The sequence below is a fragment of the Lissotriton helveticus genome, chromosome 4_2 (assembly GCF_964261635.1).
Source record: "Lissotriton helveticus chromosome 4_2, aLisHel1.1, whole genome shotgun sequence".
Classification (NCBI taxonomy): domain Eukaryota; kingdom Metazoa; phylum Chordata; class Amphibia; order Caudata; family Salamandridae; genus Lissotriton; species Lissotriton helveticus.
The window spans coordinates 148,660,425-148,804,603 of record NC_136064.1 but is presented as its reverse complement, the minus strand read 5'-3'; the positions used below and the strand labels follow the sequence as shown (position 1 = coordinate 148,804,603).

Genomic DNA, 144,179 nt, shown 5'->3' with positions numbered 1-144,179 from the left:
AATCTATCAACCAGGCATGTTGATGTAAAGGTCTTATAGCCTTAGTAAAGAGTAAAAGGGCAGAAACTGGTTGCAGACATCTGACTAATAGACTCAAGGAAAGAAAGAGGATTGAGGCAGGAACATGAGGGCTAGAAGGCTGTTTTAAGAAACGGGCTTTTAGTGCTCTCATGAATTGGAGTATGTAAGACTCCTTCTGTACAGAAAGCGATGGAGAGCCCTAAAGAGATGATTTATAGGTCCACAGGCTAGAATGGAATGGTTGGGAAGATACAAGGCAAAAAAGAATGACAGATAGTTCAGAGCTCAGTCATCGATGATGTTGAGGCTGTTTCATTGACGAGGAGGGAGTCAAGAATATCCCTGCAAACGTGTGCTGTGGTTATGTTGTTTAAGGCCGAATAGCATATAACTAGAACTAGTTTTAATATCTTGTTAGTTGATAATGATATTCTTTTGGGTCTAATGACTTATTTGCATACATTTTGTGAAATCATTAGTGACCGCTCCCAAAAGAAACGTTGTGTTCATTCAATAAGCTCAAAAAATTGCCTTTGCTTACTTTTATGTAACTCTACTCAATAGTTTTTGAGAAATCATTATTAGAAGAATGTGGGTGGTAGTAATGAAATGGTTGTATTGCACATAGATGCATGTTGGCATCCAGCAGGCTTTTCTGCCCCTACGAAGGCAGACTGGAATTAAACCTCTGATCTGTCAGGATGAGGTGGATGGAGCTCAGTTGAAGTTTGAATGATGAGACGCTCTGTGCATTGGCTCGTCACTATGAACAAATAGTAATAACTAGGCAGGGGAGCAGGATCAATTTCACTCCTGTCTGTGTTAGGAGCATGTCAGGGTAACCCTTTTTTTCCATGGATCAGAGGTTTCCTCACCACCAGGTGCATGAACTAGGGTTCTGCATTTTTCTGGATTTCATGGGCTATTGTATCTTTTTCACTCCCTTTACCTAATAACCATGTTACAAACAAGAATCATTTTGACCAAAAATAAAAACAATTGAGTCTGTTTATTTTTTTCATAAGGGTCCTGTTTATTCTAATTTCAGATGCTGCACTATGTGAGACATGTGCGCTTTAACACCAACTCTCGGGAGGAATTCTTCTTTGATGTGAATGGTGATGCACCGGCGGTTTTTGATTTGGTAAACATCCAAATCACCTCTGAGGACATCGTGAGACTGGTGAAGGTGGGGACCTATGATTTCAACTCCCCTGAAGGGAAGCAGATCAGGCTACAGGATGATGCCATCCTGTGGAACACACAGGACAACCAGGTGAGAATCTTTAGTAATTCCTTCATTAAAAGGGGCAGGTAATAATGCCTGACGCAAGGAACAGAACAATGCAAATTATTAACCCTGGGCATAGTTCGCGAAGTAGCGCTACGCGAAGCTACGCGAAGTGCACTTCGCACTACGCGAACTTCACGTAGCACTACGCGACCTGCGTAGTAGCATGTTCGCACTGTGCAAGATGCATTTTCAATGATTGCACAGTGCGAACAAGCATCCGGCACTGTGCAATCATTGAAAACGGCATCTTGCACAGTGCGAGCTGTAGTTTTCTGCCGCTCGAGTAGATTTTTACTCGAGCGGCAGCTTTCTCAACGCGAACTGGTAGTTTCTCATCGCAAGCGGTCGCGAGCATGCACGACCACTCGCAATGAGAAACCTGACCTCCCCGCATTGAGAGTCTCGCGGGGATGTAATTTTGCTTGCTCGCGGTCGCGAACATGACGTTGAGGACTGCGAACAAGCAAAATATGACCGCTGCACTACGCTACACTGCGCTACACGTGTTCGCACTGTGCTACTTGCAGCTCGCGTAGTGCGAAGTTGCGCAAACTTCGCAAACTAAGCGAGCATAGCGTAGTGCTTCGCCCAGGGTTACAAATTATGACAATAAATCCACGGAGAGCAATAAGCTGCATTTATTGATATAATTACCCAAATATACTTCTCAAAGAGATGTTCCTGTAATTGTTAAACTGTCTTAAGCTCTGAAACTAGCATGAGCACTCCATCACCTAAGTGTAACAAGAACATAAAAGATAAAGTGAACATCATAATCCAAAAAGAGGAATTAATTATGTAAACATCCCCTTTTCCATTGTGGCTTATGCTGCAGCCCGCAAAAGGACTGCAGCACAAGCCACAATAGAAAATGGGATGTTTATGAACATCCATGCACTGTGTGCCAGGCACCAAGTAGTGCATGGATCTTTGGGGTACACCACATGTGCCCGCCAGGCCACATCGTAATGTCGTGGGAGGGATGCTATCCTGTCTTTCGGGCGGACCGCCACTAGCAGCCTGTCGGTGGAGGTCCACCCAACATCCTAATCAGGTCCATAATGTTGATTATAAAGAGACTCGGTCCCTCACAGAAGGTTTCATGTACTAGATTACTCATTGCTCATCAGAGAATATGTGCTTGTATCAGGAATAAAATATTGTAAGAAATGTAGTTGCTGGTTGAGAAGCAGAGATTCGAAAGATCAAAGAATTTACGTGAAAGTAGTGTTAGTACGCACGCAGCTCCAACCAGGGATGTGGAATTTCTATAGACCGACGCCCAGGACATATTGTGTGAGGTCAAGGCCAACAAGTTTTCATGTGTCTATTGTCCTTGGGACTAGTAGGCCCATCCCCCTGCAGCACAAAACCTTTGGCTGCCAGTTTGCAGACCACATCCTAGATCAGGATAGGGCACTGTTTGCAGTTAAGGTAATATATTTGCCCATATGTTAATGCTTTTCAAACTGGTATTCATGGTTCATTAACCCTTTCGCTGCAGCGGCTATTCCGCCGCAGAGCTAAGGGGGTGGGGCGGCCGTGCGGCGCTCCGACGCTTATGACGGAACCGCTCCGTCATGGCCCTCGGGTGGGCTGTGCTTGTGACGGAGCGGTTCCGTCATGGCCCCGCCCGTTCTTTAGAACATCAGCGCAGGCGCGAAATCAGCGCCGCGCAGGCGCGGCGAGCGGGCCATGACGGAACCGCTCCGTCACCCGCACAGCCCACCCGAGGGTCAAGACGGAGCGGTTCCGTCATAAGCGTGGGAGGGGTTAATGCAAAGCCTTTATTATTAGGGTGAGCGCTCTAAGTAAATGTTGTAAGTTCCGACTGCACTACTGACAGTGGTTCCAGTATAAACAGGTGTACACACGTTTTCAAAGTTAAGCAATAGAAGTCTATGTATAATTCTCCCAGAACGATCTCTGATTTGATGCAAATACTTTCCGAAGATTGAAATCAAGGCGGACTTCTGGTCATACCACTGTTTTATGACATCCAGGCTAGCTTCCTAGTTCTCAGATGCCTTCTTCCTGAACTTGGCCATATGTTTTTTAAGGGAACGTAAATAACTAACCACATTTTGGTGGGTGCTTCTTGGGTAACTTCATTAACAAGGTCTCCATAGAGGAGGTAACATGGGTTAAACCCAACCTCTTTCTGTGGTACCTCGTTGTATGCAAGAGCAGGCATGGTAATAAGTCGCCCCACTTCTGCCTCATGGGCTCAGGCAGGCCCCTAACCATGCATTTAAGAGTCTTGTTAAATCTTTCAACATTCACATTGGTCCGAGGATGTTAAGGTGTAGAGCACTTGCATATTTCCCCATACCACATTGACTTTATGTACACAGACATGTAGTTGGCGCCCCTACTGATACTCCTTCCTTGGGGAACCTCACCCTGGGTAAAAATACCCCTCAGGGCCCCAGTCACTACAGGTGCAGTCCTGAGAGGGATGGCTTCTGCTTATCTAGTATTTAGGAGGGACAAGGGCACCCAAGGCGCAATAAGCTAAGGACCATGGGTAGGTACTATATTGTAAAGAACAGGGGTCCTTAGAGCAACAAACCAATGAAGGGAAAAATAAATATAGACCAAATGGAAATATATTGTTAGGGGAATTGTCCAGCCGGATGATTTATTTCCCTGATACAAAAGTAATTCTAAAACCAATAGAACACTGGGTGTGATAGAAGCGGGACACCGTCCGGTGTCCGACTAACACACTGAGAAGACATACAACATACAAAATAACAGGCAATAGCAGGACATCTGATTGGAATAAGACATAAACCAGACAATCTAAAGTATACACATATGCAAGAAAAAATATATAAACAATTTTATGCATTCAGTGTAATGTGTCGACGACGTTTCGAACCGTACTTAATAAAGGTTCATCCTCAGGACAGAGGGTAATTGCCTTAAAGTTACACATTTGTGAATATATCACTGGTAGGGATGTACATACCATGAAAAGAGAAAGGAGACATAAAAAGATAGAGACATGTCATTAGAACATTGCCAAAACTGCGTGCATAGATTGCATGACTCAAACCATGCCAAGGTGCAGCCGGCAACGGGGTGTAGTTCATGCTGAGTATAGGCAGTGGAGAACAACAACGAGGAGCAAGACTAGTGGCGCCGAGTGTCTATGGTCCAGGACGTGACTGTGGCTAGTGCATGCCAAGGTGCAATAGAACGGCACATATGAAGTGAAGCGGCAGCGAACTAACGTGCCAAACATACAGTGAACTATGACCTTGTGTGTCAATTGTGAGGAAGCGCTTACCAATTGTGTGGCACTCAATAAAGGTAAATTCCTTAGACTTGATAATTTGCTTAAGAGCAAAAGACAAATTTGATCTATTGGGAAAAGAAAGAAATACACTGGAGTAACGCAAAATACTTCCCAAATTGCAGGTATGTAAGAAGATAATCATACCGTTTAAGAGTGCCCTCGATAATGGGGTCTGTGGAGGAAAGGGACGGGATGTGATTGATTATACAATAGAAGTTAGCATAAACAATACGTGTTGCGGGAAGTTTGTCTTACCCGAAAAACGATGGTCACGGTACCCTGGTCTGGGAAAAAAAGAATGAAACGGGCGGCGTAAGTGCCAGTGGTTTCATTAACCTTGTACCTAAAAGGTATGCAGAATAACAGGGACGGATCTCACCTGGTAATACAGATGGCAAGGCCTCAATGGGGATTCTTGCTAGCACCGGGAATCAGCGCGGCGTCCCCATTCAATGCGGGACGCGATGTAGTGTACCGGGGAGTCACGTGGACAGTGGCAGACCAATGGGATTGCGCAAAAAGTTAGCGGACATTTTGGAATGGGAAAGTAAACACATGACGCGGTGTAGTGACGCCGGTAGTCACGTGGGAAATAAAACCCAGCTAGAATGGGTCAAACGGATGTCGGCCATTTTAAAGTGGCACCAAGGCCCATAAGAAAGTAGTGATAACTAAGTGAGTGATAATAAACTTACTCCGAGTGGGGGGCGGAGAATTACATGCCAGTGAGTCACGTTCACTCTGGACATACAATAGCAATATCCCTTCATAATAAATGAATTTTTAGCACATTTCTTACATTTTTCCATTTACAAGTGCACCAAAATGAGAAAAAATTATTTAAAACAATTTTTAACAATTGTGTTTCAGGCTTCAGTTAAAATCCGTGCACAGTGGGAAACAGTTTGTATTTGTCAAATGAATTTGTTAAATCAGAGAGGTCCAATCCTCAGTCCGATTCAACCCAGTATGAAGACTTTTGGTCTTCAAAATCCATCTCAGTTCCTCTTTGTTCAGGAGTTGTTGCAGGTTACCGCCGCGGCTGGGGGGTTTTACCAGGCAAATGATAGTCCATTTGAAATCCATTTCTGTGTGGGCCTGTTCAATGAAGTGCTGTACAAGGGGAGCATTCGCAGTTCTACAGCGTATCCTGCTCCGGTGTTGGCACATCCTTGTTCGTGCCTTTTGTGTAGTTTGTCCGATATAGATCATAGAGCAAGGGCAAAAAATAGCATAAATCGCATTTGAGCTATTACAGTTTGAGAATTCTCTGCGCTCGTATTTCATATCTCTGTAAATAAACTCTTTGCCTTCTATAGTGCTCTCACACATTGAACAGTTACCACATCTGACATGTCCAGTGAGCTTTGGCAGACCCCATAGTGTATCAATTGTGGTCATTTCTGCAGGGGCGGGTAGTGCTGCCCGCACCAAATGATCTTTTAAGTTCTTGGCCTTCTTGAAGGCAAACATGGGTTTTTCTAGTTGCAATTGATCAGCATTCAGCACAGCCCAGTGTTTTTTTAATGCTTTTAGTAAGTGAATTGGATATCGGAGAGAAGGTTGTAACACATACCAAACGGTTCTGTGGTTTTTTCGGTTTAGATTCCAACAGAACTTCCCTCGGGCAAAACCATGCTCTTTTTAATGACGTTTTGATTAATCTGCGGGGGTTGCCCCGGGCGCTAAGTTTAGCACTGAGTAGATGGGCCTCTTTGAAGTAATCTTCTTTTAGATAACAATTTCTTCTGAGCCTTAGAAATTGTGAGAAGGGTAAAGAGTCACGGAGCGCTCTAGGATGATTACTCCGGTAGTTCAGTAAGGTATTGCGCTCAGTGGGTTTCCTATAGAGGCTAGTGATGAGGACGCCTTCTTTCTCCTGTATGTTTAAATCTAGGAAGGGAATGTTGGTGCGGCTATTGGTAAGAGTGTAGGTGAGGCCACTGCAATTAGAATTGAGCCAGTGTAGAAAGGGGGGAAGTAGATCCTCACTGTCAGTCCAAATCATGAAAATATCATCTACATACCTTTTCTGCCCTATGGAAAAGGTATATAGATGATATTTTCATGATTTGGACTGACAGTGAGGATCTACTTCCCCCCTTTCTACACTGGCTCAATTCTAATTGCAGTGGCCTCACCTACACTCTTACCAATAGCCGCACCAACATTCCCTTCCTAAACTTAGCGCCCGGGGCTACCCCCGCAGATTAATCAAAACGTCATTAAAAAGAGCATGGTTTTGCCCGAGGGAAGTTCTGTTGGAATCTAAACCGAAAAAAACACAGAACCGTTTGGTATGTGTTACAACCTTCTCTCCGATATCCAATTCACTTACTAAAAGCATTAAAAAACACTGGGCTGTGCTGAATGCTGATCAATTGCAACTAGAAAAACCCATGTTTGCCTTCAAGAAGGCCAAGAACTTAAAAGATCATTTGGTGCGGGCAGCACTACCCGCCCCTGCAGAAATGACCACAATTGATACACTATGGGGTCTGCCAAAGCTCACTGGACATGTCAGATGTGGTAACTGTTCAATGTGTGAGAGCACTATAGAAGGCAAAGAGTTTATTTACAGAGATATGAAATACGAGCGCAGAGAATTCTCAAACTGTAATAGCTCAAATGCGATTTATGCTATTTTTTGCCCTTGCTCTATGATCTATATCGGACAAACTACACAAAAGGCACGAACAAGGATGTGCCAACACCGGAGCAGGATACGCTGTAGAACTGCGAATGCTCCCCTTGTACAGCACTTCATTGAACAGGCCCACACAGAAATGGATTTCAAATGGACTATCATTTGCCTGGTAAAACCCCCCAGCCGCGGCGGTAACCTGCAACAACTCCTGAACAAAGAGGAACTGAGATGGATTTTGAAGACCAAAAGTCTTCATACTGGGTTGAATCGGACTGAGGATTGGACCTCTCTGATTTAACAAATTCATTTGACAAATACAAACTGTTTCCCACTGTGCACGGATTTTAACTGAAGCCTGAAACACAATTGTTAAAAATTGTTTTAAATAATTTTTTCTCATTTTGGTGCACTTGTAAATGGAAAAATGTAAGAAATGTGCTAAAAATTCATTTATTATGAAGGGATATTGCTATTGTATGTCCAGAGTGAACGTGACTCACTGGCATGTAATTCTCCGCCCCCCACTCGGAGTAAGTTTATTATCACTCACTTAGTTATCACTACTTTCTTATGGGCCTTGGTGCCACTTTAAAATGGCCGACATCCGTTTGACCCATTCTAGCTGGGTTTTATTTCCCACGTGACTACCGGCATCACTACACCGCGTCATGTGTTTACTTTCCCATTCCAAAATGTCCGCTAACTTTTTGCGCAATCCCATTGGTCTGCCACTGTCCACGTGACTCCCCGGTACACTACATCGCGTCCCGCATTGAATGGGGACGCCGCGCTGATTCCCGGTGCTAGCAAGAATCCCCATTGAGGCCTTGCCATCTGTATTACCAGGTGAGATCCGTCCCTGTTATTCTGCATACCTTTTAGGTACAAGGTTAATGAAACCACTGGCACTTACGCCGCCCGTTTCATTCTTTTTTTCCCAGACCAGGGTACCGTGACCATCGTTTTTCGGGTAAGACAAACTTCCCGCAACACGTATTGTTTATGCTAACTTCTATTGTATAATCAATCACATCCCGTCCCTTTCCTCCACAGACCCCATTATCGAGGGCACTCTTAAACGGTATGATTATCTTCTTACATACCTGCAATTTGGGAAGTATTTTGCGTTACTCCAGTGTATTTCTTTCTTTTCCCAATAGATCAAATTTGTCTTTTGCTCTTAAGCAAATTATCAAGTCTAAGGAATTTACCTTTATTGAGTGCCACACAATTGGTAAGCGCTTCCTCACAATTGACACACAAGGTCATAGTTCACTGTATGTTTGGCACGTTAGTTCGCTGCCGCTTCACTTCATATGTGCCGTTCTATTGCACCTTGGCATGCACTAGCCACAGTCACGTCCTGGACCATAGACACTCGGCGCCACTAGTCTTGCTCCTCGTTGTTGTTCTCCACTGCCTATACTCAGCATGAACTACACCCCGTTGCCGGCTGCACCTTGGCATGGTATGAGTCATGCAATCTATGCACGCAGTTTTGGCAATGTTCTAATGACATGTCTCTATCTTTTTATGTCTCCTTTCTCTTTTCATGGTATGTACATCCCTACCAGTGATATATTCACAAATGTGTAACTTTAAGGCAATTACCCTCTGTCCTGAGGATGAACCTTTATTAAGTACGGTTCGAAACGTCGTCGACACATTACACTAAATGCATAAAATTGTTTATATATTTTTTCTTGCATATGTGTATACTTTAGATTGTCTGGTTTATGTCTTATTCCAATCAGATGTCCTGCTATTGCCTGTTATTTTGTATGTTGTATGTCTTCTCAGTGTGTTAGTCGGACACCGGACGGTGTCCCGCTTCTATCACACCCAGTGTTCTATTGGTTTTAGAATTACTTTTGTATCAGGGAAATAAATCGTCCGGCTGGACAATTCCCCATACAATATATTTCCATTTGGTCTATATTTATTTTTCCCTTCATTGGTTTGTTGCTCTAAGGACCCCTGTTCTTTACAATATATTCTGCTTATCTAGTAGCATGCTCCACCAAAACCAAGATAAACATAGCAGAGGCAGTGTTTGGGTCCAACAGGACTACAATGTCGATGTTCACTCTTTTAAAGGGTGTGCCAATGACATATAAGAGATTCAAGTGTGCTGTTTTCCCATTGGCCTGGCAGGTGAGACATGTCATGCAAAATGTTTCTGAGGATATAGTCATCCTGGGTCAATAGAAGTGGAAGGAAAGTCTGGCAAAGATCTTGTCCGGTCCCAGATGTCCGGCGAGGGGTATCTCATGAGCCAGCCCCAGTAGGACGGCTGTGTAGCATTGGGGGACCACCACTTACCATGTTGCCCAATATACAGGTGCTGTAGGCTCACTATACAGAAGGTCATTTTCCCAACATGTGAGTTGATCACCAGAGGTGTCACCAGCTACCTGGTCTTCTGCTTGCGTACCTATGCCGTCTAGGGTTGGAAACCTCTTAAGTACATGCATTTATTTATTTATTTATTTATGGGTTTGCAAAGCGCTAGAATAAACTCCCAAAGGAGTATCTCCCCGCTATGGACGGCAGTAGCAAGAACCAGGAAAAAAGTAAAATTATACACAACCAATACTCTTATTGCCATTGATTATTAACTGGCTAAGAACTTGACTTATTAATCCTGAAACAGAAAAGTCTTAAGTTGTTTTCTAAAAGCAAAATGGTTAGAACATTGTCTGAGTTGAAGAGGAAGGTTGTTCCACAAAATAGGACCCACCACTGACAAAGCCTTACCACCCAGTCTGGACCTTCTAATCTTAGGTACTCTCAACAGCAACTGATCGCTTGATCTGAGGGTGCGTGTGGGGAGATAAGGAACAAATTTATTTGCCAAGTAAAGAGGCCCCAAGTCATGTAGTGCCTTGTACGCTATGCAGCATGTCTTAAATTTCACTCTCTGGCGAACTGATAGCCAGTGGAGTTTCTGAAGCAGAGGTTGGAAGGAGACCTAGGGGGGGCATTGAGGACCAACCTGGCTGCAGTGTTCTGAATCACCTGCAAGCGGTCCAACACTTCTTCGTTAGCAGACCCCAGGAGTCCATTACAATAGTCGAGCCGGCTGATCACTAAAGCCTGGACCAGAGTTCTTCTAATGGAGTTTGGAAGGAGCGGGAATATCTTACGGAGGAGTCCTATCACATGAAAACAGGACCCCACCGTGTTGTTACCATGTAGTTTAATTGTCAACTCCGGCTCCAGACGAACTCCAAGATTCTTAATAACTAATTTTGGTTCAGGCACTGGTCCCAGATCTAATGGCCACCAGTCAGGGGACCATAAAATCTTGGCCCCACCGAAAAGCATCACCTCAGTCTTCCCAACATTACACTGAAGAAAGTTGGAAGACATCCACTGGGATACTGCTTTCATCCCCTTGGAGAAAGATTGTTTAACCTCCGGGGTCAAAGATTTAAATGGAAAAAGCAGCTGAGTGTCATCAGCATAGGACACTGGACAGAAGCCAAAAGCTCTCGTTATGTCAGCCAGGGGGGCCACATAGGTGTTAAAAAGAGTAGGGCTCAAGCAAGAGCCCTGTGGTACCCCCTTGGTGATCTTAACCTCATCCGACCGATATTCACCCATGATGATGCTCTGGGAACGGTCGGAGAGAAAGCTCTTTATCCATTCCAGCGCCTTGCCACCCAGTCCATTCACAGTCAGTCGTTCGATCAAGATTTTATGAGAGACAGTATCGAACGCTGCTGATAGATCTAGCAGCACCAGGATGACAGAAATGCCCCTGTCCTGGTACATGCGCAGATCATCAGTTATTGACAGTAGAGCTGTTTCGGTACTGTGTTTCGGTCTGAAACCAGACTGTGAAGGATCAAGGCTTCCAGATTGTTCCAGGAAGTTAGACAAATGCTTATTAGTATGCTTCTCGATGATTTTACCCAAGAAAGGCAGCAGGGAGATAGGTCTGAGATTGGACAGGTTGGTCCACGGAACGGTGATGTTCTTTCGAATCGGTCTAACTAGAGCCTTTTTCCATTCTCGTGGAACACATCCAGTGTCCAGTGAGAGATTTACCAGGTCCTGAATTTCAGGACCAAGCAGTCTCCCCACCACTCCCATGGATTTAGCTGGTAAAAGATCTGCGGGGCTCCCACTTTTGATGTTATCAATCAATGTCTCTACTTCGGAAAGAGTGATATCAGGAAATCTAAGCAGTCTGTCAGACTTGGCCCCCACTGCTAGCACCGGTGCAGGAGCATCAAAATTGTTGGTAGGTGGGATAGATGCCTCAATCTTTTTTATAAATAATGTCAATTTTGTCAGTGAAAAATCCAGAGATGTTGTCACAAAGTTGTTGGGACGACACATCGCCACTTTCACATGCCACTGGATGTAAAAAAGAGTTTACAATTTGATATAATACTTTAGAAGTATTACCTGCTGCCTCTAACTGAGAGGTTAAATAGTTTTTACGAGCCCCTCGAATGGCTTTATGATAGATACTTATTGCCGATTGGTAGCTGGCTTTATCTAACTCTGAATGCGACTTTCGCCAGATTTTCTCATTTTTCCTCGCCTTTTGTTTAAGGTGTCTCAACTCTTCGGAGTACCAGACTTCCTGTTTATTTGCTGGCCTATTTTTGAATGTTTTGAGAGGGGCAATCTGATCTATAGCCACCTGTAAGGCAAGTTCATATTTAGTCAGAGCGGAGTCAATGTCTTCATTAGGCCGAATTTTTGGGGCAGAGTAGGCCATCTTAAAGGTCTCATAAGATAGTTTATGCCAGGGCCTTCGCTTGGAAGGAATCTGGAAAGAACGATTTAAGAATGGTTCCTTTTTGGGCAATGAAAACTCCAAAACAAAATGATCTGTCCAACTAATCTGTCTAGGTGTACAGCATTTTACATCAGGAAAATTAGAAAAAATTAAGTCTAAAGTGTGCCCCGCCTGGTGAGTGGGCCCACTATTACACTGTTTTAGTCCTAACAAGGAAATATCATTTAGAAAAGATTGGACCTCCATATTACCTTTCACCTCGGCATGGATATTAAAATCTCCAAGCAATAGGAAATCTTTATCCAGGTCAATATGCTGGGCCAAAGCTTCCACCAAGGAGCTGGAGACTTTTTTCATAGGTCCAGGAGGGCGATATACTAGTGCCCCCTTCCTGCTATATTTGCCAGAAGTGCCAATTTTAAAAACCATCATCTCAAAAGCCGCGTGGCAGCATTGGTCTATAATAGAAACAACAATGTTACTTTTATGCACAATCGCTATGCCTCCACCTACTTTCTTCGGTCGATCAGCTCTAATAATTTTATATCCCTCTGGAATCCCAAGTGTGATAATTGGAATTGAATGGGGTTTGGGGAGCATAACACCTCCCTGGTGGGACCACCTCCCACTTTCCTTCGAGCAAGCTCTTGCAGATCCGCTAGGGAGGCAATCTCCTCTCTGGTAGGTTTGTTGGTGATCCCTTTCGTGCCCTATCCACCTGTTCAGCTGGAGTTTCAGAGGCTGGTTTCCATTGCCCCTGCCTTTCCCTTTTTAGGCAGCTGTCTGGATAATTTTCCCAGGGTTCAGGCCTCTTTGTTTCCCCTCCTGGGCAGTCATGGACTGTGTGGCTATACAGCACCACTCAGGTAACCCCAACATTTTCAGGTGTCACCTGATCTCCACTTCCATCAAGGCAGTGTGCTTCAGGTCATTCCCTAACAAATGATTCACAGGCATGGCAGGGCTCACAGCTACCTCAGGAGAACCTGAGACCGCCCATTCAAAGGGAACCATTACTTGGAAGTATTAGAAGGTATATAGGCTTTTGGCGCCATCTCTATGTCACCCAGGGAAACCAGGGTAACCTCTGCTATCTCTCCCCAAGTAGTCTCCTCCTCAAGCACTACACTGGTCATCCTTTGGGGGGTGTTGCCCTCATATGGCACTTGGCATACCCCTTGATATACCCAAACTGGTAACACTCTAAGCACTTGGGGACACATTTACTAGTTTTCTTCTCTATTAACCCATGTTTCTTCTGGTCAGATTAGGGATGGGTTCCTTTCCCCTGTGAAATATTTTGGTGGCCATTGGAGAACTCTGGGGCATATTATCAAGGGGGTTTATCTCCGCTTTTTTGGCTTTAAAAGCAAAGAAAGCGGAGATAAAATTATCTCCCTATTACCTAGCTGTCGCTAACACCAGTTAGCGACAGCTAGTAGGAGATAGCGACCATCTTGGGCCCCGCTTTGCATGTCAGTGAAATTTATCACTAATGACATGCAAAGTGGGCGTGCCAAGATGTTAGCGACTGGAAACAGTCGCTAACATCGCTATCTCCTATTACCAACTTTTGGAGATATTCGCGCTAAGCGCGATTATCTCCAAAAGCTAACACCTGCCCCTGAGCAGTTCTTAGCCATGTTATCCAATGGTAGGTGGATAACATGGCTAAGAGCATTAGCTCGGTAATGCATGAATATCGCTGACTTTTCAGCGATATTCATGCATTTCGGCCGATTTTTATCGCTTAGGTGATAAACCTTGATAATAGCAAGGTTCCTAAGCGATAAAAATCGCCGCAGCTCGGCGATAAAAATATTGCCGCTAAGCCAACATAGCGATAATTATCGCTAGTTGTTGTTAATATGCCCCTCTGTCTTGTTTTTTATCTCCCCTTCCTTCTTCTGGTGGGAACTTTGACCACCCTTTTTGTAGATCCTCCAAACACCTGTTTGGATACTCTGGTACTTACCCAGATGTCTGCCTCTTTAGCAAGCTTTCCAGGGTCAGTCAGCTTAGTACTCACTAGTTTCTGGCACAGCTCTGTAAAACAAGCATTGAACTTGTGCTCCCTCAAATCAAGCGGTACAGTCAACACATCCATCAACTTTGCTGTCCCTTACCCAGCCGTTCAATTGCTTTGCTGGAATAGTCTATGATATCCACCAACTGGTTGGGGAGGTTGTGGCTTTTCCTAAACAGCTGATGATTCCTCTAGGAGGTCAATCAAAACTGAGTGATAAGGATGGCCTCATGGGTACATGCTTTTTCTGGTCACCCACCTCAAGTTTAAGAAGCGCGGACCTCCCCTATATGAATGTGTTTCCCTAAGTTAGCCCACAGTACTTCTCTTGGACCTTTAAATACTCAATGTTACCTCATAAGCAGACATCCATGTGTCTATATCACCCCCTACCATATAGCTGTCCACCATGTGTTGTGATATACAGACTCTTACCACTCCATTGGCCACTGTATTTGCTGACATCATTGTTGACGGTCTTTGCTTACTTGGTCTGATGTCCAATTCACTTAGTCTTCAATCATGAGCAAGCCTCTTATCTTCCAGTACTAGTTTATCCTCCATTAAGCTTGGCCATTTGTAGCCTGAACTCCCTCTCACCCATCTTGTTTGCCAACTCTTCAAGGGTCAGGCTTTGAGGGGACATACTGCTCCTTGCTTCAACAGGAACCTCTTTTCCTGTGGGCAAGTTGCCCTTTACTGTGGGTAGTTGCAGTTCTCTTTCCCTAGCCATGCCCTCCTCCTCATCCAGGTCCAAGTCCTACACCACCGTATTGTCATCCTCCTGCTTCTCTGGTGTGGCCTCTATCTACTTGACCTCCTCATAGGCATGGAGGGCACTCTGAAGGTCCAGCTTTGTGGCCCTCTTTCCTGCTTGTAACCCTTCTTATTGTAGAGATTTTGCAGCTCAGGCCTGCTGAGGGTATCAACGCTGAGAAAGAAAGGAAGTAAGTAACTTAAATATTCATTCTGTCTAGCCATGGCTCCAAAAACACCACAGGGGGTAATCAATACTGTGTGTGGGAACAGTACACTGCATATTCAGGTCTGCCAGTTCTTCCCTCAAATACTGTCCAGGATAAACCCTCAGGATGCAGATGGGTACTCAGACGCACCTAACCTTCCTTTCCGTGTGGCTTTCTAGCAGGGATGCACAAGACCAAGCTGTCACCCACCCCAGACATGTATTGGAGACCGGCAGAAAGACCACAGGGCTAAGAACACAAAAATGCCAACTTTCTAAAAGTATTACACAAAAAAATAGGCCTGAGGAGGTTAAAAGGCCAGTAGGGAGTGACACCCATCTAATGTAATCTAGCAAAGCAAAAAAGCATCCCTGGGTCTGAGGAGAGAAAGGAAGGAGTACAGGGGAATCCCATTTACACAATACTGGCGAAAGGGAGCCTTACATAAGGATTTGGATACCACCTTGAGTGTGTGCGCCAAGAGTGAGGTGCCATTAGCTCACCTGACAATGTGGGGAAGACACTGACCAGCAGAATTTTTAAAAGGTCATCATACCTACTAGCTGGTTGTATGCTTTTCTTACCACCTACCAAAATTGGTATATGTGGGTCATTCACTTTTGTTTGCATGTTTTTGGTCCTGGAGAAAGCCATCAAACCTCTTTGGAGGGAAGAAAGACTGAAACATGTCGACCAGTAAGAGTCTATGACAGGTTGAATTTTCCTGCCACAGCCCACTTCTCCTCCTGACCTCTGTACGTCCTATTAAAGTTTATTTTGACATACCAGGGAGTTAGTTTTGGTTCACTTTCACTAACCTTTTTTCACTCCCTCTACGCCCGACTCATTTGAAGGTTTTAGAATGCCTCTTGGACAAATCATAAAACATCCCTGAGCTGTTCCCTCTTAGTGAGGGTTTGAAACAGGTACTGCGACGAGGTTCGCAGTGCGAGGAAGTTACACAATGATGAAGCATGCCACCTACTGGTGAGTGAGGGAAACCGTCCTTTAAAAAGGACTCCCCCTCACTCCTTCCTTTCTCTCGTCAGACCCAGGCATGCTTTTTGTGTGGCTAACTTTCTAAAAGTGTCATTTTTAAAATTGAAATGATTAATTTTACTTCACCATTAAAGGAGATTTATCATTACAATTCTGTAGGTTCTAAACATGCTTGCTCTATCTATTTACATTTGGCACTACCTTTATTAGATGTAACAAGGAATCCCCAATGTTCACCTAAGGGAGGAGTAGGTCTCGCAGTAGAACACAATTATAAGATTTTCACTACCAGGATATGTAATATGTGAAAAGCCTTGTCCAGCCTTTTAATTACAATGCACCCTGTCTTATGGGCTACATATGACCGACCTACAGGGAGTGCGAAGCACTAAGCATGAATACAAGTCCCAACCCTGTTGACTTGCAAGGGGGACTGTGCCAGCACTGACTCCCCATACAGTGATATTCCATCCAGGCACACATAATCCCTCTATTTTGTTTCCGTCTGCTAGGAATATACTAAGTCCAACTGTCAACTACACTGCAGTTATGTGACCCAGGAACTTGTTACTGACAAAAAGAAAAACAAGCTTTCTAAAAGTTACAATTTCAAAATTGGGATTTAAAATCTGACTTTACCATTAAAGATAATTTAAAATTACAATTTCTTAGACACCAAATATAAGTATTCAATCTGCCTCCAGTTAAGAATTAGCAAATATAATAAGAACAGTGTAAAATGAATTAGAACTTTTTCACTCCCATGACATAAAATTGAAAAGAACATGTCCAGCTTTTTTATTACAATGCACCCTGTGTAATCGGCTACATAAAACCTACCTTAGGGGTGACTTATATGTAATAAAAGGGGATTTTAAGGATAGGGAAGGGTGTTTTGCTGAATTGAAATTCCAGTTTAAAGCTACCAGCAGTCTGCGGTTGCAGGCCTGAGAAATGTTTTAAGGAGCTTTCAAAGAGGGTAGCACCATAAGTGCTGCAGACCAGTAGAAGTGCTTAAATTACCACCCAGGGTATATGGTCTACCACTGTACTAGGGACGTATAAGTACATTAAATATGCCAATCAGGTGAAAGCCAAGTGTAGTAATTTGCAGGATACAAATATTAATGTCTTGAGTAGATTTATTTAGGTACATGGAAAGAGAGCCAGTATAGCAATCAACTGGCTCTAACAGACATTAACCCAAGAATGCCTACAGGACATTCTCAGGTAACTAAGCACCAGTAGATACATTCCAATTATAGCATGACATGAATTAAAGTGACAGCTTACTACACCAATGTTATCATATTTTGTGAGTGAGCCCTAGCTCTTTAGGACTGGTTAGCAGTAGTACAGTGCGCAGAGGCAAAGTCAAGAAAATAGGAGGGTGAAGGAACAACGTTTGGGAGAAGATCACCCTAAGGCTGACAGGTCTGAAAACCGCATGTGTAGAAGTTTTCTGCAGATGCTTAGTGTATGAATATAGCATAAGTGTGACTGCATCAACCTGCTTGTCCTGGCAGCCAGACTCCCATCCACTTCTTGATGTACTTTGCAGCCACCACAAATAAAAAAATAAAGGTTCTAGAAGGTTCTGGCTTGACAGACCAGTCTGTATTTATCGTAGTAGAGCAGAGCTGAGGCTGATTTCCATACGATTTGACCTAATCTGCGGTGGCATGGTGGACAGAGAAATGATGCATTGGATGCGGCCCAGGTGATTACCAGTGATTGAGAATATTTCAAGCATTTCATCCAATTCTTTTTGTACTCTGCAGTAATAAGCCCTAAGTGTGAAGGTTGTGCTAAGACGAGGGTCCCATGCTCACTGTGCTGCAGGAACCAAGACTTGTGTTTTTGTTTAGAAGCCACGGTACTCACATCACCTGTAATCCCAAAATCAGAGGGCATTTAATTTTCTGAAGCACTCGATTGTTTGCTGTGGTTGTTCTTATTCAACTAATTAATTTCTGTATTTGCATTTCTATCAAAGTGCTTAGCACAGAGAAGACAGGCTTATTCAATTGTACAATAGTGTGGTCAATTTGGGAAGTAAATGTCTCAAGGACTAGTAAGAAGGAATCTTGAGGCTGTTTGGGATTTTTCTCCTGAATTACTGAGGTAAGGTTGAATAACAGCAGGTCCTTTACAAGGAAATAGGGGGGCGTGGCCAGGACGGGAATGGAGGACGGGAATGGAGAGAGACTCACCCCACCTCAGCTCAGGATCCCCCCAGGCCTACACAGCGGTTTGAGGGCCCTTTGCCACCACTCCATTCTGGGGCAGCTCTGGAGACAATGTGGAGCAGCTGTGATTGATGATCCACAGCCTGGAACATCATCGCTAGGTGCCCTTTTTCCCAGATGCCCTGATCAACAATACTCCTCCTGCACCTGGAGAGGTCGCTGCTGAGAGCCAGGTCTGGGACTTGTCCTGCTGTGCTGGGGCAAAGCAACAGTAAGTGCAGCCCCTGAAGCATATCAAGGTACCTGCACTGAGGCAGGCCTATCATCCTTGCCCTCTCGAAGGAAGCCTTGGTGACATCCTGGCCCCATAGTGGCCCAGCTCCACCACACTTGGCTGCCGTTTTGGTTCATGCCTTGATGCCAGAGGTCTGTTAGATTGCCTCAGTGGACTCTTGGGTGCTGCTATCTGAGGCACAATTCAGAAGCCTTAACCATGCAGGGGCTCGGAGGTAGACAGAGATAGTAGTAGCCTGTTGCATGTTTCGCAACATTGGAATACGACAGGGCTTAAACATACCTCTGAACCCTCACCAACATCCAGATCTAGGGATCTGTGGTGTTGCCTCAAACAGAAGTCAGGGTATGCAGGGGCCTGATCATCTACTCGATCATTCTTTTCTCTTGACCTGCTAGATGGGTAACAGACTTATGGAGTTTGACGTCTGTTGTCAATGCCAATTGGTGACCATTAAATCCTCTCCATAAATTCTATCCTGAGGCAACTCAGGAAACCTCTCATACTGTATGTACATTAAATGCTTCATTTAACAGTTAAACGACAACCCATGAATTAGACTTTGTGGGACGGCTTTTAGTCTTTCAGGGCAACTGAGTGAAGGACGCCATTACCCTGAAGCAGTGTCCATTCCTTGTACAGGGGATATTTCAGCCATCAGACGGCTCATATCAATGCATGAATAGATTGAGGGATGGTTACATGAACATGATGGAGCTGCACAGGTTTTTAATTTGTATTTACTTTTTCAGTAAAAAAAATAAAAAGCAACTACACATCCTCATGGTATGTTGGTGCTGTGTTGTGTGGTCCATTTCCCCCTTTGAACTGGCCCTCGCGAGCGGCTTTTACATTGCGTTGAAAGGCAGTAAAAGCATCATATTTGTCAGTCCACTCTACACTGGGCGGCCCTTCATTATCTTTTTCTAGTAGGATCTCAAGTAAAGGCTGCTTTACTGTTTTTCCACAGACTGTTTCCTGGTGAGGAATCGGTGATTCCGTTGAGGGAAGGGAGAGGTCATTGTTTCTTAGGACCTCATGGACATATGTTTAGTGATTCAGATATTGCTCTCAAACTGATTTACAACATCAAAAAGTATCCTAGCAATTTATGAAAGGTCTGATAAGGGTAACTCAGTAAAGCTGAACTGTGTTTTCTTCCTGTGTATTCCCCTCCATGCTTGCATGGCTTTCATTCTGCTTGCATTAATTGCGTGATGTTGTATAATGTACACATTCCCTGGGAGCCCTTCCAGTGTCTTAGCAGTGACATTTTGGGGAGCTGAAAATGTTGGGAGAAAGAGTAGTCATTGTGAGAGCACCCATTTGCCTTCATGGATCATTAGTGCGCTGTGCAAGTGGCGAGCAGTTGTCTCCTGGTGGCCAGCAGTTGTCTCCTGGTGGCCAGCAGTTGTCTCCTGGTGGCCAGCAGTTGTCTCCTGGTGGCGTGCAGTTGTCTCCTGGTGGCCAGCAGTTGTCTCCTGGTGGCGAGAAGTTGTCTCCTGGTGGCCAGCAGTTGTCTCCTGGTGGCCAGCAGTTGTCTCCTGGTGGCGAGCAGTTGTCTCCTGGTGGCCAGCAGTTGTCTCCTGGTGGCCAGCAGTTGTCTCCTGGCGGCGAGCAGTTGTCTCCTGGTGGCCAGCAGTTGTCTCCTGGTGGCGTGCAGTTGTCTCCTGGTGGCCAGCAGCTGTCTCCTGGTGGTGAACAGTTGTTTCCTGGTGGCGAGCAGTTGTCTCCTGGCGGCGAACAGTTGTATCCTGGTGGCGAGCAGTTGTCTCCTGGTGGTGAACAGTTGTCTCCTGGTGGCGTGCAGTTGTCTCCTGGTGGCGAGCAGTTGTCTCCTGGTGGCGTGCAGTTGTCCCCTGGTGGTGAACAGTTTTCTCCTGGTGGCGAGCAGTTGTCTCCTGGTGGCAAGCAGTTGTCTCCTGTGGCGAGCAGTTGTCTCCTGGTGGCGTGCAGTTGTCTCCTGGTGGCGAGCAGTTGTCTCCTGGTGGTGAACAGTTGTCTCCTGGTGGCGAGCAGTTGTCTCCTGGTGGCGAGCAGTTGTCTCCTGGTGGTGAGCAGTTGTCTCCTGGTGGCGTACAGTTGTCTCCTGGTGGCGAGCAGTTGTCTCCTGGTGGTGAACAGTTGTCTCCTGGTGGCGAGCAGTTGTCTCCTGGTGGCGAGCGGTTGTCTCCTGGTGGCGTGCAGTTGTCTCCTGGTTGTGAACAGTTTTCTCCTGGTGGCGTGCAGTTGTTTCCTGGATGGCAAGCAGTTGTCTCCTGGTGGTGAACAGTTGTCTCCTGGTGGCGAGCAGTTGTCTCCTGGCGGCGAACAGTTGTCTCCTGGTGGCGAGCAGTTGTCTCCTGGTGGTGAACAGTTGTCTCCTGGTGGCGAGCAGTTGTCTCGTGGTGGCGAGCAGTTGTCTCCTGGTGGCGTGCAGTTGTCTCCTGGTGGTGAACAGTTTTCTCCTGGTGGAGAGCAGTTGTCTCGTGGTGGCGAGCAGTTGTCTCCTGGTGGCGTGCAGTTGTCTCCTGGTGGTGAACAGTTGTCTCCTGGTGGCGAGCAGTTGTCTCCTGGTGGCGAGCAGTTTTCTCCTGGTGGTGAGCAGTTGTCTCCTGGTTGCGTACAGTTGTCTCCTGGTGGCGAGCAGTTGTCTCCTGGTGGCGAGCAGTTGTCTCCTGGTGGTGAGCAGTTGTCTCCTGGTGGCGAGCAGTTGTCTCCTGGTGGCGTGCAGTTGTTTCCTGGATGGCAAGCAGTTGTCTCCTGGTGGTGAACAGTTGTCTCCTGGTGGCGAGCAGTTGTCTCCTGGTGGCGAGCAGTTGTCTCCTGGTGGCGTGCAGTTGTCTCCTAGTGGCTAGCAGTTGTCTCCTGGTGGTGAACAGTTGTCTCCTGGTGGCGAGCAGTTGTCTCCTGGTGGCGTGCAGTTGTCTCCTTGTGGTGAACAGTTTTCTCCTGGTGGCGAGCAGTTGTCTCCTGGTGGCAAGCAGTTTTCTCCTGGTGGTGAACAGTTGTTTCCTGGTGGCGAGCAGTTGTCTCCTGGCGGCGAACAGTTGTATCCTGGTGGCGAGCAGTTGTCTCCTGGTGGTGAACAGTTGTCTCCTGGTGGCGTGCAGTTGTCTCCTGGTGGCGAGCAGTTGTCTCCTGGTGGCGTGCAGTTGTCCCCTGGTGGTGAACAGTTTTCTCCTGGTGGCGAGCAGTTGTCTCCTGGTGGCAAGCAGTTGTCTCCTGGTGGTGAGCAGTTGTCTCCTGGTGGCGTGCAGTTGTCTCCTGGTGGCGAGCAGTTGTCTCCTGGTGGTGAACAGTTGTCTCCCGGTGGCGAGCAGTTGTCTCCTGGTGGCAAGCAGTTGTCTCCTGGTGGTGAGCAGTTGTCTCCTGGTGGCGTACAGTTGTCTCCTGGTGGCGAGCAGTTGTCTCCTGGTGGTGAACAGTTGTCTCCTGGTGGCGAGCAGTTGTCTCCTGGTGGCGAGCGGTTGTCTCCTGGTGGCGTGCAGTTGTCTCCTGGTTGTGAACAGTTTTCTCCTGGTGGCGTGCAGTTGTTTCCTGGATGGCAAGCAGTTGTCTCCTGGTGGTGAACAGTTGTCTCCTGGTGGCGAGCAGTTGTCTCCTGGCGGCGAACAGTTGTCTCCTGGTGGCGAGCAGTTGTCTCCTGGTGGTGAACAGTTGTCTCCTGGTGGCGAGCAGTTGTCTCGTGGTGGCGAGCAGTTGTCTCCTGGTGGCGTGCAGTTGTCTCCTGGTGGTGAACAGTTTTCTCCTGGTGGCGAGCAGTTGTCTCCTGGTGGCGAGCAGTTGTCTCCTGGTGGCGAGCAGTTGTCTGGTGGTGAACAGTTTTCTCCTGGTGGCGAGCAGTTGTCTCCTGGTGGCGAGCAGTTGTCTCCTGGTGGCGAGCAGTTGTCTCCTGGTGGCGAGCAGTTGTCTCCTGGTGGCGTGCAGTTGTCTCCTGGTGGCGAGCAGTTGTCTCCTGGTGGTGAACAGTTGTCTCCTGGTGGCGAGCAGTTGTCTCCTGGTGGCGAGCAGTTTTCTCCTGGTGGTGAGCAGTTGTCTCCTGGTTGCGTACAGTTGTCTCCTGGTGGCGAGCAGTTGTCTCCTGGTGGCGAGCAGTTGTCTCCTGGTGGCGAGCAGTTGTCTCCTGGTGGCGAGCAGTTGTCTCCTGGTGGCGTGCAGTTGTTTCCTGGATGGCAAGCAGTTGTCTCCTGGTGGTGAACAGTTGTCTCCTGGTGGCGAGCAGTTGTCTCCTGGTGGCGAGCAGTTGTCTCCTGGTGGCGTGCAGTTGTCTCCTAGTGGCGAGCAGTTGTCTCCTGGTGGTGAACAGTTGTCTCCTGGTGGCGAGCAGTTGTCTCCTGGTGGTGTGCAGTTGTCTCCTTGTGGTGAACAGTTTTCTCCTGGTGGCGAGCAGTTGTCTCCTGGTGGCAAGCAGTTTTCTCCTGGTGGTGACCAGTTGTCTCCTGGTGGCGAGCAGTTGTCTCCTGGTGGCGAGCAGTTGTCTCCTTGTGGCGAGCAGTTGTCTCCTGGTGGCGAGCAGTTGTCTCCTGGTGGCGAGCAGTTGTCTCCTGGTGGCGAGCAGTTGTCTCCTGGTGGCGTGCAGTTGTCTCCTGGTGGCGTGCAGTTGTCTCCTGGTGGCGAGCAGTTGTCTCCTGGTGGCGAGCAGTTGTCTCCTGGTGGCGAGCAGTTGTCTCCTGGTGGCGAGCAGTTGTCTCCTGGTGGTGTGCAGTTGTTTCCTGGTTGGCAAGCAGTTGTCTCCTGGTGGTGAACAGTTGTCTCCTGGTGGCGAGCAGTTGTCTCCTGGTGGCGAGCAGTTGTCTCCTGGTGGCGTGCAGTTGTCTCCTAGTGGCGAGCAGTTGTCTCCTGGTGGTGAACAGTTGTCTCCTGGTGGCGAGCAGTTGTCTCCTGGTGGCGTGCAGTTGTCTCCTTGTGGTGAACAGTTTTCTCCTGGTGGCGAGCAGTTGTCTCCTGGTGGCAAGCAGTTTTCTCCTGGTGGTGACCAGTTGTTTCCTGGATGGCAAGCAGTTGTCTCCTGGTGAGGTTAGTTCAAGAGCCAGGCCCTCAGCTTCTTGTAGAACCTGAGGAGTGAGGAGAAGCCTCCGATGAGGTGAGGGAGGTCATTCTATGCAAGGGAAACATAAACCCTTTGTAAATCTGGCCGATGCTTTGAGTCTGATGACATTTCTTTCTTATAAAGCTGTCAGAGGGGGTTGACATCCTCTAGATTAAACCTACTTTACCTCTACCTGTTGCTGGTGGAGCTGAACGTCTTCATTAACATAGTTAGGTTTTGACATTATCGTATGCATCACACTTATGTTATAGAGAGATATCTCAATGACAAATCTTAATGAACACTTACCACGGTATTTTGCGCTTTTTGCAGTGAAAAAACAGACAGTGACTTCACTTTATGGGGGTCTATGTTATAGCTTTCTGATGTATGTTCAATCCTTGATGGATGCAACAATATATCCAAGTGCATGCTTGCGTGCTGTGTTGTGACTCTGCAAGCGAATGGAGTGAAAAGTGAACAAGAATAATATTACATTCCTTGCAGCATTGACCCATGTTGGGGAAAAGAAGGCGGGTACACCCTGTGCATGTTTCATGTTGTGTTGTATATGTCTAAGCATAAAAGGGAAAGGAGTGCAGATTGTTTACCAATTGCGATTCTCCTATTACCATGACTAGAGAATCTGGATTTCATTAAAGACACAGAGGCTAACATTGTGCATACAACTTTTAATGCAGACCCAAGCAGCCGCATACATCACAAAGCAATAGTTCCATATTAGAACGTTATAAGACTGACAAAAGGTAAGAGCACTAGGCAATCAGCCTCTTTTAAACGTGGGGTAAAGGAAAAGAAAGGAAAAGATCCAATAAACTTCCAGGAAAAAGTCCAATAAACGTCAAGTAAAATTCATAAGTTCTTTAGTGTAAAACGAAGAAGAAGAGAAGAAAGATGAATAAAGTGATCCAAATTGATCTGAGAATTAATTGATCCGTGCGTCAGGAACATGAAATTACGAGAGATTATCTGAAAAGGAAAAAGATATAAATAATTCCAGAAATGCAAAGAGTAAAGAACAATTCTGTAAAAAAGAATAATCATTATAAACACAGAGTAAGCATTCAAATAAACATATCACAGGAGCCAAAATGACATATGAAAAGTATACAGTATGTAAGAAAATCAACCACCCAAGGGAAAGGGTGGAGGGATAATGTTAGCCTCCGTGTCTTTAATGAAATCCAGATACTCTAGTCATGGTAATAGGAGAATCGCAATTTCATTACAAGACCGGAGGCTACCATTATGCATGTTGGTAGCCATGTAATACAACATCAGACATATGGCTGATTGGTTTGCAATAGTGATGAGCAAAAGTTCTTGAATTAGACCAATTAGCAGCTTTAAGAATATCATATAACTTACTACCTGACCAAACAAGACTTACTGGCCATTGCACCTCTGATAGAATGAGGTTTCTAAATATTCAGATCAATACCTGCAAGGTACATAATAATTTCAACCCATCTTGCAATGGAGTCAGAGCTAATACTCTTGTGAGGTTTAACAAAGGATATGAGTAACTGAACCACACCAGGAGGGCTAAGTGCATTCATTCTTAAATCATATTCTTCCATACAGTCCACAACACAAAGTTTTTTACAGATGGCAAAGCGTGGGTAGAAAATAGAAGCAGACAAAGTCTTGGTTTTTCTATGTAGGTCAAATTTGACCCCAAAAATATCATAAGATCTATAAGAAATATCAAGAGCTTTAACATCAGAAACTCTACGACAAGAAATAAAGCAAAGAAGACTATCTAATTTGATGGAAATGTTCTTTCTGTTCAAAAGAGAGTTATCAGGCCAACTGCAGAAAAGGTCAAGAATTAATTTGACATCCCACAGAGATTGATATCTAGGTTTTGGAGGTCTCCTAAGTCTGATACTCTTAAGAAATCTACAAATAATACTGTTTTTACCTACCGTTTTACCATTGATCAGGGCATGACCCGCTGAAATAGCTGATCTATATTAATTGATAAATCTATAACTCAGACCTCTTTCGAATTGTTCCACTAGAAAATATACTATGCTAACAATAGGTGCTTCCACGGAATCCAGATTCCTTTCCAAGCACCAACGAAACCAAACTTTCCAAATGTTGTTGAAACGGTAATGTGTCCCAGGCGCCTAAGATTCTCCGAGTAGAGTTGAAGCTGTCGACGAAAGTCCTGCGAGATCATTGGATCTCCTGACACTCTCCAGGCAAGAAGGCTCAAATTCCCTATTAGAATAAGAGGGTGAACTTGACCATCTACGTCCGTCAGAAGGTCTGGAAGGAGCGGAATTAGGAAGGGGAAGTTAAAGGCAAGCTCTAGGGCGGTGGGAAACCATGCCTGAGATGGCCAAAAGGGAGTTATTAGCAGGATTGAAGAGTCATGATGTCTCACCTTCTGAAGGACCCTATGGATAATTGCGAAGGGGGAAAGGCATAAGCATTGATCCCTTCCCAAGATTGGAGAAAGGCGTTGACCGCTAGAGTACCCGGGTCAGGCATCCAGCTGTAATAATCTTTTAGTTGGAATGTGAGTCTGCTCGCAAAAAGATCCATTTGGAAGGGACCACAAAAGGTGTGGAGGGAATTGAAAACAGAAACATTGAGGGGCATATTATCAAGGACGGGCGATACATTATCGCCGCTTTTATCGGCAGGAAACTGCCGATAAAACGGCGATAATGGGCTTGATAATATGCCCTATAGAATTCCTATCGAAGCCCATGTTAGATGTCCTTCACATCTAACATGGGCTTCGATAGGAATTCTATAGAGCATATTATCAAGCCCATTATCGCCGTTTTATCGGCAGTTTCCTGCCGATAAAAGCGGCGATAATGTATCGCCCGTCCTTGATAATATGCCCCTGAGTTTCCAGTCGTTGTGATCCAAGAGGAACCTTGAGTTCCAATCTGCACAAAGGTTGGATTTCCCTTGAAGGCATTGCCCTCTTAGGGAGATCTTGTGTTCTAGGCAGAACATCCAGAGTTTTTTGGCCAAGTTCGAGAGGTCTACTGAGTTGGTACCTCCTAGGCGATTTATGTAAGCCACTGCGGACATGTTGCCCATTTTTAGAATAACAAATCTGCCCTGAAGAGAGTGTTTCAAACTCATCAGAGCATAAAGACCTGCGGTGAGTTCTAAGAAATGTATGTGGCATAAAGATTCTTCTTGAGACCAGACTCCCCCAGTGTTCTGATCTAGGAGATTGGCACCCCAGCCGTGAAGGCTCGCATCTGATTCTAGAACAAATTCGGGAGCTGAACCAAAGATCGCTCTCCAGTTCCATGTGTCTAAGTTGTCTAACCACCAGGTTAGTTCCAAAATGGCCTCCTGGTTTAAGGAAACAGGATCTCCGTTCCACAGTCCTGATCTCAGAGCCTTCGCTTTTATAATTTGAAGGGCTCGATAATTTAGGGGACCCGGAAAGATGGCTTGTATAGAAGAAGAGAGAAGACCCATGAGTCTGGCTAATTCCCTTAGGGAAAGATTCTGATGTTTCAGGACATGTTTTATCTCTTTCTTGATTTTAGAAATCTACTTTGGTGGAAGAAGAAGAAGGCAGTTTGTGGTGTATACAGTGAAACCCAGGAATTCCATGGACTTTGAGGGAGATAGTATTGATTTTTCCTTGTTTACAATAAATCCCAGATGCTCCAAAAGGTCTACTACAGTTTTTAGGTCCTGTTTTTTTTATATTTTTATTTTATTTTGTCAGCAAACAGCCATAAAAAAGAAAAGGTTACCAAAAAAAGAAAACCAGATACAAATAACAAGATGTTATCACATTATGTCACAACCGTGCCCAGTCCATGATTCCTAGTTACAGTTTCACCCTTTAACACACAAATACATCATTTGTTCATAAATTCATATCCATTTTGATACCTGGGACCACAATTTCTGGCCAATTATCTATCTTCTCCTGCCTTTTGACTTATACATCGCAGTCTCCAGATGATATATCGGAAGTAGTCTGGATTGCCAGTTATTAAAAACTGGTGGATCTATATCAAGCCATTGAGTCGTTATACATAATCGATAAATTGACATACATATAAAAATAAACCCTTCCTCAATTTCAGACCTAACACCCCCCAAATTTTCTTGCAAACCAAAAATAACCAGTTCCGCCGATAATTGTATACGAATGCCTAAACTAATATTCAAAAAATGTTCTATATCCTTAATGAATTGACTCAGTTTAGGACACTGAACATATGTATAGCATCCGCAGCGACTTCCCCGCATCGGTTACATTTACTTCCTCTATCAGAATTCCATTTAGCTAATTTTACGGGGGTATAGTATAGGTCAAACATAGACATGAAATGCTGACTCTTCAAAGACACATTAAATAATACTTTTATAGAAACTTCAATTATTCTATCCATATCGATTTTTTCCACCACTAATCTACGTTGCCATTTATCCTCCCAGGCCGATATATTTTCCTCTAAATTATTGATCATTAGTTGATAAATAGGACCAATTCTTGATCTTAACCGGACAGCTTCCAGAATTTTAACTCTATTTAATATAACCTGATTTTGAGATACTTTCTGTTCAACAAAACTGCGAATCTGGAGAGATTTAAAAAACTCGGTTTGTGCTAAATTCTATTTCTGTTGCAAGAATATGAAAGAAACTACCTGACCCCCTTGGATTAGATCCCCTAAATGGCGTATACCTCCCCGATTCCATCTGGCCATTACCTGGTCTCTAAAAATGTCTGGTAATAAGGGAAAATTACTTCAGGGAGTGTAATAGCTCAGATTCAATCGTAAGCCAATTCTCTTTTTTATCTTACGCCATATACAAAAGGCCGTCAAAATAATTTTAAATTTAGACTTTTTATAGTAACTAGGTTTGATTATGCATACTAAACATTGTCGGGCCTCTTCACCCAGTACCATCTCGTATATTGAAGGGCTAACTGCCTCCTCCCTATCAACATCTGGCAGCAGCAAAACCCCCATATGTTGAAGGAGAGCTGCCCAATAACATAAACGAAAGCTTGGTATCCCCCAACCTCCTCTAACTCTGGGTAGTATGCACCATTTCATAGCTCTCCTCGTCCTACGGTAGCTCCACAAAAACCTAGCACACATTCTGTCGATTTGCGCAAAAACAATCGCAGGAACAAGTAAAGGAATCGTACGGAATGAATACAAACATTTTGGAAATATGTGCATTTTCAAAGCATTACTACGCCCATATAAAGAAAGATGAAGATTGTTCAGCCCCTCTAAAGTCTTCTTTGCCTAGCCTAAAATTGGATCAAAATTTAAACGAACAATCTAATCTATTTTTGTTGAAATTTTGATTCCTAAGTATATAGCACTTGAGTCAAAATCCATATCATTTGGGCGCCCTGCTTCTGAATGAAGTAGCTGCGTCTTTGCTACATTCAATTTATACCCCGACTGTCCCCCAAATGTGTCTGCAGCTTCGGCTATCATGGGCAGCGCCTTTTAATGTCTGTCGTGACTATGGCAACGTCATCTGCGTAGGCAAACACCTTATACACTACATTATGTATCCTACCAGGTTTAATTCCGATATTATTTTCTAATTTGTTTAAAAAAAGCTTGATGTATAATGCGAATAAAAGGGGGGAATAAGGACAACCTTGTCTCGTCCCCCTTGCTATTGCTATATTTGGCTGAGCATACAAAGCCTGGATTGGCATTATATATTCCACCGGAAAACCCTTCCAGGCTAAGACAGACCATAAAAACCTCCAATAAACCCTGTCAAATGCTTTTTGGGCATCTAACAGGGCTACCGCAACAGGAGAGTTAGTGGCTTGAGACCAATCTAGCATGGAGATAATTCTTTTAATATGATCTGTTGTATCTCAATTCTTTATGAACCCATGCTGTCTTTTAAAAACTAAACTGGGCATTAAATCATTTAACCTGTTGGCAATTATCTTAGAGTACATTTTTCTATCTGCGTTGAGCAATGAAATTGGTCTATAAGACCCCATATCCATTTCTGGCTTACCCTTTTTCTTAAAAATTACTATAACTGCTTCCGACCAAGAACCAGGGGGATTATCCATAAAAGATTGCTGACAGACTTCTACTAACTCTTTTTTGAGTACATGTCTAAAAGTGCGATATAATTCTAAAGGAATGCTGTCAGGACCCATAGCCTTGCCTAAAGATAAGCCTAATATAGCAGCTTCACATTTTTCCCAGGTTATAGGTGCGGACAGAAGTGTTCTTTGCACATCCGTAAGTTCTATAGTCTCTATATCTCTCAAGTAATCCCCTGCTCTTGAACCCCCTATCTCATCAATCGGAGCACTATACAATGATTGATAGAACCGTTAAAATGCCTCAAAAACACCCTCATTAGTCTCTTGAAGTACACCATTTATATAAAAAATCTTAGATATGTGACTAACCGCTGCTTTTTGCCTTAGTCTTTTTGCCAAAATTCTGCCAGTTTTTTCCCCAAATTCATACGCTTCTTTTTTATATTGGGCATATTTTACCGCCAGTTAGTCGGCCATATTAGAATACACTGCGGCTCTCTTAATAGTAAGTTCTCTTTGAGCCATAGATACATCCAGCCCTTGTCTAATCGCATCTGCTAGCTTGTGACCCGCTGACATCACCATTGCGCAGTCCTTCTTATGTTTGTTTATTTTTTATGTCGCATATTTGCATAGCTGAGAGTTTCTCCCCTGACAGTGGCCTTCAAAGTGTCTCAAACTATTTTTGTCGAAGCCGTCCCTTTGTTGAATCTAAAAAACTCCTGAATCACCTTTGCCATAAATTGACAATATTCATCATCCAATAACAAACTTCTTTCAAAAGACCAGGCCTGGATTCCCTCTTCCATCTGGGAGTCCAGTTTAACTTCAAGAATTACAGGATTATGATCAGAGATAAATTTGGGTAAAATCTCCATATTAACTTCCCCTCTAAATTGTGATGAAGTAAAAAACATAGTCCAGCCGGATAAATTTACTATGCGGGGCCGGGAAGAATGTGTAACCTGGCTCATCTGCATGTATACTATTCCAGACATCAAACAGCCCGTGACCCATCACTAATTCTCGTAAGGCTGTAAATACCCGCTGCTTTCTTCCCGTATACCACGTATTCTTTCTAATGTCAAAATTAGCCTCAATATGGATATTCAAGCCGCCACACAAAACCACTGGTTGAGGCCACTGAGCCAATTCAATATTCAAAAACCTCATGAACTCAGAATCATCCAAATTCGGACCATAGACCGTGCATAACGTAACGTAAATCTTTGTTGGCCAATCTTGATCTCAGTAATTGCCCAACGACCCCATTTGTCTACCTCGAGCCTTGCGCATGAGCCAAGACCCCGTTTCATGAGAATAGCTGTGAAATACTTCACCCCACTCAGTCAGGGTTTAGAGCCGGCTACTCAACTGAGTCTGCCGTCCTTTATTCCACTGAGTGTCTCAGACAAATGGCGGACGAAGGACAGACAACAGCGTTGATTTTATTAGACCTCAGTGCAGCATTTGACACCGTGCTGCACACAACGCTGCTGTCTCGCCTCTCTGACATGGGAGTAGATGGACCTGCCCTTGCCTGGTTAAAATCCTTCCTAGCTAACAGAAGCTTCCAGATGTACTGTCCCCCTTTCACATCCTCCCTCCGGAAGCTGAGACATGGGGTCCCACAGGGCTCCAGCCTAAGCCCAACCCTGTTCAATCTTTATGTGGAACCCCTGGCTCATATAGCTGAAGCTTCTGGGGTGGATATAGTGACCTATGCCAACGACACCCAACTGATGATCAAGTTGTCACTCGACCATACGGAAGATGCCGCTAATTTCTCCAAATGCCTGTCTTCAGTAGCATTATGGATGGACAACAACTGTCTACGCCCCCCGTGGACTCTGTCAGAAATCTCGGAGTAATGCTTGACTCCGATCTCTCTTTCAGATCTCAGGTCAATAAAGTCACGGGAAGGTGCTTCAGCACATTAAAAACCCTTCGCAAAGTCCTCGTCCTTCTCCCCATTAATGCCAGAAAAACACTAGTCCATGCCCTAGTCACACCCCACCTTGACTACGGCAATGTCCTGCTCCTAGGTCTAAGCAAAAAATGCTTACACCAACTGCAGTGCGTGCAAAACGCTGCTGCCCGCCTGGTACTTAACTTGCCTCGCAGAGCTTCTGGGAAAAATGCCCTAGCAAAGCTGCACTGGCTCCCGGTCAAAGATCGTATTAAATTCAAAGCTTTATGCTTTACGCACCGCATTGCCCAGGGCAAAGGCCCAGGTTATTTGCAAAAACTTCTCACAATTCATCGTCCCACCAAAAACCTGAGATCGGCCGGAGCTATGCTGTTCAAACTCCCTCGCACCCGCAGAGTCAAGATGGGTGGCCGCTCTTTCAGACTTTTGGCCCCCAAGTACTGGAATGAACTACCCTTGGATCTTTGTATGGAACCCTCAGAAATGAGATTCCGAGCCAAACTCAAGACTCATCTATATCCAGGCACCTAATCCCCCCTCCCTCTTTTCAACTGTCGCTTCCCTCTTGTTGGAACTGGGGTCACCAGTCCCCTAGGGTAGCAAGGCACGAGCGGGTAGGCATCAGAAGGCATATGTGTTAAGCGACCATGCAGCACACGCAACCACAGAGTCAGAAACATGGGCACGCAATTAGTGACACCACTCCAGTGAGCTTGTGTAAAAACTCAAGTCAACTTTATTAAGATAGAGCAGGATCAGGGTATTTAGGACTTCATCATAAAATTAGCTTCATAGCTCTCTTTTCAGGTACCTGTGTGTCAACACTTGGCATTACTTCAGTTGAATAAATATTAGATATTCCATAAATAATAAATATTGGATAAGTACATTTTTAGTAAAACACAGGCCTGACCTATGCCTTGCTCCTGGTCAGCACCTGCATCAAAATACCTTAAGGAGTTATAACAGAAAGCATTTCAATAGATAACAGTAGGTTTCTACTTTTTACTCCCCAAACAAGGCTGAGCGTTTCAGAACAGCAACATGTAAATAGATCACTATAAGTTTCTAATAAATATAGCCCTATGTGGAAGTAAACGTTTCATAAGGAATAAACAACCTCGTGGGTAGGTAAACCATTTCCTTAATCACTCCTTGTAGGAATAAGCATTGAGCATGTTAACAGTTGAAGGAAAACTTTTCATTAGTTATGCATCAGCCTTTCAATTAATATGCATTTCACCATATTATGCATCAGCACATTTCATTAGAGGCCAATCATTTCCTTAGCGGTAACCTCTTTATCCTACAGATTAAATTATCATCTAAGAGGGCATCAGCAAACCCCTAACTAGGGTAGAATAACCATCCTACTAGGTACGAACTAACATCTCACCACCCCCCTGACTAAGCAGGCCATTAACACTCAGGCAGGAAGAACCCTCCCCTAAGCGTAGGTAAACATTTCCTTAGTCAGGAATAAACATTTCAGGGAATAGGAGTAACCCTTCCTCTGGAACAAGAATTGAGCTTTCGTTGACATTCAACAACTTCCCTATTTCACTAGATATACTCTTGTTTACAGGTGAGAATCAACATTCCATAGAGCCCACCTCTGCAAGAAATTCATGAGACTCATTTAGGCATGTTTCATGTAGAACTACACCTAACCACCTATAGGCATTCAGGGGGTGTAACATTAAACAGGAGGCACCCTATTTCACTAAAGGTAGAATATCCAATTTCCTGTTGTGAACATTTCATAAGTGTATTATGCACATTTCCTTTAAATACATAGCATTTCATTAAGCTATAAATAAACTATGCGAAAGGGCCTACATTTCAATAATCCCAAACAAGCCATGCATAAGGCTACAGTAATTGGCATTTAACAGTACCCCAGGTCAGGGGACTCTCCTGGGCTAACTAGGGCCAACTTGGACCAGTCACCAGTTTTCCTCAGGGAGGGGTTTTCTGTCTCTTCGCCGTTAATCTGGGCCAACGGGGCCCAACAACATTCTTCCCCAGGGGAGGGGCGAACTCGAGGTCTCATGCGACCTTCCGCCCTCCTCCCCGGGGGTTTACCTGCCTTCTTCGGCCCCTCCCGGGCCCTTGCGTAGGCTTCTGGTGGGTTTGAGGGCTCTGGCCCCTCTCGGCAAGTAAGTGCCGGCCGCCAACCACAGCGCGGCCGGAAAAGGGGGCTTGACACTTGCAGCCAATAGCTGCGCGGCAATGGAAGGGGGGGTGCGGCCGACGACGCGGCGCACCTCCGTCACGTGAGGTGAGGTTGAGGCTTCACGGCCTGTAAGGCCCAGCGCGACCTGACAGGAATTACGGCGGCCCTTCCCTGACACCGGGGGCCGCCGTGGAGACTCCTTCTGCTTGGCCTGGGCTGCGGCGGTGATCGCAACACTCAGCAATGCTGCGGCGGCCCTCTCCAGGCACCGGGGGCTGCCGAGGACGATGACAGGCGAGGTTGGAACTTCAGCACAACGCCGGCGATCTCCTCAAAGAGCGCCATGAAGTCACAGCAGCGCTCCGGACACACAGCACCTCAGCAGGCGACAGGGGTGACAGTGCTGAACAGCGATGGGGGCACAGCGCACCACACAGATTCTTCGTCCCCAGCGCTTCACAAGATCCAGCAGGTGAGCGCTTCAGGCAACCTTCCAGCGCTTCTCAGGGGCACAACGCGCAGAGGCTTCAGTGCTTGGCAATTACGGCGCTATGAAGGCCACAACAATTCCTGGCATCCGAGGGATGTAGCGCTCCTCAGGGCTCAGCCATTCTGGTAGTTCACAGCGCTAGGCAGTTTCAGCAATAGCGCTTAGGGCATTCACCACAGCGCTTCGCAAGGAGGCTAATCACAGCAGTCCAGGCACAGGTCACAGTGCTTTATAAGGGTTCTGGCTAGGAATGCAGCAGGACAGCAGTCCCAATAATAACTCAGTTCAGCGCCTGGCAGTGCAAGTAGTTTAGTCAGGAAGAGCTAAACACAGCTCAGGCAGAACATGTAGTTCAGTAGAACCAACAGGACAGACCACACGTCCGTGGCAAACCAGACAGAGGGATCCCAGATGGCGTCAGGGGGCACAGGGAGCAACACAGCGCCAATACCTGGGTGTTTCTTCAAATGTCCTGTGGTGATTCAGTTTTCTTCTTGGCGTGATGTTTCTTGCGCCCTTAGTTTAGTTGCTTGGTTTCTTGTTACTTGATTTGGTTGCTTGGTTTCTTGTTCCTTGAAGGGGGAATAAATTGGTGGCTGGTGTTCCAAGCTCTTCTCAGCCAATCCCTTCAAGTGGTCCCTGGGGGTTCCCTTCCACGGGGTTAGGTCAGTGGGGGGGGAACAGGATACCTCAACACTTGTAAAGCAGCACACTAGGCCCTGTCATTCCAGCATCATAAGACCCTGCCCTGACCCCCACTGCCTATCCTCCTGCGTAGGTACTTCCCCAGGTCTTCTCTTCCTCTCTTCTCAGGAAAGTTTCCCTCCCTTTCCTTATATACTGCCAGTTGACAGTTGGTAGTGGCAGTTGGTGTCACCTCTCCTCTCCCAGAAGGTTCCAGAGGCTTCCAGGAGGTTCCACCATTCTACCTGTGGACAGGCTGGCAGGCTAAGATGGATACATTGCCTGAGGGTTCCAGCCAGCCCCTGGCTACTAGAATGCGCCCACTAAACCACGCTGCTGCAGCAGTGGTCTGTGGCAGCCATATTAGGGGTATAAGGCACCTGTATTTTAACACTAGTTTTGAACTACACAGGGCATTCTCACCACCCAAGGCCTATACAGTGTTGTTACCATGAGGGCATTCTAATTTAAAAGGGAAATAAAAGGCGAAAAATTTTGGGGAAAGGGCCAAGTCTCACACATCTCCCCCCCAGCCAAAAGCCAGGGTAGACCGATCATTCCCTTGATGGGCTTCCCTGCATGGGGCGGAAAAAGGTGGACGCAGGCCCAATACCGCCATGACATTCTCGCTAATCCAACCACCCCACTGGTGTTCCTAGTGGGATGCGGCCAGGACAGACCTCCAATCCAGATGTCTCTGGCCCTTACTCTCTCTCAGAGTGGGGGGCAGTCGCCCCAGGCCCATGGTACCTTTTTCCACTCTCCTCCTCAACCTAGGGTCTAAACCCTTAAGTTGAATTGGTGACAGGGGCGAGACCTACCTCTCCCTGCACCCCCTCCCAGGGTTCCGCACCCTCCCTCCTCGATGACACATCGGGACAGCCTAGTCTCCCAACCTGGCGTTCTCTTAAAGAACACTCCAGGCCCAGTGACCACAGCTGGGGCACCTCGGGACACCCCTGAGAGTCACAACCGGGGGAACTCTGAAAACAGAGATTCCTCCCGCCAGGTCAGGCAACCCCTGAACCTGGCCACCCAACCCAGGATCTTAAACCCCGTGGCTGGACCAGTGCCAGAGGAGAGTCCTTTCTCCCTCTGCACCCCCTCCCAGGGTTCCGCACCCTCCCACCTGGAGTAATACCCCTGGAAGTCACAACCGGGGGAACTCTGAATACAGAGATTCCTCCCGCCAGGTCAGGCAACCCCTGAACCTGGCCACCCAACCCAGGATCTTTAACCCCGTGGCTGGACCAGTGCCAGAGGAGAGTCCTTCCTCCCTCTGCACCCCCTTCCAGGGTTCCGCACCCTCCTCCCCGGATAGGTACCCCTGGAAGTCACACTGGTAGGGTCCATAGTTACTGGTACCCCACCCTCCAGGTCAGGCAATCCCTGCACCTGAAACCCCAGTCCAGGTTCTACACCCTGTGACTGGTCCAAACCCCGCACCTCGGGTACGCTGCCACCATGGAAGTACCTGGCACACATGATTTCAAGGTCTTCAGCTCTGTCTCTGTTACCTGAAGCCTGTGCACCAGCTTCCCTTCCTTCATTGCAAGGCTCACATTCTCCCTCTCATGCTCTAACCTCTCTGACGACACACACCCCCTTCCAAGGTTCTCTGGTGTGACCGCCTCCCTGGGTGTGACCTGCCCCTCCTGTCCCCCATCCCCTCTCCCCTCTGGGTGGGTCCTACCCATGCCCCAAAGTGGTACGGAGTTCCTTCTTCCCTCCGCCCAACAGGCACCCCCATCCCCTGACACAACACTCCAGTGCCAGGTGAGGACTCAGATAATTCAGGAAAAGGTTCTAGGATGTGGGTGACAGTATAGGTCAAACAGGCCCTGATACACTCACAGGCTAGACAGTGGAGGGGTCAATTACTAAGGCTTGCACACACAATCAGTGTGCAGCCCAATTGCTGTGCACCCTGTCCCAATGGAGGGTGCTGCATGGTCACAGGTCCTGGATCCCACCGCTCGACACCAATATGTTGGAACTGGGGTCACCAGTCCCCTGGGGTAGCATGGCACGAGCGGGTAGGCATCAGAAGGCATATGTGTTAAGCGACCATGCAGCACACGCAACCACAGAGTCAGAAACAGGGCACACAATTAGTGACACCACTCCAGTGAGCTTGTGTAAAAACTCAAGTCAACTTTATTAAGATAGAGCAGGATCAGGGTATTTAGGACTTCATCATAAAATTAGCTTCATAGCTCTCTTTTCAGGTACCTGTGTGTCAACACTTGGCATTACTTCAGTTGAATAAATATTAGATATTCCATAAATATTAAATATTGGATAAGTACATTTTTAGTAAAACACAGGCCTGACCTATGCCTTGCTCCTGGTCAGCACCTGCATCAAAATACCTTAAGGAGTTATAACAGAAAGCATTTCAATAGATAACAGTAGGTTTCTACTTTTTACTCCCCAAACAAGGCTGAGCGTTTCAGAACAGCAACATGTAAATAGATCACTATAAGTTTCTAATAAATATAGCCCTATGTGGAAGTAAACGTTTCATAAGGAATAAACAACCTCGTGGGTAGGTAAACCATTTCCTTAATCACTCCTTGTAGGAATAAGCATTGAGCATGTTAACAGTTGAAGGAAAACTTTTCATTAGTTATGCATCAGCCTTTCAATTAATATGCATTTCACCATATTATGCATCAGCACATTTCATTAGAGGCCAATCATTTCCTTAGCAGTAACCTCTTTATCCTACAGATTAAATTATCATCTAAGAGGGCATCAGCAAACCCCTAACTAGGGTAGAATAACCATCCTACTAGGTACGAACTAACATCTCACCACCCCCCTGACTAAGCAGGCCATTAACACTCAGGCAGGAAGAACCCTCCCCTAAGCGTAGGTAAACATTTCCTTAGTCAGGAATAAACATTTCAGGGAATAGGAGTAACCCTTCCTCTGGAACAAGAATTGAGCTTTCGTTGACATTCAACAACTTCCCTATTTCATTAGGTATACTCTTGTTTACAGGTGAGAATCAACATTCCATAGAGCCCACCTCTGCAAAAAATTCATGAGACTCATTTAGGCATGTTTCATGTAGAACTACACCTAACCACCTATAGGCATTCAGGGGGTGTAACATTAAACAGGAGCCACCCTATTTCACTAAAGGTAGAATATCCAATTTCCTGTTGTGAACATTTCATAAGTGTATTATGCACATTTCCTTTAAATACAAAGCATTTCATTAAGCTATAAATACACTATGCGAAAGGGCCTACATTTCAATAATCCCAAACAAGCCATGCATAAGGCTACAGTAATTGGCATTTAACAGTACCCCAGGTCAGAGGACTCTCCTGGGCTAACTAGGGCCAACTTGGACCAGTCACCAGTTTTCCTCAGGGAGGGGTTTTCTGTCTCTTCGCCGTTAATCTGGGCCAACGGGGCCCAACAACATTCTTCCCCAGGGTAGGGGCGAACTCGAGGTCTCATGCGACCTTCCGCCCTCCTCCCCGGGGGTTTACCTGCCTTCTTCGGCCCTTCCCGGGCCCTTTCGTAGGCTTCTGGTGGGTTTGAGGGCTCTGGCCCCTCTCGGCAAGTAAGTGCCGGCCGCCAACCACAGCGCGGCCGGAAAAGGGGGCTTGACACTTGCAGCCAATAGCTGCGCGGCAATGGAAGGGGGGGTGCGGCCGACGACGCGGCGCACCTCCGTCACGTGAGGTGAGGTCGAGGCTTCACGGCCTGTAAGGCCCAGCGCGACCTGACAGGAATTACGGCGGCCCTTTCCTGATACCGGGGGCCGCCGTGGAGACTCCTTCTGCTTGGCCTGGGCTGCGGCGGTGATCGCAACACTCAGCAATGCTGCGGCGGCCCTCTCCAGGCACCGGGGGCTGCCGAGGACGATGACAGGCGAGGTTGGAACTTCAGCACAACGCCGGCGATCTCCTCAAAGAGCGCCACGAAGTCACAGCAGCGCTCCGGCCACACAGCACCACAGCAGGCGACAGGGGTGACAGCGCTGAACAGCGACGGGGGCACAGCGCACCACACAGATTCTTCGTCCCCAGCGCTTCACAAGATCCAGCAGGTGAGCGCTTCAGGCAACCTTCCAGCGCTTCTCAGGGGCACAACGCGCAGAGGCTTCAGTGCTTGGCAATTACGGCGCTATGAAGGCCACAGCAATTCCTGGCATCCGAGGGATGTAGCGCTCCTCAGGGCTCAGCCATTCTGGTAGTTCACAGCGCTAGGCAGTTTCAGCAATAGCGCTTAGGGCATTCACCACAGCGCTTCGCAAGGAGGCTAATCACAGCAGTCCAGGCACAGGTCACAGTGCTTTATAAGGGTTCTGGCTAGGAATGCAGCAGGACAGCAGTCCCAATAATAACTCAGTTCAGCGCCTGGCAGTGCAAGTAGTTTAGTCAGGAAGAGCTAAACACAGCTCAGGCAGAACATGTAGTTCAGTAGAACCAACAGGACAGACCACACGTCCGTGGCAAACCAGACAGAGGGATCCCAGATGGCGTCAGGGGGCACAGGGAGCAACACAGCGCCAATACCTGGGTGTTTCTTCAAATGTCCTGTGGTGATTCAGTTTTCTTCTTGGCGTGATGTTTCTTGCGCCCTTAGTTTAGTTGCTTGGTTTCTTGTTACTTGATTTAGTTGCTTGGTTTCTTGTTCCTTGAAGGGGGAATAAATTGGTGGCTGGTGTTCCAAGCTCTTCTCAGCCAATCCCTTCAAGTGGTCCCTGGGGGTTCCCTTCCGCGGGGTTAGGTCATTGGGGGGGACAGGATACCTCAACACTTGTAAAGCAGCACACTAGGCCCAGTCATTCCAGCATCATAAGACCCTGCCCTGACCCCCACTGCCTATCCTCCTGCGTAGGTACTTCCCCAGGTCTTCTCTTCCTCTCTTCTCAGGAAAGTTTCCCTCCCTTTCCTTATATACTGCCAGTTGACAGTTGGTAGTGGCAGTTGGTGTCACCTCTCCTCTCCCAGAAGGTTCCAGAGGCTTCCAGGAGGTTCCACCATTCTACCTGTGGACAGGCTGGCAGGCTAAGATGGATACATTGCCTGAGGGTTCCAGCCAGCCCCTGGCTACTAGAATGCGCCCACTAAACCACGCTGCTGCAGCAGTGGTCTGTGGCAGCCATATTAGGGGTATAAGGCACCTGTATTTTAACACTAGTTTTGAACTACACAGGGCATTCTCCACCACCCAAGGCCTATACAGTGTTGTTACCATGAGGGCATTCTAATTTAAAAGGGAAATAAAAGGCGAAACATTTTGGGGAAAGGGCCAAGTCTCACACCTCTCCCTTGTTTTTTTCTGTTCTTGAGACTTAGTAGTATTCTAGCGCGGGGACACACTATCTTTAGTGCAGCCAGGCGCTTTAAAAATGGCTTTATTATTATAGCTACCCCTCGCTTCACCCCTGTTTGTTTGGAGCAGGCTATCAGATCTAACCCCAAATTCTTCAAACATCCCCTCTTACCCAATGCTATATGCGTCTCTTGCAAACATAGTATATCGATCGATGACAACTGCACAATTTTAGCTAACTTATCTCTTTTCTTTAAGTCATTAAGCCCTCAAATATTAGGTGAACAAATCTTTAGTTTTCTATCCGTATCTCAACAGTAAAAGAACTGCCCAACCTGTAAAGCCATAGTTATCGGTGTTTCTGCCACTTTTATCTGGCCCATCCCTACAAGATACTTTTTGAAGACAAAAGCCTAACTTAAAAACCATCATGACTGTTGCTGACTTTTTACCCCCCCTCCACCCAAACCCACACCCCTTCCCCTCATCCTCCAGCCGGTGACCCCTTTCCACCACCCCTCCCACCCTCCCGTCCCAACCCACCATATGAGGCACGAGGACTGTCAGTCCCTGATGAGATGGAGTGCCGCTCCCCCCCCACTGGGTCGGAGAGAGAATACCACATTTTTTAAATCTTAATTAAAGAAACTTTGCCTAGACAGTGACTCATGCGAAAGAAAGAACCTGAATCGCTGAATACAGGACCCAACACTGGTTACAGAGAAGCCAGAAACTCTTTAGCCTCAATCTCGGAAGAAAAAAACCTAGTCTGACCTTTGGCTATAATTTTAAGTTTAGCAGGATTTTGGAGATAAACAGTTACTCCTTTTTCCTGGAACCCAGGTATAAGCTGACGCAGATGCCAACGTTTAGTTACAGTTGCCTGTCAAAAATCAGGTCTGATGAAAAAATTACAATCTTTCGCCAGCCCCTTTTTGTCAGGCTTCGCCAGCCCAAAAACAGATTGTCCCCTTCCTCTGGCCCTGCCAAAAAGGTTGTTGGAGTTGAAAACTCGTTTCCTGTTGTGGTAGGCTTTATCCAGAGCTGTAAAAGTGGAAAACGTATTTACCTAATGTTTTAATTAGGTCTTCACCAAAGAGCAAGCCTTTTGGATTGAGTGAGGGTTCTTTATCAACTAGGTCACTCAATTTCGGGCTTATTTTAGTAAGCAAAACCCTTCTTCTTTCTGAGTTGAGGCCAGCATTGGCGTTACCTAATAAAACTAAAGCCCTTTGACTCCATTCGCGGATAATATCAGTGTTTAATGGATAGCTGTTAATATAGCTAACCTCGGCAGCATTTTCGCCGAAGGTCCTAATACATCAAGGAGACGGTCCTGACAAATTTTAAGGGACCTCTCCATTCCCTTTCTCGGATCTCTACCGAGTTTAAAAACATATTTTATAAGTTTGGAGTCAAGGTTTTGAGTATTGCAGACTTTTTCCTCGATTAAGGGTCTTGAACATTCCGCTCTTAGGAGATTTTGGTTGTCTCTCTCCAGAGGTTTTCTCAACCATTTTGTAATAAGTTTACTAACATGATCATGAGGAACCCATTCTGAGCTGCGAGGATGTTTAATTTGAAGGAGAGAAAACATCTCTTCACCTAAAGGGTCAAGATGCTATCTTTGGAAGAAGAGGGGATATTATCATCAAAGGGTAGGTCAAATTTCTGGTTGTCCTCATCCAGGTCAAGGATGTACTCATCAGGGAATTCAGATGTATCATCATCATGATCGTTGTCATCATGAAAGAATTCGAGATCCTCATCTTGAGCACTAGGATAGTTTGTGCAGCGAGGCACACCTTTAAATGTTGTGCCGCTAAGGACACCCGAAGCATCTGAGGAACGAGGGCCTCCCATGAAGCTTGAGTTACTATGACCTGTTACAGGGCTCTTAGGGGTATATTCAATGTTATTTGTCTTTTTGTTTTTTTACCCCTTATTTCAACTACTTCTTCGTCATTTAAAGGGTAATGTTGAAATTCTGAGGCGTCATCCTCTTCAGAGGGAAAAGATATCTTAGACGCCATAACCCTTGATAGAGTTGAAAACATGCAAGATCTCATTTCCCTGTGAATCATACTTTTAATTGCCCCATTCTCTGTGTTGGGTAGGGGGGTGTTGCCTTTATCCGAGGCTATATCAGACATTATCAGGAATATAAGGATAAGGCGAGAAGAGGTGAGAAAGATTATAAATTAAGTAGATTTCAAATTACCTACTGGCAGTCGCCAGTAGGTAGTTATAGTTAGGACCTAGTTTCCATAGGAAATCCACAACATTCTATTTGGAATAACTTTGGCACCGGTGGACGAAACTTCGTGAATTTCTCCAAGAAAATGGCCTGTTCAGTTCCGATCCTTCCCTGAAAGTTGATTTGTCAAGTGGGGGCCGAGAAAAAAAGGGGGGTCCCAAAACGTGTTTTTCCCATGCAATTTTCCATAGGGACCTTTACCCAGGGCTACAGCCCAAACGGCTGAACGGAATTACACAAAATTTGGCAGAGAGGTGGAGTTTGGTTCGCAGATTTAGCTTTTTGTTAAATGGTGTAAATCCGTTTGGTAGTTTCTGAGAAAATTGCAAGTAAAATCATAGCGATATCTAGAGACGGAGTTTAGCACGCGCATGGAAATGTGTTCAATTACGAGAGCGAGCTGCATGCTGATTGGCTGTGAACTGTCTGTCAACACTCGAAACCAGGAAGTGTTGGCAGCCATGTTGTTCCTCGCTAGAACCGAGTCACAAGCAAACAGTAAAACAAGTTGAGAAATAAGGGAAGGGGGTAGGCTAGAAACATTCTGACCCTCTAGGTTTGCTCAGGGGGTCGTACATTGATGTTTAGGCTCTATTTTTTTTATTTTTTTAAAGATAAATCGCTGCATACACGTATGGAAATATGTACAATTACGAGCAGGATCTGCATGGTGATTGGCTGTCAATACTCCAAAACAGGAAGTGCTGGCAGCCATCTTGTTTGTCGGGAGAGCAAAGTCACAAGAAAACAGTAAAACAAAGTTGAGAAATAAGGAAAAGGGGCAAGGTAGAAACATTTTGACCCTATAGTCTTGGTCAGGGGGTGTCACATGGATCTTTAGGCTAAATGTTTGTTTTTTTTTAAATAAAAAATGGCGGGGTAGTCGTGCAGTACTTGTACGCGGTGGAGAAGGTGAAAAAAAAATAGAAGTCTGTTTTTTTCATTTGATCCCGGGGGGGAATTACGGGGGCAATTTCTTTGCATAATGGGGGCTTGTAAGGTGTCCCGAGCACTGGGGAACAGCATTCCTCTGTTTCTATTTTAAAGTATGCAGGGGGGTTACGGTCCTACTCCCGCAGTCTCGGGGAGCGGCACCTCTTGGGTCTTTTTAAAAAAAATATATGTTTTGAGCTCTCTCTCTCTCTCTCTCTCCCCGTACACGTCGCAGGGAACGCCACCTTTCTGGGGCAGTAATATGTAAAATTACCTTCCAGCTCCGGGTACCTGTATTGTCTTGAGTTTTTTATTAATGTTGGGAGGGTGGGCTTGATAATACGTCCTTGTAAATTCCCATAGAAGGCTATGTTCTGGTGTTAACATGGGCTTCTATGGGAAATAACAAGGCCGTATTATCATGCTCATTATCGCCGCTTTAGCAGCAGTTTCCTGCCGATAAAAGCGGCGATAATGTATCGCCCTTTACTGATAATATGGCACTGACGGGCATATTATCAAGGACCGGTGTTAAAATTATCGATGTGTTATGGGCAGGAAACTGCCGCTAAAACGGCGAAAATGGTCTTGATAATACGCCCTTGTTCATTTCCGTAGAAACCCATGTTCTGGTGTTAACATGGGCTTCTATGGGAATTAACAAGGGCGTGTTATCAAGCCCAGACAAGGCTCCTGGAGGGAGTTGCAGTGGGACAGGCGGGGCGGGTGAGGGGCAGGGTGGGGGATGATAAAGAATGGAATCTGGATAATTGTAGGCAAGTAAACAATTACATTAATAAAATGAAATTTCTGGCTATATTATCAACAACAAAAGGCGATACATTATTGCCACATTTATCAGCAGGAGACTGCCGATAATGGTGTTTATAATATGCTCTTGTGAATAACCATAGCAGCCCATGTTATTAGCAGAACCTGGGCTGCTATGGGAATTTACCAGGGCCTATTATCAAGCCCATTATCGCCGCTTTATCGGCAGTTACTGGCTATAAAAGTGGCGGTAATGTATCGCCTTTTGTTCATAATATGCCCCTTCATTTCTATGATAGTGTGTAAAACTTTCCTTTTTTTGTGTAGCAGTTGTACTCTCTACGCATGCGCAGCCTCATTTCGAACCCCACGTTTTTTTCTTTTTCTTCAAGTTCAAGAAACTAACCTTTCTTTATTTCTGGTAATAAATTTGCCGCTTTGTTTTCCCAGTTCGTGTGTGTCATCCGCTGCTGTACATTTGGAATATATTAATAATCGTATTTTATCTACATTTATTTGGAACGTTGTGCCGAGGCGCCAAACGTTGATGAGGTACTCCGTCCACCGCCATTTTAGTAGTTTTTCACCGTTGTTTTTATTATATCTGTTACTTTCATTTTATCGTCCTCCTATTTTCTTTGTGATCGACGAGATTTCGAGGCACAAACACCACGGTGCTTGTCCTTAAACTCTGATGTTATCAGACTTGGTCACACGTATACCTAAAAACTAATTTGAACGACGTAAGTCTCAGCCATTACAACGCGTGTTCGTCAGCACAAAGACATTATTAAGATTATCAACGCTTTTATCGGCAAGAAAACTGCTGATAAAGCGAAAATATAGGGCTTGATAATAGGCCCTTGTGAATTCCCATAACAACCCAAGTTAACACCTGGGCTGCTACGGGAATTTCCAAGGCCCTATTATCAAGCCCATTATCATCGCTTTATCGGATTTTTTCCTGTCGGTAAAAGCGGAGATAATGTATCGCCTTTTGTTGATAATATGCCACTTCGTTCCGTGCCCTGTATCGCATTTTGCGATGCAGGGTGCGGTATGAAATTCATTTTATTAATTTAATTTTTTACTTACCTGCAATCATCCAGATTCCACTGTTTATACCCCCCCACCCTGTCCCTCCCCCGCCCCACCTGCCTACCTCACCACAACTCCCTCCATAAGCATAATAAATAATAAATAATAAATAATAAACCAATTATATATTATGAAATTATCACCTGTGGAAGATACAAAAAATCACAGTTACAATATATATTTTACAACACAAAATAGGTTGTAAAACATTTCATTTGCCTTTTTTGCTGTTCTCAGAATATATCGAATTTCACTACAAACAGTGAGTTCAATAGTACTCATCACATAACAGCAGGCAAAAAAAGACAATCCATAAGGTTATCTTAAAAAAATTGTCAATAACAATATAAAAAATAGAAATAAAACATATCTTAATTGTTTTTTTCTAAGAGCAATTTCTTACGTAAATATAACTTATCTCAAACAATCATAAAGTAACAATACATTATGATAAATTTTCTTATACTGTAAATAATGTTACTTACAAATAGATGCTGACAAAATACACAGCAAAAAGTCCTTAATGGTTTCGCACACTTTTCGTTACCGCCAAATAGTATGCATCAAGTGCTTTGTTTGGAAGTTGTTCAATAGTAATCCTGAACGTCCGCCTCCCAGCCTTCTGATCCAAAACCACCGACATCATCTACGGGTCCCCCAGGACTCATCCATCAGTCCGACGCTGTTCAACATCTACATGGCCACCCTCACACAAGTAGCCCACCATCACAACTTCAACAACATCTCCTACACAAAGAACACCCAGCTCATCCTCTTCCTCACCAAGAAGCCACATACCACCAAAGGCAACCTCCACGACACAATGAAGGACGTCACCAACTACATAAAGAGCAGCACTGTAAACACAAACTGGCACAAGATGAAGATACTCATCCTTTAGACTCACCCCATCAGCCTTAGACAACTCCTGCTACCTGACTACACTGTGTAGCAACACCTACCAACCACGTCCCCAACATAGGATCCAACCTCAAATCCTCCCTCTCCATGTGTAACCAAGTCTACACCGTCTCCTCGTACTGCTATAACACCCTCCACATGCTCTGCAACATTTACAAGTGGATCCTAACCAAAAGAAGAAGAAGAGTGACACAGGCCCTCATCAGCAGGAGACTACACTGTGGTAAAACACTCCACTCATGAATTCTAGCCAAACACCTACAACAACTACAACAAATCCAAAAGACCTCCACCTGAGTGATCATCAATGTCCCTGGCTGCACCCACATCACACACCACCTGATACACCTACACTGCCTCAATATCAACAAAAGGATAACCTTCAAGCTCCTCAGCCTCACTTACAAAATACTCTACAACACCAGACTAATCTACCTTAACAGCACTAATCCTAAAGGGCAAATTTTGATCTTAAAATGTTGTCTTTAAAAATATTAGGTAAGAATTTGGTAACTCTTTGGGCAAACGTTGCTTAAAAACTAATTGAGTATTATTACACCGTATCCAACCTTTCAGACATTTTAAATAAACAATGTAATGTCCAGATGTGGTAGAAAGTCCATCATGAAAAATAATAGCAACAGCTATAAATGTTCTTCCTGATATTGAACATTGACCAGCTACAACATTTTTAATTAAAGTTTTCAATTTTGTTCCATCAGTTTTACAACGTTGCAGCATTAAAATAACATACTGTCCATATCTTTGTATAAGTAATGTTGATGACATTTCTGATATACATTGGCTACACTGCATGTTTTGACTTGCTCCTCTAATTAGATTGTTAAAAGACACTGATTGACAGTCAGGTAAAGTCAAATATATGAATCTTTCAGTGTCTATGTCAGTGCTACATGTAAACAAACAATTTTGACAGTCATGTTGCCATTTATAAGAAAGGCCAAAAAGGTTTTCAATATCTATACCTTCATCTTCCAGTACACCAAGCATAAACATTAAAAATTCCTGACAATCTTGCTGAATATTCTGCGTACATTGACTAGAACCAGAACATATGTCCAAAACATTTTGAATATCAGAAACACTTTGTATTTTACTTTTATCACTACAACATGTGTCATAAACAGAATTCAACAATTACCAGAATCTTTTGTCCTGATTTTCTACAATTTGCTGTTGGAAACTTTCAAGAAAAAAAACAACATTAACCACTACATTAGCATAGCAGTTGACACCACAACTATTTTCAAACCGATAACCAACATTCTCTTCAACACTGTCCTTTTTCTTTTTGCTTGCAAGCGCAACTTCATCTTGTTTTTTTTTTCTTTTTGTACAGTTTCACAACAGATATTCTCAAATCTTCTTTTTCTACCTACCACACGCTTTTCAATCACCGGATATTGACCTAAATTGGTTGCATATTCTATTCTTAACCTATTATACTCTTTCACACAGTTTGCATCTGCAGAAACCTTTGTCTCATCAAAATCAATCAAGTACAATCCAGATAAAGTTCTGACTCGAGACAAAGCAACATATGCCATACCTTCTTTATACACGGTACTTCCAATATTTACTAAAGCACAATCTACACTTAAACCTTGAGATTTATGAATGGTCACCGCATATGCCAAACAAACAGGAAACTGTTTTCTGCAGACATACAAATCTTTCACAAGCGAAAAACGAGCTGCACAATGACTAACTTGTTGTACTTCAGCAATTTCATCAAATTTGATTTTCAAAAATTCAATCCCACCTCTATTTACGTAATTAACAAAATCAACAGTTTTACCCATTGCTCCATTTACTAAACCTTTTTGCACATTCAAATTACGTCGCAAAATTATCCTACAATTTACACATGCATGCAAATTATTATTTTCTAAACCTGCAGTTTTACTTTTCGATTTCACTAAACAATCCAATTTTCCTCTTCAAGTTTTCACTCAAAATAATACTGATTCCTTCATGTTCTATTTTATCAATTGCTTCCAATTTTATAATTTCTTAATTTTCCAACTTTAACATTTCTTCATTGAATATAGAACATTCACGCAGTGTTGGCATTAAGCAGATTACAGATTTGTTTTCTGCAATTCTCATCTATATTTTCTCTGTAACAATATTTGCATTTGGAAACAAATTGGAAAGTAATCGTGTCTGTAAAGCTTGTTTAGATTAAACAACAAGAGAGTATGTACAACAACAGCAATTCCATTAAGGAAAATAGCAATAACAAGTGGCTACCGGCGTATACCAGTGCTACATGCAAAGAAATCTACTGTGTCAAACAAAGGAGCAATGATGTGCAGCCCAGATGGAAAGTAGAACCCTCAGGCACCCTCCGCAGATGGGTAGCCGTTTATCTTCATTGGGTTCACAAGTTAGTGTATGTGGACAACATCATACCAAAAGAAATGTGCAGATTAAAATGAGTATAGACCACTCCCTCAACCAATATTTTTAATAGAGGGGTGATTCGAACTCAGTTAAAAACAATGTGCAAAAAAAGGACATCGAGAGTTATGCAAATTTGAACTCCCTGTCCTAAAATACGGTCGACATGTTTCAGCTCTCTGGTCTATTTCGACCCAGCATTCCTCAGGACCAGACAAAATAATAATAAACTCACCCAACCGGGCAGTACACGCCCTAAAGTGCCTACTCACGGTCGGTGGATATTGGCAAGAGAAACATTGATACCCACTAGAGGATCTATGTCTTGTGCAAACCTCTATTCATCGAGGTGTATGGAATCTGAAAAAAATCCATAAAACACAATTATAGTACAGACACTCCACTGTCGTGTGTGTTCAACCATCATTTCTTTACAAAAAACCTTATGATGCTTTCTGACCCCATCATTCACCCAGTGACACAGTAAAAATAATAATAGGGTGGTGTGAAATCTCTACACAAAGTGCTACAAACAATCCCATAGCTATTATGCTTAGTAGATGTAAATTCCTTGATTGTTGGCCTTACTCGCTTTGTTCAAGTAGTTGGCTTTTACTTGCTTTTTTGCAGTTTACGGTATTTATCTGAACACTCATATCAGATGTGAACAGTGTAAGTCTCATCCAAAACCCCTGAATTTATGTTTCGTCAGTGGTCGGGTTTGTGGACTTAATGTTTAGAAAAAAGTTAAAAATTCAGAGAAATCCTTCGAGAAATGCGCACAGCCTCAAGATACTATATACACAACTAAATTCTACAACTTTACATTAGAGACTAGAATCTCACATACAATCCCATTATGTTATGGCAAAAGTTGGCAACTCACTTAAACATAATGCCATGGTAATCTCACATATACTGAGGTATGAGACTCTTCTTTGCGAGCTGTATTGAGGAGGAACAAGGGACAAAAAAACAGAAGACACGACCATTAAACTACAAAACTCCCTCTGCAAGTGGAGTCTTAAGAAATATCTAATTCAAAAATGGCAATGTATATTTGTTAATTTACCGCCCCTATATAAGAAGACTTACTTCAAATCTCCCAAATGAAGATTCCATAAGTCCGTGGAGATGGATATCTTCACGGCAGCACCTGTTGATAGTTAAACGAGGTTGTAAGTTGAACCCAGTAAGCCATACTCGGCCTATTGGGTTAGAAGAACCCTCCCGACTTCATTAGATCTTATCTGTAAAGGGACGCTAGCGTTTCCAATGTAGAGGCTTATAGAAAAGCCCAAAACTTATCATAAATATCCAAATGCATCTAGTAAACACTCTCTAGGACAAAGCGCCCGAGTATACTAAATAAGCCTGTTGTATGTGTTGTGAAAGTTTCCCTCGGTCGGGTGGATAACTACTACAATGTAATATGCCTCGCCACATATATAAAACCTAAGTTAAATGCTCTTAAAGTGCGGAAACACTCACTGTCAAGCTGCCTTCACACAGTCTCTGATAAATTATACATCTTGTAGGACTGTGAGTATTCAATGTGACTGCACCTTAAAATTGACTCGGCACTTTTAATTACTGTGAGTCTAATAAATCCATGGGGAGAAATAAATATGCGTCTTTCGCTGCTTAGTTGTTGTAATAATGATATTATGCCCCCTCTTTTCTTGTAGGGAGACGCATTTGGTCCACTCTGTCCCAGGTAAAACATAGACCTCGTAACATTGGGAAGGGTGAACGTTACTGTACCTTTAAGTTTAGCGTTGGTGCCCCGATCACATGGTTCTCTGAGATCATCGCCACGCCCATTCAGGAAGCAACAAGACCTGACTCTACCGCGGCCCGAATCGTTTTCCGAGCCGTGGATGAGACGTTTCCTAGGTGGAAATACGGGGAGTCGCCAGCTTGACAGTGAGTGTTTCCGCACTTTAAGAGCATTTAACTTAGGTTTTATATATGTGGCGAGGCATATTACATTGTAGTAGTTATCCACCCGACCGAGGGAAACTTTCACAACACATACAACAGGCTTATTTAGTATACTCGGGCGCTTTGTCCTAGAGAGTGTTTACTAGATGCATTTGGTTATTTATGATAAGTTTTGGGCTTTTCTATAAGCCTCTACATTGGAAACGCTAGAGTCCCTTTACAGATAAGATCTAATGAAGTCGGGAGGGTTCTTCTTACCCAATAGGCCGAGTAAGGCTTACTGGGTTCAACTTACAACCTCGTTTAACTATCAACAGGTGCTGCCATGAAGATATCCATCTCCACGGACTTATGGAATCTTCATTTGGGAGATTTGAAGTAAGTCTTCTTATATAGGGGCAGTAAATTAACAAATATACATTGCCATTTTTGAATTAGATATTTCTTAAGACTCCACTTGCAGAGGGAGTTTTGTAGTTTAATGGTCGTGTTATCTGTTTTTTTGTTCCTTGTTCCTCCTCAATACAGCTCGCAAAGAAGAGTCTCATACCTCAGTATATGTGAGATTACCATGGCATTATGTTTAAGTGAGTTGCCAACTTTTGCCATAACATAATGGGATTGTATGTGAGATTCTAGTCTCTAATGTAAAGTTGTAGAATTTAGTTGTGTATATAGTATCTTGAGGCTGTGCGCATTTCTCGAAGGATTTCTGTGAATTTTTAACTTTTTTCTAAACATTAAGTCCACAAACCCGACCACTGACGAAACATAAATTCAGGGGTTTTGGATGAGACTTACACTGTTGACATCTGATATGAGTGTTCAGATAAATACCGTAAACTGCAAAAAAGCAAGTAAAAGCCAACTACTTGAACAAAGCGAGTAAGGCCAACAATCAAGGAAGATTTACATCTCCTAAGCATAATAGCTATGGGATTGTTTGTAGCACTTTGTGTAGAGATTTCACACCACCCTATTATTATTTTTACTGTGTCACTGGGTGAATGATGGGGTCAGAAAGCATCATAAGGTTTTTTGTAAAGAAATGATGGTTGAACACACACGACAGTGGAGTGTCTGTACTATAATTGTGTTTTATGGATTTTTTTCAGATTCCATACACCTCGATGAATAGAGGTTTGCACAAGACATAGATCCTCTAGTGGGTATCAATGTTTCTCTTGCCAATATCCACCGACCGTGAGTAGGCACTTTAGGGCGTGTACTGCCCGGTTGGGTGAGTTTATTATTATTTTTTCTGGTCCTGAGGAATGCTTGGTCGAAATAGACCAGAGAGCTGAAACATGTCGACCGTATTTTAGGACAGGGAGTTCAAATTTGCATAACTCTCGATGTCCTTTTTTTACACATTGTTTTTAACTGAGTTCGAATCACCCCTCTATTAAAAATGTTGGTTGTGGGAGTGGTCTATACTCATTTTAATCTGCACATTTCTTTTGGTATGATGTTGTCCACATACACTAACTTGTGAACCCAATGAAGATAAACGGCTACCCATCTGCGGAGGGTGCCTGAGGGTTCTACTTTCCATCTGTGCTGCACATCATTGCTCCTTTGTTTGACACAGTAGATTTCTTTGCATGTAGCACTGGTATACGCCGGTAGCCACTTGTTATTGCTATTTTCCTTAATGGAATTGTTGTTGTTGTACATACTCTCTTGTTGTTTAATCTAGTTCTACCCTGGGGGTGGGAGAGTAATTGATTTAGCCCTCTCTCTCTAGTTGTTGATACATGTAAAGCTTGTTTGCCATGTTAGTTCAATTTTCCAATTCTTATAGCTTGAAGAATAGTCCTTATACTGAAAATATGACCAAATGTTTACATTGCCAATACTCCCCAAAGACTTTCTAGTATCTTCATGCACCAGTGTTTTAAACACTGGCTGTCCTTTTACAGGAGTAAGTTGTAGAAGATCTCCAAAAACTATGACGTGTTTTCCTCTGAATAATACGTCATACTCTGTTTTAAGAATTTGCTGCATTCTTAAATGCACAAAGGTAAGCATTAAGTTTGAGACCATGATTACCTCATTAACCTCTTCAGCGCGACCCCGTTTCCCCCTACGGTGCTGGGCGGTAATAGAAACGGGCGTGGTCATGACAGAACGGTTCCGTCATGAGCACAGCTCAACCGTAGCTCATGACGGAACCGTTCCGTCATGAGCATGGAAGGGGTTAATAATGAGAAGCTTCATTTTCCTCAACACTCTTGAAACTTCACAAGAAGCTTCTCCAGATAGCTTGTGGTATTGTAATTTGTTGTCATGCTCTACTGGTAGCCTTAATAAACAATGTAAAGTAATTCCTTTAATATTGTGAGCTGCTAATCCAGTTGGAGCAGTAACAACACAAGACAAATGTGACTCAGTTCTTTTCTGTAGAAACCTTGTGATTACTTTAATTAAAAAACTGTTTCCTGTTCCAGCTTGTCCACTGACATACATACGGATATTTCTTTAAGGCTCAAGATTTAGTTGTTCTTCCAAGTTTCCTAAATTTGTTAGATCTTCTTGACCTTGATACATTACTGTTTCCACCTCTTCCATCGCAGTTGCTGCTTCATTTAGTCCAATTGGTTCTCCTAATGGGTCCTGACTCAATGGAGCAGAAGTTTCACTGTCTTGAGAACTGTCTCTAGCAATCTCAGCTGCAATTGTAGCTTCTTGCTCACTTTCGTCATTCAACATTTTGACATAATTAGCAAAAACAGGACATTCTATAGTATCTTTAGCTGCATTGAAGGAATCTTCATAGCTCTCAAAATCTCCAAGTAATTCCAATTCTGAACGCCATGGTTTGAAAAATTGCAAAAGAGCTAAATAGTAAAATTCCCTTTTGTCAGGTGTTTCGCAACTCAGTTTACGGTGATTAATCAAATGTCCTTTTGTTTGTTTCACCGGACATCCTTCAGAACCAATACCGGCATATATACCATTATGAATGTTTTCAGTAATATTTCGTTTAAAAATATAGTTTTGCAGAACTTCATAGAGACAAATGTTCTCAAGATGATGACTTCTATTTGGTAATATGTATCCAACATATTTATTTTCACAATATCAGTACTTTCTGGCTTTTTTTCAGCTAAATATTCAATTTCGTATACAGATTTAAGAACTCGGTTTCTTGTTGAAGCAAGACCTAGACTCACCCAAATGATTCGTCTAGATTTAGAGTACAAACTTTCAGATGATAAGCGATCCGAGAATTCATGCGCTCCAATTTCTCGATGAGATAACATCTTCAGACTGTAACTGTATAATTTCTTACTTAGACTCTTCTCATGGGAAATCTCTTCCCACATTTCAGTCAATTATGTCTTTTCTGACTTTGTTATGTACGATGTCACATATCAAGCAACAGCAATGGAATTGTCTGCAACATATTGAATATCCATATTAGCATTCCACATAGACAAAATTACTGAGTTATATTCATTTATGTATTTTGACTCTTCATTTCTTCTTAAGTTGTAGGTATTTTTTGGAGACTGTCTTGTGATATTATGTCGCAAAGATGACATAAAACTGTTCACTCTTCCTTTCGATATTACAGGTCGAGGAAATGCAAAACGGAATATGCTGTAGAATTTGTCCTTAGATTTGTACTTGCGACGACAGTATTTTCCAAAATGATGGCTTTGGAATCGTAAGACTTGTTGTCTTAAGTCGTTATCTTGTGTACTTTTGGGTATATCACATTTAGCGCATTCTTCAATAAAAGACAACACAGTGTCATCTGAGTCTGTTCCAAATTTGGGAGCATCTTTGATCCATAATAGCATATGTATGTGAGGAGCACCTCTTGCTTGATACTCCTTTCTCCAAAAGAAATCCAGAACCTCTACAAGAGGAGGATTTTTTTTATTGGTGATAAAAGACATCATAGCTACGAATCTATGATTGAAATACCTGCATACATTAACAGGATCCAAAGAGCACAATTCTCCAGGTGTCTTGTATTCGATATTTGGTATATTTGGATTTGCCTCTCATAGAAATTGAAGTAAATCATACCAAGCATATTCAGCACAGCTTAGAGTAAGGAACCATGTAGGAGTTCCTAAGTTCCTTAGCATACATTTCATTTCTCCATGACGACGGTACCAGTACTCATTAGTACCACGCTCACATGCCATCAGATTAATCAGCTGAGTTTCCAAAACATTATCTTTCTGTTGTACTTTATCCATAAATTCCTTTGCCGAAACATTTTGCAGATGTACACCTGTTTTCAATATATGGTTTACTGCATAAGAAAGTCCAGACAAATCACTCTCAAACAAAAGATGAAACAAATATGGAATACATTGTCGAAATCTTGCATCTTCTGCATATAATCTTGATGTCCGATATTCAGATGCAGGAATCTGCACATCGTCCTCCTTTTCCTGTAGGAAACAACTGAGGGAAACAACGAGCTTCCAAGCTTTTTTCCCATACACTAATGGGACTTCCTTTTGCTTGTTCGTAGATTTGTTCAGTTCTGGACACATCCACTTTTTCAATTTGTCCAGATGGCAAGTCACTATCTTCTTGTACAGTTATTTCTTCTTCTCCCACATACACATTTTTGTAATATTGATTATTTTTTACCAGATACAACGTTGCCTTTTTCACTTTCCTAACATCCACTAATTCTTGCCAGATTTTCTTACTCTTAGTAGGAACGCCATTAACAAGAATAACTAAAGGTTCATCCTCTACATTTTCTACACCAATAGTTTCAATATTTTTCTTTAAATCTAGAGGCAAATATACAACTCTCCCCTTTATCCTCTCTGTAAATCAGAAGGAGGCAATTTTCCTGTCTTAGGCCCCATACGAACAATAGCCTGAAATAGATGCACACATTGAATAAGAATAGACTCATAGGTATTTAAATCCATCAGTTCCGAAGGAATATTTACCAACTCAAGATTATTATGCACTGCTCTAGCAGGCATTTTGTTCTCATCTAATTTGTTATAACAATATTTACAAATACGCTGATCAGACCCCAAATCAAAACAATTCTCTACCAACAAATAAGTTGCAAAATCCTTCCACTCATTATTATTTTCCTTTTCAATTTTTAAATACATATCAACAGTCCTGGTCTGATTTTTATAATGAATTTGTCAACAACAGATACAAGAATAATTTGGCCTTTCACCTGAAATCACCTTAAACTGTATAATTTCTTGCTCACAATTTTCTACACTGCACTGTCCTACATTCTTGTCCACATTTTCTTCTATTAATCTCTCACTTTCTCCACTGTCTTCCTGAGGACCAAAGTAACTAATCTCAATTTCATCACACACATTTGTTACATCTGATACAGATCCACGCAAAAGAGCACTGTTCAACTTTTTTAACATTAGTAATTTCCCCATCTGAGTATGATGAACTGCTAACATCCTGCAATGGTGGAAAATACTTTGACATACTTTTTCAGAAAGTAAAGGCAGAGAATGACCTTGAAACCAGTATTTTCTCTCACTCTGCAAGGGTCTAGCCCTTGTAACATCTTAATCTTTTGTTTAACACTTTTCTTGGTATATTTACGTAAGAAATTGCGTAAAAAATCAATAGATTCTTGCCGCACACTGCAAATACTGCTACAATTCCACGTGTACACTGCATTTCTAGGAATAATTTTCTCTTTCTCAATCGGACAACCATTTCTAACCTCATAAGCACGACCAGTAGTGTCAACTGTATGCAACATATCATTACTCTGAAGATAACTTTCTTCATTATAAAAAGGCTCAGAACTTGAACTATGTTTCCATTCACCCAAAAAAAAACTCACAAAAATTACTTCTGTTAATTAGTCTTCTCCACCTACTTTTGCTCTTCATTAAATGGATTGGTTTATCTAGTGATCTAATTCTATTGATTACTAAAATAAACAGTTTTGTTTTCAATTCCATTCAAACGTTTTCTCAACTACATTTTCTATAGCTTTCTTCTTCTAATAAAATGCTGTTTTTTTTCTTCTATACCTTAATTTCTTTCATTAAATTTGATACCAATCTATTATAAAACATTTTTTTCCTAATTTCCATGAATTGATTTTTCCTCCTTGTGCTATACACAGTTTTGTCTGCACTTGATTTTCTATTATTCTTTTCTTTATTAGTACTTTTTTTTTCGTTGCTGATACACTAAAGACATTTTTCTGTTTCTGAACACTACTCTTAGTCTTTAATATTTCCCTCAAAAAAGTGCTCCTGCTCTTACCAGGACTTTTTTTCTGTTTGTTAAGACATCTCTCTTCATGTAAATCTTCTTTGAGAGTTATCTTCAAATACACACTTTTCTTTTGTTGCTTCCTCTTTTGGTACTTCGTTGGCATGATGCAGTATTTTTAGTATCGATAAACACAACCTATAAAAAAAATTATATATACCATTACAAAAAAAATAAATCATATATTCTATTATATTACTTACAAGAACAGAGGGAGGAGTATGAGGACAAACTTCGGACTATACAAATAAAAGGACTTACAACAAAAGAACAAGGAGTATGAAACAAGGAAAATTTAATGAAAAATTAGAGTATAAGTAGACAGTACAATATAACGGAGTAAAGAAACAGCTGCGGTCCCTGGGGGGAGTTGCGATGGGGCAGGCAGGCGGGGCGGACGAGGGGCAGGGTGAGGAGTGATAAACAACGGAATCTGGGGGCATTTAACCAACAAGTAGCGATATTTATCGCTAAATAGGGTTAGTGACAATTATTTTTATCGCTGCCTATCGCTGGATATGTTAGGGGAGAAAACATGCTATTAGCAACGTTGTGCTAAAATATCCAGCGATGGCTAAATGCGTGAATATCGCTGAGAATACAGCAATATTCACGCATTAGAGATGAAATGGTCTTAGTCATGTTATCCACCTCCCATTGGATAACATGACTAAGAACTGGTTTGTGCAGGTGTTAGTATTTGGAGATATTCGCGGTTACCGCGAATATTTCCAATGCTATGCCTGCCTTGCTAATAGGCGATAGCGACGTTAGCGACTGCTTTCAGTCGCTAACTGGTTGGGTACGCCCACTCTGCATGTCATTAGCGATAAACATCGCTGAAATGCAAAGCCGGACCCAAACTGCTGGCTATCACCTAAAAGCTGTCGCTAACATCAGTTATATGTGGTATAACTGATTTTGGTAATATTCCCCCTGGATCATTGCAGGTAAGTAAACAATTAAATTAATAAAACGAATTTCAGGACATATTATCAACAAAAGGCAATAGATTATCGTCATTTTTATCGGCAGGAAAATGCTGATATAACAACGATAATGAGCTTGATAATATGCCCTTGAGAATTCCCATACCAGCCCAGGTTAAAACCAGAACTTGTCTTCTATAGCAATTTCCAAGAACCTATTATCAAGCCCATTTTCGTTGTTTTATCCGCAGTTTCCTGCACATAAAACGACGATAATTTTAACACTGGTCCTTAATAATATGACTGCCAGTGCCATATTATCAGTAAAGGGCGATACATTATCGCCGCTTTTACCGGCAGGAAACTGCCACTAAATCGGCGATAATGGTATCGATAATATATCCTTGTGAATTCCCATAGAAGCCCAGGTTAACACCATAACCTGGGTTTCTATGGGAATTCACAAGGATATATTATTGAGAGCATTATCACCGCTTTACCGGCAGTTTCCTGTCGATAAAAGTCCTTTATTGATAATATGGCCCATAATCCCTTAATGTACAGAGAGGCACAAAATGATATTAAAGAAAAAAAAATAACAGCATGGATTATAGCAAAACACATTTACTACTATAAAACGTGTAACAACGGACGAATATAGGAGCATAATATCAAGACAGGCGATAACATTATCAACACCTTATCAGCAGTTTCCTGCTGATAAAGTGGCGATAATTGTATTGTCGAGTCTTGATAATATACCCCATAATTCGTTAATGTACAAAGATACACTGCACACACGCACAACTCACCTTTCAAATTGAATTCTAGATTAACAGGAATACCACTCACACAGTGAATATTCTTCTACAAAATCTCTGGAGTTCATTGTTTGCAGCACAACCGTCAAATTGCACATTTTCCCTCTCATTTTACGCATACATACATATAAATAACCAATTAAAATCCTGTACATATTAATTCAAAAGAAAACACACATTTCTATTGGTTTAGCATTCCAAACCTGACCAACTAATAGAACTTTCAACCCTTCCCCCATTCCACAATCTGCCAGTTACCATAGAAACACTTCAGGGAACACCTAACTCAGCACTCAGGCGAAAAGTTCATCATACATTGTTGCAAATTGAAACAGCAAGTATGCTTGACTGGAGAATATACCACCTTATCTTATGTAGGGTTCTTTTCTATCACTTTTTCTTAACCAATAAAAAATAAGGCTTTTAAAACCAGAAACATGGAACCTAGTTTTCCGTAAAGTGCTGTCAAACAACCAATCATTTCTTTTCTTTTTTTGAAAACTGCATGTTGTCCACCATTTTAGAAAAATCTTACTTTTCAAACTACCATTTCATTTACAGACGCCATCAGAGTGCATCCAGACCTCTCTTCATAATGCTTACAGTGTGGATTGTGGGACACAGCTATATTTTCTGGAGTCAAAGGTACGCACAACAGAAAAGAATTCACAAGGACCTAGGTTTACCAAATGTAGACATTAAATGGATTGGACAGAGAGGATTAAAGTTGTACCAATTGATGCCATTGGTGAAATCCTTTATGCATCTCCAACACCCTGACCTCATAATTGTGCACTGTGTTGGCAATGACCTAGGCACTTTGACTGGGGTGGCTCTGGAAATGCTCATGAAGGACACCGTTGCACAATTGATGACACTGATCCCCAAAACTGCCTTTGTATATTCTAATATATGCCAAAGGCAGAAATGAAAGCGGTCCAACCACTATTGTCCACAGTTTGAAAAAGCTAGGAAACATGTGAATAAATCTGTTTCTGCCTTTCTCCGAGACTATCGAATAGGGTCCATTTACAACAACAATCTGCGTTTCAATATACATGCCATCTATAGGAGAGATGGTGTACATTTTACAGATGAGTGGAACAGAGTCTTCCTCATAAACTTAAGACTCTGCATCGGTACTTTCTTGTAGGTACTAAAATCTCGCAATAAACACAACTGCTCTTTTTAGAGCCACACAACACATAAACAAATACACTTCCTAAATATCGAAAATAATTTGTATTTGTCTTGCTTACGTACGCTTACGTGATGTGACGACTTTCAACATTACAGCTGTAGGTCGTCCATACGTGGTTGGTACGAGTACAATAAATCTACCACTCCCTGAGCAACACTGGAACGCTCTCCCTACCAGCGTATGACAGACCCAGTACCTGCTGGCCTTCAGAAGACTTCTCAAGACCTCGCTCTTCGATCAGTAGCAGCGCCCCCCACCCCAGCACCTTGAGACCCTCACGGGTATGTAGCGCGCTTTAGAAATGCAGTGATTGATTGATTGATTGATTGATTGATAGGTTCAGAATGTTTCTATCCTGCCCCCTTTCCTTATTTCTCAACTTTATTTTCCTCTTTCCTTGTGCCTTAGCTGCCGTGACAAATAAGATGGCTTGCAACACTTCTTGGTTTGGAGTATTGACAGTCAATCAGCATGCAGCTCCTGCTCGTAATTGTATATATTTCTGTACGTGTACACTGCGATTTTTCTTTAAAAAAATAAAATAGAGCCTAAACATACATTTACGACCTCCTAATAAAGCGTGATCGTCACCACGAAGCCATTAGCATGCATTTCGGGTCATATTATCAACAAAACTAGATGGATTCTCGCTGCTTTATCACCACTTTCCTGGTGATAAAAGCGGGGATAATGTGTCGCCTTTTGTTGATATCACATTTTGTTGATATTATGGCCCAAAATTCGTTTTATTAATGTAATTGATAACTTATCAGCAATCATCCAGATTCCGTTGTTTATCACCCCTCCCCCTGCCCCTCCCCAACCCCCCCTGCCTGCCTCATTGCAACTCCCTGCAGGGGCCACGGCTGAAAGACGCGGTTGCGATCTAGTAATTTACCACAGAGTTGTGGGGAATCCTTGGTGAGGCACGCACTCACTAACAAGTGCGCACTTCACCGAAGACGTTCTGGAGTTCAGACCCGTTTTCAATTGCTCCTTAGACATTCCTGAAAAGAAAGTGGAAATATTTCTTTGAGAGTTAAAGAACGTTGTTTGACAAGTTAGTGAGTGAGTAAACTTACCTGACATTATAGACAATATTGAATGTACTCAGTTGATGTATTTTCTCTAATTCAAAAGAAGAAACAATAAAATTCGTGTTAAGCAAGGTCTTAAGGGAAAAGAACACATTGAGTAAGGAATACTACTTGAATGACTTTTGAATAAAGAAGGAACATTAGTGAAAAACATAAGATATTCAAGGATTGACAGAATAGATAACAAGCAACTGCATAAAGAAAAGTTAGTGGAAGAACACAAGGAAATTAATTATATAAAAATTAGACAATAAACTGAGAGGCTTAGGTTAATGAAAGTTACGTAATTATAGGTTAAAAGCAGAAAAATAAAGAACCGTAAGCTACAATTTTGCAGATAAATACTAGAGGAGAGGCTAGTTCAAAATTGGAAGGGGTAGGTAATTAGTAGGGTTGGACTAAGATATAGATGAGGAATAGAGATATAGTAAACACACAAAGTATTCAAATAGTAGTGTGATAACGGTGTCTAAATATACACAGATGCACATTCTGGACAATCAATAGTATCTTTTCCATTATAGTAAAACCCATTTACTGTTTTGGAAAGGGTAAGGTGAATAGACATGTTCTACATTTTTTAGTAGTGTATTTAACTATAACAGCCTGAGTCTTTTCCTATAGTCATAAGGAGTGACTGCTTTCAAAATTTAAGAAAAGCTAAGAACAGGATATCCTTGTAAGTAATTATAGTTGAATATTTTGCAAAAGGACTAAAACTCTACTAATGAAATGTTATTAGATAATAGTATTTATATAGTATTTTTTGTAGGCCAAAATAGGTGAAAACTGTAGTTTTGTATTTTTTATTACGAAAAGTGATAACATTAACTGTTTATATTTTTATACAAGGAGCAAGAACATAAAGGAAAATTTAAGGAAAGAGAACAGGCTCATACTCAGGAGATGTTGGATATTACTTTGAGTATAATTGAAGAACTAATCGTATTTGTCACAGGCAATAAGATTAAAGAAGGGGAAATTAGTGCTGCAGACATGAGTTATAATTTTGAACACGAAAGCTTTGATGCAGATTTTGTTGAAGTTTTAAATTATGTTGAAATTTTAGAACACATTAAATCAGAACCTGCTGACGAGGAAATTGATCTGAATAACATATCTGATGAACTTGTATTGGAATGTCTGTTAAATTATGAGATGTTACAAGAATATATTTATTGTTGAAAAATAGTAAAGGTTTGAGCACTATCTACTAATGTATTTATTGTACTAAAAGTGAAGCAGTTATAGATTCAGTTATATATTCTTTAAATGTGTGTATTGATTTAAAATATGCAAAGTGGGTTTGAGGGTATCGATTTCTTTAAAATCCGTATGGAGTATACATGCTGTCTTTAATGCAGGTGCAAACTTGTGTTTTATGCCTTCAATTCCCCAGTCTATATCTTTAGACTTCCACCAAAAACCCTGACACTGCTATTTTAGTATTGTACTGATAACGGCTCCTGGACCCCACACTTGGCCTTTGGACGGTCTAAATTTATTAAAGCAATAAATTCAGTATTGACTCTCCCTAAGCCAAAAAGATTAGAGGTGGTACTTTCCCTATTTAAAATGTATAGGACACAATGTGTTCCTATTATGACTTACGGGGCCGAAATTTGGGGATATACAAATTTAAAAAATGCACAGGCTGAGAAGAATAGATTCTGCAGAAGGCTTTTGGGTGTACCAATTTCATCGTCTACTTTTTTAAGTCACACTGAATTAAAGCTGGCTTATCTGGAGGATTACATCAAGGTCCGACCTGTCCTGTTTTGGATAAAGGTCTGGAAAAAGCCAGAAGCATCTCTGACCAGGCAAATTTTGGCTGATTGCTAAAAATGTGACCAGGGCACCAGAATTCCCTGGCTGGCTCAAGTACCGGCGAGCCTGGCATCAGTCAACCTTGAGCATATCTTTGATAGCCCTGAAGAATTAGATGGGATTAACGGGAAGACTATTCGTAACATCTTTTACAAGCATTTTGGGGGGCCAGATACAAGCAAGAATCTGTCAAAAGTACTGTGAAACAGTATATTCAAATAGAAAGTGACACCGAACCGACTCTGTGCACACTTGCTGGATATCTCCTTAAAGATATCACATGTTGGGAGCGCAGCCTTCTATTTCATTTAAGAGCAGTATCCTTAAAATACTTACTGTGTTTTCCCATGGGCTATCAGCCCAACATTGAGAACTTGGCTTGCCCATGCCAAAATTCAGGGAAACAAACAATGGTGCACTTTCTGTTTTTTTGCTCCTTTTATCAAAAGTATAATAAACTCCACTTGATACCATTTTTTAGACCCAGAGGTACAAAGGATTTTAAAGAGGCATACATGATTGTTCTTCAGCTTAAAGAGGATGGCATTATATACCGTGTGTGCACCTTCTTAAAAATGGCCATCCGTTCCCGCTCTTCTCTGAATTAACACCCATTATATCCATATGCATCATATATATTTGGAGTTGGCTTACATTTGCACTTTGCACAGTCATATCTTATTTTACGCCGCTATTTGTAAATATATGAACCATAGTAATTGATGGATAAATGTCTGTCTGGCAAAGATGTATTACATGCACTTAGTGGTGCTGCACATTTGCACTTTGCACTGTTGCACTTTACCTTGTGTTGCCATTTGTAAATACACGAACCATAGTAACCTGCTTACTTTAACGTTTCATGGGTGACCCTGTATCATGCACTTTATCTAGATGGTCCAGTAAATACGAACTATGCACTTTACTAATTTAGCACTTTAGATAACGATGCTAAAGGCTTGCAAATTACTTTGTAGCAGATGCCTGTGAAATGTTTACTCTTTATACATTGCTGCTATTCTAAAGGTGATCCCTGCATATGTATATATTAACTGACGCTGCTATGGACATTTTCTTGAAAGCGGGTGATGAATTGGACAATAATGTGCTTTGCACATTATTATGCATGTATTGTCGCTATCGTTAATGATATGGAAATCTTAATAACGTTTTATGTAATTTTATCGTGTTTTTATTATCTTGACCATGTACGTAATTATGTGTGTACTTTTATGGATATTGGAATATCCGAATAAAGATCATTGACTTGACTTGACTAGTATTGCAGTGAGCCACTCAGCAGTATGTTCGTTTTGAGTGTACGGTGGTAAAACTGAAGCTGTAATACATTTTGTGAGGAACTTTCTTTGCAGAAGTGTAATGATCCAGTCAGTATCTAGATAGTCATGGATTAAAAGAGGATTTAGTGCATAGGCTGTTTTAAACCTCTATGGACTCTGGATGCACTGTTCTATGCACCAGCATACTTATGTTTTATACGTTCAATTCCTCAATGTGTATCCTAATACTTCCAGCAAACATTCTCACACTACTGTTTCAATATTGTAGTGAGCCATTCAGCAGTATGTGTGTATCTGTATACTGTGGTACATCTGAGGCTGTTATAAATTCAATCAGGTTCTTTCCTTGCAGTCTTGTAATCATCCACTCACTATCTAAGTACTCATGCATTAAAATAGGCCTTAGGGCATAGACTGTTTCAAAATCCTTATAGACGATGGATGCAGTCTTCTATGTACTTGCAAATTTGTGTTTTATACGTTCAATTTACTAGTTTGCATCGTTACACTTCCAGCAAACACTCTGTCACTGTTGTTTTAGTTTTGTAGTGACTCATTCATCGGTATGTAGTATCCTATCACTGCATTAAAACACTAATGGGCACATATACAATAACTGGCATATCCCCAGGAATATGTCAGTTATTGTGCTCCGTGACACCACCACCATGGATGTGCCGTATTTACAATGCGGTGTACCATGGGACAAAAATGGCACATATATGTAATGTATCTGTGCTGTAAAGGTGGTGCATTGTTTGAGTTATGTTGGAAGTGCAACATATCTCCAGCAATGGTCTGGGGGCCCTATGCTCAGACTGCTGTGTCAATCCTTACACCTGCTTCAAGGTAGTGCAGGGTTTTGACACAGCATGAGACAAAAAAGTGACAAAGTGAAATCTTGTAGATTGTAGTCAGCCACTTTTAGGAGGTGTTTCTGCGCAGGAACGCCCCCCCCCCCATGTAGGAATGTGTCCTCTGGTACAGGGATTTACAATGTGACGCACCTCCCAGATACGTCACATTCTAAATACCACATATCGTGGTGCATCTTTTGCACCAGTGCTTTATCAGAAAAGTGATGCAACGGTGGTGTAAAAGAGGCACAAGGGTGTTGTAGATCTGCCTCTAACAAACGCTTACAAATTCACTGAGGCAGTTTCACTAGCACTGCATTCTTTTTGAATTTACTTTTGTTATTATTTTACATTAAAAATATGAAATGTAACTTTAAAAATAAAATAAATATAAGTATTTATAATAAAAATGTAGGAAATTATTATAAAAAGAAAGAAATATAATAATTAGTATATTTCATTTTCAAAACCTTTGAAATTCACTGAGAAAACCATAGGTTTCACACACGTTATAGTTCGGAATTAGCATTTAAAAAACCATAGAAATTCACTGAAAAAACCATAGGTTTCACCCATTTTATAGTTAGCTGGACATTTCTCTCCTGAAAAAACATTGAAATTCCACCAGTATAGTTCGTTCAGCTAACTATAACTCGTGCGCAGGCAATGCACTGCTGATGAAGTCACATATTACATCACTCATCACATGGTCAGTGACATCACTGATGACATCACTGATGACATCTCAAATGACATCACTGATGACATCACTGATGACATCTCAAATGATATCACTGATGAAATCATCCATGTGAAAGAGTGGCAGACCTCCTCTCTCCCTAATATATCCTATAATACACACATTCAAAATAGATACAATTTTTTTTTTAAAAATGGAGATACCAATACCAGTTACAACAACCTATTCAGTAATTCCAACATCTACATACACATCCACCAACAGTTCTATATAGTCACTTAAACATGTACTCACTCATCATATGTACTCATACACCTATACATCCTGTTACACACCGATACTCATCCATACGGTTACTCACACACATACTCACACATGCAAATAAACTATCAAACATCCATTTGTTTGCATATACAGCTATACACACACCACTACACTTAGTTTTACAGAAACGTACACATACTTACTCTCTTAAGCAATCAGTTATAGAAACACATACTTATTTATACAGGAACTTTTTCAATCTGTCACTGTCATATATCCTTACTTACATACATCAATACTCACATATACTAGTTTAAAACATATGTACTTTCTCATAAAGACACTTTTGAGGCAGGCATTCAGTTAGTAACACACCCATACACACATTCATCCACCCTTACAGTCCTGCATACATGCTGTCTTCAAAACACATACAGACAGTGAGTCAGTCATTCATGCATCTGTGCCCTAAGTAATACCCCCACCAAACCATACAGACACTCATTCTGATTCTCAAAAAAAAACTAGTAACCCATATAGACACTTGTGTAGCTACTCACCAACCCATGCAGCCACTTATACAGAAAGTGAGACACTGATACAGATATTTACATATTTAAACATTACTCGCTAATACATGTATTCACTAAGATACACTTAATAAGTCAGTTATACAATGAAATTTACAACAAAAAAACATCCATTTAGATACTTATTTACCCATTTATTCTTCTATCGACCTTTAGATATACATATATAAAACTATTTATTTTTCAGAAAGACACACATTCAGTGGATGAAAAGATGTGAAATTAGTCCAAATTTAATTGGTAAGGGCTAGAGAGAGAATAAATCAAATATGGATTTGAAAAGGTAATTTAACTAGAAGTAAAATTCCAGTAAAGGATATCTTAATTAGACGTAACCGCAGCAAACAAGAGAAACAGCTGATCGCCTTGGTAAACTGCTCATTGTCTCGAGCGAGATCAGCTGGTTGTCAGGGAATGGGAATTGTGAGCCCGTGGATAGAGGAAAGGTCCTTGTCAACAACACGACGCTGCGTGTATATTGCCAAGGGTCTTTCCTCTAATTGTAGCCAAAGGGGAAACTCTCGGAGGTTTCCGTGAGGAAAAAGACTGCCATCAGAAAATGAGGAAAAAACTAAAAGGCAGTGTAAGCTGTCAAGTGTGACCGGCTAATCAGAGGAAGAGGCAGTGTGGAGAGACTGAATGAATCGGCGAGCGTGCGGTAAGCTTAAAAGCTTGAAGCAGCGCGAGAGGGTTTAAATCAAAATAAGTAAATGAATGATGCGGGAAAGGAAAGCGGAAGCCAACCTCCATAAATTGGTCAGTTTACCAATGCTAAAATCCCAGGGCACTAATTCATGCCCTGTACAAAACCTGTGACCTAAGGTAGCTTGTGGAAATAGGCTTAAACAGGTCTACAATTGGTAGGGTGTATTGACACTACATCCCACAGACACGCAATCACTGTTGTTATGTCTACTACAGACTCCTTTCAATATAGGGATAGCTGGGGGCATGAAAGGATTTTTTGCCAATAAGAAGACACCGGTAGGAAAGGTGTTCCCAGGAATATGGAGCATGGCTGTGTCCTCTCACAAGACGCTGGCGAGCTCCTCTCGCAAACGGTCGAACTTGCACGTTCTTTTTGACTTCTTACCCTGAACAGATATCCTATTACCCCAGTTCTGAAACTACTGTCTGTTTTTAGCTCACAACGAAATTGTCGTTTTATTGTCCATTTGAAATCCGATGTACTGTATGAATTTGCAAATGCTTATTTGTAATTGACTTTTAAAAACTGCTTCCTGCTTGATTAGCAGCATTCTTACCGGATTGCACTTGCACTTTAGTTTGGGCTGGGAATCAGGAGCGTAGAGGTTTGCCTTACTTCCGGGAGAACCAGAAACATTTAAAGAGAGGGAAGCAGGTCAGCGGTCTAGATGCTGAACAACGGGGGCACTAATGCAGCGGACGCACGCAACGGGCAAACCGCTGATGTGCAGAATGCGCACCAAAGGCAAGCCCGTCTGTGCCCGTCTGCTCCCAGACCGGGCCTAGGCCAGTCACTATCTGGGTTCTCATCAGCAGGCTACATCTATTATCACCTGCTCCGCAGAACAGTTAGTAAAATGTAAATCCATATTTGTAAAGCACAAACTACTCACCCTTATGGGTCTCAAGGCACTGAGGGCCGTCGTGTAAATTAAGTGAGCTATTGCCCGGAGTCACATGGTGCTGAGCTGAGCTGCTGCCGGAGCCGGGGAGCTGCCCTGGCCGCTGCACCACACCTGCAATAAGCAATTGTAGTAGGAAACTTGGGTTGGGATCCGATTTGTTCTCAGCATCTTCACACTGTCCTGATTGTAACTTTCAACTCCGTCCCGCAATGCCACAATGGAATTAACCACCCACTATGCATGTCTCAACAGGGTCACGCAAGAGCAAACCGATAGTTTGCACCTTGATTAATGCATGTTCCCTATGCAAACATGCCTGTGAATGTGCTATGTTTATAAAATCTTATCGAGTGGACGTAGCTTTTATTACTGAGACCTGGGAAGATGAGGCATCTGGCCCAGATTTGGCCGTACCAGTTCCAAGAGGCTACACCAGAGCGGGGAAAAGGGGAGTGGGGCTAGCAATAATACATTGAAGCAGCTGGAAAGGAACTTTTAATACCCAAACTACCTAAGCAATCTTAGAATATGTTCTATTTACCATTTCAATCACTACTCTTTCAATGACCTACTCATCTACCGTCCGCCAGGACACAGGGCAGACTTTCTAAATTTAGTCGGGCTGTCCCTCGATATGATATCTCAGTCGGCTGACTTTACTGCATTAGGGGACTTCTACTTACATCTAGAAGACCAATTAGACAAGGACTCAGGCATGATGAGTAGCTAAGGTCTTACTCAGCAAGTCACAGCGAGCACTCACCTAGCAGGGCACCTGTTGGATGGTGTTTTTTCCAACAACAGTGCTCTAAAATGTGTTAAATTGCTCCCCCCTATTGGTCCGACCATATAGCTGATATGTTCTACCTCTCCCCTCACCAATTGGGATTTCATAACTCAATAAATAAATATGCTAGACAGTTCTGCCCATGGAACAAAATCAATTCGACGACTCTGGACAGCTCTCTTGTGGGTTTAAAGGGGAATAGGGTGGGAACTAATTTAATTATAATTAATAAATGTTGTCAATGTATTTATTGATATTTATTTATAATTAATTGTTAATTAATTATTAATTGGTAATTAATTAAAATATAATTGGTAATTAATTATAATCTATTAATTGATAAATATTTTAATGTTAGTAATTTATTTTCTGTAGCGGGTTGTGGGTTTATAGGGGAATAGGGTGGGAAGTAATTTAATTATAATTAATTAAATTTGTTAATTTATTTATTGATAATTTATTTAGAATCAATTGTTAATTAATTATTAATTGGTAATTAATTAAAATATAATTGGTAATTAATTTTAATTGTTTAATTGATAAATATGTTAATTTTATTAAATTATTTGCTGTAGCGGGTTGTGGGTTTATAGGGGAATAGGGTGGTAAGTAATTTAATTATAATTAATTAAATATGTTAATTTATTTATTGTGAATTATTTTGAAATCATTGTTAATTAAATAATAATAGGTAATTAATTAAAATATAATTGGTAAATAATTGTAATTGATTAATTGATAAATGTGTTAATTTCATTAATTTATTTTCTGTAGCGGGTTGTGGGTTTATAGGTGAATAGGGTGGGAAGTAATTAAATTATAATTAATTAAATATGTCATTTAATTTATTGGTATTTATATAGAATTAATTGTTAATGAATTTATAATAGGTAATTAATTAAAATATAATTGGTAATTAAAATTAATTGATTAATTTTTTAATTGTAAATTAATTTATTGTTAATAGGTAATTAATTAGTATTAGTAGGTAATTTTTATAATTAAATACTTTTAATTTGTAATTTTAAATAAATATTTAGTATATTTTATACAATTGTAAAATATTTGAATTATTTTGTAATTGGTATTACTATTTATGTTATTTATATTTATATATGAAGTATTTACTTTCCCTAATATTGCACTTACTGGAGTTGGAATAGTAATTTTTACCCCTACACTATCCAACACTTTCCCTACTGTTGCACTCTCTGGAGTTGGAATAGTAATTTTAACCCCTACGCTATCCAACTCTTTCCCTACTCTTGCACTCTCTGGAGTTGGAATAGTAATTTTAACCCCTACGCTATCCAACTCTTTCGCTACTGTTGCACTCTCTGGAGTTGGAATAGTAATTTTAACCACTACGCTATCCAACGCTTTCCCTACTGTTGCACTCTCTGGAGTGGGAATAGTAATTTTTACCCCTACGCTATCCAACGCTTTCCCTACTGTTGCACTCACCGGAGTGGGAATAGTAATTTTTACCCCTACGCTATCCAACGCTTTCCCTACTGTTGCACTCGCTGGAGTGGGAATAGTAATTTTAACGCCTACGCTATCCAACTCTTTCCCTACTGTTGCACTCTCCGGAGTTGGAATACAAATTTTAACCCCTACGCTATCCAACTCTTTCCCTACTGTTGCACTCTCTGGAGTTGGAATAGTAATTTTAACCCCTACGCTATCCAACGCTTTCCCTACTGTTGCACTCTCTGGAGTGGGAATAGTAATTTTTACCCCTACGCTATCCAACGCTTTCCCTACTGTTGCACTCTCTGGAGTGGGAATAGTAATTTTTACCCCTACGCTATCCAACGCTTTCCCTACTGTTGCACTCTCTGGAGTGGTAATAGTAATTTTTACCCCTACGCTATCCAACGCTTTCCCTACTGTTGCACTCGCTGGAGTGGGAATAGTAATTTTAACCCCTACGCTATCCAACTCTTTCCCTACTGTTGCACTCTCCGGAGTTGGAATACAAATTTTAACCCCTACGCTATCCAACTCTTTCCCTACTGTTGCACTCTCTGGAGTTGGAATAGTAAATTTAACCCCTACGCTATCCAACGCTTTCCCTACTGTTGCACTCTCTGGAGTGGGAATAGTAATTTTTACCCCTACGCTATCCAACGCTTTCCCTACTGTTGCACTCTCTGGAGTGGGAATAGTAATTTTTACCCCTACGCTATCCAACGCTTTCCCTACTGTTGCACTCGCTGGAGTGGGAATAGTAATTTTACCTCTATGCTATCCAACTCTTTCCCTACTGTTGCACTCTCTGGAGTGGGAATAGTAACTTTAACCCCTCCAACGCTTTCCCTACTGTTGCACTCTCTGGACTGGGAATAGTAATTTTTACCCCTACGCTATCCAACACTTTCCCTACTCTTGCACTCTCTGGAGTTGGAATAGTAATTTTAACCACTACGCTATCCAACTCTTTCCCTACTGTTGCACTCTCTGGAGTTGGAATAGTAATTTTAACCCCTAAGCTATCCAACGCTTTCCCTACTGTTGCACTCTCCGGAGTGGGAATAGTAATTTTTACACCTATGCTATCCAACGTTGTAAATGTAAATTGATACTTGTATAGCACACTACTCACCCGCAAGGGTCTCAAGGCACTTGTACGAATACCGCTGTGGAACCCATCCTGGCTTTCCCTGTGAGGTTGCCACTCCTGGGCACCCCCAAGGTGGAGGCCAGGCATCCTTAGCGTTGTCTGGGCCGTTGTGGAGATTAAGCAAGCTATTGCCCAGAGTTGCAGAGTGGGACTCCATGATTGGAATAGGCACCGAGGCGAGAATTATCAGGTCCGTGGAATTTTGAGCCCAAGACCCGCCGAGGCAGGGAATTGAACCCTGGTCCCGGGCTAGACCTCTGCTTCAGGGTCTGCCGCTCTAACCATTGAGCCACACTTCTCCCTACTGTTGCACTCTCTGGAGTCGGAATAGTAATATTTACCCCTACGCTATCCAACGCTTTCCATACTGTTGCACTCTCTGGAGTGGGAATAGTAATTTTTACCCCTACGCTATCCAACGCTTTCCCTACTGTTGCACTCTCTGGAGTGGGAATAGTAATTTTTACCCCTACGCTATCCAACGCTTTCCCTTCTGTTGCACTCACTGGAGTCGTTACAATAAATTTAAACCTCTTGCTATCCTACGGTAAAAATATTGTATATGTTTTGTTAATAATATGTATATATATATATATATATGAATAAAAAATAAAATTATTTTTTTTAAGTTATATTAATTATTTTTTAATGTTACGTTTATTTAAGTATTTTAAATAAGTTAAAAATTATTTTATTTATTATTATATTACTTTTAAATTACTTTTAAGACATTTAAAAAATTCGATATTTTGACAGTCTATATTTTTTACACTCGATATTTTGTAGTCGGTATTTTTGTACTTACCTGTTTGAAGATAAGAAGTCGATATTTTGTAGTCGATATTTTTACCTCGATATTTTGTCATCTCGATATTGTGACTATCGATATTCTGTCAGTGATCCCTCATGATATAGGGCCAGTCTTTTTTAAACAACATTTGTGCCTATATGTCTCTGCACGCCAGCTAGGCTCAGCTCAATCTCACAATCTGAATATCCCTAGGTTCTAAAAAAGTGCTTGGGGAGGCAGAAGTTTTTAGGTCTAGACTCTGGAACTCTCTCCTCCAGAAATTGAAGGATTCAACTCATCTGTTAGCATTCAGGAAGGCGCTGAAGATATGATTGTTTAACCTCTAACCATTTGTCACAATCGAATGATGTCTGTTGATTTTGAGGAGCTAGCGCCTTGACACCTTAGGGTAATTGACTCGCGCTTTATCAATCTCTTTTTCATTTCATTTAATTCCTATCCAGGTCTATAGGGACCAGCATGAGACCTTCTGAAGAAGCATGCTACTATAAAAACAACCATTAGTGGATCCCTGTGTGTTCTCCTTGATGGGATCACGTTCTCTTTGAGTATAAGCCCTTTTAACCCAGGAAAGTACCATAAATTAGTATGTGTAATAAACTCTGGGGACAGCGTCTATGTGCAGAACCTTTTTCTTTCCCCTCCCCCCTAACCTAACATTTGGTTATAACTGGGTGGACACGATACAGTAGGATATGTCATGGTTTGGATTGCAATGGGTGCTATGGGATGGTTCAATACCCTCTAGTATCCTTATGTAGCACCAAGCCATAAGTCCCCCTATGTAATTTATTTTTCATCATGTGAGTCATGATTTTAGTTTCTCATTCTGTATCTGTTCCTTTCCCCAGGCTCCCAGCTCCTTCTGCAGTGAGAGCTGCCTCCCTGGGTTCAGACAGTCTGCAAGGAAAGGCTGGCCTGTCTGCTGCTTTGACTGTGTTCCCTGCTCTGCTGGTGAGATTTCAAATGAGACCGGTGAGTATCCTTTGAGTCTGAAGAGCATACGTCGCAAGACCAAGGACTGCATTTCTATTGATTTCGAGACTCCGCAGGTTCATGGAGGTAACATTAACATCTGTCGGACTGCCGTATCTATGAAGTATTAGCCACAACCCTTAAAAAGCATTTTCCAAATGTCCTCTTGTCCTGGAGCTACTATCACCTGCTCCAAGGGATGCAGTGACCTCTATTGCCTCAAATGACAGTCAGTAGACTGCAGCGAGTAAATAACCATTGTTAACCATATTTATGACCCTGTATCCCAGAGAAAGGTCAAGAATGTACCATATTTATCCACATATGGCCCACACCTGCCACTTCCCCAGTGCTGGTGCGCAATGGCCTGCCTAGGTCCAATACATGCACCCTTGCACAATGGTGTAAGGGTATTTATGTTGCATTTTGAACAGTTTATGTGTAGGAAGGGGCACCTTTCTGCATAAAAAAATCCCCTGAGGCTTTTTCCTCTTTCTATGGGGGTGCAAGAGTGACACAACTCCCTTCATAAATATGCCCTTGTGTGTTGCTCCTCATTAGTCAAACAGTATAAGGAGGGCCATGAATGGCACTGGGAGAAGGATAAACCAAACATTTGTGAGAGATGGTTCTCTGTGTTTTGTACCATAGCGGCCCCAAGGAAATTGATTTGAAGCTTCGAAGCTTCTTGACCTGATTCATTTCTGTGCCTTGTATTATGGGGCAGCGGGGTGCCTGTCTTTGTGTGTGATGCAGGTCATTTGAAATAAGCATCTCACTTCAATAGGAAGCCATGGGTTGATGTGACCCAAGTGTTTCACTCCTGTAATAGGTCTTGTTGTTTGTCTCAGAGCCATGTGTAACTTGTGAGGACCTGTGACTGGAGCGTTTCAATAGCCAAGTCGTGCATGGACACCTCATCTATGATATTCTTTATGGTTCCATTCTGGTTGTCTGCAACAAGAGTCATATTCAAATTCTCATTTGGATTTGCATATTACATCATATGTTCACTGCTAACATATGTAAATTGTGAGAAATTGATTTGTTGGTTGAATACAGTGTGAGTTCTGGTCAAGCAGCATCCACAAAACACAGTCAGGCTGAACTTAGAGGCAATGTGTGGAGTATTTATGTATTACACAAACAGTAATAAAGTGAAAACACAACACAAGAAAAATACCAAACCAGTTTAGAAGAATGGAGAAAGTCGTAATAACTGTTTTGACATCAACATGACAAAAATCCAATCAGTAGACCCAGAGATATGAATTTTTTAACTTTTGAGTGAAATGTAGCCTCTAAAAGATCAAAGCACCGACCGCGATATCTGTTTGCACTAGACTTGGTCAACTGCGCTGGTTTGGATACAAGAAGTTGATTGAGCCTTACCTTCAAACTTTGAAAAATGTCTGAGAAGGTAGAAGTTCAGTGGGCCAAACTGCAGGAGTGTCCGAGGAGCGAGTGTCACTGTTGGATGGCGGTGAAGCACAGCTGCTGATTTTTACCTTCAGACTTATTCGCCAAAATGGAAGTCAAAAACCTCCAGTGCTGTGAATTAGAGGGCTGTAGCTGAAGGCATTTCCAAAAGATCAGAAACCCCTTTGGTGAAGGACCACTGAAATGGATTGGATCTTGGGGAGAGTAACATAGCAGGAGAAGCCACAAAAAAGTTCAATTAGCAAGCTACCTAAGGCGGCTAGGAAATCTGGCTGATCCCTGTTTCCTCCACATTCTTAGAACACTTTTTGGCCACATATTGCCTAAGTACTCACTTAGGGCCTGTAAAGTAAATGCTACCAGGGAGCCTGAAGAACGTATTGTGCCACCCACTTAAGTAGCAATTCAAAAGATGTATCAGGCCTGCGAATGCACTGCTATGTCGACTAGCACTTAAAGCCCCTTTCTAAGCCTCAAACTCCCCTTTTATTACATATAATACATACTAATGTAGGCCCTAGGTAGCCCATAGTGCAGGGTGCTGTGTAATTAAAAGCTTGGGCAAGTACTTTTAAGTTTTGGATAGGCTCAGATAAATGGTCTGTGGAAGCATAACACAAGCATGGCCTATGCTTCTAATGATGTCTGATCACCACCAAGAAAGTAATTCATGGGCAAAACCAATTTGCATGGGTTTTAGTCAAACTCAGTGGGGCTTGCAGAGAATTATCTGGTTGGGGAAGATGAGATGCTTCTTTGTCTTTCAATTCTGAGTTATTGTAGGCGATGCTCAATGTGTAAGGCCTGATCTACTATTTCAAGGAAAGATGCTGTCTGGGGCAAGTACACCAAAGTGTCCTTAATCTCCTGTTTCAGACTTTTGCATGAAGGGAAATCAAGTTTATTCAATTCAAGTAGTCTCATTAGCTAATCGATGAGGCTGGGTTATATATTTCTGAACATCATGTCTGCCTTGCTTAATGCCCCAGAGAACCTATTCAGCAGACAAGACAGAGGTGTATATTTCCAGAGACTGCACATGATGAACATGAGAAGAAGAGACTGGCACAAATTGAGCGGAAAAGTCACCACGGAAAGGATCCATGGCGATATCATGGATTAGGAAAAGGCTATTGGAAAGAATTAACGGTGGCCATCTAATAAATGTACCTCGTAAGACCAAGAATGCCTTGGGACAGGAAGAAAGAGACCCAAGCTAGATACAGTGCTTGCATCCCCGCAAAACAATCCCCCAAGGATAGGAATACGCTGCCCCAATAACCTACCATTAGGTGGGCCGCTGTAAGGTAGGTATAGATTGCAGGGCCCGTCTGATCATCCTGTGCCTGCTGAGGATATTACAGAATTTGAGTCACAGCAGGAGTGCAACATACAAGGCCTACTTATAAGTGACATATTTATTTTTAAAATAACTGTTTCCCTCTGTTGAAAAACAGGCCTAACTTTTTTTGTGCAAAGTTCTACCCTAAATGTGGAGTCTCAGCAGTCATAAATCACAGTTTTGTGAATACCAAAAATGAATAAACTTACACAAATGTGTATGTTTCTTTTTTAGAATCAGGCCCAAGGAGACTGCTAATTTCCTAAACACACCTGGCTAGCCCACAGGCTTTCCTAAGGGAAGAAGCCTTGTGCCATGTTAGATTCACTAAAACTGGTGCAACGTTGGATAGTTTGAAGTGAAAACAAGATGAGATACAAAAGGGTTACTCTGAAAACATTTTCCTCATTGGCCGGGAAGTTTCCAGGAGACACCTACACTCACTAGTTAGTAAATTAAACAAAAATGACACTTTACCCACAGCTCAGTAAAACACTGTGGAGTTGTGGAACAGCCAAAGAGGTCAGAGCCTGATGTCTGAGGCCTGTGACAAGACCTCGAGGGCTGAACCTGCTCTAACCTGTAGCCATGACAAAGAAGTGGATTTCAAGACTCAGTTTGCTGACATGCTGTGTGTCTCAAAAAACCACCAAAAGCTGAAAAAATGCCTTTTCTGCAGTCACCAGTTGCAACTGGAAAAGAGCCCTGAACGCTACTGGTAGCTCCTGCTGGAGTGTGTTCTGACTCCTAAGTGCCAATCTCTGAGATTTTGGGAGATCTAGTGTTATCCAGTAAAATAATTTGGACGTACAAAAATGTTGTCCTACCAGACGTTGGGAGGACCATAAACAATCGTACACATCAACATCTAAGTCCTTCACCCCAATTAATAATTCACATTCTTACATCCATTTTTTATCATTTTTCCATGCTCCTCAATCATAACGTATGTGGGAGAAAAGAGTGAGTTCTATCTAGTCATCCAGTAAGGAGTTTAGTCATCAGAACACCATCCTTTGTTATAGGAAGTCCTGGATGGACCTTTTCAAATGAGTGGGGACCCTACAAAGTTGTGTCATACTGCTTTTAGTAGCAATGGTATTCATTTCAGAGTCATAAGAATGCTTATGGTCATTTCAGTGGATATTCAATCGCCCTAGTTGATGGTATTAGAGGACAACATTTTTTTACCAGTGATGAGTTTGGTCACTTGTTGAATGAATACAAGATTATCACCCAGTGGGTGATAGATAATATGAGTTCAGATTGCTGAGTTCTACTTCCAGTCTTGGAGTAAAGAGTAGTTGTAGTGTGTCAATGGTCACAACCACTTCGCAGGTTCTCTTCTCTTGGTACAGACCCTTGATTGAGCAGTCTAGTGGGGCCCAAAGGTTTAGAACTGGTTTAGAGGTTTCATGTAGTCATATCGTAGTCACAAATGCTATGTTTAAATGGTGTGAATGAATACTGCTTGAGTTTTCTCTGCAAAATTTTGCAGCAGAACCAAACATGAGCAAACCGGATCTTTAGACGACCTCTGTCATGCTTTAAAATAGATTTCCTGGTGAAGATGCCCTCGGAAAGAGACCCAGAGGGTGAAGTCTTGTTGGCACAGTGATCTTCTCGCGAAAGGTTTGGCATGGTAGTTGAAACACAATGTTGAGATGCTTCAGCTAAGGTGGTGACTTCATGGAAGGCTTTAAGAACCAAGGGAAGGGTATAAAATCCAATTATTAGTTTGATAGCCAGTCAGTGGAAACATTTATGGAACGGAGTGATATCGTAAGAGCCCTTCAGATGTTGAGCCCTGTATGATCTGGGCCTAGAGTTTGTCATGGGACTAAATTACAGGGGCGTTAAGACAGAGCGGTGGCTAAGGTGAAATAATGTTTTCTTCAAGTTACAATATTGGGAGGATCCTGAGAATGTGACAATATCAAATAAAAGTTGTGGCCACAGCATTGACCTGAAAGGTTGTCAAAGATAACTGCCAAGTACCTGACATATTTACAAGTGTTTGATGGGAGCCAGAGGCTCCGGAGCCACCTAGTGGTTAGAGTCTCTTTATTTTCTTGAGGCCTAAACTAATTATTTCAGTTTTCATGATTTTGAGGCATGAACAATTCTTTATTGTCCAGTTTTGCACTTTTATTGGGACAGTCAATTACTTTTTTTACAATTTTTCTCTGATCTTTATTAATTCTGTAGTTAGGGTTCAGGGGCATAAATGTATAATACCTATCCTGTAGTGGTTGATCCCTGTGTGGGGCATGTTTATGTTGAAGAGAGTTTAAGAGAGGGATGACCCTTCAGAAACGCTGCTGATCGTATTGATGATTCAGCAGAAGTCAACCAAGTTTCACCTTATAGTTGCAGTTGGCTAAAAAGAATTTGATCAATTGGGTTTTGATGCAGCGGTAAATTTCTTCTGGTAATTTCTCAATGCAAAACCCTCATGCTACCTCTATTTACCGCTGAAAAAGGTGTTGGGCCCTTGACACCATGTATTACCTTCAGGAGATTTCAAGTAAACATGAACAGTCAAAAATGCAATTATTATTTAAGCCAATGAGGAGAGTTGTCGAGCATTTTAAAGGGTTTTATTTTGTAGTCAAAAGTTAAGTTTTCTCTGACCCTTTATCCATTAGTCAAATGTCAATCAGGTTACAAAATTTGGAAAACAGGAAAAATAGCATTAATACAAAACATATTACAGTCTGCATATAAGCATCACATGTAGAAAAGAAAATGTGGCGCAAAATGTCAGTCAAAACTCTTAAGAGTTTCTAAGAAAAAGAGTCTTGCACGGCTAATCACTAATTACATAGTCTCCATAAAGAGAAATAAATGCATAAGACAAATAAATCTTTTCAGACCTAATTAATTAGTCAAAGCATAAACTTAAAGTTTAGCATCTAAATCTTAAAAGCCTTTCTATCTGTTACTGCTCTCTGCATCTCTGCCACTCTGATAGGAGTTGCTCCTTGAAAGCACCCCTCCTTCACCAGACCTTAAAGGAATGTGGCCTGGTGCCAAAAATATGAGCAAAAAACCTCCCCTCTCCTCGGACGCAATCTCCCGCCCAAGGCTGTAGCAATCTCCTGCGACGTTTCTCGTACCTAACCCATATGAATGAAACAGAGCCTAAAGCCTAAAAGCAAAAGTGAGGATACTGGCGAAAATCCCACCCGGCGTTTTAACCTCAAGATGGCGCCTGAGAAGGAACGGACCTGCTTTTCGAATGACTCAAAGCAGATCCATGGGAACTTTTACCGAACTACCTAACCCCAACCCCTTCCCGCTCTAGTCCTCTCCACTTTCCTGCTACTGACCTCTGCCCTCACCTGTCCTGGCCCTAGTCTCCATCCTGTTTATCTGTGAAAGACATCCTTTTGTCTCTCTTCTCATCTCTTCCCGCATCCTCCCTCTATTTATGTCTCTCCTTCTCTCCTCTCTCAATGTATTGAGACTGAACTATTTTGTATGATGCCCGATGGAGCTACCTGGTTTAGCTGTAGGGGGGATGGGCTGTGGACTCCCTCCTTGGTGGTCACCCACCCAGTCGGCCTTTAGACAGACTTCATTTCGTCTCTCCTTGTTGTCTCTTCCCCTATCCTCCCTTTCTCACCTTCCCTGTCCCCTCCCCTCTACGCTCCATTTATTTTGCTCTCCATGTTCTTTAAATGTTTCCCATTGAGACCTATCTATTTGGACAAAGCCCGGTGGAGCTACCTGATCGCTATAGAGGAGATGGGTTTTAGGACTTCCCCCTCGACCGTCACCTACCCAGCCGGACTTTGGGCTGAATTTCCTTTGTCTTTCTGCCGTATCTCCCTCCCTCCTCTTTACCCCCTTGCCCCCTTCCTCTCTACACTTCACTTATCTCGTTTTCTATGCTCTTGTAATTGTTTGTCTAGCAACTGATGTGAATTGGAACTAATGTAATCTTGTAATTTTTTTGAACCTCATGTAAATCGCTCTGATACCTCCGGGTCTAGCCAGTGCTATATAAAACTCTTAAATAAATAAATTAAATACATATAGGTCATTATTTATACTCTAATTCTTGGCAGACTACACAAAAATGTTTCATCTTCAGAAGAGCTTGTACCTTATTGGTCAGTCACGATGGCATGAGGTCTCACTATCCTGACTCATTGAACATTCTAGAGCATACCAGTTTTAACAAAAGAAGCACAAATGATGAATAAATGTTATATGTTTAGCAACATTTGCTAGGAAAATTGATTCTATCTTTTCCTCTTCCTTCCTGTCTCACAGGCTAGAAGGATACTTTAGCTAACTGGTACATTAACACAATCACAAGAATGTACAGTTCACAGTGGCCTTGACTCCTTCATGGTTTGAGGCAAGCAGATCTGCACATGCTCTCTTCTTTTAATGCAAGTCACAGCCTTGCTGGATTCACAGGGAGCCATGTTGTTGTACGCCCAAAAACCATAACAAACAAAAGAATATTAATTTCATGTAGATAAGCCCATTATGTTGCCCTCCCTTATACTAATACCCCTTATAAATGTTTACCTAGCCAAGCAGTTTTTATGATTGGTTATGTACAACACGCACAATTTAAAAGTTAATACAGCTCACACAGTTAAGACAGCACACACAGCAACATGCTTTAATGTTTTAGATAGCTTTTCATGCAAAAAAGCATGTAGCCCCATGTGTAGTGTTTGGTGCATTATTAATTCACACACATTATAAAAAGAGGTGCTATAAACTGCAGTATATATTTATATTTTTCAAATATGCAACAAGCCAAAGTCCTTCGAGACAGGGACAGAGGTGTACATTATAAGGAAAAAGGCTGGGGAAAGAAAACACATTCTATGGTTATTCTTCACAACTAAAAAGGCCACTTTTCTCTACACTGCAAAAACACATGTTAATTCCGCACAAGCATTTCAGACTGACTAGGCCTCACTTTCATGTTTTTCATGTGCCATGTTTTTAATGTGCACCAAAATGTGCGTGTCAATTTTAAATGCAGTCAGTCTGAAGCACAAAAATAAACAATGCCTGACGCAAGATGGAATCTGCTCCATCAGATTCAACACCTCCTAACCGAGAGTAGGACTCCTGATGTGAAAATTAAATTTTACAGTTAACTGAATCAAAAGTTGCAGAAAAATCCAGAAGGATTTGTGTCTTTGGTTTAAAGAGTTTGTCCCTAATGTTCATTGCTGCTAATATAGTTTTCCTTCACGGAGAAGGATATTTCTCTTGAAGTAACCACGATGTTGTGAGGTGACCACCACATCTAGAATATTTGTAAAGGTGTGGAAGCTAGACATAAGTCTGTTGTTTGTTAGGTCCTCTGAGTATGCATAGGGTTTGTGAGGAAACACATACATATAGTGCCGTTGGAAATGTCACCTATCAGCAGGGACATCTAGAAAGGACATCACTAAGAAAAAGGCTTTCTGATAGCAAATGGAAAGTGTGAGTGACTGTGTCAGGAAGCATTCTGAAGGAACAACAAGCAATTCCCAGAGACCGGGACTACCTTCAAACTAACAGGCTTTGTTTAGCCTAGAGAAGGTGTGCAGGGAAAGGTATAGGGGGACATGGGTACATCTCTCCATCACTGCAGTGCATCATGGGTAATTTTAGTTAGGTGTAATTTGAATTTGGAATAGTTTTCTCATTCACCTTTCTAATGCATGTCTGTACTAACGCTTTAATTATTATTGTGCTTATTACTTTTTTTAATAGACTGAGATAACATATGCTATTACTTTGTAGATATATCTTTTTGTAGTCGATGACTCGCAGTACTGGTCAGGAACTACTTCACATAAAATCATCCTAATAGCATATCTTGTAGGTCTGGGAGTCTCCAGGCTATACTTCCTCGTTAAAGTAGCTTGCATTGGGGAGGCTAATGAGACCCATCTCTTTTCCCTCCAAGGGACCACAGAAAAAACAACCAAGAGATGATTCTTTGGCTCAAAAGTAACTCTATCTCCCTAACATCAATTTAAGACTTCCTAAGTACAAAGATTGTAATCAATAACCAAATCCCTTCTCTCCTTCAGATTCCCGTGACTGCTGGCCTTGTCCTGAAGACCACTGGCCCAATGAAGAACGAACCAGATGTAATCTAACAACTCTTCAGTTCCTCCCCCTTGAGAGTCCTCTGGAAATCAGAGTTTCATTCCTCACCAGCCTCCTTTCCCTAATCACTCTCAATCAGTCAATCAAACGGTACTTGTAGCACATAGCTTATCACCGGTGAGATATCCAGGTACTTGGATACTAGGCTTGTTGAGTTTCTTCCTGAAGTCCGTCACCTAGGGAGATGTTCAGAGGTGCAGGAGGAGGGCCTTCCCGTACCTGGCAGTGGGGTGGGGTGGGAGAAGAAGTGTTCTATGCTGTGGCTACGGCTGATGCGCAGTGTTTGCCAGGGTGAGGGAGGGGGAGTAAACATTTCTGGATGGTTGGTGAAAGGTCAGGTGGTGGTTCATATATTCTGGTTCTTGGTCATGGGGGGCTTTGAACACGTGTGTCAGTAGTGTTGAATGGCATCTTCTCTGGATGACGCTCCTGTGGAAGTTCATTCAGCTGCTGGGTTTTGTGGGTCCTTTTGGGCAGGTTGAGGATCAGTCTGGCCAATGAGTTCTGTATTGTCTGGAGCCTTCTCATGAGTTTTCTGGTGGTACCTGCCTACAGTGCATTGCTTTAGTCCAGACGGCTGCTGATTAAGGCGTGCATGACTGTTTTCCTGGTGATTGTGGGGAGCCATTTGAAGATTCTTCAGAGCATCCAGAGAGTGTGAAAGTAGGGTATGGAGACAATGTTGACCTGTTTTTCCATGGTGAGTTTGCTGTCCAAGAGGATGTTGAGGTTATAGGCATGGTCCAAATTTTGCAGCCCACCAGATGTCGTTCCAGAAGGAGGTATGGTTGCAAAAGAACAGTACTTCGATTTTGTCCGTGTTGAGCTTCAGGCAGTTTTCCTTCATCTAGGCTGTGACGGTCTTCATGCAGTTGTGGAAGTTGGTCTTCGTTGTGTTGTCAGCGTAGGATAAGATGTTTATGTTGTATGTTCTGACAGCACTGGTTTTCTGCATCTTCAAGAAGTACCAGGACACACCAATTTTCAAAGCAAACAATCGAGAGCTCAGCTACGTGCTTCTCATCGCCCTCATGCTCTGTTTCCTCTCTCCCTTCACCTTCATTGGCCATCCCTTGAGATATTCCTGCATGATCCAACAAAACACATTTGGAATTATCTTTTCCAATCAGCATTTCCACTATTCTGGCTATTTATGGACCAGAGTTATGCGGTAAAGGCCCTTCCGTTGTCAAGCTCTTTATAATTTGGATCTAGAGTTTGTCATGGGACTACATTACAGAAGCCAAAATGAGTTAGAGGGGTGTCGAAGGTGTAGCAATGTGCTATTCAGTTTACAGGAGCAGGAGGATCCTAAGTATATAACAGTATCAAAAAGAAGTTTGTGGCCACAGCATTGAACTTAATTGTCAAAGATAGCTGCCAAGACTCTGACATATTTAGAAGGGTTTGATGAGTGGCAGAGGCTCAGGTTAGTCTCTTTTTGTTCTTAAGGCCTGAAAGGATTATCTCAGTTTTCATGATTTTGACTCAAAATCAATTCTTTGTTGTTCATTGTTGCACTTTTATTGGGACGATCAAGGACTTTTCTACAATCTTCGGGATCATTAGCGGTTCTGTATTTAAGGTTCTGTAGATGTTATGGATCCTGGTGTTGGGGCATGGACATTTTGAAAAGAGTTTAGGATAGAGATGAACCTTTGGGTACAGATCTGGTCATTTTGATTACTAAGCAGAAGTTAACCAAGTTTCACCTCATGGGTGCTGTTGGCTAAGAAGAATTTTATCATTTGGGATTCAACACCTCTTAGCCCAGAGAAAGTCTCCAGATATGAAAATACATTTTTACAGTCAAATCTAAACAAGGATACAGACAAATCCAGAACGATCGGTGCCTTTGGCTGGAAGAGAACTTACCTGATGTTCTTTATTGCTGATATGGTTCTTCTTTGACATATGAAGCCAAACTAAGAGTCACAAAGGAGGCAGTTCCCTTGATGTAACCAGAATGTTCTGAGGTGACCACTACCTAGAATTTTTGTAAGGGTGTGTAAGCCAGAAATACGTCTGTGGTTTGTTATCTCCTCAGGGTATGTGTAGGGTTTCTTATGAAGACACATAATGATGCTGCTGTTGGAAATGTCACCTGTCAGCAGGGACACATTGATTAATCTAGTGATTATTGTAACTAGTGCAGAAAAGACACTGTTAATGGCTTCCTCAACTACAAAGTCTCTTGTCCTCTGGAGCAACTTATACAATCCCCTTCTTGATGGAAACATTAGACTCCCTCATCCACAACTACCTTGGGGGACTTTTTCAATTGAGGGAAATCTAAGAAGTCTTCCCAGAGTTGTTCAGAAGAAGGTGATTAAGTGGTGAGAGAAGAGCGTGTGATCAGTTCTTGGTAGACTCAGACTCATACTTCTGAAAATCTTTCAGCTTTAACAGTATGACACTAGAAGAGTGCCATTGTGGCAGCTTTGTAGCATATCTCATAAATGTGTCAAGCTGTTTTATTGGAGAGGAGAATGGGCTGTCCATCATCTGCCTACAGTTCTGATATTTTCTTTCAAAAGAAAGACTCTTTGAAGAACCATTTTTCGAGTTCGACTTTGGCCATTTCACCTTCATTTTGTTGAGCAAAGCAATCCTATCTAAGTTGGTGGAGGTGTAAAGAGGACATTCTTGTCAACGACCGAATGGAACAGTAATCCTGTTAATCTTGAAAATTAGAGGAAAAGGGCTGTTGAGGCCAGAGCCTTCAATTTTAGGATGTGGGTGGAGCGATAGGCTGAGTTGTACGCATTCAATTTTGTTCACAGCACAGGTAAGGCTGTAAAGTGAAGATGTTCTGTAGGAGACCTCGACCAGGTAGATGGGTAGATGATTTGTGTGTGTTTGTGGGGTGGTCTGTAGGTATTGTAAGCAGTGACTGTGCCAGAGACAGAGAGATGGGTTATGTGGCGTGTTTCAAATTATGCTCTTGGAATTTATTATAAAAAAGTGTTCTTTGAAGGTCTTTTGGGTTAGAAACAGTTCCTTGAATCATGATATTAAAATGTCTGTATAATTAAGTTGGAGATTTAATAAGATTGTACACCGTGTAGGCCTCACAAAGGTGACACAAATCGGTGCAAATTAATTTTTTATGATGCACTTTCCAGCACTGGAAATACTGTGAAAGTAACGCAAAGTAGTGCATAGCGCTGCATTGCAGCACTTATCACCAAGGGAGCATACCATGGGTGGTGCATGGGCATTCCCATGCAACCACCCGAGGTTTCTGGTGCTAATCCCTATTTACTGAATAAAGTAGACAGGGTTTAGCATCAGAAAACTAAGCCTTTTTGAAGCAGCCGCAATGAAGGAGAAGTTTCCATTTCTCCTCCCTTTTCTGAGTTTGTACATGTGCTGCACACATACAAAGAGGGAAAAGGTGTAAAGCTAGTCTATGCATAGTTTTTTGTACTGGAAGGGTTCCGTTAAGGATATTCATGTTCTGGTAGGAATGCCTTCCTACACGAAAACAGTCCTGCTTGTTGTGCAGGCACCTTGCAGAATGTGGGAAGGGTGCATGTGTTGAGGCTAGGTAGCCTCAAGTGCACCAGTGCTGGTGCAGAGCTCAAGCGAGTCATATCTTAGCAGATATGGCACTGTTTATCTCTCTCATTCACACACCCCAACACAGCAAATATGCTTACTGCCCTGCCTTGCATGAAGGTTCAGTAAATATGTCCCTAAATGGCTTTCTTGATTGAAGTACATTAAAGGCCAGGTTTGAATGCCTGGTGGAAAACCCATTTTCTCAACCTGGGCAACACAGTAAATTACAACACTTACTCCCCACATGATCCTACTCTTAATATCTCGTCAAATCAGTCCACCCAACAGAGAGATGCACAAGAGATATGCTAAAGGAATCAGCTACGCAGAGATCCAATCACCCACAGAGGGCCTTCTACCTACGCTTCTCACCGAAATCAGAGAAAAATTTGCTGTCTCTGAAAGTAATCAAATGGAAATTGAAACAGTCTGCGAAACGTTGGAAGAAAAAATAAATGTTATGATGGAAAGATTCGGAGCAATCGAGACAGCCCTGGAAGATTTCTCAAAACAAGTGGAAAAAAACTCATCTGAAATCTCAAGACTAAAAGACAACAACAAAGAATTGAGGGACACACTAGAAAGTTTAGAGAATAGCGCAAGATGAAATAACATTAGGATGCTAAATGTCCTAGAAGAAGTTGAGGGTGGGGACATAAGGTCCTTCGCTATTAGCCTTTTGAGAGAATTCTACCCTGACATAGAAAGATAGACCCTGTAAGAAGATACTCAGAGAGTTCACCATGACCCTTACACTAAAAGACCTGGGAAAAAACCCGAGAAGGATCCTAGTAAATTATAAAACATTCTCAGTAAAAGAAAAGATCCCGGCTGGAGTGTTTAAAGCAGGAGTATATAATAGGGAGATTGGTCTTTTCGAGTTAGGTCAGAAATCTCATGCACCACACAAGATAGGCAGTGGGAGTTAGGGAAATATATCTAAGAGTTAAGGGGCCTGGGCGCCACAGCAAACTTACCATTCCCGCCTCTTTGAAGGTGATGTGGAACAATAAAATGTACAACTTTAAGGACCCCCTCAAAGTCAGCTCCTTCATTGATCAGATCCAAGGCACATCCAAAATGATAAACGTAAAATGTTCTATCCAGATAGAGTCAGAGCCCAAAGTAGAGGTATTCTCGGTATATCTCTAGTATTGAGGGAGGGTTCCCTGGGGTAGGAAAGGGTGGGATGGGTCGCAAATAAAAATACAATAAAAAAATAAAGGTTTTTTGCTGGTGCACAGGGTGGGAAAGCATGTGGGAAAAAAAATTGTCCTCATTTATAAATAATAACCAACCATCGCAAATTGACTTGTACCCTTTACCTTTTCAATTATCTGTAGCGTACATAAGATTTTCTCTCTCAAGTTATTATGTAGCTAGTTATATTTTCCATGACAGATATAGTTAGGATAGAGAAATTACAAATTTTGAAAATATTGTCATGGAACGTAAATGGTCTTAGGTTTCTCCCCAGAAGAAGGAAAATATTAGAATATCTAAGACTTTCCGATATCGATATGCTCTTTATCCGAGAATCACACTTGCTAAAAAAGGAATGGATGTTGATTTAAAAAAATCTAAAAGGGTAGAACATTGTATCTGCGCAACACAATCATGTACAGTAAAAGGGGTTGCTCTTATTTTAAAAAAAAACATTCAATCTATACTTGGGTTTTACACCGTTGATCCTCTGGGAAGGTGGGCAATTGTCAGGGCCAAAATCAATAGTTCATGGCTGAATTTTGAGGGTCGTTATGGACCAAATTTAGATGATCCGGCCTCACTACATTCCCTATTCCTCCAATTAATCAACATAAATGACCTGATTATATTGGCCGGTGATTTTAATTTGGTTTTGGATCCTAGCCAAGATTCAACCTCGAGTAGAGCAGCAGCAGCAACTTAAATATGAGAATAGCTCGAAACCAGCTGATGACAGAGATGGGTCTCTTAGACATTTGGAGAGAGATGGGACGTAAGGCAGGGATAGCAGGAGGAAATGTTACTTTTCATAACAAAAAGTGCAGGCATCGTTCCAGGATTGATTCCTTCCTGGTCGATGCTTTCACTTGTAATAACATGATTAAGGTCAGTCATGTCCCGGAACACCGGTCTGATCACTCGGCTGTAACTTTGGAAATTGTTATTGTGAGGAGACCCTCATTTCGTAGGTAGACCCTAAAGCGCTCACTACTCTTGGAAACTGCAATAACTGAAAAGCTAAAAATAGTAACTAAGGAGTTCTTCTGATTTAATCTTAACTCAGCACCCCTGCATGTGATATGGGACTCATATAAGGCCTTCTTGAGAGGTATTCTGACAACTCTCTCTATTGCGCAAACCAAGGAGATAAATATCGCAAAGCACACTTAGCGCTTTTATATTTATCGCTGTCTATCCCTGGAATATATTGCCCGGTTAGCGCGTTATCAGCAACGCGTTACGCCAGGGCGATACTATCCCAGTAATATTCTGGGAAATGGGCCAACATCGCTGGAAAACCAGCAATGTTGCACACAAAATGGAAAAAGCCTTGGTGATACGACCCTGTGGTCGTATCACCATAATCCACCTCCCATGTTAGGTATGCCTTAGTCAGGAATTTAACAGACTTTAAATTCCTGCATTAAGGCATAGTTCACACAATGATTATATTCGCTAAGGCTCTTTGCAGATATCGCAAAGCTGCCTTAGCGATAATTTCTCATGTTGTTTACCCAGCCACGCCTACTTTGCATCTCTTTAGCAATGTTTATCGCTGAGATGCCAGGCGTTGGGAAATCGGCAGCTAACATGCGCTAATGCATGTTAGCGCCACCTTGTTGATAGGGCGATAGGAATATCGCCGCATTAGCGGCAAAAAGTGCTGCTAAAGCAGCGATAATGCCCATGTTGATATGCCCCTAAGAGAGTAAGAGATTAAATCAGAGCTTTAGAGCCTGCCGTACATTTTAACCAGGAAGCGTTAGAATAAACTCCTGATAATTTGATTATTTCAGAAAATCTAACAGTAGCGAAACACAAGCTTGCGGACTACCTGAGAGTGATAGTTAAAAGAAAATGGGATTCTAGTAGGCTTTCTCACCACAAATATGGGGAGGGATGTGGCAAATTCCTTGCGTGGAAGAAGAAGGCAGACCGGTCTCGAAATCTGATAAAAGATCTTAAATGTTTATACTCTGGTAATATTATCACTGCCGATTCTGGGATTGAAGATGCCTTTGTTCAATTCTTCCAAGGCCTCTACGCAGAGGATTTAACATGAAGTGAAAATTACATGGAGGAATTTCTTTAAGATTTGGATCTCCCTTCAATCCACATTGCAGAAAAAAGAAATCTCAGTTGCCCCATAACCTTGGAGGAAGATGCTCAAATTATTAGCACATTAAAAAAGGGGAAAGCCGGTGGTCCGGATTCCATCCCAAATGAGATTTATGTAATTTTAAAAGAAGAGCTGGCCCCATTTCTACTCCAACTGTTCAACTCTGTTTTTATATCTGGTCAAGATCTTCCCTTATTGTGGGATGAAGCCACCAAAAGAATTCTCCTAAAACCAATCAAGAATCCGAGATCGGTGAATCTTACAAGCCCATTTCACTTCGAAATAGTGAACACAAATTATACACTCAGATTCTTGCTAAATGCCTGGACTAGGTAATAGGACTTCTGATACACCCAGATCAGAAAGGTTTTATGAAATGAAGGCAGCTTTATGATTTAACGCACAATCTAATTGAGGCAATAGACATGGCAGGAATATATGAACTCCCATTAGCAATAATGACCTTTGACTCTGTAAAAGCATTTGAACGGGTTAGTTGGCCGTTTTTAAATAAAATGATCCAGCGGTTTAACTTAGGGGAAACTTTCTTAGCAGCAGTTAAGGCCCTTTATAAGAACCCATCTGCTAAGGTCCTTGTTAATGGTAACCTTACAAGATCAGTAAAAATAGGTAGGGGGAATAGACAGGTTTGTCCTCTTTCCCCCCTCCTTTTCAATATATACATTGAACCTTTAGCATGTAAATTAAGAGCCTGCTGGAATATTTACCCTTTTATATGTAACGGTTGGGAAAAGAAAATCAGATTATATGCTGATGACTTGATGATTTTGACGGTGATTTAGAGCAGTTGCTTCCTGCGATTTGGGAACAGTTGGAGATTTATGGAAGGGCATCAGGATACATGATTAACCTACAAAAAACTGAGTTAATGAAATGGAATACGCATTACAGGAGCAACCTCACAAAGAGAGAAATTAGATATCTAGGCATCCAAATTGTCCATAACATCGTCAAGATAGCACAGGTTAATTTTGATAAAGTAACCACAAGGGTCAAACCACAGCTACAAAGATGGGGGGTTCTTCCACTTTCGTTTCTGAGTAAATCAAATCTTCTCCAAATGTCGATTCTCATTAAATTTACTTTTTTATTTAATACTATCCTGTTACAGTTTCTGAAGATTTGATTCCAGAAAGTACAAGGAGATTTTTTTAGTTTTATTTGAGGAAATAAAAAATCAAGACTATCTCAAAAGAAACTTAGAAGGAAGAAAGCTCATGGAGGTATTGCTACCCCAGATCTATACCTGTTTTACAGTGCATTCGACCTAAAGAACTTTCGGCAACCACTGATGGATAGTTTGAATTTTTCCGCACTCTTTAAAGCCCTTACGGCCGGTGTGCACCATCTTCTAAAATTTGGTCACCCTAACATTTTTAGGAAGGTGAGACTGAAGGTTCTTGTGGCTGCAGTTAAGCTCTAGGCACAGGTGAGACGACTCTTAACAATTCCCAATTATAGGGATGCACACCTATTTTGGACTCACCGGCTTGTTTAATGGATGCCCTTGCTGTCTCGCTTCGATCTTGTGGCATTTGCACGTGGGGACAGCTTATTATGTATTCTGAGTTAGTTTTATGGCAGCACTTCTCTGCGATTTGTGAGAACTTGGGGGCATATTATCAAGAACTTGGATTTTTATCACAAGAAGCGCTTATCGCTGCCTATCGCTGGATATTTTAGCGGAGAAAACATGCTATTAGCAAAGTTTATCTCCACTGTGATAAAATATCCAGAGATATCGGCGAAATGCCTGAATATCATTGGAAATCCAGCGATATTCACGCATTAACGCCATGGTGGACTTAGCTTGAAGATCCACCTATCCATTGAGGAATACGGGTAAGTCAGGCTTCCAGCAGGTGTGAAGTACTAGCGATAATCGTGCTTAGCGCAACTTTTATTACCACTTGGCCTGAGTTGCTAATAGGCGATAGCTGTGTTTGCGACTGCTTTCAGTTGCTACCGGTTTGGGTACGCCCACTCTGCATTTCATTAGCTGTAAATATCGCTGACATGCAAAGCGGGCACCAAACTGGTCGCTATCGCCTGGAAGCTGTCGCTAACTGCTGTTATCGACAGCTTGCTGATAGGGCGCTAAAAAAATTGCTGCTTTAGCAGCAAAAAGTGCCGCTAAAGCGGCGATAAAGCCCTTGCTAATATGCCCTTTGGTCTCAAAATGTAAATACTATCAATTGTCAAGTTAGGTAAAATCTTTAGAGAAGGAACTTGAAGGGAAAGGGGACTTGTTGTCAAAGTTTTGTATATGCTCCACAATTCGGAAAGAGGTTGCAGAATGGTATTGGCTGTAAGTCCAAAGTGGAGAAGATACGCAAGACCCATTACAGAGATCTGGAAGAGGGACCTGCGGGGTGAAGACCTTGAAAAATTAGGGCAAGTATGTGAAACCTGCACCGTTATGGTGTACTGTAATGAGGAATGTTTGCCTGAAGCATAATATTTTGTATAAAAGGGTTGACTGGCTTTGTAAGAGTGATCAGTCTCCTGAGAATATAAACCGTGTTGTACTTCTAGGATATCTATTACTGGCTGCAGCCAATAAATTTGATCTTTGACGTCACCAAGAAGTCTCTGCGTTTCTGTAGTCTGAGACAGGAGAATCCAAAGTCTTTGGGTGTGTCCCCTGGCACCGCTGGGTTCTAAATAACCCAGTACTTCATTCCTTCTCCGAGTCCGTTGGCACGATCTCTGCGGGTGATCTTGTAGCTGTCCGGGATGGCTATGGTGATGTCGGGTGCCGTGGAGTCGTTCCACCAGGTCGCCCAATGTGGGGCAATTTCAGCGGTACCGGTCCAAGCCTGAGGTTCGTGAGGAGCTTCGTGTGAAAATTCTGGAGGAAGGACAACCACTTCATCGACCCCTGTATGTCGTTGTGGTTCGAAAGTCTTTGCTGCGAGGTTCCCCGCTTTCCGACGGCTACGAAGGACTGCTGCCCTGACTATCGCCCTGTCTTGGACCCTTTGTAGAGCGAGACGATAGACGAGTCTTCTGGTGTCGCCATCGATACCTCAGTTAAGTATGAGTGGAGCGTCTCCCAGTCCCTAGTTTTGGTTCTTAGTTTTGGGTATCCCCTTGGGATCTTTGATTTGGAACTTGCAAGTACCAAAGCCGAGAGACTCGTGTATTCACGAGATTATCGTTTTTGATATTCCCTTGAAGTTTGAAGCAAGACTAGTGAGCGAAGATGCCTGGTCTTAGCAGACTTGGAAATTTGTTTTGTTGTGGTCGAAATAGGGATTCCCGATTGGAGGACTCGTGTCCGGTTCCTCCAATTGGAACTCCAACCTATGAGCTTTATGTGAAGCATGGCGTGGGCCCCATCACATATAATGAAGTATGGATCCGATACACCAGGAAGGATGGTGTCCTAAAATGGCCCCAATATGGTAGTTTTGACACGGAAGTTCTAGACAATTTAGAGGTTAAACTCTTTAAGAAGAAACCCCGGCCGGCGATGTTTGACTCTTTCCGCCTATGGCAAAAGGAAGCCAAACAGAAGGAAATTAAATTACCAAAAAGAAATAAAAGAGAGAAGGGTATCTCGATAATGCAAGCTGCTATGCAGTATAAGGATAATGAAGAAGAACAAGCAAGTGAACAGTTGCACAGGCAACATAAAATGGCGATTGATAAATGTTATCCAGTTTTGCCACCTCTCCAGCAAGATGCAGCAAAGGAACTCAAGAAAGATCCTTTAATGTCTCATTTATTGAGTTCGCCACCCCCCTATGCGCAGAGTGCTACAGCACCTCCGCAACCCTTAGTTGTGCAACCTCCAATTGTTTTGCCCCAAGTTCTTCCACAGCCGCCAGCTCCTCTTCAGTTGGCTCCTACTCTTCTGGCGCCACCTTCTCAAAGGGCCGCTGACTTTGCTACCTGCTCCGTCTTCAATCCCTACGACTTTTCCACCTGTTCTTGCTGCTTCCTCTGCTACTGCTCCTACGTTGGCTTCCTCTCAATCCACTTTATCTCCTGTTCTGTCGACTTCTCCTTCTGTCCGACAGAGAATGACGGATACTGTTACTAATCTTTTGTCTCCTTTCTTTGGGTCATTAACTACGACCCCTGTTTCAGAGCAGAAACAGTTACGTAGCCAACTACCTGATTCTAGAGAGAAGGGAGTATTGGTTCATTTGGCACATAAATGGGTTACCGATTCTACAAGATATGAGCTAGAGTCTGTTATGGATGTCTTCCGACAATGGGAAGCACCGAAGCAGAGATATGTTTTTGATAAAATGTGTGTTTTTCTTTGTGAAGAATTGGAAGATAATGATTTGGAATCTAATCCGCCTGAGTTGTGCCGTGTACGGTTCGAATTTGCAAAAGGCACAATTGTGCGTTCCGATGTTGAGAGAGCAGTTGCGACATTGTTGTCGTTTAGGAGTGAGACTATTTCTCAACCGTTGTTTGAGCCTGATCTTTCTGTTAAGAGGAAAGTGAAACAATTTCCAATGAGAGAAGTTCCCCCAGTTTGGAGAGAAGGGGACCCAAACGCTAATCCAATTGTTCCGCCACATTTTCAACGTGTTTGGGTACATGTTCCATGGAAACGGGCTGAAGCAGACTTTGCCTGACCCCCGTAAAAATCCTGCAGGGTATTATAAGGAATTATCACAGACCGCAGACTCATGTATTATGAATTTAGCTGATATAGACATGTTATTTGGAAATGTTGTTCCGCAGCCTTTGTGGGGATTGATTTGTCATACGGATCATGCGCAGGAGTTAGGTGATACCTGGGTTAATATCGCTGCTGCGGATTGCCGACAAATTGGTGGCGCTAAACCTGAGCCCTTAGTTGCAGACCTCCCTGGTAGGATCGTTACTTACATGAAGACTTTAATGCCTGCTATGCGAGTGAATTGGGACAAATTGTCTGCATGTAAGCAGAAGAAAGATGAAACTGTGTCCGATTTCTTTAGTAGGTTTGAAGAAACGTTTATCGACCACAGTGGTCAAGACATGAGTACAGAAGGGGGTCAACGGTTGTTCGTTGACAAGTTTGTACACAATTTGCTTCCCGAGCTGTGTAAGAAATTGAAAGATTCAGAGAGTTCGTGGGCTGTTTCCTCATCAGCACAGATATTGGCTACTGCACAGTACTACGAAAATAGAGATAAGGATGAAAAGGATAGAGCAGACAAGAAAACTAAAGAATTGAAGACGAAGGTTCTTCTACAGCAGGCGTATCCGCCTCGTGGTGGTCAGCATGACTATCAGCAACCTCAGCAGTTTCAGAGGAACTCGCAAAGGTTCGAGTTTTCTCAACCACGTTTTCCTGTAGGCCCTAATCAATGTGCGTATTGCAAAGAAGAGGGTCATTTTAAAAGTAGCTGCCCTGTTTTGTCACAGCGTATGAATGGTGCTTCTAGCGCAAGAGGTCGAGGTGTTCCACAAGTTCCTAGAGGTAGAGGACGTGGAAATTTCCCCCAGAACACACGTTCCTTTCCTCCACAAAATTCAATGAATAGTTTTGATCAGCAGAATAACGCGTCTGGCAGGACGACTCAGTACTATGCTGATGACTACTATGCAGAAGGTGAGAATATGGAAGGTGATGATTGCTAGGACAGCCATAGACAAAGAGAGGGAGTTGTTTCAGTTCCAGTAGATCAGAGTGGACCTTATGTTGAGGTGATTACACCAGGTGTGTCAGAACCTTTTCTGTTGGATACTGGTGCTATGAAGAGTTCGATTATGCACTCTAAACTCCCTGGCGCACCTTTGTCTGGCGAGACAAATGTTTAAGTAGGTTTCTCTGGCGCCCCGTTTAGGAACCCGATTTCTAGTCCTATTTCCCTTTCTGTTGGACCTTGTGAATTCGAAGCACCCCTTATTCTGATGACAGGTTGTGGTGAGAACTTGTTGGGATTGGATCTGTTGAAAAGATTGTATGCGACGTTGTATTGTTCTCCCTCGGGAGTGCAACTTACACTGGGTAAGAAAGTGGTCTCCCCAATGTATTTGTCAAAGGATAAACTTCCGACAGAATTGTCTTCCCTTCCTGATTCTATTTGGGCTACTGGTCCTAATGACGTGGGTCTTTTGGAAATACCACCATATGTCGTGACATTGAAAGCGAATGTTAAAATGCCACGCATTCCCCAATTGTCAGAACCGCAAGATCAGGTGCCAGCATTTGCAGAGTAGATTCATTGACTAAGGGTCAGGAGTTCCCTAGTTATAGCACTTGGACTGGACTAGTTCGCTGTTGGAGAAGTAAGATGGCCGCCAAGGTAGGACTGGAGGTGTGCAGTCTAGTCACTGAGCACACAGCTGCAGGAGAGTAGAGGTGAAGCGCGAGCGTTCTAGAAACGATGCACTTCACTGAAGATTTTCACCAGGAAGGTCGTTCGTAGTAGCGTTCATGCCCCTAGAGTCTTAGTTCTGAAATAAATAATGTCTTGTCACCTTTTATAATTCGTGAGCAGAAGAAATAGAATTATCGCGTAACTCAGCACCAGTGTCCGGTGCGAGTTACATTTTTCAAAGTTTGAAGACGAAGCTTTCACAGAACGAGCAAGAGCTTCATCAGCAGAGAGAGTTCAGCAAAGGTCACGTTCCCGGAAGCTGTGGAGAACAGCAGAGTCAAAAGCTAAGGGAAAATTGTCACAAACATTTGCACAATAATTCTTTACTGAACTGAATTGTGTTTATCTGAAGCCTGTGAGAGAGAGAGACAATATTAGTTTCACTTCATAGAAACCAGGGAATGCAATTAAAAACGTCACATGTAAATTGTAAATACTTACCAGGACTGAAAGTGAATTAATTCAGGTAACCTGTGAGAGGAAAGGACAGAGTTAGATTAGTTATGTTAAAGGACACAGAATGCAAACCAGAGGCTGCATGTAAATTGTAAATAATCACCTGAGCTGGAAAAGTGTAAACTCTGAAACCCTGTAAGAGAAAAAGACAGTGTTCAAAAGAGAAGACATATTTAAAAGGCAGCAGCTAGAAGAAAAAGAGAAAAAACACAGAGGCCCAATAAAAGAAGTACTCCTCAGTTTAGTGAAGTAAGTGCACTTACAATATCAATAATATATGGACTAATTAGAATAAAAATAGACTGGTGGAACTAATGCTTGTCTTTTTCTATCAGTAACAACTAGCTGGCGAGGAAGACAGAATCTCACTTAAATCAGAAGAGGAGCTAAGGTCCAGGAGAACTAGGGTGGGTGAGATACATAGCAGAGTAATTCTAGAGTAGAGTAGAAGTAAGGATAGTAATGATGTATTAATTTACAGGTTCCACTGAAAACTCAGACGACGTCTGCTGACAGCTGACAGAAGGAGCCATTCTGGACCAGTCTCTTCTTTGTTCATTATTTTATCCAATTCCCCCGTCCCCCAAGGTAATGTTAGAAGGTTCTTAGTAAGGCCTACTGGAATTGCCGAGCGGGATTTGGGACCTAGCATCTCTGTTCCTGTGCAAGAACTGGTAAGCCATTAAAGTATATAAGCTTGAGTTCTGACACCAATACAAGATTTCTAGTGAAGGTAAAAAAGTGTTACTAGCGATCATTCATGATTTGATTGAAAAGGATGTGATTGAAGAAACTAGAGGTAATGTTTGCAATAGCCCTGTTTTGCCTGTCTTAAAACGAACTGACTCTTCTCAGCCACCTGTTTTCAGGTTTGTGATTGATCTTAGAGAGGTAAATAAGATTGTAGTGCCACAGTTTCCAGTTGTTCCGGATATCACTGCCTTACTAACTATGATTCCAGCTTCAGCCACTTGGTTCTCGGTGATTGACTTGAAGAATACTTTCTTCAGCATCCCGATTGCCGAGGAGAGCAGGGATATTTTTGGATTCTGTTTAGGAGGTCGAAGCTTCCAGTTTAAACGCGCTCCTCAAGGCTATTGTGAGAGTCCATCAATATATAGTTAGGCTCTGAAAACACAGCTTGATACGATTGTTTTATCTGATGGCGCTACTCTTATCCAGTACATAGACGATTTGCTAGTCGCCGCAGATACTGAGGAGATTTGTAAAGAAGCCACCTTGTCGTTGTTGCGCCATTTGTCTGATTTGCACCATAAAGTGTCTCTTTAGAAATTGCAATATTGTCGACAAGAAGTGACCTACTTAGGTCATCTCTTATCGAAGGAGGGAAGAAAACTGACCCCAGAAAGAATTCAGGCGATTGCAAAGTCGAGTGTGCCAGGTACACAGAGAGAAGTGCGTGCTTTCTTGGGTATTACATCATATTGCAGACAATGGATACCAAATTTTTCCCTACTGGCCAAACCTTTGGTGGCATTAACTTGTAAAGATACACCAAATCCCCTCCCGTGGTCCGATGATTGTCAGAAACGTTTTTCTGAATTGCATGATGCATTGTGTTCAGCTCCTGTGTTGGGTACCCCCGACTACAGTAAGCCCTTTACACTATATGTCCATGAGAAAGAAGGTTGTGCGTTATCAGTACTGACACAGTCTTTTGGGGACCAGCAGCGTCCATGCGCGTATTTTTCGTCAACTTTGGATCCGGTGGCTAGGGCATTGCCGAGTTGCTTGACAGCGAAGGCGGCAGCAGCTGTTTCTATTCGGCAGTCTGCTGGTTTGGTGATGAATAATACATTGATTGTAATGGTTCGACATGCAGTAGACACTTTACTAAACAGGACCAAGACACAACACTTAACTAGTGCTCGATTGTCAGGTTATGAGTTGACACTTTTAGCGAGTCATGTGCACATAAAGAGATGCAATACGTTGAATCCAGCTACATTGTTGCCAATTCCAGTGGAGACAGATGCGTCTGAACAGCATGATTGCCTTTTTAGGACAGAGGAGGAAACGAAAGGGAGAGTAGATCTTAGGGACACTCCTCTTGTGAAGTGTGATGGTACCTTATGGGTGGATGGTTCATGCTTCAAGCTTCCGAATGGTGATACGACTGCAGCATATGCTGTTACGACTTTGCATATGATTGTTGAAGCTGCACGCATCCCACATAATTCAGCTTAAGCAGCAGAGTTGATTGCACTTACGAGAGCGTGTGTATTATCAAAAGGAATGAAAGTGACCATATATACTGACAGCCAGTATGTGTTGGTCAATTGGTGAATGAACTTCTGGAGTCACTTACTTTGCAAGTCGCAATTGTGAAATGTAGTGCGCACAAAAAGGTTACTGATGACGTTGGTCGCGGTAATGCGTTTGCTGATGAAGTTGCGAAAGAAACAGCAAGAGATGTGATGGGTCGAATGTATGTTGCGGGCCCTGCAAGATGGATTGGTGATGTTGGAATGTGTGAGGATACGATAGAAAGTGTGAAGTCGATTCAAGCTGAAGCTACAGAGAAAGAGTTGAGTGTGTGGAGAGAGAGCACGGGTAAATTAGACTCAAATGGTTGTTGGGTTGAATTGTCAGAGCATCAGCGATGGCTGCTAGCCAATGCGTACGTGCTTGCAGTGGTTACAATGGCCCATGGAATGGCTCATATCAGTGTGAAAGGGATTTGTGAGTTGTTGGCCCCAGTATGGCAAAATGCTGGAATTCCTAAGTGTGCAGAGAATGTGATCAAGAATTGTATGGTGGGAGGAGGAGCTTGGCGGGCATCCGAGATGGCCGCTTGAGCACAGCGCTCTCCGGACCCTCGCCGCTCCCGACATTTTATCCTGGCTGAATCCTGATTTCTTGCAAGAATTCGTGTAGGGGACGCTTGGCTGATTACCCTGGCACTTTTCAGGAATCGATTTGGATCTCGTATTCCTGAGTTATGGTGCTCTGAACTTTTGGGCTCCGCCCTTGAGGTACGCCCGGGACGGGGTGCGGTACTGTAGCCGTCCTGCAATTGAACAACAACGGCAGGAGATCTGGCCTTGTGGGTCCCCCCTTCCTAGGTTTCGGTTTCGATTCTGTTCCGACTTGGGCCACGGCTGTGGATGTCGCGTTGCGACTGAGACTTGGAGGCAGATCGGCTGTTGGGCTTTCATGTGACCTATTTGCTGGTTTGGCGACCTCTACCCGAGTTGTGCCCCCTTTTTATGTACTTTTGATCCTGTACTTTGGGTGTCGGGCCCGTCGAGCCTGGTGGCTCGTCCTGTGACGCATCTTCAAAATGGCGGGCAGAGGGGACAGAGAGACGCGCAAGACGAAAACACCTCTGCGCGGGGCTCCAGTTCAATCGAATGTCATGGACCGTTATACCCATTCTAAGGGGTCCCCCGGAGCTGCCCTGCCTGGTTCTAGTATTGCGTCCGAACGAATTTTGGAAGAATCGGCGGAGCCCTCCTTACAGGATATCATGGGCGCCATCTCGGGTGTGAGAGAATCCATCGGCCTACAGTACGAGGCCTTGGCCCACAAACTTGACACCGTGGCTATTGAGGTGAATCTGATTCGTGCTGATCTCGGCAAGACGAATGAGAGGGTACAATCACTGGATATTAAATCCTCTAGCCTTACGAATGACGTCTCGGAGCTCCAAACTGAGATTGGGAATCTCCGTCGGGGGAACGACTTCATGACCCGTCGCCTGGAGGACTTTGAAAATAGGGCGCGTCGCTGCAATGTTCGCCTGGTTGGTGTACCGGAAAACCCTGAACCCCACTCGGTGGATCTCCTGGTTGAGGATCTGGTCTTGAACCATTTGGCCCCTTCTGGTCTCACAAAATTTTTCACGGTGGAACGTGCACATCGTGTTCCAGGGGGCAAAGTCAAGCCGGGTGCCCCGCCGAGACCCATTGTGGCGAAGCTTTTTCATTATAGAGACCGGGACGCTATCCTGCAGGCCTCGCGGGTGAAGGGCCCGGTGGCCTTTGAGAACGCTACGGTGAACTTTTACCCGGACTTTTCCCAACAGGTTCAGAGACAACGTATGGAGTTTCGTGGTGCCAAGAAACGTCTCCGGGATCGGGGCCTACGTTACGCCATGCTCTTTCCCACTAGACTCCGGGTTGAATACAATGAACGTACCCTTTTCTTTGATCGGCCAGATGCTGTTAATGACTGGCTGGACTCATTGCCAGACCGTCCTCCTGAGACAGACTCCGCCGCTCACCCTGGCGGTGCCGAAGGTGGTGTGGAGGTCTAACTGTTTGGCTCTTATGTCTTATTTTGAATACATTCTCAGGAGTGTTGGCCGGCGTCCCCCTGCATTGTGATCATTCTGTCTTTTCGTTTGTTATTTTTGTTCTTGCTGAGGTCGGGGGGTGGATGGAACGGAGACCTTTCCTCCTCCGGGGTCTTTGTGTAGTATAGGGGTTCTTGGGCGACAGGCACACTGCAGGTTGGGGTGGCTCTTTAGCTTTTTGCAGGGGTGCAGGGTGGGGGGTGTTTCTCTTCGGTCTGGGGGAGGGGGGTTGGGAAGTTTTTTCTTTTCTGTGTGTTGTTTTCAAGGCGATTTGCTCCTGTGTTTGCTGTTGCTTCTGATGTCTAGCTCATGGACGAGGGGTCTTGGCTCGGGTGGTTGGGATGGGGGGTAGAGGGTTGAAATTTCTTTCCTGGAACGTTAATGGCCTGGGAGATCGTATTAAGCGCAGTGTGGTCTTAAAATGTATTCGACGTTTGTCACCGGACATTGTTTTCATGCAAGAAACCCATTTGATTGGTAATGTTTGTTATGCGATGAATAGATGGGGCTACCGCCTTGTGGCGCACTCAGGGTTTACCTCCGGATCTAGGGGTGTGGGTATTCTTGTTCGAACCTCCCTCCCCTTGGCTATTGATGAGGTGATTCATGATGACCGTGGGAGATATACTGTCCTGGTGGGTAGATATGAAGGCCGCACCCTGTCTCTCTTCAATGTTTATGTTCCCCCGGGTTTGCAGGCCTCTACTTTTACTGACTTGGGCCGTGTTCTGTTGGATCTCCCTGATAGCACTCTCTTTCTTGCCGGTGATTTTAATTCGGTGCTTTCCGGCCTTCACGATCGCCATCCCCCTAGAGATACCCCGCAGGCTCAGCAGTGGTTGGGTGGGTTTTTAGATACCTTTGGCCTTGTGGACTGCTGGCGACTATTGCATCCTACTCAACTCCAATACACTTTCCATTCTGGGGCCCATGGCAGTCTGTCCCGGCTGGATTATTTCCTGATGCCCGCAGCCCAATCATCGGCGGTGCGTGAGATTTTCCACTTGCCGAGGGGCATTTCTGATCACTCGCCGCTCTGGCTTCGTTTCGAGGTTGGGGTGGAGGCTGCGGGCCGAGTGGCTCCCATAAACCCTTGGTATCTTTCCTCCCCTGAGACTCGTACCCTCTTGCTCAAGTCCGTGGATTCATATTTCCTGGAAAATGAGGGGTCGGTCTCTTCGGCTGTGTCCCTGTGGGAGGCTTTTAAAACTGTGATTCGTGGACAGGCCCTTTCCTTGATTGTTGAAGCTAAGAGAGCAGGGAGGAAGGAGGTGGTGGAACTTGAGGGGGAGATCTCTGCTTTGGAGGACGAGTTGGAATCTGGTGTCACGCCTGACAAACTCCATGCCCTGGGTCTCAAACAGTTTGCATATAAATCTCTGGTCACTGACGCTGCAAAGGTGATGTTTCGTGAGCAGCAGGGCAGATTGTATGATGTGGGTGACAAAGCGGGAAAACTCCTAGCGTGGTTGGACAAGAAAGAAAGGGTTAATCGTGTGGTGCCCGTGATTCAGTCAGCGAGTGGTGAGAAAGTGATAGATCCGACCGCCATTGTTGATCGTTTTGCGGAATATTTCCGTGTGGTATATGCTCCCGTGTCTGTGAGGGATGTTGCCGACTCCCGCCTTCTTCTGCGTGATATCGCTTTGCCCTGTGTCACCGACTTGGACCGTATTGCTTTGGACTCCCCTTTTACGAATGATGAGATAGCCAATGCAGTTCGATCACTCCGTTCGGGCAAAGCACTGGGCCCGAACGGTTTGCCTATTGAGTTGTACAAATTATGCCCCGATAAGGTGGCGCCATATCTCCGCGCCATGTTTCTAGAATCTCGTGAGCGGAACATGCTTCCCTATGATCAGCGTCTGGCGACAATCGTCGTCATTCCCAAAGAGGGTAAACCACGTGACCTCTGTTCTTCGTATAGGCCCATATCCCTATTAAACGTTGAACCTAAGGTGTTGGCTAAACTTTTGGCGACCCGTCTCCTTTCGGTTCTTGGAGAGTTGGTCCATCCGGATCAGTCTGGCTTTATCCCGCATCGCAACACTGCTCTGAATTTACGTCGCCTCCACGGCGCGCTGGCGAGGGCGGGGCTTTTGACTGAACCGGCCATTTTGGCATCCTTGGATGCCTCCATGGCCTTTGATACTGTGGAGTGGCCCTATTTATGGGCGACACTTGAGAAATTCGGATTCGGGTGCGAATTTATTAGCTGGATTAGGCTGTTGTACGCGGAACCTCTGGCGCAAGTTGTAGTGAACGGTAGAGTGTCGGCCCCCTTTTCCTTGGGCAGGGGTACCCGTCAGGGCTGCCCCTTGTCCCCTCTGTTGTTCGCGCTCGCTCTTGAACCGTTGGCGGCCTGGCTCCGTTGGGAACCGTCCCTTAAAGGTATTCGTTGGGCCCCGGACTTCGAAGACCGCGTCTCGCTTTATGCGGACGACATCCTCTTGTATCTTACTTCCCCTCGCAAGTCTCTATCTGTTTTATTTGATGTTCTTGCGTCCTTTGGCGCTAACTCAGGCCTCGTCATCAATTGGTCTAAATCCTGTGTATACGTTTTGTCTGGTATCTTGCCTCCGTTGCCGAGTAGACTTCCTCTTCAGGTGGTCCGGGATGGTTTCAAATACTTGGGGGTGTTCGTTACCTTGGACCCGTCCCTTCGTTTTGATCGTAATCTCCTTCCCCCGCTGCTTAGGCTCCGTTTGGACGTTGCCCGCTGGCGCAAACTCCCCCTGTCTCCACTGGGTCGGGCGGCTCTGTTTAAGATGATGTCACTACCGCGGTTTCTCTATGCTCTCCAGAATTATTATGATCCTATCCCCAAGACCTATTTTCGGGAGATTGAGAACCTTCAGAGGCAACTTATTTGGGATGGGCGACCGCGCATTGCTCTCGCCAAACTTTCCATCCCGTGGTACGATGGGGGCATGGCGCTCCCCGATATTAGGAGATACTACTGGGCTTCCCATCTGTCCGCTATTAATCACGCTATGTTCTCTCCGGGTCGTAATCCGGCGTTTGAGATGGATAAACTTCAGCTTCCGGGAGGTGACTTTAATAGAGTGCTCTATTCTCGCTCCGCTGGGCGCCATCTTGTGGGACCTACTTTGACTGCTTTGACTGTGTGGCGTGCTGCGAATGTGAGTCTGGGCTGGGAGGATCGCTTGACGTTGGCGACGCCGCTTTATGCTTCAGAACGTCTGGGCGGTCTTTGGTCTTCCAAGGGTTTTGACCGTTGGGACTTGATTGGGATCTCTAAAGTGGGGGATGTATATTCTAAGGGTTCGGTGCGCCCGTTTCAGGCCCTCCAGGCTGACTACGGCCTGAGTGGTCGGGAATTCTTTCGTTATTTACAGATCAGGCACGCTTTGGTTTCGGTGTTTGCTCCTGGTGAGATTCCGCCTGACTCTTCCCCGCTTGAAGACCGTATCCTTGACGGACATCTTCCTGATAGCACTATCTCCCTGATTTATAAAAAGTTGATTAACAATCGGACTGACTTATTGGCCCGGCTTCGGGAGCAGTGGATGGGAGATGGGTTGGAACTTGATGATGAGGATTGGCAATCGGCCCTCTCCTCTCCAAAGGAGGTGGCTATACCGGCTCGACTCCGTTTGGTCCAATTGAAGATCCTTCATCGGGTGTACGTGACGGGACCGCGACTGATGGTGATGGGCTTTTCCTCCGATGGACTGTGTAAGCGTGGATGTGGTTTGCGTGCTACTTTCCTGCATATTCTTTGGGAGTGCCCGATGGTGGCTGCTTATTGGGTGGCCGTGCTTGATCTGATGACTGTGGTGACGGGGATATCCTTGCGACCGGAACCTCGTCGCTGTCTTTTGAATGTTTGGGAGCCCGCGGACTATTCGCTGGCACAGACTAGATGGGCCACCCTGGGCTATATGATCGCGAAGCGAGATATTGCGCAACTCTGGGGGGCCTTCAGGCCCCCTGCCCTCTCGCAATGGGAGGATAATATGGATTGGTCCATGTTCCGTGAGAAAACTGTTTATGTGGCCAGGGGTAGACCCAGGGCATGGGTGAAGGTGTGGGGTCAATGGAACGAATACCGTGGCGACATTTGCACTCCTCCCCTTGTGGACACTGTCGAGATTACTCTATCTCCCTAGGCTGGCGTTCCCGGAATCTTCATATAGGGACTGAGCTGGTGTCACCGGCTCTTTCCCCCTTCTTCTTCCTGTTCTCTGCCCCCCTCCCCCCCCCCCCGCTCCATACTCCTTAGTGCTTAGGATATTATTATTGCACCTCCGCTGCTGTCCCCCCCTTGCGTCCCTTGGGCTGACCTTCAGTGATACACTCTCGCCTTTTTGTATGTGTGTTTTTTTCATATATATAAAACCTGTTTTGGTCCTGTATATAATGTGGAGTATTGCATTGTTGATTGACGGTTACCTCTGCGGGCTCATGTGATATGTCTCTCCTCCTTCTTAGCGGCTGGCCCGTGTGGTTGTAGGCCCATCCTTGTACATTTTTGCTTGCTCAAATAAAGGTTTTTAAAAAAAAAAAAAAAAAAAAAAGAATTGTATGGTGTGTCTGAAATACAACCCTGGTAGGGGAACTCCAACTCCAGCTGGTCATTTTGCGCCTCCAACGTATCCGTTCGAGGTTTTTCAGCTAGATTTCATCCACATGAAGAGGTGCAACAACTTGAAATACGTACTCGTTGTTGTTTGTGCCTTTTCGAGGTGGGTAGAAGCATATCCCCTGAAAGATAATACTGCCTTATCCACAGCTAAAGCCCTTGTCAAAGAGTTTTTCCCTAGATTTGGTTTGCCGAGAATGGTCTGGAGTGATAATGGGAGTGAATTTGTGGGTCAAGTGATGAAGAGAGTGTGTGAAGGGCTAGGTATACGCCAAAAGTTTCACGCTGCAAATCACCCCCAATCAGCTGGACTAGTAGAGTGCTGTATGGCACCCTAAAACTTGAACTGGCCAAGATACAAGCAAGCCCTGGTCTTAAATGGCCTGATGCATTGCCATTAGCACTTTTATCGACAAGAATGACTGTGCATTCACGAGTGGGACTTAGTCCGTATGAGATTGTGTTTGGCCGCCCAGCCAACATATGGGGAGTGCCAAGACTGACAAAATTCAGCGAGATTGAACACCCTGTACTGCTTGATTACTTATATGATTGACGGCTAAATTGCGTGTTTTACACCAACAGGTTCACGATACTCTGCCTCAGGTTTCTGCAGATCCAGGACACATCATCGATCCTGGCTCATGGGTCCTAGTAAAGAATTTTCAACGGACAAAGAATGATCAGCCCCGCTGGAACGGCCCCTATTTAGTTGTCCACAAGAACTGCTGTTCGAGTGCAAGGAAAGAAGAACTGGATCCACGGCGTACACTGTAGAGGGTCCCTTTGCCTCTGCCGTTCGACCGGTGGGTCCAGGAGGGCATTGCAGATTCTGAAACTGAAACTGTGCCTCGTTTTCTGCCTTTCAGCGATGCACGTGTAAAAGGGACAAATTCTGAGCGTGAAAGCGACGATTTTCTGCAAGGAGCCGTGCCATCGTCAGTTCGACTGGACACTACTGAACCTGATCTATTGTTTCGTGATCAGACATTACCAGGGAAAAGCCATTATAATCTGAGGCCGAGAACTATGGACAAATAAAAATTCCTTTCTTTGCTATTTTTGAAAGTGCAGCTCTCTCATCTGAGAAACTTTTTTGATTTTTGTTTTTCGAACCACCATCCAGGTTCAGCTGTAGGGTCACGGGCGACAAGTCTCTGGAGTGCAAGCCGAAGACACAAGGTCGACGGTTCTGGTTGGTTCTTGGGCGTTTCCCTTGGACTGACAGGCGCATTCCTTAGCACGGAACACCCTACCTCCGCGAGCAGCAAGGTTAGAGGATGGAGTCTCTCGAGATGGAGAGACCTGCCAAAGAGATGAACTTTAAAACCAAAATGTCATAATGATGACCAGGAAACGTTTTCTGATATTTTGCATTTTCATGTTGCTTAGTGTAATGATGGTTTTAATAGGATATGTTTTATTTTATTTTCGAGTGACATTTGCACCCACTGCACAGCCCATACCTCCTTCTACTGTTTCCTCGCATTCTTTTCACCCTCTACCTCAACATGAGTTCGTTAGAAGATTAGAGTTTGTCAATAACTCCTTCGTTCAGCTTTTGCACCAACACCAATTAGTAGTGAACACGACTAACTGTTGGGTGTGCGGTCTTATGCCTCATACTACTGATAAAGGTATCCCTTATCTGGTCCTACCATTCAGCTACAATGGTTCTGTATGGGCATACAGAACAATGTTCATCTACGCTCGTGAAGTCTACCCCCTACGTTCTTGAAAAGATAATCCAAAGAATAGTGCTCTAGTTAAGGGTATAGTAGACATGATTAGGGGAGCTACTTCCTATGAGACTATCCCGAGTGATGAGACACTAGCATATATTGGATGGAATGTAACCGGATATGGAGTCAACCTGAATGAGAACCAGCAAGCAAAAAGATCCTCCCCGATTTGGGTAGTACCCCATCAGGGTCACTACTGTCTGCAGGGTAATGGCAAGAATTCGAGAGCTCAGCTAGGGAAGAGTATCTGCTCTGAGACGTATGTTTTTGCGTCCCAGACTTCCCCATCGTTCCTAGCAGCAAAGGGTACCTATTTCATCTGTTATGATAGAGCATACACATGGTTGCCCCCTGACTTCTCGGGCACATGTTTTGTTTCGTTCCTGTTGCCTCCCACCTATACAGCTGCGGCAGATTACCACAGGACAAGGATAGTTAGAGGTGTCTTCAGTAAGGAAGACACTGCAGGACAAGAATTGGGAGACATCTTGAAGGGTTTTCTGCCGTTTTGGGGACCTATGGTTAACAGTAGGAACATACGGCAATTGACGAGAGTGGTGGAGTCCACCGTAGTTGAAACTGCCGGTGCCCTTAGTAATTTGACTGCTGAGCTCCAGTCGGATCGTCTCATGACTCTTCAGAACAGGGTCGCGTTAGACCTCATACTTGCAGATCGAGGTGGGGTATGTAAAGTGATCGAATCAAGTTGCTGTGTGTTCATTCTAGACAATGCTCCGACAGTGTACCAGGCCATTTCCAAACTGCATAATATCTCCGAATCTATACATGTGGATAAAGGAGATTGGTCGTTGATGGGATGGTTCTGGGAACTGATATCCGCCTGGGGATGGAAGATTCTGATGGTCATTGGGATGATTTTAGCCATTCTTTTCCTGTTCTGTCTTTGTGTACAGTGTGCTCCAGCTGTATGTGGACTCTGTGCTACACCATGTGTAAGGAAATCTGTATTGAGAGACGAGCTAAGTAATAGGATGATGCTACAGCAACATCTCAATGATTTTGTGAATATAGACCTAGACTCAGATTAGCGTGAGTATAGGTTATTGCCTATGTAAGGGCAAAAGGAGGGTCTGTGGTTCTGTGGATTCTGGACCCGTGTCATAAACATCATCGTATCATGACTATTTTGGTATCAGCAGACCAAAAATGGCGAGTATAATATATACGAGTGTTTTCGTCCTGTTCGAGTGACGTGATCACCATGAAATCAGAGACTCCGTTCTGAACCCTCGGGTTCCATTTTGTGTACGGCAGCCATTTTGTGGTTGCCCTCACATAGGCCGATGACTAAGGCCGAACTAGTCTTAGGGACACGTACACTTTCAGCTGACTTCTGTGTGACCTGGGCAAGCTGACTCCACTGCCCGAGGCCAAACTTGTTCGGCCAGTTCCTTTCCCAGTGGCCGGCCGAGATTAGGGATCAAGGCACAGCATACCATAAACCCTTCAATGCACACAACTATGTCTAATCTTGCACACACCTGTCTCTGATCCATTTTTTTTAGCTGTTTTACGATGAGGAGGTGCTCGATTTTATTGGGGTCCAGCCGATTTAACTGATGAAAAGTGTTGGGCCTTGCCGGGTAATTGATGGTGGGCTGGACGATGAAATGTGGGTTTGTCATGTAATGCTTTTATTGTACACATGGAATTGGTTTACTGTAAATGAGGAATGTTTGCCTGAAGCATAATATTTTGTATAAAAGGGTTGACTGGCTTTTAAGAGTGAGCAGTCTCCTGAGAATATAAACCGTGTTGTACTTCTAGGATATCTGTTACTGGCTGCAGCCAATAAATTTGATCTTTGACGTCACCAAGAAGTCTCTGCGTTTCTGTAGTCTGAGACAGGAGAATCTGAAGTCCTTGGGTGTGTCCCCTGGCACCGCTGGGTTCTAAATAACCCAGTACTTCATTCCTCCTCCGAGTCCGTTGGCACGATCTCTGCGGGTGATCTTGTAGCTGTCCGGGATGGCTATGGTGATGTCGGGTGCCGTGGAGTCGTTCCACCAGGACTCGGTCAGGAAGGCGATGTCTGGGGCGGAGGTGTTGAGCAGGTCCCAAAGCTCGACGGCTTGTTTGCGTGCGGAGCGGGTGTTGAGGAGTATGCAGCGAAGGTCGTTGGGCCCGGTCCTAGGAGGTTTGGTGGCACTGCTGCAGGTGAAGCTGCAGGTGCAGCAGGTGAAGGGTCCATGGGTGCGTTTTGGGCGGCCTGGAAGCAGCTGTGGTTTCGGCCTGCATTGAGTGCATGGAGGGTGCTGGTGTTGTAGCGGAGTCTGGCATCGTGCCGTTCGTGGGGGCCAGGGTGTCTGGCTCTGGGCACGGTCCAGGCGCGGACGGGCGCAGGCGGGCTTGCCTCTGGCGTGCCTCCTGCCCACCAGCGGCGAGGCCACACAGCAGCCGCCATTTAAGGCGGGAGGGAGGGAGGATTAGCTGGGAGGCGGGAGCGGGGCAGCGAGGAGGCGTGGCCTTAGGTAGCAGCGCCAGGAAAAACAGGCCGAGGGGTACAGAAGAGAAGAGGGGGGAGGCGGGAACGGGCTGAGAGCGAGGGGAAAACAATAATCAAGGGCACGCTAGGCAGCGGAAAGTAAAGAAGCACACAAAATAACTGCAAGCAAGAGGCAAAATACGAGATACAAAATAACTGCTGACACGAGACAAAATACAGAGTACAAAACCAGAGGAGAGGGACATGGCAGACAGCCGGGTCGAACTCACGGCAAAGTGGCTGTGGCAGCGAGGGAGGCGCTGACACGCAGGTGGGGCTGTGTGGCAGCAGGGGAGCGACCTGGCCTGCAGGCAGGGTCAGGGTCACTCCCGCTGTCGCGCAGCGGCCACCATTTAAGGTGGGGAGGGAGGATCAGCTGGGAGGCGGGAGCAGGCGGCGAGGGGGCGTGGCCGCTGGGAGCAGCGGCGGGAAAAACAGGCCGAGGGGTACAGAAGAGAAGAGGGGGGGAACGGGCTGAGAGCGAGGGCAAAACAATAATCAAGGGCACGCTAGGCAGCGGAAAGTACAGGAGCACACAAAAAAACTGCAAGCAAAAGGCAAAATACGAGATACAAAATAACTGCTGACATGAGACAAAATACAAAGTAAAAACCAGGGAAGAGGGACATGGCAGACAGCCGGGTCGAACTCACAGCGAAGTGACTGTGGCAGCGAGGGAGGCGCTGACACACAGGTGAAGCTGTGTGGCAGCAGGGGAGCGACCTGGCCTGCAGGCAGGGTCAGGGTCACTCCAGCTGTCGCGCAGCGGCCGCCATTTAAGGCAGAGAGAGAGGATCAGCTGGGAGGCAGGAGCGGGCGGTGAGGGGGGCGTGGCCACATGGAGCAGCGGCGGAAAAAACAGGCCGAGGGGTACAGAAGAGAAGAGGGTCGAGGGGAAACGGGCTGAGAGCGAGGGCAAAACAATAATCAAGGGCACGCTAGGCAGCGGAAAGTACAGAAGCTTCAAACACTGAATGTAAAAATCACCTTCACTAAAAGATGCATCTTTAGATTCTGTGTTCAGGCATACTAAACTTTATTTTTATACCTTGTACCCTGGGTCAGTTATGTTTATATATATATAAGATGTTATAAACAAACTTCCCATTCTGTCCAATGCGGAACAGGTAGCCTTGCAATAGTAAAAAATGAAATTGCCAGTAATTGACTATCAGAACATGTCACACATATCAGTACATGTCCTACCGTTCACATACAATGCCCTGCTCACATGGCCTACCTTAGGGTGACTGATATGTAAGAAAAGGAAAGGTTAGGGCCTGGCAAGTGGGTGCACTTGACAGGTCGACATGGCAGGATTGGACTGCACACAGGCACCACAATGGCAGGCCTGAGACCTTGCTGCAAAGCTGCTTGTGTGGGTGGCACAATCAGTCCTGCAGCCCACTGACGGCATTTGATTTATGGGCCATGGCACACTCAGTGCACTTTACTAGGGACTGGCAAGTAAATCAAATATGCAAATAATGGAACACCAATCCATAATACAGTTTACAACAGGAGCACTTGCACTTTAACACTACTGAGCAGTGTGAAAGTGTACCGAGACACTAAGCCAAAAAAAACAGAGTCAAAACCGGGAGGTCAGAAAGGAAAAACTCAGGTGAAACACACCAGAAGATGCAAGGTTAGATTGTTTTCATAAGGTATAAAATCGAGGCCCTCTTCCAAATGGAGGGAAAAACACCTTCTGTGAACATTGAGTTAAAACATGGAGGTTAAACTTGGGCCAAGGATCTCAGGGGGTTATTTGAATATCACAGGAGGAAAAGGATCATGGGGAGAGCCCAATTTTGTTTTTAAAATATGAGTGGTAATCTTATCCACGGTTACTGCTCTGAATTCTGAAAAGGTGTGAGCATTCGAGCATTGTGGCCTTATAGTATCATAAGTATTAGATTTTACACTATTATTAAAAGTGGCATAGATTTGCTGCACTTTGCTTTCAAAGTGCAGCGCTAATGAGTTACAAAATTCCCCAGAGTAATCATCCCCCTTCTTTCAGGGAGTGTGGATAGTTTGGTCATCACCCGAAAGAGCTTTTTAGAGGAATGTTCAGCCTCCTTGATTAGTTTAGAGGAATAAGATTTTTTTCTGACAAGATCAGTATTTCATAATCAGCTAATAGGATCTTGTACTTGGCAAGTTCATGTTCATGATAGTTTGTTCTCCAACATCTCTCCAGGATTCTACACTCCTGTTTTTTAGATCTAAGAGAGTCCAAAAATGATGGGGCTGACATGTTGATGCCCATGTTAGATGTCTTCACATCTAACATGGGCTTCGATTGGAATTCCATAGAGCATATTATCGCCGCATTAGTGGCAGTTTTATGCCGCTAAAGCGGCAATAATTTTATTCCCTGTCTTGATAACATGCCCCCTGGACTTTCCACTGCTACTTCTGTAAGGTGTCTATTTCACAGAATCTCCCACATGCATGACATGGCATTGAGGGGATACACTTGGCAAGTGTGAGATTGGACCCACAAGGTGTGTGATGTACAGGTTCCATCACTCAGTGCCCTGCTGGCACTAAAACAACTAAACAGATGATACTTGTATCAAAAGTTTATGGCCGAAGTATCATCCGACAAAAATATTGTTTGATAAAATACGGCCCTAGTGGAGTTAATATTAGAAAGCAGACACCCACTAGAATGACATTTCTTTAAATGATACTGTTAGAAATTAGATTTCTGGTTGGCTAGGGCATGCGCCTAAGCCAAGCAGAAATCACCGCTCTAGTTAGGGCAAGGGAGTTACACGCTGAAGATAACCCCTGCTCACTTCCTTGGTAGCTTGACACGAGCAGTCAGGCTTATCCCAGAGGCAATGTGTAAAGCGTTTGAGCAACACACTCACACAGCAGAAACACACTAGGCACACCACAAAAGAATCTCCAAACAAGGTTATATAGAAATATGCTGTGTATTACTCATAAACACATTAGAATGTAATCACAAAAGTACACTCTGCCACCTGGCACTAGGTAATACTTTACACAGGATTATATACAGGACGGTCAATCGGGCCACTGTCAGAAAAATCAGAATGGGTAAGTAGTAAACAACCAGTAACTATGGGTGCAAATACTTTGTGTAAATCACATTAGGCATAAATCACATTTAGAAGTGTACCATAGCAACACTCCCCAGTTGCATACATCATCTTAGGGCCTTGAGCCCTACCAGCACGTCAGGTGCTCACAGACCAACTGGCCTTCCTTGCGGGGCCTGACCGGGACTTCCCCGCAATGCCTTATGTCCATAAAAGTTGATCTATATGAGCATGTGGCTTTCACCAGCCCGTGTTCAAATGGGGGACAGGGTTCACTCACCCTTGGTCCTCTTATGTAAAAGCAATACCTGTGATACCATGAAGGGGGCTGGGGGTGCAACTCACCCTTGTCTTCCACCAAGAATGTCCCCACGTTGCAGCTGCCCACGACCTGGCGGTGCAGCTGTGTAGGCAAAAATAAACACCAACCGGGTGCCTTCCCAGCCCCACTCACGGAGCTTCTTTCCTTGTACCACTTCATCGTGGGAGACAGTCATCAGGGGGCAGAAAGGGCCCCGCGAGGCCCCGGTCCTCCTTCTGGGTACACTGTGAGCCTTTGATCTGCAACTCATGTGGCTTCAAGGCAAGAATGCTCCTCACGCTAATTGTGGCCCCAGCTGCATCCAGCCGGTCGGCCAAACAAAGACCGGGCAACGCTCCTCTCAGGGGAATGGTGCCTAGCCCTCCCAATGCAGGGAGATGAATCCAGCAAGCACCTCACGCTGGGTCAGATGTTTCATAGGGCAGAGCTGGGCACAGGCAGGCCAGCACATAGGGGCCGCCAGGAGACAGCAGCTGGGTCCCATAGCAATTCCTGCTGACACCCAGCAGTTCTTTAGCTCCAAAACAGGTACCAGTAAGCACACTTTACACGGGGTCTCAGCCCCAATATTTATACCTCATTTGTCCTTTTTCTTTCTCCTGGCACAGGGCACTGGACCTAGTCCAAACCAGTTCTGAGTGGTACTCAAGCATTTCTATACAGTGCTCAAACATCCTCATTTTTAGGTTCGGCTCTGGCCCCAGACACACCGCAGTGGCTGGAGCCAGCATTGTACCAGCCAGGCACAGACCTATTCAGGTCCAGATGCTACTCCTTCCACTACTCCAAATGCAGATCTGCCTATTCAGCCTTGTGCTGTCTCACCCAGCCCCTCTGGAGCCACTGCACGTCCCCAGCCCTTGTGACTCCAGAGACAGACATATCAGGCAGGCACAAAGACACCTAACACACAGAAGTGCCAACTTCTAAAAGTGGCATTTCTAAAATAGTGATAATAAATCTGCGAACAACATTACGCAGTATTTATTATTACTATTCCAAACATACCAAACTTGACCACGCTGCTCCTCTCATATCAGGAATTACCACTGAAACACTTATCAAGACATGTCCAATATATTCCTATGAGAGGGCAGCAGTGAGAAGCCAAAATGGCTGTTTGTCACTATCAGGACATGTCACACACTTAAGGTACATGTCCTACCTTTTATGCACCCTGCCCATAGTGCTAGCTAGGGCCTATCTTGGGGGTGACTGACATGCAGTAAAAAGGGGGATCACAGATGTGGCACACACTTTAGGTGTCACTTCACAGCGGCAGTAACACTGCATGCACAGGCCCTGCAATGGCAGAGGCCTGAGACAGGTTGGAAAGACTACTTTCGTGGGTGGCGCAAGCAGCCTGTAAGCCCAACAGTAGCATTTAATATACTGGCCCCGGGTATATGAGATACCACATTACTGGGGACAGATAGGTAAATAAAATACGCCAAACAGGTGTAGACCAATCTTACCATATTTACCACTGAGGGCACATGCACTTTACACTGGACAGCAGTGATAAAGTGCCCAGAGTCCAACAACCACCAACACCAGGTCAGAAAATAGACTAGGATTGACCCTGCAAAAAGGGCAAAGTCCAACACATACTTAGGTGCCAAATGTTTCTACTATCAACTTTCCATAAATAAGAGAATGATGAGAAGGAGGCACAAGAGTTTACGTTTTACTCCCTGACCACCCAGAAAAGGAATTGATGGTCTAAATGTCTGTCAACATTTCTTTTACATTGCCTATAAAAGTATTTACGTTTGGTTGGTTGTCAGTAATGGTTTGTATTCCTTCAAAATCTTTTTGATTTTTGCATTTCAAAAATGTGCTGATTGTTGTCCTATATATAAGACATAGTCATTTGACGTGGTTTTCTTCCAATAATAGCTGAATTGTCTTTGTGCACACCTGTAGTTTCTTGCACTAACATCTTAAAGTCAAACCCATTTCAAGTTCCAATACTTGTTATTTATTACAGATGATGATTGTATTGTATGACATTTTGACCAGTAAGCTGTCTGGTGCTACGTTGCCTCAGTGGAATTCAGTTATTAGAGCCATATGAACGGTTGTTCTAATCTGTTCTTTTTTAGGCACTGCCTAAACAGAGCATACACTGCCTCTTACTAAACCGTTTATTACCTCATTGGGGTGCATAGAGGAAACCGTTTAATTCCATTGGTTGGCTCCAATGTCCCTTTCATGTGCTTGCTTGTTATTCGTCAGATTCTGTAGGCTTCCTTCCTCTTCGTATGTTTTTCCCTTCCCTGGAACATGGATGCATTACTTGTGTTATGCAGCTACTCATTTTTCAGGCACTACTTGTATCTTTTATTATCACACTTTACAAAAGTGCATGTGTTTTTCAGCTACCTCCTATGTATGCTTCACCCCCTTTGTTTACCTCCTCCCTGCTTCTTATGTCTACCCTATGTCCATTGTCCATGTGCTTGCCTCAGCTCTTTGCCAAAACCTTCATTGTCTATGTGCTTGCCTCATGCACCTCCCAACCTCTGTTGCCTGTGTGATTGACCCCGCCCCCACAGCCTCCTCTCTGTTGTAAATGAGATGGACCCAGCCACTCCCAATCACCCTCTGTTGTCCATCTGTTTGCCTCCAACTCATCCTTCCCACACTCCATTGTCTGTGTGCTTGACCCCAGTCCTTATTGCCTATCCAACATTTTAGAATATTATGGCCTATGTTATGTTATGTTAGATTATATTTGTAAAGCGCCAATTACCAAGAGTCTCTAGGTGGTTGCAGCGTGGACCAGGAGCCTACACATCGCCTGACAAATATAGTGCTTTTATAAAACACCGCCCTGCCCTTCCATTCCTTCCAAAACATTGTTACGCTCTTGGAGTTAACCTGAGTTTGGAGTTGCTGCTAGGAGCAACAGACCCTATGTCTACTCATAGAGGACTGTCAACTCTTCACCTGAATTCTTGTCCTTGACAAATCAAGCACTGGAAGCTGAGCCTTACACATGTTCAGTAAGACACAGGTCATAATACATACTTTCCTTTTTCACTCTTAGCCGTAAACCCTCAGGCAAAGTCGCCATGTGCCAAAATGAACAAGCATCGCCAAAGCCAATAGGTCTCACCTAGTAGACCAACTGACTTTGTCATTTATTTTTGGCCATGCTGTGTAGCATCAAGGCTGCACTGCAGCATGGCTATAAAGAAAAAGTGTGTTTATGGGCCTGACATATAGGGGCTCATTAGGATGGCGGACGGACTTGCGTCCGTCCGCCACCCTTGAGGAGGAGGGAACGTCCGCAGGGGCTGCGGCGTTCCCTCCGTGCTGATTAGGATGTGACCGCCAGGGTGGCGGTCACATCCTCTATTTTTAACATTGCGGCGGGTGCAGCTTCAAGCTGCACCCGCCGCAATGTTAAAAATGCATGTGTTACATTTACATGCACAAAGCGGCAGGCACCGCACGGTGCCTGCTGCTTTGTGTACGCAAATGCAGGGGGGTACCATAGGTACCCCCCATGTGCACCCCCTACCCCCCATTCACCCAGGGGGCCCGCAACGGGCCCCCAAAGTGAATGTCCGTATGCTTTTCCATGGCGGAAATGCCGCCGTGGAAAAGCATTTCTACACCAACATCATAATATGGCGGACGGTGTCTCATAGACACCGCCTGCCATGTTATAGCTTTTCCGCCGCGGTCGGAAGCTGACCGCTGCGGAAAAGCGGCGGACGGAATTCCAGACCCACCAGCCATCCTAATTTGGCGGTGGGTCTTTGGAGGCTCCGCCGCGGTTTTTCCGCATCCTCCGGGCCGGAGGATGCGGAAAAACCGCAATCCTAATCGGCCCCATAATGTTTTTGATTGACACGTGTTTAAAAAAGATGCATGCATCTTTAAAATTGTGTGGGTGTTTCTTATGTTTTATTTACCAGGCCGAGATGGATTATTACATGAAAAAAGGAACACAAAAACACTGTTTTATACACAGCACAAAAGTGCTTAAACAAATAACAAATGATTGCCTGGTTGTGGGAGTGGGGGGGCAAGTAACATGTTGGGAGGGAGTAGAATCAACACAAAAGAAAGAGAATAACATGAACCACAGACGACATAATGACTGTCAAGGGTCGCATCACTAGTTCTTGAGGGGGGAGAGAAGCTTATTATCGAGTGAGAGTACCATGGAAGGGCGGGAGAAAAGCATATTGGGCTGATGGGTGGGAAACACATTCACTTTCAAGTGGTACTAAATCAAAAAGGCAAAATGTAGCCTCCCAAAAACAAGGAGTGAAAGTGCCCCAATCAAAGAGACAGTAAAGAGGCTATTCACCATGGGAGGAGCAAATACAAGATTGACAAATAGGAACACAAAAAAAGAAGCAGCCAAAGAGACTGATTTCAAAGTCAATTGATGGCAAGCAATGGTGTAGCTGCAACCCCCAGTCTGTTCTTGTTAAGTTCATAATATATGTTTCACAACTGCATAGCTTGCATTGTCTGAGAGGCTCAACCTAGGCGCAAGGAAAAGGCTTCATGAAAGCAAACAGGAGGTGTGAGTCACTGTGTCAGGAATCATTCTGAAGGCAAAAAGCAATAACCAGAGAACTAAGAAGCTTTGTTTAGTCCAGAGAAGATGTGCAGGGAAAGTATGAGGGGATCCTGGGTACATCCATTCATCACAGCAGAGCATCTTGGGAGATTTTAGTTAGGTGTGATCAGTTTGTATTTATTAGGAATATTTTTCACATTCACTTTTCCAATGCATGTCTGTCCTAACATGTTAATTATTATTGTGGTAATTACTTTTTGATTTTTTTATAGACGGAGATACCATATGAAATTGTTTTGTAGATATATCTTGTTGTAGTCAATGACTCTCAGTTTGGCAGGGAACCGTTTTACATAAAATTACCCTAATAGCGTCTCTTGTAGGTCTGTGAGTCTCCAGGCTGTAACTCCTTTATAAAGTAGCTTTGATTAGGAAGGCAAATGAGACATCTTTCTTTGTCCTCCGAGGGGACTCAGCAAAGGCAACGAAGGGATGATTCTTTGGGTCACAAAAACTCCAGTTTTTCCTTGAGATCCATTTGAGACTTTCTAAGTACAGAGATTGTAAACAGTAAACAACTCCCTTCTTTACTTCAGATTCACCTGACTGTTGGCCTTGTCCTGAAGACCACTGGCCCAATGCGGAGAGAACCCGATGTGATCTAACAACTCTCCAGTTCCTGTCCTTTGAGCAGCCTTTGGGAATCACACTCTCATGCCTCACCAGCCTCCTCTTCCTACTCACTCTGCTTGTTCTCGGCATCTTCAAGAATTACCAGGACACGCCAATTGTCAAAGCAAACAATCGAGGTCTCAGCTACGCGCTTCTTATCGCCCTCATGCTCTGCTTCCTATCTCCCTTCACCTTCATTGGCCATCCCATGAGGGCCACCTGCATGATCCGCCAAAACTCATTTGGGATTATCTTTTCCATCAGCATTTCCACCATTCTGGCCAAGACCATCACTGTGATTATAGCGTTCAATGCTCGCGATCCCACCAGCCGGTCTTCTAAGTGGCTGGGGAGCAGAGTTCCCTATGCAGTGGTCCTTCTGTGTTCATTTGCTCCAGTCCTGATTTGCACAGTCTGGCTGCTCCGTGATCCTCCATTCCCAGTGAAGATACAGATGGGAGTCACCACCATCCTCCAGTGTGACGAGGGCTCTGTTCTCTTCTTCTATCTGATGTTGGGATATCTGGGCTTATTGGCAACTGTCAGCTTTGTAGTTGCATTTTACGCCCGTAATTTGCCTCAGAGTTTCAACGAGGCCAAGTTCCTCACCTTCAGTATGCTTGTGTTTCTGGCAGTCTGGATCTCTTTCATACCCGCGTATCTCAGCACAAATGGAAAGTATTTGGTGGCCGTGGAGATCTTTGCCATCTTGTCATCAAGTGCAGGACTATTTGGTTGTATCTTCATTCCTAAATGTTACATCATCCTTTGGAGGCCGGATATGAATACAAAACAGTACTTAATGCAAAGGCCTATTTCCAAATGACAAACAAAGTCTGCAATTAATGTCTAAAATATTCTATGTGTACAACCTCTCTTCTTGGCATGACTGCAGCAGTTGAGACCAACATGGCAAATCAGTCTGGTGGCTCAGTAGACTAAAGCTGTTAGGAATGGCCCCTTCTGCAGGGTCACCCCCAAACTTTGTGCCTACTCCTTCCCTTTGTTGCTAAATTCATATTTGTTGGCTGAGGACTCTGTGCACGTTACTTCTCTTCTAAACAGTGCTAAATTGCTTGTGCTCTCTTCTTACTTAGTAACATTGGCTTATCCACATATGCATATTTAATCTACCTCTAAGTCCCTAGTAATATGCATTGCCTGTGCCCAGGGCATTTAAATGACATGTTGCTAGTAGGCCTGCAGCACTGCTTGTGCCCCCCACTTACGTAGCCTTTTAAGCATGTCTCAGGCCTGCCACTGCAGAGCCTTTGTGTGCAGTTTTAAACTTCCATGTAGACCTTACAAGTTAAATATCTTAGAAAACACAATAAGATGATAAGCGGTGCGCCAAAACTTTTCAGGCACTCACCCCCCGTCACCAGATCTGGGTGGAATCCATCATTATTGCTACCCCAGTTCAGACCCAGCCATATTCAAATCAGTCTTTCCCCTGTGCCTCATGGGAACAGTGAAGGCCGAACTGCCAAGCCAGGTCTTCCCTGAACTGGAAACAAGCATCCTGGGACCATTTTCGGGGTAACACCACTCAACAGCCAGGCTAGCTTGAATCCAATGGCAAAGTAAGCAAGTGCTTGCTAAGTTAAACCTCTTGCCAGGCCAAATCTTCCTTTTTGATACATAGAAGTCACCCCTCTTGAAGGTCCTGGAAAGCCCAGAGGGCAGGGCTCAATGTATTTAGAAATCTGTACATGTACTCTAAAGTTTTACATATCATGGCAGTGAAAAACATTGGGATACCTTATTACATGTTATAAGTGCAATTTCCAAGTGGGGATATACCTGGCTCATGTTTGTTATCTCTGGAATCCTTATTTAAAATCCTAACTTATGGTGACATTGTACTTTCAATTACAAGTCTGAAAGTGCCACTTTTAGATAGTTAGCATGTTGTTGCCTTAGCCATTTGATATCTGTAGCCTGTCTCTAAACACATGACTGGGTTTAGTTGGCAGCTGGGCGCTGTGCATTCCTCTCAGACAGACACACACAATGGGAGCTTAGGTGTGACTGAGTTGGCCATTCTGACATGATTGGTACACTTCTGAACCTATGGATACTCTGCCAAGAAAAAGGACTGATGTGAAGCTGCTGGACTGCTACTCTGCTCAACTCCTGCTCTGCTGTGTTGAGTTGCAGCCTGCTGCCCTCTTGCCTGGTGGAGAAGGACTGGACATGCATCTCTTAAACATAGAACCAAGAGTGACTCCAAGGTCTAGTTGGCTGTCTCTTGACCTTAGGTGTGACCAGCAGAACCAACACATCTTATGTTCTGGGAGGTGCATCCACAAACAAAACCATTCATCGCTGCTGCTGCATACATTACGCCCCTTCACAGGAGGTCCACATAACCCTTGCAGCTTCAGAACCAGAGCATTGCCACCAGCATGGCAGCACGACAATGACATCAGGCTCCGCATCGCAACCTTGCAGCCCAACGTAATTGACGCATCACCTCGGCTGTTTGCCACATCCTTGATGCCCAGACTTCTCAACATTGACACTCAGGATCTCGCACGGCAGCATCGCCACATCTCAGAACACCCATCACTTTATTGCGCAATGCTTCCTGCCTCAGTCCCACTCAACTCCCCACAACTAGATTTAAGGTACTTTGTGCAGCGGACCTAACCTAATCCCATCATCAGCCCATACTCCACTGAGGTTGATCTGAACTTTTGGCTTTGTCCTGGTCCGGAGCGTCTAGCTATCCCTTGTTACTGTTGCCTAAACATTTCAAACACTATCTTTGCATTTCTACTTATTGGATGTATGTCATTTTGTTCTTGTTTTCATTATTAAAATTAAATCTACTGTATTGTTCTATACCCAGTGAGTGATCACTTTGTGCGTTACCTTCACAGTTTTCACTGTTTGCTAAACCTGACTGCTCTGTGTCAGGAACGAGAGGGGAGCACAGGTTGTTTTGGGGATTGCTTGTGCCTTACCCTGACTAGGACTGTGGTTGCTGCTTGACCAGGACTCAGTCCCCAGTTAACCAACAATTTCTAACAAATGCATTCACTCACAGGAATGGTGTTCAACCTCATGTTTACAAATGGCGGCTTTACTCAGGAATTACATCATTCTAAGGTGGTTAAAATGATTTGGGTGACAATAATTATCTGATAATCAAGGCCAAGATGCCCTTAGGTGTGCAGTGAAACTTACAAATTCACCTGCTATGTTCTGTGCTGTGTGAACAATATTTGATTCCAGAGCTATCTGAAGAAATAAAGGTCATTTCTAACTGAAGAAAGGACACTGTTAAGTAATGAAAGGACTTCGTATAAGATAATGAGAACATTTCAATTTGCCCCTTGTTTATATGAGAGATATATAGTGTGTTCAAAATGTACCTGTTTATGTAGATTATTAAAGATTGGTTAAACAAATAAAAAAGTACTGGAAATTGAACAATTTTGAAAATAGCCATAAAAGCCAATTCACAGTGCCTTAACTATGCTGTATTTCTCTTTTTAGAACCTTCCCTTGGTGCAAACAACATGTTCTAATCAATTAATTAAAAGCAACAATCAAATTATCAAGTGCACATTTCTTTTAATATTGTGCTTTTCTACAACTGTAATAATCAAGCTTGGGTAACATTTAGGTTTAAAATCATCATTATGAAAGAACAAATGTTGATGGTTGTGTCTTTCATATTGTTTTTCCTTTCAAAAGAACTTTGTCAATTGAATAAAAAAATAGCTGAGTAGGCCTGTCAACATTCTCTGTTGTTTGTTTATTATAACATTTTAGGACAAAGCTCCTGAATTATCTTATAGAAACTGCACAAAGAGCTAAGGATTAGTGTAGACCTTCACAGCCGGGGGAACAAGCCTTAATAGCAGGATTTCATTATTGTTCTGATTTAAGTGATTCAGATTTGAGCCACCTTTGAAAATCAGAAAGGGAGTTTTATCTGCTAATGTGCCTACATGCAGCAAATGAAGGTGTTAGTGCTAAAGGTACATAGCACAGTTTAGAATACTATTTGCTGTTTACACAATATATGTAAATGTGTTTGCTGCCTTTATGGTTACCTTATTTATGGTTACGGTTCATATCATGGGCGACAATCTTAGTTGGAATGCTCCAACTCCAGTGCCTGGCTGCCTGCTCTTAAAGAAGCAAAAACATCTTGGTGTGTGGATGGATTCTGGTCTCTAAGGAGCACCTGCAAAAAGATTGGCAGCAAGTTGCTCTGGCATTCTGAGACTTCTTAGAAAAGTCTTAGAAAGGTCATTGGGGAGGCTGCTTCTTTTACTACCAGGACCCCAAACTCTAGAATTCCCTTCCCCGTAAGTACGCCAGCTGTCCAATGAGATGTCCTTTTCTAAGGCCATGAAACTTGGCTTTTCACTTCACAGTCTGGTTGGTAAGCCAGAAATGTGAGGACTTGTTCTAGCGCTGGGAGGCCTATGAGTAGCTATGTGCCTTACAAGAACTGAAGAATAAAATAGGATGTGCTCTAAATTAGGATTTTAAAATAAACATTTAAAAATGGATATCCTATTCTCTAGTGAGATTTGAGTGTCTTATTCATTCATGAAAGAGGATTTGTGTTAAAAGAACATAAAAGATGCAAAATATAAAATCATACAATTTATACACATCTGATGTCAATAGGTTGAATGTACAGCCCGCACCCACACATGTTAAAATTGGCACACTGTTTCAATCCATAATATTTTCCATGACATCTAAGATAAAATAATTTAAAACCATAAACATTTTGGGTTCAAGAGTTGACAGTGAGATTAGTTACTTGCCCTGTAATATCTTTGAGGGTTAGTTCCATCCCTTTTAGGACAGAAAGTACTGGGTTACACATTTGACACAGATGGACTCCATTAAATCAGTCTTGTCCTCAAGTGCAGCAGCCAGAATCTATATGGAGGGAGTTGTGTTGGGTTTGTCAGCCTCTCAAGTGCCTGTGTGATGCCCAGCGCACCTTTACACATGCACAGGTTAATTACGCCCCTACCATCCCCAGGGGGCATTAGGCCCAGTTCCTCGCTTGTAGTCACCCTGCATGAAGGGCCTTGTGTGTGTCCTGTATTAGTACTAGTGGACAACGGTGTATCTGGTGCAGGAACGCTGCCTGTAGAGGCCAGAGCTAGAGCTGTTTTATGGCATCCAGCCTCTCTTCCACAATCCCATTATCATTATTTATGTCTCCCAGGGCATCAGTCAAAAAACATGTAATTGTGTCAGATGAGTGCTGCTGCTTACTTGCCTCAACAGAGACACTGAATGCATCAGATTTCCTCTTAACCCTTGCAGTGACCCCGGCGTAACCTTCCACAAACCCAAGGGGGAGGCCCAGCCCAAACTCAGTCGGCCACAGAAGGGCGCAGACAGGCCCGCCCTTGACCAGGGCTTCACCTGGGCGCAGACAGGCCCGCCCTTGACCAGGGCTTCACCTGGGCGCAGACAGGCCCGCCCTTGACCAGGGCTTCACCTGGGTGCAGACAGGCCCACCCTTGACCAGGGCTTCACCTGGGCGCAGACAGGCCCGCCCTTGACCAGGGCTTCACCTGGGTGCAGACAGGCCCACCCTTGACCCAGGCTTCGTCTAGGCGCAGACAGGCCCGCCCTTGACCCGGGCTTCGTCTAGGCGCAGACAGGCCCGCCCTTGGCCCGGGCTTCACCTGGGCGCAGACAGGCCCACCCTTGACCCGGGCTTCACCTGGGCGCAGACAGACTCGCCCTTGACCCGGGCTTCACCTGGGCGCAGACAGGCCCACCCTTGACCCGGGCTTCGTCTAGGCGCAGACAGGCCTGCCCTTGGCCCGGGCTTCGTCTAGGCGCAGACAGGCCCGCCCTTGACCCGGGCTTCACCTGGGCGCAGACAGACTCGCCCTTGACCCGGGCTTCACCTGGGCGCAGACAGGCCCGCCCTTGACCCGGGCTTTGCCTGGGTGTGGCAGGGCACTGCTGCACCTGTGCTGCACTGCGGGAGGGGAGTGGTGCCTTTACGATGTCGGGAGGGCTGTCGCTGCCTCTCGCACTACATGGAATGAGGGGGACTGAGTCCCATCCCAGCCACATGTCAGAGAATTGGGAGGAAGGTACATGTAAATGTAAATGTAAATGTACAGGAATTTATATAGCGCAAATCACCGAGCGGTTTCTAAGCGCTTGCTTAGGGAACCCGTCCTGGTATTTCCCTGTGAGATAACCCCGGCAGGGTATCCGCAAAGTGAAAGCCAGGCATCCCGCCGCGAGGGGCCGTTGTGGAGATTAAGCAAGCTATTGCCCAGAGTCGCAGAGTGTGAACCCATGAATCGAGTAGGCACCGGAGAGAGAATTGTCGAGTCCATGGTCATTTTAGGACTCAAGACCCCGCCGAGCCGGGAATTGAACCCTGGTCCCAGGCTGACCTCTGCTTCCAGGTCTGCCTCCTCTAACCAGTGAGCCACACTTCTCCACCTACATAAAAAACGGGTCCACAACTGCCCTGCGCTGGCATCATATTTATTCTAACTCCCACTTCAATGGCACAATTTTGAAATCACATGTATGTAAGTATGTATTCATGTTGTATTTACATAGAAAAGACCAGCCATAAATCCCCACAGCACTGAGCAGGGTCAAACACAAAGGAAGAGCGAGTGAATTGCAGTGACTCTGGGTTGTGAGAGTGGAGATAGACTGTTATATCAAGCCATGTAGTGTTCTTTAATGAGGATATATATTTTATTGTATATAATTAGTTAAAACCATTACAATTTTACCTTAAAATCATCAATTTAACAAAACATTCATATTTACATTTTCAATATCAGAAAAAAGAAAAACATAAACATCTAAAATCCAAGAGAAATAGAAGCTATTATACTAATGCCAGACACTGGACCTCCACCATTTCATATGTTGAGTTCAAGTGTAAAAGTTGCACATATGCGTGCCGCTGTAAACATGGGCCTGTCCAAAGTCAGCTGAACACTAACAAACTGTTGACATAGAGAGAAATGCACTGAAAACTTGTTAATACCAATTACAAAGTTATACTTCTACTCTGAACCCCCTATGGCGACCACAAGAATAAACAATTTTGCAAAATGTACAGATATTGTGGTGGCCATGTAATAATACACACTAAAATGAGCATTAAATGAGTGTTTTTTGTAATAGTGTGCTGACTAGTTGCAGAAATGTATCTGCCCTACATGAAAACTGAGAAGGTCTGTCTGTTTAATAATGCCATTGCGGCTGGGCGGAGTGATCTAACTTGAAATGAACGAAAAACATGGAGTAAGCATTGCCATCTCAAATTTCTCCCAGCTGTGCAAATGCACAAAAAGTGTACGAGTGTCTCTTATGCATGTTTGCAAAGTCAGCACTGGGTGGTCGGCCATGTTTCTTCCCATGCTGAAACCAGACCTTGTGATCAAATGGCTGTGGGGTACCTATCTCATATGAGGATTCAACCATCCAGTAGTGTTTTTTCTTTGTTAGTTCAGCTTTATCCATGAACCAGGCTTTTTGTTTTGCTGCCTTAGTAGCTATTGTTTTGAAAGCAGAGAAGCTATCATTTGTTTCCCAGGCTTCATGCAGGTTTAGCCTGGTTAGGGCATGTTCCAGTGCTGTTGGCCAGTCTTTCTTGCCTTTTGGCTGGTACTTCAGTTCTGTCCAGCAAAACCCAAGCAAAGACTCTTCCTGGGCAGCTTTAATGAGAAATTGCTTCTGTTCTTTCCTAAAGTGGAGCAGATGTGGGTCAGTCCTTATGGACACATGGATGTCTTTCCCAATACTAGGTAAATAAAATGAGATGGCCTGTTATTTTTTCTTTATTTTTTCAAAAAGTTTCCTCCCAGTATGATAGCATCCCAGTTGAGGATGTGCTAGTGTTGCAGGTATTCTGCAGAGTCACAGAACTATGCTCGGGGTTATGGGACTTTAGTAGGCAGGGACTGAGTCATCCTACCACCTTAGCACGCATGAGCCCAGGACCGATTAGCTAAAGTGTCTCACTTGCTCTCCTGCTCACTCCCAGAGAAACAAGTGATTAGACACCCCAGAGCACAACACTCACCACCCTCTCAGGAATGGTGTCTGCAGGACAACCATTTTGATTAAAAAAACTTGCACTTGTCTAAAATAAGAAAAGTTGAAATTGATTTTTTTATCTAACATGCTCTAGTATGCAGAATACGTGCCACAACAAGTAGAAAAATGCCTAACACTAATACATAGCTGGTAGTCCGCGAATCACAAAAGGAGCTGTCATTATATATGACAGAGAAGACTAACCTCCCTCCACTTGTATAGAAGAAAGATGATTATATATTAGAAGATCTGTGGGTGTGAGCAGTAGACCCCATTCCTCAGTCCTATAGAAGGAAGATCTATATCACAGGTGCGCTTCACACTCTCTTCTCTGGAATGATTTCTCTCCAAGTGTCTGTGTTACCCATTTGTGTACCCCCATATGACCAAACACTGTGTTCTCAAACAATAGCTGCATCTACATAATTTGTCTACGGTGCCAGTGCCGTACCAGAACAGAAACACAAGGGGCTTTGTTGTTTGACTGTGTCTGCAATGTTCAGACTAAATCCCAGAAAACAAAAGAGCACATGAACAATATGTTGTATGTGAAAGTTGTAGCGTGACACAAAGCAAAATTGGTTTGTGTAGTAACGTGTGCAAAGTAGAAGACATTCTGAAACATGCTCATGCTAACATAGGGAAGACGACAATGCCATTATGGGCCACTTGACACTGGAGCCACAGGCGGGGTTGAGTTGGACAATGAGATTGGAAAAGGGGGAGGTTGTGATGGCTTTGTATATAATGTAATTGATTTGAAAGATGATGCGAGCTGGCAATTGGAGCCAGTGGAATATTAATGGTTGGGGTGGTAGCGTGGACATCTGTATTCAGTCATTGATGGGGTGTGAAATGGAGAGTAAGATACAGTTAAGGGGGTAATGTGGAGTGTATGAGATCCTGAAACAGGCCATTGACACCTTCTAAATGGAAATGTGAGGGTTTAGCCTTTATATTCCTTTTCTTTATTTCCTCTGATCTTTCTCCCTTCTGCTATATTCCACCTTAGCCTGTCCACTCCTTTTCTTCCTATAATATTTCTCCATTATCCAATATTTCACCTGAGCCCTTCCATTTCTTTACTTGCTCTGAGATTTCCCTCTTTTCATATATTCCACCTTAGCCCTCTGTTCCTTTCCTTCCTCTGATCTTTTCCTTTCTCCTATAATCCACCTGAGCCCTTCCATTCCTTTCCTTCCTTCGATCAATCTCCCTACTTCTATATCCCACCTCAGCCCATCCATTCCATTCCTTCCTCTGATCCTTCTCCCTCCTCCTATATTCCACCTGAGAACTTCCATTTCTTTCCTTCCACTGATCCTTCTCCCTTCTCCAATATTACACCTGAATCATTTAATTCCTTTCCTTTCTCTGAACTTTCTCTCTTCTCCCATGTTCCACTGTAGCCCTCTATTCATTTCTTGCCTCTTATCTTTATCCATTCTCTTATATTCCACCTTAGCCCTTACATTCCTTCCTTCCTCTGATCAACCTCCATTGCCCTATATTTAAACTTAGTCCTTACATTCCTTTCCTTCCTCAGTTGTTTCTCATTCCTCCTATTTTCAAATCTAGGCCTACTATTATTTTTGTTCCACTCATCTTTCTCCCTTCACAAACATTCTACCTGAGCCCTTCCGTTTTTTTCTTCCTCTGATATTTCTCCATTCTCCTATGTTCCAACTGAGCCCTTCCATTCCTCTTTTCTTCTGATCTCTCTCCTCCTATATTTCACCTTAGCTTTCCATTCTGTTCCTTCCTCTGATCTTTCTCCCTTCTCGTATATTCCACCTTAGCCTTCCTGTCCTCTCCTGCCTCTTATCTTTCTCCCTTCTTGTATGCTCACCTAAGCCCACCATTTATTTCCTTCCTCTGATCTTTCTCCCTTCTCCTATTTTCCACCTGAGCCCTTCTATTCCCATCCTTCCTCTCATCTCTCTGCCTATTCATATATCCCACCTTAGCTCTTCCATTCCTTTCCTTCCTATTATCTTTCTGCATTCAACAATTTTCCACCTTCGCCCTCCTTTCATTTCCTTCCTCTGATCTCTCTCCAAGGGGCCGGCATGGCTCACGGATGGGGGCATGCGCAGGGGTTGTGGGGTGTCACACAGGTCAAGTTGCAATTCCAGGGAACTGCACAAAAAAAGTTTTAAATTTTTTTTTATTTTTCCACAGGGACCCGGGTTTCGCGTCTCTGGTCGTGCTCCTGCTTTTCTGCTTCCAATGCAGCATTCTGATTGGTCTTTGCACCGTGATATGGCACTTAGCCAGGGGATGAAGGGGTGGATATTATCTCCATGCAGGCTGGAATGCCGCCTGCATAGAGAAGGGGAAAGTATACATGACCCACCCACCAACAAAGGAAACATAAAAGAAAAATATTTCAAAGTTATTAACATTTTATATTTCCTTTCTTTTCCACTGCTCGAAAGCAGCGAGGTGATACTCCTCCGTCATAGCGGATGAACCGTCACTGCTTTAGCTCTTCCATTCCTTTCTTTCCTCTCATCTTTCTCCCTCCTTCAATATTCCACCTTAGTCTATACATTCCTTTCCGTTCTCTGATCTTTCTCAATCATTCAATATTCCATCACAGCCCGTCAATTTTTTTCCTTCCTCTGATTTTTCTCCCTTCTCATATATTCCACCTTAGCCCTTCAATTCCCTTTTTCCTCTGATCTTTCTCCCTTTTTCTATATTCTACCTGAGCCATTCCATTCCTTTCCTTCCACTGATCTTTCTTCCTTCTCCTATATCCCACCTTAGCCCTTAAATTCATTCCTTCCTCTCATTTTTCTCCCTTCTGCTATGTTCCACCTTAGCCCTGCATTCCCATCCTCCCTCTGATCTTTGACCCTTCTTCTATATTCTACCTTAGCCTGCCCATTCCTTTACTTTGGTCGATCTTTCTGACTTCTCCTATATTCCACCTTATCCATTCGATTCCTTTCCTTTCTCTGAACTTTCTCCAAGGGGCGGCCGGAATGGCTCATGGGTGGGGGCCACGGGTGATGTGGGGTGTCACGCAGGCGGAGTTGCAATTCCAGGGAACTTCACATAAAATACGTTTTTCAAATGTCTTATCATGCGTCTCTAGTCTTGCTCCTGCTCTCCTGCTTCCAACTTAACCCCTTGCATGCGGTGCACATTTTTGCACTGCGCGTGGGTTTTACTAAGTGGGCGGGATTCCGACAGACAGGGGCCGTCCTGCGCACACGCCTACCATGACGCCTGACGGCTTCCGGCCGTCACGAGCATGCAAGAGGTTAATGAACAGGAAGCAGGCCGGCATGCTCCCTCCCCTAAGGCAATAACAACACTGCAATGCAACTTTGTGATTAGTCTTTGTGCTGTGATGTGGCTATCATGCAGGGGCTGTAGGTGTGGGCATCTTCTCCATGCAGGGAGTAATGCAGCCTTCATGGAGAAGGGGAACATGCGCATGACTGGTGCGCACTTAGGGTTGGGCAATCACTCCTCCACTGCCCTGCTCCACCCACCCACAAATGGAACATAAAATGATGAAAACTTAAACGGGGGTGAGGTGGAGTGGCTTGAGGATGGGGTGGAGTAGCTGGAGGTTGGAGGGGTGAAAGGGGGTGGATATGATCTTTGGAATTCATAAGAGTCTGTTCAGGGACTGGTTTATCAGTAAGTCTTGGCTGGTCAAAGTGCTTTTGCACACTGAGTTAACTTAAGTACATTATCTTGCACTACTTTATAAACAAAAGTGTAAACTTTCAGTATGGAGATAAGGAGGCATTTCTGATTATATACTTGTTATTTAGTGCACTCCCTCAAACCGCTTAAAATGCAAAAGTATTTCCTAAATTAACCTGTTGGTCATTTCATTGAAACTGGAAAATAAAGGGCTTTGTTAATCAGATGTTACTAGTCCTTTACACCTAATCATTTAAATAAGTATTTGCAAATCAAATCAGTTTATATTCTATTTCAGTGTAGTGCACCTTCATTCTTTAAATGCAGAAAAAGGATCAACTGCAATAGTGAAGTGCTCTGGGATTCAAAAGTGATGCAAATTGCTTTTAGCAATGTTTATAAAATCACTAACAATTTTCAGACACACGAATTTTAAATTTAATATCTTATTGTAAAACTAAGTTTGATCTTAATAAATAGAGAAATGCTTAATTTGCATGACAAATATGTGAATAAACACAGAGGTATGCAGCTTTTCCTTAGAGAGTCTGTCATTCCTGCTGCTAGTATGTGTTTCAAGTGAACAAACTGGGCCTCATTCACGGAACTAACTTAAGACAAAATCCTAAACTTACTACCATTTTGGTATTCACAGAAGACACTTACTCATTTTGGTATTCACAGAAGACACTTACTCATTTTGGTATTCACAGAAGACACTTACTCATTTTGGTATTCACAGAAGACACTTACTCATTTTGGTATTCACAAAAACACTTACTCATTTTGGTATTCACAGAAGACACTTACTCATTTTGGTATTCACAGAAGGCAATTACTCATTTTGGTATTCACAGAAGACACTTACTCATTTTGGTATTCACAGAAGACACTTACTCATTTTGGTATTCACAGAAGACACTTACTCATTTTGGTATTCACAAAAACACTTACTCATTTTGGTATTCACAGAAGACACTTACTCATTTTGGTATTCACAGAAGGCAATTACTCATTTTGGTATTCACAGAAGACACTTACTCATTTTGGTATTCACAGAAGACACTTACTCATTTTGGTATTCACAGAAGACACTTTGTGGTGTATTTATTATGGGTACTGTATCGATCCCCCTGTTTCTGACCCTTGTCTGGTTAATAATTAACTAGCAGCCATTCAACTGCACAGAAACCCGTTATCTGATTAGCCACACAACGGCACAGAAGCCCGTTATCTGATTAGGTCATAACGCATGCCATCTCATTAGGCAATCACTATTCCTCCAGCCCCCTAATAGGCATACAGTGTTCTCAAAACAAATCAAACCTACCACGACCTGGGAAATCCCCACAGCCATTGTTTTGATTTAGCCGAGAACTTCAGTAAAGAATGTGCGAACGACCAGTTCGTATGACATCCTTATTGACGTATTTATGTCCATCCTTACGTCAATCCCGGCACCTTTCAGGTATAAAAAATACCGACATTGCCTTAAGCAAACACACGAGGTGGTGACAAGATTGGAGCAGCGAGACTTGCCGAGGAGCCCAGCTGACAGCAACGCCCACAGACGCTGCCCCTCCTTTCTGACGCGCTGAGAGAGAGAGAGACGCTGCCTTTTCTCCTGCCGAGAAATCCAGCTCCGGCGCTTCCAAGCAGCCCTCGCAGGCAGCTGGAATATCAAGACCTGAGATAGAGATACCAGCCCTCCAGCCTTCTAAACTCCCAGGTACTGAACTGAATCATCCTTTGTAGAGAATTCTTGAAGCAGACTCTTGGCAAAGCAAACTTAACTTAAACTGCTACTTAGCTACTCCCGCCACGTATTAGGCTTAGGTCAGGTACATTGGGGTAGGCGTAGTTAGAAGCACCAGTTGAGTACGATTAGTCAATGTATATATGTATGTATCTATTTTATCCATTTTAAGTACCATATGGCTAAGAAACCATATCAATGCTTTTACAGTATTATTTTATAATTCTGTTATTACTGTATGCACTTTACTTAACTATAAGTATTGCAATAATAGTGATTCATTTCTCTTGTATGAGAAAAGAGACTGATCAATAAATAACATCTTTTTATTGAACACGCCCGTCTCTTCCTTTTCTCTACAATCTGGTGAAACTAAGAATGCACTGAACTGACTGAGTAAAATAAGTTGTCTTTTGTTTTCACACGACTCTAGAGATACACTCTTGATTAGGGGAGAGCAAAGTTGTCATGTTCTATGGTTGTCAGAAACTAAATCCCTTCTTGTCTATTCGAGAAAGTTTCTAGTGAACTCTGAGCTAGCTGGCACAAACATTAAACTTTAAGTCTAATATCGTCAGTAGAAGACCTAGTTAACCTCTGTCCTACGTCTATACTATTGAAGATGTTATTCCAATGTGCAGAGCCTATTGGGATGATAGGAACTACACTACATGGCGCCCAACGTGTTTGGATGGGCGATAAATCTAACGTAAGACATTAGAGTAACTCAGTCGTGCTTTTTCACACAGACCCCTTTTCCCCATAATACTCCAAAGACGTCTGGAGTGGGTGAAAGGTTAAATCCGCCAAACTTAGTAGGAGGAGACTTCTATGTATGGTTCTTGGTTTATTCAACGTTGAAGGATACACTGTTCCAAAATATTGTGCATCTAATCTTTGTTTCCATAGAAACCTGATCTGCAAATAAATAAAATAACCTTCTTGATATTAGAATGTCACTAGAAGAAGAAGAAAGGGAGACAGTTAGAATAGCAGCTGAACTCCTTGCAGCTGACAATACTCTGCTACAGCAAGACCCGGATGCAATACTCATCCCGGTCAACATAAGAAAATCTATAACTTTAAAACTTATAGAAAATGGGCTGACACCGAGAGGTGGTACAGTCATATTCGTAATCGAGGCACACGAATATCGGCAGACAGAGGTATTCTATTCATGGATAAACTTTCCAGCAGCAAACGCTGTAACAAAGGACTTCCACTATTACAAAATAGAGGAACCTCCAAATGAGTACACTCCTTTCGAGGAGGTGGAAATACCACTCAAATACCAAGAGCACCTGCTCTGGTTTAATGGCGCCCTAAAACATAATAATCACATCACCAGGCTCGGTCCACTAGGTAGACCAGGAGCAACGTGGCCGGTCCTATCCGGATACACACCGCATCCAGACATTGAAGAAATGTCTACACCAGAACTTTTAACACAGCTAAAACAACTAATTAAAATACACAGACAATTAGTCCAATATGTAATGCGGACTTCAACAGTCCAACCAGCTATTAAAATTCCACAGCTGATCCCTCACCAGGGGAGCACAAATAAAATTACACCACAGAACATACAGTCCTGTCTAGGTAAAGTACCCGCAAAACGGGAACAAATTCCATTCTGGTTAGCACAAAAAATCACTCAAATAGAGGCGGTATTTCCAGATACCACCCCGGTTGAGAAACACAGGATCCTGACTATCTGTCTCCCAATGGGAATCGCACCACATGTGGAGGACTGTGACACTTGGGGGACAGTCTTTGCTTCCATTTACACAAAAACACATGGTGTTCCATCCATGTCAGTAATACAGATGTGCTAAAACAAATTCAAGATGAATACGGTCCAGAACCTGCTTTAACTCTTGGTATGAAATTACTAAAAGACTTCAAGCAGGTCTCGGCAATATTATTAGCCAACATAAAGGGAGAAGCAGCAAATGTGGCGATCCGCCAGAGGTTGAAAGAGACAGATATAGCAGACCAACCATTTGAAATTGCCAGAATCATAGAAAAATCCTATGAAGAACTAGGAAGAGATAGTTTGGGTGGAAAACCGGTGAAACCCCAACTTATTGAAAAACCTGAAAAAATATTTATTAAAAATAATCTGAACACTCAAAAAAAGAGCTGGGATGGAAATAAACAATCCACTCCTAAAGAAAAAAGATTCCAGTCCAGAGGAAGGTCTCCTCGGCGGAGAGAAAGATCTCCGGACCAAGGACACAAGTCTCCCCAAAGGGAGCCCTCTGAGAAAAAATACAACCTTAGAAATAGGGATAATCTGAAAAAACCTGATAGGTATCAAGATATTGATACACGTCCGTCTCAATCTTTTCAGACTTCCTCGCAGAAATCGGAAAGAAGAGGACGATCAGAACACAGGGAAGAGCACGTCAAGTCCAAAGACAAGGAACCTGCTCATCAAAATAAAAAATTACAGTTTCCAAAAAAGAAGGTAGCCAGTTTTAAAGTAATCAACCATGCCGAGAATACTGAGGACACAGCTGAAAAACTGAGAATGGGCTCAGACAATGCTAAACAGCGCAGCAGAAGTGAGCATAGCTCGCAAGATCCTTATGAATCATCTGGAGACAGTGGACACGAATGAATACATTCAGGTGGAAACTGCAGATACCAGAGTTAGCAAACCTCATAAAATATATGAAATAACATTACGTATAGAGGGGGATAAGACTAGGAAAATAAGGGGTCTCTTTTGGGATAATCTCTCCAAGGGCTATGACATCCTTCTAGCTGAAAGAGACTGGCCACCAGAGTTTGTCAGGGAGTGCCCTCATGGCGAAGAAATAATTATGCCTGCCTTCTCAAATCATATTCCAATACATAAAAAATATACACTTGCAAGAAAGTGGGCAGTAGCCCAAGCTCCTGCATTATATAAAAACCATGTGGGATGGGATGAGGACTCTCCTCCTCACAAAATCCAGTTAAAATCACAACCTACTGCACAACGGCAGTACCCAATTAAGCAAGAAGCTAAAAAATGGGTAAAAGAGATCCTAGATCAACTTGAATACCAGGGGGTGATTGAAACTTGCACCTCACAAATGAATAATCCTTTATATCCTGTCTCCAAACCAGACAATTCATATCGTCTTGTTTTGGACTACAGACACCTTAACTCATGTTGCAAAACCTTTGCAGTACAAAACTCGCATAGTGCTGCACTAATGAATAACATAGTGCGCAAAAAATAGAAAATAACATTAGACATCTCTAATGGATTCTTCTGTCAAAATATAACACCAGAGAGCAGATATTTGACCGTGTTCTCAATAAATGGCGCACAAAAAAAAATTCTGTCGTTTGCCCCAGGGGTTCAAGAACAGCCCAGGATTATTCTCAACAAGAGTAACAGAGTTACTACAAATATATGATGATGAGGCATTATCTTATGTCGATGACATCTATCTAACAGATGATGACTTGGATACTCACTTGAAGAGAGTGAACACCATAATACTTGGGTTTGCAGCAGAGGGTTACAAATTCAACTTTAAAAAGTCAAGAATTGCCCATGTAACTGTCCTGTTTTTAGGAAATGAACTATCAAGTGAAGGCAAAAGCCTGGCTGACAATTTCCTAGAGAAATGTGCTGTAATCCAAGCACCTAGAACACTAAAAAACTTACAATCAATTCTAGGTTTCCTAAATTTCGGAAGAACTTACATTATAAATTATGCAGAGAGAGTTAAACCTCTATATGACCTAATAAAACCAGATTTTAAAAGAATCAATTGGACTCAAAAACACACAGAAATTTTGAGATCTTTACAAACAGATATGTTAGTTAAAACAAAATTACAAACACGTGACAACACACGCAACCTTGTGATTCGAGTCATCCCAGGAAGATGCGGATTCACATACCTGACCTCTAATGAGGGAGAGAAGGTACCAATAGCATACAAATCACATTTGTACACAGAAGCTGAAAAAAGGTTCAGCATTAAGGAAAACATTGTTCATGCGGTTCAAACAGCTGTAGCAAAAGAAAAATACCAAGCAGATGGTAGAGAGGTTACAGTCAGAACAGCAGAATCGGCTTTTGAGGCATTAAAAACACCATGTAATTTACCGACAACGGCACTGAATCCAGAATGGATACAATGGGTAAATTCTGTTGCTACAGACAAAGTAAAATACTATTTTGACCCGGAAATGAAAGAATTAAATTATCTAGAATATGAGAGAGAATACCCTCTGCCAATCGACATTCTGCCTTTACGACAGTACGCCTGTATAATATATACAGACGGACATGCTCAACCCTCAGTTTGGGGAGAGCTGGCTTACAACGCCACATGCGAAATTGTAAAAGAAGTGTGGCGCGGAGGTAAATTAAGACCTCTACTTACAAAAACACACTCAGTGGAAAATAATTCAGAAAAACAAACTGAAATAATAGCGTTAAAAATGGCGCTAGATAATGCCGATTGCGAATTCCCGACACTTATAGTGTGCAATTCGTATTACTGCGTCAAATCATACAATAACGATTTACAGAAATGGATTCAAAACGGTTACAAAGATGACACAGGTGCAACAATAAAGCAAAAAGTGCTTTGGGAACAAGTAGTTCTTTTACAGAAAGAACTACCAAAAACTCACGTGATACACTCACTGAGTCATCAGCGTGATGGCGTTCACGTTGTAGGGAATTCATTGGCTGAGACAGCCACAGCGGTAGCAACTAAATCGGCTTCCGTAGCTACAAAAAAGCGTGCAGTAAAAAACATTGACGGTGAAACTGTGCTGGCAGTAAAAACGTCATCAAAATGCGACTGCTCTGCACTACCGATCAATTATCCACTCAATTATACATACATAATCGATGCAAACTCCGTTCCTTTTGCTCGAATCCCTGGAGTGGGGGATAGAGTAATTCCAAACATGGACAGGAGAGGCTTGTTAATAGCAGACGCACATATGGGTGAGGGTCTCAGACACCTTAAGCTAAAAGATTCTCTGGAAGAATTACAATCAGTGTACTGGTGGCCAGGCATGAGCCTGCATCATCACATTTTTGTAAGAAAATGCCCAGATTGCAATAGAGATCGCAGTGGCGAGAGAAACAGTATAATATAATGGCGTTTCACCCCAGAATGTATCAAATCATAAAAAATAAAAAAATAAAACCCAGTATGAATAATGCGTCACATTAACATATAAAGACTATTTTCACTTATAATGTAGGCCCCAACTTTCGGCTGACGTCGGAACTGTTATACAAAGATTTGCAAGTCTAGAATGGCATATACGCTAGAAGCATGTTATGTTCTGACCAAAATCTTTCCTTCAGCTCTAAAGACAGCTTATGGGGGGTGCCTGGCCAGAATTAACATTGCATTGCGGGACACTTCTCACTTCCTTCCTGAGGGAAACGGGATGGTGTAAAGAAAAACCCAAGGCATAAAGCAATCTATAACAGCAAAGGTATTAGGTTCGGGAGCTGGGTGGGTCAAACATTTAATAAGTGTCCAACGTAGTCTAAATAACCTGCCAAGAAATTCTCTGAAAGGACTCAGTCCGTACGAACTATTGTTTGGGACTAGAATGTTAATCCAGGACTTAGATAGTCAGACTTCAGTGGTTAAAGAAAAATGCTTTGATATCAAAGATCGCTTGGCTATTTTACAGGACTTAAATGAAACAAGAAAAGACCTGAGCAACATAAAGTTGAAACAGCAGCCAACAACCACTGAAGAAACACCACCTGTCCCAGCAAGGCCTGTCTGGATTCCAAAAGTCGGGGATCTGGTCAGAGAAAAGATCGTGGTAAAGAAGGAATTTGGGCCTTCTTACAGAAAAGCAGTTCCTGTCTTGTCTATCAACGGGACAAGATCAGTAGTACTACCGCCCCTTGCTGGTAAAAAGGAGAACCGAGTCATATCCATCGACCTGGTTAAACCACAATCATGTGGCCGATAACAAATAGTAGGCCAAGTGGACTCCCAAGAAGTAGCAGAACACCAAAGTTTGCTACATCCACTGAGGTTCAAACTGAAAGACTGATCACATTTGGAAAATCTACAGTGAAACAACAAGGACTATGCAACAAAGCAATGGAACTTGAACCTCTTAAAACCCAAATAAAAGCTTTTCATCAAGAAACAACAACCTACGATGATGTAACTACAGAGTCTTCTAATGAAGCAAAGCAAAAGCCAAAAGCAAAAAGTAATCCAGAAGCAATTGGAACAATTGACAGAACGGCATCTGGCTACTTCATCAACTTCGATGATTCTTCAGAAGAACAAAGCGAACCAGAAGTACAGCCATCAACAAAAACTTTTAAAGACAAAGCAAAGGAACTTTTTCATCAACTAAAGAGAACCTATCTGGCTTCTCCATGGATTGAAATTTGGGTGACATTAGGTGCATTTATCCTCGTACTTTGGCTCATCATGGTACTATGCTTGGGACATTTCATTGAGGGAAAATATGCTAAAATGGACACAGCAAGCCAGAAAATCAACTTGATCCTTAAACCACACACATCTTCACACGTCAAGAAAAGAGAACTTTCTTCAGTGAACTTTACAGCCAATCCTATACCAGGCGGTGTAGCATGGGACAATACTGATTATGAAATCTATGGCCCGGTTGAAATCCTGAAGTATCCACATCAATTCAAGATCTCGTTAAGTGACTTTGTAAAACCTAGCACATTTGCTGATGATTGGGACTTTGAAAGTATTAATGATATGATGTCTGACCTAGTAATGTCTGCTAAATTTACAGAACATGATTATTTGCAGGGTTCGTCTAATTATGATCAAATGTTCTGCTATAACCACTATGGTAACCATTATCTCCATAAATCTGCACAACCTAGAAATGTTTTAAATTATAACCAATGGGAACATTGTGCTACTCCACCAAAGGGTAGTTCCAAAACATTTTATGATAAATATTCATATTTTTCAGGGTTTAACACAAGTAATGCAGAAACATTTTATTTCAAATTGTCAAATAAGACAGGTATGAAGACCATGCTTACAAACACAAAATTGATATATTCAGATTCGTTTTTTGAGCAAATGAATACATGTGGTTTTGATTTCTGGAACAGTAACATTGAAACAAAAACTGTTTGGGGTACAAAAGATTGGCAAGTACAAGGTATAGAATCATTGTTCAGAGCCTGCATGATCCCAGAACAAATTATATTTTTGAATGACACTATTCAACAAACTACCTGTCTTGGCTAAGCCAAAATCAAAGACTTAAACAAACCGTCTATTCCGAAGCCAACAACGAACAGTAATAACTCTATAGAGGTTGAGATAGACGTGAACCATATTTTAAACCAAAACAGAACACATCCTGATTGGAAACAATGGTTGATCTGGCCCACAGACACAAATACCTGTGAAGACAGATTCCTGAACAAAATACAGGGGTTCAAATTGACCAGGCCAGACCCTAGATATTCCCAAAGACAACATCCAGGGATAGTAACTACTTACAGTGTGGGCAAGCTCTGCCTTCAATGGCTACAAACATCCACACTGGCAGAAATTAAGCAACACCTAACTTTACTTCAAGAAGGTGCTGACTTGCGTGATTTCATTATGGGACCACGCAAACAGCGTCAAAAACGTTTCATAGCGGCCTCTATATATGCAGCTTACAATGAAGTTTGGAAAGTAACTCAAATTGAGACAGCAGAAAAAATACGGGAAATTGACCGTATCAATTTGGAAAAATCACTTTCTGTTGTGGACAATGGGTTAATGACTCTGTCCTCCAGAATATATTCACTGGACAGTATTGTGTCTTCAGCAATCGATATAATATCGCAAGACTTACTGATGTTACAACACGGTCAGTCCCAATTGCGTTCTATTGTACAACTTGGCTGGACGTTACAAAATCTGCGTTCAGGCTATGTGCCTTGGTGTTTAATCAACACAACGTCACTATTTAATATCTTTAACCTTACTGATAAACAAATCAGTTTGGCACAGAAGGTTGCTGACTATACAATTCTGAGCATTGAAAAACTTACCATTTGTCAGAACGACCTGTCATTGAATGGATAATACATGGGATAATAAATATTCCGATAACAACAATCCAGTTTCAATACTGCCAAAAATATATACAGGCAGGCCAGTATGAAAGGTTGGGTAAAGGATACATTAAGTCAACATGGAACTTGCCCTATACACACGCTTGTGTTAGTAATAAAGGACAAAGTGTGTTCCTTAGTGGCAATAATTGTGAAAGGTCACTAAGCGGTACACTTATGTGTCAGGGTATTAGTTTGCATGGAGCATCTGAAGGGAACTCAAATAACCTTTCATGTCACCAGCTAGGCACACCTGCAACACAAATAGAACCATTCTTTAGGAGACTCTCGAACGGGAGTTACATTCTAATTGTAGATCGCAGATGTTGCAGTCTGCTGCCCGGAAAACCTTATCTCATAACCGTGACTACGAAGGTCATGTGCTGTGAACGAGTATTGTTCCCGAACGATGCCCGAGACAGGGAGGCAAGGTTGTGGCCCAGTTTGAAGATTTCTTCTATTCGAATTGATACTTTAAGCAGAATGAAGACAGTGCTCCTACAGACGCCAACCATGTTAACGTCATCAAAAGAAAAGTATGATCTCCAAGTTGCAAGGACAACGGCTGAGATTCATTCACTGTTATCAACCAATTCCCCCATACATTTCGCAGAAATACTGAGAGAAATCTTAAATATTTCTGATACAAGCGGAATCGCGAGTGTATTTAAGACAGTGTTTTCGGGAGCCTTAACCCCATTTAGAGCCATCCTGGGTATTTTTCCTGATTTTGTCCATTCCATCTTTGGCGGACTTCCTCTCCTTCTGGGACTAGTGGCAGGCATCCTATTTTTGATCCTGTTACTTCGCTATGGCAAACCACGTCACAGACAAGACACCAGCGATAATGGAAGAAACAATCCGAGCTATTGGCTACCGGGACCGCATAACTAAAGTCCTTGGACTAGCACGGCTACGAGATTTGAACATGACTTGGTTTCTTTCATTCAGACCGATGTGGCAAAGTTGTGTTATGCCTGTATTAAGGTGCTTGCTAGGCGGCGAAGAATGCGTGTTGGACACCTGTCTGACACTACAATCGGATGTGCCAATGGACGCAGAGACTTTGTTGGGTCCGGTAACGGCTCATGCATTGTGCCGTCCCCAGCGGCATTCGTGGAGACTTCACCACTACGATTGAAGAGTTGTGAAGTACAAGATGAAAGCAGCATCGATCAGGTACAACCTTCTGTCAGCTATGCTGATCGAAACATCTATGAAGGCAATCATGCTCATGAATGCATGTTACAAAATTTATCCGAGTTAGTGGAACTTTCACAAGAAGCAGTTGACAGTTTTTTCGAAAGTCTCAACAATATGATGTTTTCACCAGAGCAGAGAGAATGACTTTGAACAAACTAGCACACGGCGTTCCCTACACCCTGTATTCGGCCTTCAACTTTGAAAATAAAGCAAAAAAAAATTTCTCACCAGTTTTTTACAGAGAGCGAGACATTTTTTCCCCTTCCATTCCAAAATATTTACGATTTTTTTTGGGACACTTATCTTCTGCTTAAAGTAAAACTATTCTTAGAGAACAAAATTTCTATCTTTAGCTACTCAAGAGACATTAGCTACCCTCTAGCATGTTCACGAGTATTATGATTTTTGTGATGAGATGGTCTCGACTTTTTCTTCTGTATTAAGAGCCATTTCATGTGTAATTTCCGCATTTCATTCATGCTGATTTCCAAATATGCGTTTAGATTTAGTATTATTATACTGCTTGAAGTGCATATAGTGACTATACTCATCTTTTCGTATATTTCGCATTTCCAAATTTCAAAATGCATTTGATTGTATTTTGGGGTGGTTCGGTATACACATGCACTACTAGTATGTTTACTATGCCTAGACTTGTAAATATGGACATAGATTACGTGGAGTGGGTGTGGTGTATTTATTATGGGTACTGTATCGATCCCCCTGTTTCTGACCCTTGTCTGGTTAATAATTAACAAGCAGCCATTCAACTGCAGAGAAACCCGTTATCTGATTAGCCACACAACGGCACAGAAGCCCGTTATCTGATTAGGTCATAACGCATGCCATCTCATTAGGCAAGCACTATTCCTCCAGCCCCCTAATAGGCATACGGTGTTCTCAAAACAAATCAAACCTACCACGACCTGGGAAATCCCCGCAGCCATTGTTTTGATTTAGCCGAGAACTTCAGTAAAGAATGTGCGAACGACCAGTTCGTATGACATCCTTATTGACGTATTTATGTCCATCCTTACGTCAATCCCGGCACCTTTCAGGTGCCGGGAAATTTGGAAATGCGAAATATACGAAAAGATGAGTATAGTCACTATATGCACTTCAAGCAGTATAATAATTTAATGTGTATGTGGCCCCCCTGGCGACAGTGGCAAGGAAATATGGGTTCACACCAATATCCTATGCTGACGACACCCAGCTGCTGTTCCCTTTCCAAAATATGACCCCTGCAGTAAGGAACTCCTTTGCTGCTGGAATGAGAGCAATAGCTGGATGGATGACCTCCAATTGCCTACAATGCAATGTGGGCAAGACGGAGGTCATGCTCTTTGGAAACGCCCCACTTCTTTGGTCCCCTGAGTGGTGGCCTCCAGAACTGGGTGCAGCTCCTTCCCCTAAGGAAAGTGTGAAAAATCTGGGTGTCAAGCTAGATCGATCACTGGTGCTAAAAGACCATGCCACACAGGTTACAGGAACCTGCATGAGAGTCATTGGCTTACTCAGAAGGGTATTTCCTTATTTAGCAGATTATCACCGGAGAACATTAGTGCAGACTTTGGTCATGAGTAGGCTTGACTACTGCAATGGATTGCTAATATCTGCTAATGTAGAACAACTGAAGAGGCTACAGGTTGTTCAAAACACCGCCGCTAGGTTGATCCTTAATGTTCCTGCTAGATCCCCTTCATATCCCTTACTGAATAGGCTGCACTGGCTCCCTGTGGGTCAGAGAGTACAATTTAAAATATGTTGTACAATTCACAAATGCTTGTACGGGACTGGTCCTAGGTATCTGACGGAAATCTTTCGACTTTATCAACCAGGAAGAACTTTAAGATCTGGAAATCAAGCTTTGCTTCAGATCCCTAGGATCAAAAAAGAAAGACAAGGAGGCCGAGCCCTTTCATTCAGAGGTCCTACTTTATGGAATTCATTACCCCTCTTTCTAAGACAAAATTCTAATCTTGTTACTTTTAGAAAATGTCTGAAGACGCACCTGTTTCCTATCCAGCAATCATAAATATGTCACACAAGCTTTCTGTCTTTGCCTACCTTTGGAACAACGCAGCGCGGAGATATCTCCTTGGAGATCGAATTCCTGCGCTATAGAAGAAATATATAAATAAAATAAATAAAAATAAATAAATAAATAATACCGACATTGCCTTAAGCAAACACACGAGGTGGTGACAAGATTGGAGCAGCGAGACTTGCCGAGGAGCCCAGCTGACAGCAAAGCCCACAGACGCTGCCCCTCCTTTCTGACGCGCTGAGAGAGAGAGACGCTGCCTTTTCTCCTGCCGAGAAATCCAGCTCCGGCGCTTCCAAGCAGCCCTCGCAGCAAGCTGGAATATCAAGACCTGAGATAGAGATACCAGCCCTCCAGCCTTCTAAACTCCCAGGTACTGAACTGAATCATCCTTTGTAGAGAATTCTTGAGGCAGACCCTTGGCAAAGCAAACTTAACTTAAACTGCTACTTAGCTACTCCCGCCACGTATTAGGCTTAGGTCAGGTACATTGGGGTAGGCGTAGTTAGAAGCACCAGTTGAGTACGATTAGTCAATGTATATATGTATGTATCCATTTTATCCATTTTAAGTACCATATGGCTAAGAAACCATATCAATGCTTTTACAGTATTGTTTTATAATTCTGTTATTACTGTATGCACTTTACTTAACTATAAGTATTGCAATAATAGCGATTCATTTCTCTTGTATGAGAAAAGAGACTGATCAATAAATAACATCTTTTTATTGAACACGCCCGTCTCTTCCTTTTCTCTACAATCTGGTGAAACTAAGAATGCACTGAACTGACTGAGTAAAATAAGTTGTCTTTTGTTTTCACACGACCCTAGAGATACACGCTTGATTAGGGGAGAGCAAAGTTGTCATGTTCTATGGTTGTCAGAAACTAAGGGGCATATTACCAACAACTAGCGATAATTTTTGTCTCTAACTTGTTTAGAGACAAAAATTATCGCCGCACATCGGCGATTTTTATCGCAGATAAACCTTGCTATTAGCAAGGTTTATCGCAAATGCGATAAAAAACGGCCTCAATGCATGAATATCGCTGCAAAGTCAGCGATATTCATGCATTATCGAGCAAATGCTCTTAGCCATGTTATCCACCTCCCATTGGATAACATGGTGAAGAACTGCTCAGGGCAGGTGTTAGCTTTTGGAGATATTCGCGCTTAGCGCGAATATCTCCAAAAGTTGGTAATAGGAGATAGCGATGTTAGCGACTGTTTCCAGTCGCTAACATCTTGGCACGCCCACTTTGCATGTCATTAGTGATAAATATCACTGACATGCAAAGTGGGGCCCAAGATGGTCGCTATCTCCTATTAGCTGTCACTAACTGGTGTTAGCGACAGCTTGGTAATAGGGAGATCATTTTATCTCCGCTTTCTTGGCTTTTAAAGCCAAAAAAGCGGAGATAAACCCCTTGATAATATACCCCTAAATCCCTTCTTGTCCTTTCGAGAAAGTTTCTAGTGAACTCTGAGCTAGCTGGCACAAACATTAAACTTTAAGTCTAATATCGTCAGTAGAAGACCTAGTTAACCTCTGTCCTACGTCTATACTATTGAAGATATTATTCCAATGCGCAGAGCCTATTGGGATGATAGGAACTACACTACAACTTACTCATTTTGGTATTCACAGAAGGCACTTACTCATTTTGGTATTCACAGAAGGCAATTATTCATTTTGGTATTCACAGAAGTTAGGACTCCTAACTTTAGGACTCC

At 43.3% G+C, this 144,179-nt stretch overlaps 1 protein-coding gene across 1 annotated transcript; it reads left to right on the top strand.

The window, feature by feature from the left end:
• Positions 1-34,023: 34,023 nt before the first annotated feature.
• Positions 34,024-118,405, top strand: LOC144751997 (vomeronasal type-2 receptor 26-like). Its single transcript, XM_078639956.1, has 3 exons — positions 34,024-34,152; positions 73,040-73,163; positions 117,504-118,405. Exons 1-3 carry the CDS (start codon positions 34,024-34,026, stop codon positions 118,403-118,405), a joined length of 1,155 nt encoding a protein of 384 aa, XP_078496082.1.
• Positions 118,406-144,179: the final 25,774 nt, after the last annotated feature.

Excerpts from the sequence above, each read along its gene's own strand:
- LOC144751997 (XM_078639956.1), top strand. The coding sequence starts at position 34,024 with ATGAAGTCACAGCAGCGCTCCGGACACACAGCACCTCAGCAGGCGACA. Across the intron at positions 34,153-73,039 it reads CGCTTCACAAGATCCAGCAG|GCTCCCAGCTCCTTCTGCAG; the intron begins GTGAGCGCTTCA and ends TCCTTTCCCCAG. Across the intron at positions 73,164-117,503 it reads TGAGATTTCAAATGAGACCG|ATTCACCTGACTGTTGGCCT; the intron begins GTGAGTATCCTT and ends TCTTTACTTCAG.